The 121,681-nt window shown below is 42.8% G+C and overlaps 2 protein-coding genes and 2 pseudogenes across 2 annotated transcripts; all 4 read left to right on the forward strand.

Annotated features, from left to right (window-relative positions):
* Positions 1–24,085: 24,085 nt before the first annotated feature.
* LOC131520015 (uncharacterized) lies at positions 24,086–69,221 on the forward strand. Its single transcript, XM_058743739.1, has 6 exons — positions 24,086–24,648; positions 29,773–30,018; positions 33,918–34,150; positions 60,753–60,817; positions 61,785–61,892; positions 66,530–69,221. The coding sequence occupies exons 1-6, from the start codon at positions 24,457–24,459 to the stop codon at positions 67,264–67,266; spliced, it is 1,581 nt and encodes a 526-aa protein (XP_058599722.1). The 5' UTR covers positions 24,086–24,456; the 3' UTR covers positions 67,267–69,221.
* On the forward strand, positions 65,780–65,873 carry LOC131490115 (U2 spliceosomal RNA; annotated as a pseudogene).
* Positions 69,222–88,313: 19,092 nt separating the features above from the next.
* On the forward strand, positions 88,314–90,487 carry LOC131485919 (transmembrane protein 230-like; annotated as a pseudogene).
* A 5,880-nt stretch (positions 90,488–96,367) lies between these two features.
* FEM1C (fem-1 homolog C) lies at positions 96,368–120,636 on the forward strand. The gene is made up of 3 exons (XM_058738694.1): positions 96,368–96,696; positions 97,554–98,287; positions 115,891–120,636. The coding sequence occupies exons 2-3, from the start codon at positions 97,744–97,746 to the stop codon at positions 117,198–117,200; spliced, it is 1,854 nt and encodes a 617-aa protein (XP_058594677.1). The 5' UTR covers positions 96,368–96,696; positions 97,554–97,743; the 3' UTR covers positions 117,201–120,636.
* The last annotated feature ends 1,045 nt before the right edge of the window (positions 120,637–121,681 follow it).

Genomic DNA, 121,681 nt, shown 5'->3' on the forward strand with positions numbered 1-121,681 from the left:
TAGTTGAAAAGACAATTCTTTCCCCATTGAATTGTCTTGGCAGTCTTGTCGAAAATCCATTCTCTATAAATGTGAGACTTTCTTTCTCAATTCTTTTCTGCTGATGTATGTATCTGTCCTGATGCCAGTATTACATGCTGTCTTGATTAATGTAGCTCCGCAGTAAATGTTGAAATTGAGAAGTATGAGGTCCCCAGCTTTGTTTTCTTTCAAGATAGTTTTAGCTAGTTGAGGTTCTTTGAAATTCCACAGGATCTTCAGGATCAACTTATTGATTTCTGCAAAGAAAGGAACTGGAATTTTGATAGATTGTGCATTTCATCAGTAGCTCATTTTATTTAAACTTTTCCATATTTATACATATGATACCTAGGTGTTCAGGCCCCACAAATATGAAGCTGGGCATGACTTCATTTACAGTATTTTCATGACTCAAACTGACCCTGTGGGGAAAACATTATTAAGGAACTTTCTCAAGATCACACAGCTTAGTAAGTGGCTGAAATGGGACAACTCTTGTAGGTTTGGTTCCCCAAACTACAATCTTCTCATGGTATTATGCTATCTCTAATAATAATATCTTATATTTTGAGGGCTATATATTTTTATATTTTCTTATGTGTTGTCATTATGTACAAAAACTACACGTTAGAAAGGATAAAAATGATCACTTCCAATTAGAAAGCCAATTGGGTGTTAAAGCACCCTGTGTCTGCCTTTATTATCATAGCTCTCCTCCATAGCTGTTCTCCATGGCACTGGGAGTGCCTTCAGGATGGTGGCTATATCTGGATATTCTTCTATTTCCAGTACCTGGACAAATTCCTGGCACTGGGAAGGGCTCGGTGATGGCTGAGTGAATAAATGATCATGTTACACCTTTGACCCTTAGCATTCAGAGGCTGGTGTCATAAATCCCCTTTTTTTCTGGAGTGTGATTCATTTCCCCCCACTACTCTGGGGAAGCCCAAAGACAGAGCCAAAGTTTTGGTCATGATAGATGCTCAATGCTTAAAACTTATGGTCCAGGAAGGATTCTTCCTCGGTACAAGAAGAACTAATGTATCTTGAGAAAACAAGTGCGTGTGGTTCACTGAGAAGAGATAGGAGTAACCAGCAAGTACACAAAGATGTTCAACCTCACTATCGATCGAAGAGACACAAATGAAATAAGACTTTGCCTTTTACCTCTGAAACTAGCAAAGAGTAAAAAGTTGATAGTAAGAACATAGAGAGATGGGGCCTCTTGTGAAGTCTTGCTGGGAATGTAACTTAGTGCAAGTTTTCTGAAGAGAATTTTGGCAATGGGTATCAAGTTGTAAAATACAAAATACGCTTGGATGTCACAATTCCATTGTTTTTACAAGTGCACAGTGTTGGGAGAGACCATTCTTGTTGGGCCTTTGGTAGTCCTCTTGCTGGGCATGCCCTCAGACTGCAAGACTCCAACTGCTTTCACTGGGGCCATTTCTCCGGATTATCTTATTTTTAAAAATTTTTTAAATGTTTTTCATTTATTTTTGAGAAAGATGGAGCACGAACAGGGGAAGGGCAGTGAGAGAGGAGGACACAGAATCCAAAGCAGGCTCCAGCCTCTGAGCCGTCAGCACAGAGCCCAATGCAGGGCTTGAACTCACGAACCATGAGATCATGACCTGAGCCGAAGTTGGTCAACCTACTGAGCCACCCAGGTGCCCCTCTCAGGATTATCTTATACAGTTGGTAAACTTGAGAGATAAGTTAACTTCGTCCTTCTGATCAAGAGCAGACTTGTTTAGTGCTTGCTATAAAAGCAGTGGATCCTCCAAGCTCAGTGCTCCTCAACTACAACACAAAGCCACTGTGGGCCCAGCCCCGTCTGGCTCATATCGTGTCACGCCCAGGGTACTTGGTGGCAATGGAGAACAACACAAACATGTTGATGCTACTGATGCTTGCTGTGCAATGAGTAATAAGTCCTTTATCTCTGGAAAAAAAAAATTATCAGACCCATTTCGTACAGATAAGTGAAGCGATTGTCAAAGTTGAGTGACCATTCCAGATTACACAGTTGTTTACCTTGGGAGACAAGACCAGAGCCCCGGGTAGCTGAGCCTCTACCACAAAACAGAGTACCTGGATAAACATTATGAGACAGAAGTACAGCAATAGCTCTCATAGTAGAACTTCATCTAATCAGCTTCCTGGATTATCTGGCACTCTTGGAAAGGTCCAGACTGTTTGTGGCCCATGCCAGCTACCAAGGCACTCTCCAGAACAGTGGTTCCCAAAGTATGGTCTCCTGGATCAGAAGCATCAGCCTCCTCTGATAACTTGTTAGAAATTCAAAGTTCTCAGGCCTGAACCCAGACCAGCTGAAACTCAGCAACATGTGTTTTTAACAAGCCCTGCTGGTGATTCTGATGCACACGAAAGTTTACACCACACTGCCCCGTGCACAGTGCAACTTCACTCTCTCCAGCTGGGTTGCAGCCTCACCGAGGGTTTGCTTCCACACATGTATGTGCAGTGTACTGGTCATTCTATTTACATATTTTTTAAATGTTTATTTATTTTTGAGAGAGAGCTGGGGAGGGACAGAGAGAGGGGGAACAGGGGATCTGAAGTGGGCTCTGCACTGAGAGCACAGAGCCCAATGCGGGGCTCAAACCCACAAAACGTGAGACCAGGACCTGAGCCAGAGTCAGATGACTGACCAACTGAACCACCCAGGCACCCCTCTATTTACATATTTTAATTAACTGTTATATTTACCAACGAAATAGGAGGGAAAATAGAGAATTGTTATTTCTATTGAAAACTAAATGCAATCTTTTAGAAAGATTCAATGAAGACAAGTCACTAAAAAATTGGTTTTGAAAGAGCGAGCTGAGTAGTAAACATCCACTGATTTGCTCTCAGTCTGCTTCATCAAAGCCTTTGAGTGTTCATTCCACTTCAAATCTGGAGATTATCAAAAATGGATGGTTTTAGGTGAGAAATATGAAGCAGAACACCAAGCAATGATTCTACATATTTTTTAAAGAAGCCCTGGACCAGGGAGCCTGGGTGGCTCAGTAGGTTAAGCGTCCGACTTTGGCTCACGTCACGATCTCACGGGTTGTGAGTTCAAGCCCTGCGTCGGGCTCTGTGCTGACAGCTCAGAGCCTGGAGCCTGCTTCGGATTCTGTGTCTCCCTCTCTCTGCTCCTCCCCTGTTCATGCTCTGTCTCAATCTCTCTCTCTCAAAAATAAACATTAAAAAAATTTTAAAAAGGCCTTGGACCCACATCAAAAGATTTGCAGATAAAAATACAGGGATGAGATTTAAGTTAAAATAAAATGTACATGGTATGTATGTACTGTTTTTTGTAATTTCCCATGTAACTAATATTTTACCTCCATTAATTGGCAAATTTTTGGCCTGCATTCTGTGGGCAAGAGAGCTTCTCTTGGATACAATTTTTTTAATCAAGTTTATTTATTTATTTTAAGAAGGAGAGAGAGGGAATCCTAAGCCAGCTCTATGCTATCAGCATAGAGCCCATTGCAGGACTCCATCTCACAAAGCACAAGATCATGACCTGAGCCCAGCTCAAGAGTCAGACACTTAACCAACTGAGCCACCTGGTGCCTCGTCCCTTGGATACAATTTAAACCCTGATCGAAGATTACCATCTAGAGCGCGGGATCTGGCATAGTATCTCCTGATTGCTGTTTCTCTCATTCTCGACTCATTAAAGAAGGTTGGGTCTGTCCTCTTCTCCTCTACTCTTCTGTTTCTAAACCAAGATGACACCATGGTTAAACGTCTATGCCCTTTAGCAGTTGTTGTTAGGGGCATGATTAATGGTAATACCTGGGACATGTCCTGGAGTCCATTTATTAAGCCCAGTGGCAGATCAGTGTGTAGCTTGGACTTTAGCCAGAAAATTATTGTCCTCCCAAGGGGTACAGAAGCTCAAAGGACAGAGTAGGCAGAAGGAAGTGGTGGCAGGAAACCTTTCACCCCCACACCATCAGAGAAACCATTCGCCCCAGAGAGAGAAGCCATTGTTCTCCCCATCCCAAGGCTCCTCCTCAAAGAACCTTCCCTCACCTCCTTCTCAGAAATTTGGCCCCCATGTTGGCCCGCTCCAATGTAAATACATTAGACTGGGGGTGGAAACCTAATTTCCACTGATCAGTCTCTTCACTTTTCTGCAAATATGGAGGATTTGGCATGTAGAGCATTTAAATCGTCGCCAAGTGAATGAATTGGAAAGGATGTACAGCTTGGGCTGGTGAGGTGGCAGTATCCTCCCGTGTGCTGGAAGAAGCAGAAAGAGCAATCCCAGAAGAGAGAGAAGAAAGCACGTGCACAAAGAGAAGCAGCAATGAGCGATCATGTAAACATGGACAGAATACTCTTGGCTGGAAACTTTCCATCTCCTGCTTCCAGTCCAAGTCAAGAACCCCGGCTGTACTCCTGTACTTTGCGATCATCAACTACCCCTGCTTCTTTCTACTAAACTGCCCCTTTTCCTTCCTGAAGCTCATTTCAGTAGGCTTCTGGGCCTTGCCTGATTCTCCTCCTGGAGCAAAATGTACTTGATGTCTGGCATCTTCATGAGCACATTGAAAACAAACATTGGCAACTCCATGATAATGACTCTGTTGTTTAAAATCTGAACTTTAAGCAATTAGAGATAGAGATAGTTTACTGATTAGTAATAAGGGCCCTGACACAGAAACATGACATTCCGGTATGAAATGGGAACAGCCTGAGTATCATAAAAAAAAAAAAAAAAAAAAAAAAAAAAAAAAAAAAAAAAGATAAGCAGACTTTGGTCAACATATTACAGAAGAGACATTTGGACTAGAGCTGAAGAGAAGCTATTCTGTCTGCCATTCCCAGCCAAGGCATTTTTATTCATTCTATTTATTTTTAACTTTTTAAAAAATGTTTGTTTACTTTTGAGAGAGAGAAACAGAGCATAAGCAGGGGAGGAGAGAGAGGGAGGGAGACATGGAACCCAAAGCAGGCTCCAGGCTCTGAGCTGTCAGCACAGAGCCCGACGTGGGGCTCAAACTCACCAACCGTGAGATCATGACCTGAGCCGAAGTTGGACGCTCAACGCACTGAGCCACCCAGGCGCCCCTATTTAATTTATTTTTTAAAGTTTTATTTATTTATTTTGAGAGAGACAGAGACAGTGCAAGTGGGGAAGGAGCAGAGAGAGAGAGAGAATCCTAAGCAGGCTCTGTGCTGTCAGCACAGGGCTCTGACGCAGGGCTTGAACCCACAAAACCATGGGATCATGACCTGAGCTGAGGCCAAGAGTCAGACGCTTAACTGACTGAGCCACCCAGGTGCCCCACCAAAGGCACTTTTAAAACAATTCTTTATTGATAGAGGAATTAGAAATTAATATCAGAAGCATTGTATAGCGTTTGTGTATTGCACATAATTATGATTAAATTAGTTCTTATTCTGCAGTGTGGATTCAGTAGGTTCTCACAGACCCTGCTGGTATTTTAATGAAATCTTGAGTTAGAGAACCTTCCCACCCTTTTCACCCCCTCACCCCAGAGGACTATGGAATATGGACATAGTCACGGACCCTACCTGCCTAATATGGTCAAGACTCAGGTGCCCAGAATGGCAATATCAGGTGAACAGCCCCTCTCACTGAATACTCCTTTTTTTCCCCCAGTTTATTTATTTTGAGAGAGAGAGAGAGAGAGAGAGAGAGAGAGAATGCATGCACGAGCAGGCATGGGGCAGAAAGAGAGGTAGAGAGAGAATCCAAAGCAGGCTCCATGCTGTCAGCACAGAGCCCGACTCCGGGCTCAATCTCATGAACCATAAGATCATGACCTGAGCTGAAAACAAGTCAGAGGCTGAACCAACTGAGCCACCCAGGCGCCGCTTGCTGAAAACTCTTTCAACAAGACGTATTTCTATCTGGGAGTGTGGCGCACTCTTGAGACCCTTCTAAATGTAGCAAAGGTTTCCTCCTGCACCCCTTTCTTTGTGTTCCTTCCTAAACTCTTTAGGAAAGGAAAACAGATGGCAAAGGTATGCCTGGAAGGACCCAAAGGAAGAGAGAGGGTAGGCTACAATTCAGAAGAAAACAACACTAAGATTCCTCTGGGCGTCTCTGACTATGGGCTGGAGAAGGGCTTTGGGAAGGAGGCAAGAAGGCTGCTGGGGAGACAAGGATCCCCAGATACAGATAAATGGGTGCATGACCTGACTGGCAGGGGGCAGAGGAAGGCTTTTTTCTCTTACCCCCACCACCATCATGGGGGGCTTTTTCTTTGGGAAAGGAGAGGAGTAAGAGTGGGGTTCAGGTGAAAGGGGTGTGAGTAGCTGAGCTGAGGCAGAACCTGATGGAAGGGAAGTAAAGGAAAACACACAATAAAAGGGAAAAGATAAAGAATTCACTCATAGCTTGATGTGGTGGGTGTGTACACAAGTCAGTAAGAGCCAGGTGTGTGTGTGTGTGTGTGTGTGTACACACTTACACCAAGGAATAGACTTTTAGTGTAATGGTTTCAGTGGAAACAGAGCACCTCCATTTCGCCTTCTTGTTTGCTTTCTAAGAAGACATTTCACAAAAAATTTAAAAAAAAGAAAACATTTAAAAATTTTAAAAAGATGGAAAGGCTGTGTAAAATCTGGTGTTCGATGTGGTTACAAAAAGAGGCTTTGCCACTAATTAGCTGCATCACCTCAGTTAACTTGGTTAATTTACTTAACCTCTCTATTAATAGAGGTTTATTAATAGTAAATCACAGTAACACCCATGTAATAGAACTGCCCTGAGAAAGAAACAAGATAATGTATGCAAAGCAATTGATCGTGTATTGAGACCTGTTTTTTGCCAGCTCCTGTTCACATCTTTAATGTTTATTTATTTTTTGAGAGAGACAGAGAGTGAGTAGGGGAGGGGCAGAGAGAGGGGGAGACACAGAATCTTTTTTTTAAATTTTTTTAAATGTTTATTTATTTATTTTTGAGAGAGAGAGACAGAGTGTGAGAGAGGGAGGGGCAGAGAGAGAGAGGGAGACACAGAATCCGAAGCAGGCTCCAGGCTCCGAGCTGTCAGTACAGAGCCTGATGTGGGGCCTGAACTCACAAGCTGTGAGATCATGACCTGAGCTGAAGTCAGACGCTTAACCAACTGAGCCACCCAGGCTCCCCTCCTGTTCACATCTTTAATACCTTGGTGCATTTAAAGCTACCATTAATTATGGTGTTGACACCAAGATTTATACTTACCCCCTATATTCTGTTTCCTTAGGATATTTTTTATTTTTTTTTAAATTTTTTTTCAACGTTTTTTTATTTATTTTTGGGACAGAGAGAAACAGAGCATGAACGGGGGAGGGGCAGAGAGAGAGGGAGACACAGAATCGGAAACAGGCTCCAGGCTCCGAGCCATCAGCCCAGAGCCTGACGCAGGGCTCGAACTCACGGACCGCAAGATCGTGACCTGGCTGAAGTCGGACGCTTAACCGACTGCGCCACCCAGGCGCCCCTCCTTAGGATATTTTTTAATGTTTATTTATTTTTGAGACAGAGAGAGACAGAGCATGAATAGGGGAGGGACATAGAGAGAGGGAGACACAGAATCTGAAGCAGGCTCCAGGCTCTGAGCTATCAGCACAGAGCTAGACGCAGGGCTTGAACCCATGAACTGCGAGATGGTGACCTGAGCCAAAGTCAGACGCTCAACCAACTAAGCCCCTGTTTCCTTAGGAATTTTAATCATCTTCAGAGTTGACATGAATACCATGGATGTATTCTGTATGAATCGAGTGCATAAAGTCTGTAGTCCAAATTGAAATTAGTTACATTTCCTGTTTGAAGAACAACTTGGTTATGCTACATAAATGTTTGAGTAGATGTGCATGCCACACGGAAACATACATAAATGAGTCATATAATGTTAATTATTTTTTATGCTCACCACAAATGTAGCCACCACCCGTCAGCATACAACACTGTTAGAATACCATTGACTGTATTCCCTATGCTATACAATGTATTTTCAGAGAAATTTGTCAGGGGCGCCTGGGTTGCTCAGTTGGTTAAGCGTCCCATTCTCAGTTTTGGCTCATAGTTCTGTGAGTTCAAGCCTCGCTTTCGGCTTTGCACTGACAGTGTGGAGTCCCCTTGGGATTCTGTCTCCCTCTCTTTCTGCCTCTCTCCTGCTCTCTGTCTCTCAAAATAAATAAACATTAAAAAAGAAAAGAAAAGAAATGTTCCAAAGGGTGCAAGAAAATAAGTTTCATTATTTTATAATTTCTTTTCCTTTTCCCCTTCTTCCAAAAAAAAAAAAGGTAATACCTACCTGAATTATTCACACCCCATTCCAATGATATTTGGTTATTTCTTAAAATAATCTCCTTCCTTAAACCTAAAAGTTTTTCCTGCCAGCATAGTCATTAAGAACATGATATGGGCAACAACAAAGAAGCAAAGGCGGAGCCCAAGAGAATCTTTTGTACCCTAGAGCTCTGGCTCTTTCGGCCACAACTTTGAGGGTGGAGAGGACCACACTTACGTTTGGCACATGGGTTAAATCTGGCAAGGCCACTTCAAGGTTGCTCCTCATTCATATTCTTTGGTTCGCCTTCCATACCCAAACTGAATTCTCCAGTCCGCCTTCCACAAAGGTTTACAATTCTCTTTGCTCTTTGTAGTTCTGTGTCGTTTTGTGGCAGGACCACACATGGTGACGGAAATTCCTCAGAAAGAGTTTCCTGGTTTGGTTTCTATAACCCAGCTCATCTACCTACTGTAGTATTTATTCTTGCATTTAGACCCTGGAAACATGTTTTTTGGGTTTTTTTTGTTTTTTAGAAATAAGCATAAAGTATCATTATGGGTGGGCTTGGGGGAGACACGGTACTGTATAGTACCATAGAGAGACAGCAGTACATTGTCTAGCCCAGAGCTATATAAAAACAATATATTGTCTTATATTGTTGCATAATAAGAAAGCTCATGGGAGATTACTATCCGGACCCTAGGCTTTTCTCTTGTATCTTCGCCTTTGACACATTATCTTGCTTCTGCTGTTGTTTTCTCCCTTGTCCTATTTCTGAAGTGAATATTGGAACAAAATATATGCATATGTATGGTAGAGCCTAATTCAGAAACTGCATCCTATTCTAAGAGCCATTTGAGGAGTGTTGGCTGGCTCAGTTGGTGGAGGGTGCGACTCTTGATCTTGGGGCTGTGAGTTTGAGCCCCATGTTGGGTATAGAGATTATTTGTAAACTAAAATCTTTTTTTTTTTTTTTAATTTTTTTTTTCAACATTTTTTATTTTATTTTTATTTATTTTTGGGACAGAGAGAGACAGAGCATGAATGGGGGAGGGGCAGAGAGAGAGGGAGACACAGAATCGGAAACAGGCTCCAGGCTCCGAGCCATCAGCCCAGAGCCTGACGCGGGGCTCGAACTCACGGACCGCGAGATCGTGACCTGGCTGAAGTCGGACGCTTAACCGACTGCGCCACCCAGGCGCCCCTGTAAACTAAAATCTTTAGGGGAGCCTGGGTGGTTCAGTCAGTTAAGTGTCCAACTTTGGCTCATGTCATGATCTCACCACCCTGAGTTTGAGCCCCGCATCGGGCTCTGTGCTGACAGCTCAGAGCCTGGAACCTGCTTTGGATTTTGTGTCTCCCTCTCTCTTTGCCCCTCTCCTGCTTGCTCTTTGTCTCTCTCTCAAATAAATAAATAAATAAATAAACATTAAAAAAATAAAATCTCAAAAAAAAAAAAAAACACACTATGGCTTAGCATTAGGGAAGCTCAGTAAATTCACCCACTCTCAAGATTAACATCATCACATGTAACCAGTGAGTGAGGAATGAGGATTGAGTTAATTTTCATCACAGATAATATAACTTCAAAATAAAACTTTACCCTATTCTCCATCTGGATTAAGTAAGTATATAAAATATGAAACATGAACTCAATATTATGTGTAACATTTGTGAAACTACTGTTGGATATTTTTCTTCTTCTTGCTTAGTCAACTATCAGGTGAAGAATTTCTATATTGGACGCATAGCCATTGTTTGCCATCCGGGCATGACCAAAAAAGCGAATTGTTTTGTTTCGTTTCGTTTTGTTTTATCTCTGTAGAAAGGTCAGTGTGCAATTTGTTTAATCATATTTACTTTCTGAACGTGATTATGTGACATACGTTACATAACCCTTCTGTGCCTTTTCATGATGGGGATTAGACTCTACATCACACAAGTCACAGAAATTGAATAAGCTATCCAGTGTAAAGCTAAAAGTAACAAAAGTATGACTCATGAGTTATCAGAGTTCTTTTTAACTCATGAGAGTCATACTTTAAAGTGAAATGAATATCCACTTCCCAGTACATGTTATCACATGGCCTAATGAGCAATATTCTCAGAGGGGTGGCCTGTTATCGTTTCTCGTTAAGACCTTTGGAGACAAGTTCAAGAGCTCACATATAATCAGCATGAACATCAAAATGGCCAACAATATGTTATTTTATTCATCTGTGTGTGTATTTTTTTTAAGAATGCTTCACACCCAGCCCAACATGGGGCTTGAGCTCACAACCCTGGGCTCAAGAGCTGAGCTGAGATTAAGAGTCGGGTGTTTAACCAGCTGAGCCACCCCAGTGCTCTCTGTTCATTTGTTTTCAATCATAAGCTACAGCCAACCCAAATGATTACTAAAGTATATTTCATACATATTTCCTAAAAAGTCCCACTGAATAAATGACAAAAGTTCAGATTCCAGGGTATGAGGCCAATCGCCCATGGAATGCAGTGGTGAGATGACTAATCTTTGGGGCAGATCTTTGGGGTACCAGGAAGTAGAATTAATTGTTCCTGAAAGCACCAGATAACAAAGCTGAGAGTGGCCCACATCTCGAAATGTTTTCCTCAAAGCACCACATGAAACTCTAAACCCTTCCAGTGACTGATGAAACCTGAAATCTCTGAAAACCAAACCTAGAGATTAATTCTTGGGCTGCCTCATTACGATGTTAGTGGAAACTAGAAAACCAATTATCGGGATGCACTTAGGACCTGGACAATCCAGAACCCCCAAAATCTTCTGAAATATTCAGCCCTGCTTGCTTTTGCTGGGGAAGCTCATCTTGGTTGCTAGAGAAACCTTCCGACATCCTGCTGGAAGTCTCACTGTGGCCTGGCTGGCGGCCAGAATGCAAACTCAAATGTAGTGAAATATAGAACCAGAGTAGGGAAAACGAGAATGACGTTACAAAGAATGGCAGGAATTTGCTAACTCACGTCATCAAAAGTTTGGAGAATATTAGTGGAAATGGCTTTTGAAGGTGATCGGTTGAGGAGGTAATGTTTTCTGATACCATATATATATATATATATATATATATATATATATTTGTTTTAATTTTTTAATGTTTATTTCTTTTTGAGAGAGAGTGTGAGCGGGGGAGGGGGAGAGAGAGAGGGAGACACAGAATCCGAAGCAGGCTCCAGGCTCCGAGCTGTCAGCATAGAACCCCATGTGCGTCTTGAACTCACGAACCGTGAGATCATGACCTGAGCTGCAGTCGGATGCTTAACCGACTGAGCCACCCAGGTGCCCCTCCGCTCCTCCCCCATAGTTTATATTTTGATGTAGGTGTTACCCTTCTTTGAACTGGCTCAGGAAATCAAATGTGACTCTGAAAATGTGCTGGCTGGACCAGCAGCTTCCAGCCTGCAACAAATGAATGTGTTAAACTCCATCAAAGGCAACATATTCCTTTACACGCGGCTGTGGAATGAATTCAGAGATTTCAGAGGACCTCCATGTTGGATTCGATATGAAAGCATCCCTCCAAAGTATCCTGTTACCCCTGCAGACTTGAAGATTTTCGCCTCTGCCGTGATGGATCGGGGAGATCCATTGTGATGGTCGGGGAGAAAAGTGTCAGCCCCATTAAAGCATGTTTTAGTGGCTATCCTTAGTCAGCTGGGAAGGCTGGTAGGAAAAGCTGAGTGAAAATGAGCTCCCTAAGCTCAGTGAGGTCAGGAGGATCCCTAAAGACAGTGCCCTACAGAAAACGGTTCTGCTCATTGTAATAGCCACCACATGGCTCAGTCAGTTGAGCTTACGACTCACTGTCGGTTCAGGTCATGATCTCGTGGTTCGTGGGTTTGAGGCTTACATCGGGTTCTGTGCTGCGAGCGCAGGGCCTGCTTCAGATTCTCTCTTTCTCTCTCTCTCTCTCTGTGTGCCCCTGCTCTGCTTGTGTGTGTGCTCTCTCAAAATAATTAAATTGGAAACAAAATTTACAAAAAAAAAAAAAAGGTAAAAGAAAAAAAATAATAGCCACCAGTTTGTTGATCACACCTAAAGTAGTGTGTAATATGCACAGATTTCTGGTGTGGTTAATTCATGGGGTCCACAGGGGACCTGAGTCTGTTCCTACCCCTAGAATGTTTTGAGTAAGATGTCGGATAGCCTTAACAAGTTTCCTTTCCATGATCATATTCCTGGGACCTTGGCCATTAGCCTTGCAAAAACATACACTTGGAGAAATCATTTTAATTTTGAGGATTATTAAATGCTAGTGAGCTAACATTAATTCTGGGGACTCCAGACATCACTATGATTCATTGCTCAGAGCAGGGGGTTATGGGACCAGGTAATATAGGATTTTGATTCAAGGGTGCCTCTCTCTAAGCCCATTTGGGCCCAAGATACATTCCACAGTCATTTTCTCAGGTCCCGATTATAGGGTTGGTGAAGCAGTAACAGTTGATAACATTTCCAGGCTGGCTCATCCTCAGAGTAAGGAGTATTGGTGACATGGCAAGAAGCATCAGATGGAAGTTATCAGAGCTCCTTTTCAATGTCGAAACACTAAATCAAAGCAATACCGCGGAAAACAGGGAAACCACGGATCATTCCTAGAGTTGTACATAAACAGACATGACAATAATAGGATGAGACTGTTGCTCAGGGACAGACCAGCATTCTTTTTTCTGTTTAATGTATTTTATATGGCAGTATAATCCAGAATAATTTGTAGTTTATAGGCTCATAGAGGGTGACCTTATCAAAAGATATTCTGACAAGGCTCTTCTCATTTAATACTGTGTTGTCTGCCTCATTCAGCAAGGCCTCGGCCAATGCTGCTTTCCAAGTGCCAACGTTAAGCTAAATGACATTGTTTTATTTTTAGTTCTTTATATAGAACTAATTATATAATATGATATAAAGGACATTGCATGTTGTAAGCCTCGCCAGTTAAGCACAATGCAAATGAACAAAGATTCTCTCCAATTGCTTCCTGCCCTAACCACCCATCTGGAACAGTTCCTTTGCATTTGTCAATGTAACTTTGTTTCCAACCATGATATTCCCCTGAATGAAAAAGATGCTCATATCTGATGAATGATAACCCAGTGAATATAGTTGTTTGAAAATGTCATGCTCTAGAATCCTAGTATTTTCCAGTAGTTAAAACAAGATTGCCATAAGTAACAATACAAAAGGAAAGAACTGGGCTCTGAATGGTGGGTGCTGTACATCCAAACACTTACCATTCTTATTCTCCATCCATCCATCCATCCATCCTTTACCTAAGATTTATTTAACACCTGTTACATACCTAATAACCACAGCAAAGACAAGACAGTTCTCTGTATCGTGATGTGCTTTTTTAAAGAAGGAACTTATAATAACAATAAGGATGCTTGACTTCTTGGTATTTCAAACCAGTATTTCCCTACTCTGTGGGTCAGGAGCCAACCTGGAAATGTTATCAGTTGTTGCTCTAGCAACCCTATAATCAGGCACCTAGCACAGTGTCTAGAAAACAGAGGTTCTCATTCACAGGACGCCACCTTGCAGATTTCTCAGAAATGTTTGCTGTCTGCTCTCTACTGCCAGGCTGCTTTTAGCATCATCAGGGTGTCTCTGAATACCTGAGTAAGTTGGCTTCAGTGAGGGGAACATTTCCTCAACTTCAGGAAAAGTCAATCAAACAAATCTCTCTCTTTCTCAGTCAATCTCCCTCCCTCTCTCCTTCCCTCTCCCCTCCCCTTCCATTTTTGTCCCACAATATCTTCTTTATATTTTGTTTATTTATTCCAAAAGAGAGAGAGAGCAGGGGAGGGGCAGAGAGAGAGAGACTCCCAAGCAGGCTCTGCACTATCAGAGCAGAGCCCGACGCAGGGCTTAAACCCACGAACCGGGAGATGGTAACCTGAGCTAAAATCAAGAGTCAGACGCTCAACCGACTGAGCCGCCCAGACACCCTTGTCCCATAGTATCTTCTATATTCTACTCAGTCATTACTGACCAGTATCTTTTCACCTCCTACTGTATTGACTCATATCCTCTCCCATCCTAAACCCCTCCCAACGGGTGCTAGTGAGCCATCAGAGGACATACTATTTTATTTTTGGTCGTCACCATCTTTTTTTCTGGGATACTGTAACGGTCTTTCAGTTGGTGATATTTTCATCTCCCTAATCCAGTCTTCATATGGCAACCAGATGTTCTTTTACAATACAACCCTCATGGCATTCTCTCATGCTTAAAACTTTTTCAACCATTCTGTGCTGCCCTGGGAAAAGGTCCAAATCTATTTTTTAAAAAATTTTAATGTTTATTTTTGAGCGAGAGACAGAGACACAGCACGAGTGGAGGAGGGGCGGAGAGAGAGGGAGACCCAGAATCTGAAGCAGGGTCCAGGCTCTGAGCTGTCAGCACAGGGCCCGAGGCGGGCTCGAACCCACAACCGCCAGATCAGGACCTGAGCTGAAGCCAGCCGCTTAACCGACTGAGCCACCCAGATGCCGCTGTCCAAATCTATTAACATGACTTTCCAGAAGCTTTGTGATCCATTCACTAAGCACTTTTCATCCTAATCTCCATTTTGTTATCCTGGTCCTTTACCAAAGTTTAGCTTAAATATTTCAGCTGTGCTGCTGCTGCAAATCCCCCATGAAAAAGGAACAATTTTGGTGGTTTGTGCCCGGGCAGAAATATTAGAAAGCCAGCAGCACCCCCTAGTGGCCAGGATGGTGTTGGTGGGGCCGAATAAAAAAAGAGAAAGGGAAGACCCGAAACCGAAAGCCTAGTGTGTTCACAGCGCCACCTGCCCACTTAACAGGTAGGGCCTCTTCCTCCACTGCTTCCTGCATTTTGAAGGCAAAATTGACGTTCTCAGGGAAGGGGTGTGTTTGTTACCGTCTCCAACTTAATTTTTTAAAAACACGGTAACATTTTTCATGTGTACGTAAAATAATGGGGCGTCTGGGGCTCAGTCGCTTCACTGTCCAACTTCGGCTCAGGTCATGATCAGTACATGATCAGTCAGTACATGAATTCGAGCCCGGCCTCGAGCTCTTTGCTGACAGCTCCGAGCCCGGAGCCTGCTTCGGATTCTGTGTCTCCCTCTCTCTCTGCCTCTCTCCAACACTCTCTCTCTCTCTCTCTCTCAAAAATAAATAAAACACAGAGAGAGACAGAGACAGAGCATGCGCAGGGGAGGGACAGAGAGAGACGGAAACAGAGAATCTGAAGTGGGCTCCAGGCTCTGAGCTGTCAACACAGAGCCTGGCTGGGGGCTCAAACTCATGAACCGTGAGATCATGACCTGAGCCAAAGTCGGATGCTTAACCAACTGAGCCACCCAGGCTCCCCAAAACATACGTACGTACATACATACATACATACATACATACATAAATATTGCACCTTAATATTATGCTCAAAACCTCAAATAGTAAGTCCACCATGTGTAGAAATTTATTTGGAGAGGGGAAAACAGTGCCTTCTGAACAGTGACAGTGGGGTGGAGTGGATCCCTGGCTTCCACAGAGTTCGTGTTTCCATTTCCACTGGTGAGTGGCTTCTGAATATCTGTCCTTTCCTTGAGACACACATGTGATTGCATGAACTTGCATGATTGATTGGTCAACGTCAGGGTTGTTTCCCTTTGGTTTTGTCCTTTGCTCACTATCAAGTAGGCAGTCACACCCAGCAACTTTCTGAAGAGGTCACATCAATTTTTGAACTTCAAATTTAGCACCACTTTGGAAAAAGGATATGCCGCCATGAGTCCTGACAGACTCGGATACTCCCAAGGGTCTGAATATGTGTCCTTTGTGCATACCTGCGGCTATCTCTTCAAATAGATTAGGAACTGTGAAGAATAACGAGTCAGTGTGCCCATTTGACTTTTTCTTAAATAACAGAGATAGCAGATAAGCCTTTACCAGGGAGCCCTCTGTGGGGGCTGGGCAAAAAATGCGGGCATCCCTCACCTCCCGAATTTTCACTATCTGAAGACTGCGAACCGTTTTACTCCAAATTCACTCTAAATCAAAACTCACCTAACAGATCTGTAGGTATCTGTCACCCGAAATATGTATGTTAGCTTACACATCTGGAGGAGAGGATGCACGGTGGTCTGCAGACCTGGTTCAGAACCCTTCCGGATATACGGTGTTTATGTTACATTTATGTGGGCTATACATTATAGACATCATCTTCACATTATTCAGTGCTATAATCTGAATGTTTCTGTCTCCCCCTTTCAAAAAAAATTCTTACCTTGGGGCCCCTGGGTGGCTCAGTCGGTTAAGCGTCAGACTTTGGCTCAGGTCATGATCTTATGGTTTGTGAGTTTGAGCCCCACGTCGGGCTCTGTGCTGACAGCTCAGAGCCTGGAGCCTGCTTGAGATTCTCTCTCTCTCTCTCTCTCTCTCTCTCTCTCTCTCTGCCCCCCCCCCACTCGTGCTCTCTCTTTCTCTCAAAAATAAATAAATGTAAAAAAAAATTGTTTTTAAACTCTTATGTTGAAATCCTAACCTCCAAAAGAGATGGTATTAGGAAATTGAAAATCTAAACTCCAAACGTGATGGTATTAATGGAAACTGAAATCCTAACCTCTAAAAGTGGTGGTATTAGGAAGTCGGGGCTTTGGGAAATGATTAGGTCATGAGGGGTGGAGTCCGCATGAATGACATTAGTACTCTCATAAAACAGACCCCACAGAGCTCCCTCCCTCGCCCCTTCCACCTTGTTGAGGACAAAGTGAGAAAGCACAGGCTATAAACAGGAAAAGGGCCTCAACCAGAAGGCAACTGTGCTGTAAACTTGATCTTGGACTTCCCACCCTCCAGAACTGTGAGAAATAAATTTCTTGTATTTTGTGGTAGCAACGCAACGACTAAGACATTAAATAAGAAATGTCTTCTAGGAAACTGATCCTGCCATTTAGTTGGGGGAAGGGATCATCTCAAAGCAAAAAGTCACAGATGGGGGCACCTGGGCGGCTCAGTCGGTTAAACGTCTGACTTCGACTCAAGTCATGGTCTTACAGCTACTGGGTTCGAGCCCCATGTCGGGCTCTGTGCTGACAGCTCAGAGCCTGGAACCTGCTTCAGATTCTGTGTCTCCCTCTCTCTCTGTCTCTCTCCCACTCATGTTCTGTCTCTTTCTCTCTCAAAAATAAATAAACATTAAAAAAAATTTTTTTTAAAGTCACAGATGTTGCTAAAGTTATAGTCCTATGAATTCAAACATAAATGTAAATATAGGCATGGCTATAATTACATAGGGAAACTGTTGAAGAACCTAAAGAGAAACCTGTTCAGAGTGACGCTCACTGTTGCTCAGAAGAAGAGGAAGAAGAGTACATCTGAATACTCAATGCCAAGTGTTTAAAAGGTATTTTCGGTCATGCACAGGAAGTGATCGTAGGTATAAACAACAGCAATTATGACATGAGCAGAAGTATCACATTCAAAACTGCATTTCCAGGTGCCATTTTATTACTGGGCGCTATAGAGCAGCAAGGTAAGGGAATGCTCTTCGTTTTGAGGAGCTGTTACTTTATTTTATTTTTTAAAATTTTTATGTTTATTTATTATTGAGAGACAGAGACAGAGTGCAAGCGTGGGAGGGGCAGAGAGAGAGAGGGAGACACAGAATCTAAGGCAGGCTCCAGGCTCTGAGCCGTCAGCATGGAGCCCAACACTGGGCTGGAACTCATGAACCATGAGATTTTAACCTGAGCCGAAGTCGGACACTGAGCCCCCTGGGGAGCTGTTTCATTGGCTGTTTTGGGTTTTGTCCTCTTGTTTCAAGTGGGGCTTCTCAGTCACTGACTGAGCCTTGATTGCCAAGTTGAGAAGAATGCCTATCCATTCCTTGATTTTAGACCTGGACAAATCTCCAGCAGGTCCTGTGTCAACTCACATTTCACTAGTTCATTCTCCCTCAAACCTCACCAGTTGCCAAACATCTACCAAGCCCACGGTCCTCCTCCCCTCCCACCCCACTCATCTTGGGGGCAATTAGAAAGTAACCATTTTTTAACTGCCTCTCTTTACCACATTTTAGTTTCCTAAGTGTTATTATGTATCCTCAGCAGGGTATGGCCTTTATTTACCCTGCACAGCGTGTTCATTGCAGTGGAAAAAGAAACCATAATTCATATCTCATGGTGTATAGTCAGTCTCCTTGAGGCTGTGCAGGAACATACTGTTGGTGAGCTCAGGAAGTTGTCAAATAACTGAATGATAAGTATTTTAAATGCTTAAATCGTGCACTAAAAAATTGTTACAGGAGTCAAAGAGAAACGTTCACGACATTTGGGAAAATTGGCTGGATTTTTTGTAGGGATATAGAATGCATGATTATTTTTCCCATTTAAAATACTAGCATGTAGACTACCTCTAAAAATACTAACAAAGAGGCTAACTCTAGCACCTAAATTGTTACCCGTCGTGTTTTCGGGAATAGCTTAGGCTTAGATAAAGAGGCATTGCAGCGAAGATGTTGACATTTCTGGTCCCCACCGCCTTGTGTCAGGGGCTGCCCAAACCATCTTGAGCTCTGTATGGGCAAATGCTTGGTTTCAGAGCTTCCCTGATCCGCATGTGATGCTGATCTGCATGTGACCATGCGGTCACAGCAGTGTCTCCCCACCCCCATTCCTGAGCCCCTCAGTATGAAACTGCTTTGATTCTATATTTACACTAATTTTAATCTGATTACTTAATCTGAATCTCCTACTGTAACATAAGGAAGTGAAGAGGCGACCCCATATCAATAAGGACTCATAAGGGGGTCCTGGGTGGCTCAGTCAACTAAGTTTCTACCTCTTGATCTCAGCTCAGGTCTTGGTCTCAGGGTCTTGAGTTCAAGTTCTGCGTTGGGGTCTGTGCTGGGCATGAAGCCTGGTTTAAAAAAAAAAAAAAGGGGGCGCCTGGGTGGCTTGGTCGGTTAAGTGTCCGACTTCGGCTCAGGTCATGATCTCGCAGTCCATGAGTTCAAGCCCCGCGTCAGGCTCTGTGCTGACAGCTCAGAGCCTGGAGCCTGTTTCAGATTCTGTGCCTCCCTCTCTCTGTGACCCTCCCCCGTTCATGCTCTGTCTCTCTCTGTCTCAAAAATAAATAAAAACGTATAAAAAAAATTTAAAAAAAATTAAAAAAAAGACTCATAAGAAATATAACTATAAACAAAATAGTGGTCTTTGGGTTTTTTTTTAATTTTTTTATTTTTGGGACAGAGAGAGACAGAGCATGAACGGGGGAGGGGCAGAGAGAGAGGGAGACACAGAATCGGAAACAGGCTCCAGGCTCCGAGCCATCAGCCCAGAGCCCGACGCGGGGCTCGAACTCACAGACCGCGAGATCGTGACCTGGCTGAAGTGGGACGCTTAACCGACTGCGCCACCCAGGCGCCCCTGGGGTTTTTTTCAATATTTATTTCTTCATTTTGAGAGAGGGAAGAGAGAGAGAGAGAATGAGAGAGTGTGTGTGTGTGTGTGTGTGTGTGTGTGTGTGTGTGCTGAAGAGGGGCAGAGAGAGAAGGAGACAGAGAATCCCAAGTAAGCTCTGAGCTGTCAGCACAGAACCTGATGCGGGGCTTGATCCCACGAATTGTGAGATCATGACCTGAGCTGAAACCAAGTCTGAGGCTTAACCAACTGAGCCACCCAGACACCATACCCCCCCAAAATAATAGTCTTTTGAAGGAGAATTACAGAGTTTCTACTGCATTCTGAGCAGTTTCAAGTGTGCTATTTGGATCTTATGTATATTAGTCCTCTCAGCCACCTTCAAAACAGGTATTATTATTTCCCTCTTATAGCTGAAGAAACTGGGCTTCAGAAAGGTTAAGTAACTTGTCCCACATTACACCATACTTCCTCCATTAGGAAGGAATTTAAGACTACCGAGGCTCAAAGACAGTTCAGGTCAAAATTTCCATTGTTGTGTTCACTACAAGCTGAGCAGATCACAGTTTATTTTTTCCTTGTTATATTTTGTAGTCTCTAGGAAGAGTGTGTACCTGACATAGAGATCATATCAATTTGTGTATTTTATAAAGATATTTCACATATGCCTTCACTGATTCTTATAATAATTCTGAGAAATGAGGGGAAAACTCAAAATCTGGAACAAAATCAAACAGATATTTTCTAGATTATGAACACTCTAAGGGCAAGAATCTGTTTTTATTCATTTTCAGCTTTTACTTAGAGGGGTAGATTGATTGGCAAAAATAAACACAATTCTTCCCCATATACCCACTTCCCACTTTTGCTATTAATCTTTTCTTCTTTGATTGTGAAATATAATATACAGAAAAGTGTAAAAATATATAAGTTTAACAAGGAATTATAAAATGCAAATACTAAAATAAAGTGAAAATACAGGTCAGGGCTGCCTGGGTGACTCAGGTTAAGCGGCTGACTTTTTTTATTCTTTTTAACGTTTATTTATTTTTGAGACAGAGAGAGACAGAGCATGAACAGGGGAGGGTCAGAGAGAGGGAGACACAGAATCTGAAACAGGCTCCAGGCTCTGAGCTGTCAGCACAGAGCCCGACGCGGGGCTCGAACTCATGGACCGCGAAATCATGACCTGAGCCGAAGTTGGCCACTTAACCGACTGAGCCACCCAGGTGCCCCAGCATCTGACTTTTGATTTCAGCTCAGATCATGATCTCAAGGTTGGTGAGATCAAGCCCGGAGTCGTGCTCTGAGCTGACAGCACAGAGTCTGCTTGGGATTCTCTGTCTCCCTCTCTCTCTGCCTCTCCCTTGCTCACTCTCTTTCTCTCAAAATAAATAAATAAACATTAGAAAAAGCCACCCCCTACATCAAGGAAAAGAGTATTGCCAGCACAGAGGAAGCCCCCCACCTTCCCCATCTAATGTTGCTTCCCACTTACCACCCCCTGACTATCTATCCTGACATTTGAGATAATCATTCCCTTGATACCTTGGATAGCTTCACCATATATCAGGGAAAGCCATATCCTCCAGTCTTGACTATTGTCAGCCTTTGTATTGCGTATGATTTTCTTTTAGCCTAGCTTATTTTGCATTATGTTTATAAATCCCCCCCCCATATCCCCATATTGTCCTAGGTAACTATAATCTGTTCACTTTTATTGTTACATAATGTCTCATCTTATGAATATACCCCAGATTAAGGATATTTGGACTATTTCCAGTTTAGAACTATGACTAGGCTTTGATTTCATTCTTATATAAGTATCCTAGTATACTTGTGCGGGAATTTCTCTAAAGCAACTCTGGATCCCGAAATCTTACAATTTAAAAAGTAAATAAATTGCATTTAAATTTAATGAATTAATTTTTTAAATTTTAAATTTTAAATTATTGAGATCCAAGACACTTACAAATTCATATTGAATAATTCATTTAAAATAATTTAAATTTAAATTTAAATTTAAAATAATCTGTGCTGACAGCTCAGAGCCTGGGGCCTGCTTCTGATTCTGTGTCTCCCTCTCTCTCTGGCCCTCCCCCGCTCTCAAAAGTAAATAAACATTTTAAAAAGTAAGTAAAATAACAATAACAATAATAAACCCGTTACTTGTTCTATTTGTTTCCTGAGACCACCTTGACAAGTTGCCACAAATGTGGTCGACTAAAACAATAGAAATTTGTTCTCTCAGAGCTGTGGAGGCTCTGAGGGAGAATGTTCCAGGCTTTTCTCCTAGCTGCTGGTGGCTGTGGGCGATCCTTGGCATCCTTAGCTTGTAGACATATCACTCCAATCTCTGCTTTTGACTTCATGTGACATCTTCCCTATATGTCTGTGTTTGTGTGTTTCTATGTACCTCTCTTTTCTAAGGACACCAGTCACTGGATTTTGGGACCAGCCTAGATCCAGGGTGATCTCAAGTCAAGATCCTTAACTTAATTACTTCTGCAAAAAACCCTATTTCCAAGTAAGGTCTCATTCACTGGGATGTGGAGTGAGGACTTGTACAAGTTTTTTGGGGGGACACAATTCAACCCACTATACATGTCAACATAACATTCTAAATGAAAAAGAGCTTTGTATTTATTTATATTATATATTTTATTTATATATATTAAATATGTAGTTATTTACATATAACTATATTTACATATTAGAAAATTTATATTTTCCAAATAAAAAATTTAGTGATGAGTGACGTTGCTATACGTTTTTGTAAATCTCTTTAATATCTCGATTCATACAAGAAGCTGGGTGCTCATCTGCTTTTACATTTAATCCATTATTTGTTGTTTTGGTTGAAAAATATGATGAATAAAAGCCTCTTGCAGGTAATCTCAGACCCCCTGGGAGGGTTTGGGGGGTGGTTCTTTGGAGAACACTCTGAGAAGCACTGCTCTAAAGTATACATTGTAAAGTAGAAGCAAAGTGGAATTTCTAGGCATATGTATGTATCTTCTGCTTTATTAGATAATGCCACACTGTTTTTTAGTGGTTTGTGTCAAGTCACATAACCGCTAGCAGTGAGCGAGGGATCTTGTTACTCTACAAACTGCTCACCAATGTCTTGTATTGTTACACTTTTGCCCAACTGGTGGTGTGTACTTGTGCAAACTCACGAGTCAGAAAATAGAACCCACCTTTCCTACTTTGAAATTCATTCCTCCTTCCACTCCCAGACACAAATAAGCTTTCTGTTTCTGGCCCAGTTCTCAGGAAAGTGCAGTCTCCCCCAGATCTTATCTCCTTAGAGCTCCTTTCCGGCATGCGGAGGGTTTGGGCCCCCAAAGGCCACAGGAGTTACTGCATCCTCCCCTCACCCCTTAACAATATCCCTCACCCCTACCTGACCTCCGCACCCATCTCCCTCACTTCCCCGCCTGGCTCCTACCACCGAATCTGTATTTACTTCTCATCAAGCCCTCTACCACCCTCTGCTGATCATCTTAAAGTGCACGAGCCTCACCATGGTCATTTATTAAAAAATGGAATGATACCTAATTTGTGTTTTTATGCACAAGAAAATGTATAATTTAAGAAATCAACACCTGTTAGTTACCTACTATTTTTTTAAGCACTCCAACACAAACCAGTGTGTGATCATAGGTAAGTTACTCAACTTTTTACATCTTCGATTTCCTTATCGGTAAAACAGGAGTCATAATACCTTCCTTTATGGGAGAAGGATCAAAAGACCTGGGTAATAGGCTTAGCATAGTGCCTACTGATAATGAACCCTCAACTGATGTTTATTTTTATTTAACAAAAGCTTACTGAGTGCCTACTATATGATGATCATTCTCCTGGGTACTCTTTGCAAATATTAAGGTCTTGTAATAATCGTCTGGGTTAGGTAGTATTATCCTCATTTTACAGTTGCGAAGACTGAATTAGAGAGGTTAAGCAACTGGCCCAAGGTCACACAGCCAGTAAGTAGCAGAACAGGGATTAAAAGTCCTGTAGGGAGTGGTCCCAGTATTCAAGCTCCTGGCTAAACTGCTTCCCCCAAATATTTATTATTTATGAGAAAACTCTCAGCAAGTTGCAAAGTGCTCTACTACCAGTTATTAGCCCCGTAGGGTAAAATGAGCTCCTCATAACTCCTTCGGAGACACCCCCACCCCCAGCGATCAGTTCTCACAGGAACAAGAAAAACTGTAGTTTATGCTCACTGAGCTGTACCAGCCGGCCACAAGCCCTATCTAGACACCGGCTGGACACATCCTTTTTTCTGGGCCCGCCCTGCCACGCTCATTACGCTGGCCCCGCCCCTCGCCTCTGGCGCCGACGGAGACCACGCAGACGTCTCGCGAGCTTCCACGTACACACTCCAAGGCCTCTCCCCACTGCCCGGGCCGAGCACATCCGGGTTGCTGAAGCAGGTGCCTCAGGCCCCGCCCCCTTTTGCCAGGCGCTAGCCCCACTTCCGGCCATTTCAGGCCTTTTCCGCCAGTGCTGTGCCGGCTTTATCTCTGCTCTGTAGGTCGTTCCCGGCCCCAGGCCCCGGTCTCTCGCGCCCTTCCCTCGCTCCCAGCGGCTCGTCGCTCCTCGCGAATCTCTCCGTGGCCCGGAGCGACTCCCGTGCGTCTTCGCGGGCGGCCCGGACTGAGGCCTGCCGCTCGTGGTGAGTCCGCGCAGACGTGACCCCGAGTCTCCCCGCAGCTCGGTTGAGGCCGCCTCCGTCGCCTCGGGATGCCGGGGCCGGGGTCCACGCAGCGCTGGGCGGCCGCCGCGGGCCGTTGGAGCTGCAGGCTGCTCGCGCTGCTGCTGCTGGTGCCGGGGCCCGGCGGCGCCTCCGAGATCACCTTCGAGCTGCCGGACAATGCCAAGCAGTGTTTCTACGAGGACATCACGCAGGGCACCAAGTGCACCCTCGAGTTCCAGGTACGACGAGCTCTGAAAGTCCAGGGGCCCCAGCTCACGGTTCCAGGGTCGGGGCTGCATCCTGCTTGGTGACTCGTTCCTGTCTGGGTTTCTCCACTCTTGGGCTGAGTCAAGAATCACCTCTAGGTAGCTGATGCAGGGCATTTGCCTTTCCTGTTATACATCTTGGGCGAGAGCCATTTTAGACGAAATATGAAGATACAGGAGTTCCAGAAATGGTTCTTGTGACTTTTCCTTCTGTGCTCCAAAATGTTCTTCGTCTTAAGGCCTATTGAACTTTCCCCCTTAAAGCACTTCTTTTAAAAAGAACTTCTTCCTGTTGTATAGTGCTCAGTGACCGGTCCCCTGCTCTCTGATTGACACCTCCACTTGAATCAGTTTTGAAGTCCTGCCAATATCTAATTCCGTTGTTTTTCAGTTTTTCCTTTGATGTTAGGACTTTTGGTTAATGCTGCCCCTGTCACAGGAAGAGCTCCTTTCGAGGCTAGAAGACCATCTGCCAAAGGCATTGAACGAATAGCTGTGATAAATGAGAGGACCCTTTTCATCTTTGGGATTTTAATAGGAAAGAAACTTTATTTAACAGAATGTACTTTCTTAAGTTTGCTACAACAATCTTTATTTCTTTTTTTTTTTTTTTTTTTTACTTTATTTATTTATTTTGACAGAAAGAGGGGGAGAAAGCAGATGTGTGGGGGAGGGGCAGAGAGAGAGACTCCCAAGCAGGCTCCATGTGGTCAGCACAGAGCCCGACGTGGGGCTCAGTCCTACCAGCCATGAAATCATGACCTGAGCAGAAATCAAGGGTCGGACCTTAATCAACTGAGCTACCCAGGCACCCCAACAGTCTTTATTTCTGTTTTGTTGGTAGACTCATTTAACTTATTTGAGCAGCTGTTGAGTGCTAGGTGCTGGTGATAGGAAGTGGTACAAATAGATTGTTTCGCCACCATCATTCTCGATTCCTTCTGCATCCAACCCTTTTCTTAATTAGTACCTGCTCATTCATCAAAACTACCTTAAGAGCAGAAAATCTGGGTGTCTCAGTCGGTTGAGTGTCTGTCTGACTCTTGATCTCGGCTCCAGTCGTGATCTTACGGTTCGTGAGTTCAAGCCCCCTTACCAGGCTCCTCGCTGACAGTGCAGGGCCTGCTGTGGATTCTGTGTCTCACTCTTTCTGCTTCTCTCCTGCTTCCGCTCTCAAAATAAAGAAATAATTTTTTTTTTAAAAGGCAGAAAATAGAGGATAAACGGTCTAATCTTTGGGATCTATGAGAGCTTCCTTTAGGAAGTGATTTTAGGCTGAACTGTAAAGGATTAGTTGTACATACTTTGGTAAGGGGAGTGGTGAGGGAATAGAATAGCCTTTGCAAAAGTGTTAAGAGTGGCTGGGAATTTGAGGTCTATCATGAGATCCAATGTACTTGGGAATAAGGAGCCAGAGGAAGAGAGGTCAGGGGTGAGACCATGTGCCTTGCTGGCCTAGTTAAGGATTTTAGTTTTTCCTCAGATTATGGGAAAGCCATCAGAGCGTTGTGAGCAGTGCAGTGATATGATTCACACAGTTTTGGTAACTGTATGTTCACTTGTGCAGGTAGAGAAAGTATTAGGGTGTTGGAGAGATGGCTGTAGGAGACTATTACAGTGGTCCAGGCTTCAAGGGTGGTAGCCGTAGAGGAGGAGACAAGTGAAAGGATTGGAGAGAAGCCAGTAGGTGAAATCAACAGGACTCGATGATGTTTTGGCTACTGCGAGTAAGGGAAGGGAGGCTAAGGATCACCCTTTGGTTTGTTTAACCTTATGGGTTAGAACGAGGGGACTGAAAAGAAGATAGCAGGAATCGTAATATAAAAATGTCTGTGTATTTCAGGTATCAGCGTCAGACACCGTGCTTGGTGCCGAGAATACCACCACTACTGTTATGAGCTGTTACGTCTGTTAGGTAGCAGACAGCACGCCAAGCATTTCAGGCGTGTTACTTAATTCTCAGGACACCTCCATAGGAAATGGGTAGAGTTCTTACTTCTTCCTTACTTAGGAAGCTAAGGCTTTGAAAACTTTAAGCCCAAGGTCGCAAAACGTAGCACGTGGCAGAATGAGTATGCAGTTCCAGGTTAAGTCCTTAACTCCTATACACTACCTCCCAAAGGTCAGTGAGACTGACCTTGACCTCAGGGAGCTTACATGGATACATGCAGTCATGCAGTGTTAAATGCAACAGTGAAGGTACACACTAGGTACAGTGCTGGGCAGAAGGAGAGGGCTCATCCAGGGAAATGTCACCGAGGGGCTGATGTTTGAATTGTGTCTAGGAGAAAGAGGAGCTACTCTACAAGATGGCATAGGGGAGAGGACATCCTAGGCAGGTAGATTGTGTTTGTGAGACTCAGTTCCTGAAATTAGCTTGAGCCCACACTGAAGTACAGTGAGTAATAGTGTTGCTTTGTAACTGTGGGTCCAAGGGCTTCAGGGGTGATTTGTCCCAGTTTGTCAGCATTGTTTGTTGGTAATAGTGAGATTGATGATTTGTACCTGGTCTTGGTGAGATATCCCCCAGCCCCCCAAAAGGCTGTGCTGTTGAGACTGGTAATATAGCAGGGATGTGCCTGTGTGACCAGTGACAGGCCTCTTCTTGGGACTCACTGGTTGCAAGGTGTTCCTTGCACACTTGTGTGGTTCCTAGCCGAGAGTCTTTGTTTGGCTACAGTCCTCACAGAGGGAGGACAAAGGAGCCCATGCCTCACCTCCCCGACCCCCTTCTGGTGGACACTTTGACTGTGATGTTTTATATTATGTTGTTTCCCTGTAATAAGCCGTAGATCTGTAAGTATCGTCGTTTTGGGTCCTGTGATTGGTGAGCAAACAGGACCTGTTTAGCTCACCACTGTTTGAGCAGATGTAAAACAAAGATCTGTTCAGAGAACTTCTGGCAGTCTGCTATTTTTGGAACACAGAGAAAGGGTTGTTGAGGCCACCTTGAGGAGACACAGAGGAGTGGTATGGCACTGTTAACAGGTTGGGTTTTTTTGAATTTATCACAAGGTTTTAAGCGAACGGGTGATGGGGAGGCCAGGAGACGTGGGAGGGGCAACTCTACTGGCATCTGGTGAACGGAAACCAGAGATGGTTGTAAACATGCTGCGGTGCCCCGGGCAATGCAACCCCCTGCCACAAACAATTATCCGTCCCTAAACCAACTGGGACTGAGAACCCCTGGGTTTCGAGGGAAGAGAGATTGGGTTACGGGAAGACCTTTTAGGAAGTTGTGGCTTCAGTCCTGTCTAGACTCTGGATTAGGAGTGGAAGAGGCCGGATGAATTTGAGGGAGGCAGCAACGTCAAGAAATTTGTGTGACTAACCGGACAAGTAGGGAGACTTCGTTTGGGATGATTCCCAGTTTCTACATTACGTGACCGGACAGATTCTAAAGGGGTATTTTTTATCTGAAATAAGATGATTTGTTTGGAAGTTTGCTGGAGGAAGAGTGGCATGGTGATCTGTTCTGGTCCTGTTCAGTTTTGTTGTATTTGACCATTCACAGCACAACGGCCAAATACGAATAATCAGGTACATAAAAATGAAGTCATGACTTTCACCTGGAGGAAAAGTTGTTGTCATTGGAGAGGCAGTAAATGCCCAGTTGATAAGACACTTTTTAAGTCGAAACATCGTACCTGTATGTTAATATTTACATATTAACAGTTTCCTTAGCAGTTTCCTCAGTACATAGTTATATTTCATTTATTTGTCAAAGTGATCTTGTAACATAGTTCAGTTATTCATTGTATTTTCTAAGTGACAAAAGGTCACATTAGCAGCTGATCCTTCTTTGAAGTGCGAGGTTTGATCTCTGTTCTGCAGATCTCGAATGGGAACATCGTGCTCACCGGGAGCATTCACACTTGAAAGTACAGGCTTGTGCCACCTGCTCTCATGGGGGTTGGGAACGCTCAAACCTGCGTCTCTTCTTCCTCACTTCTTTCCCATTCTTTCAGCCTGCACCCTTTGTTTCTTACATCCCCCCTCCCTCTTTCTTCCTACTTAATTCTTTGTCCTCTAAGGAGGCCTTTCTCCTCTTTAATCCTTTTCTCCTTTTCCTCTCATTATGCTTGTCTACTTACCTCAGGAAGAACCTCCCTCCCCTTCATTTGTACGACCCAAATGGGCCTTTAAATTGTAACTGATGAAGCACAAGCCCTTGAAAATAACTCCAAAGTCCTCTTCAGAACTTTTCATTTACCCCCCTGGCTTTCCTTTCAAATATGCTTGCCCTTTAATACAGGCTTCCAGATAAGCAAAAGATTTGTTTGCTTTTGTTTTGTTTTTGCTTTAATCACAAGTGTATAAACAGGATAGTTTAATCATTGATATTTCTCTGGGAAACAAATATGTAAAATGAGGCTATACTGTTAGAATCAATAGCCCACGGGTCTGTTCAGTCCATAATGCTGTTCAAAACAAAAGGTGTATCAAATTCCATATAACCGACGTAGAGAAGCACTTAAGAAACAAACCTAAATTTGGCATTAAAGTGAATTTAAGTTCTATAATAGATATATGCTTGGGGTGTTACGTTAAGGACTGGTCTGCTTTCCTCCTGCACTACGCTATCCGTGTGTGTGCTTGGATGGTGCACATAGGAAATGAGGGGAGAAAATTTAGGGAAGGAAAATACTACATGGCAGTGAGCTTAAGGGTCAAGAGTGTGACTTTGGGGTTCAGATTCTGTCTCTGCCTTTTACTAGATGAGCAATCTTGGGTAGGTTGCTTATCTTAACTCAGTTTCTCAGTTTGTCAAATGGAGGGCAGAAACCCTCTCTTGTAGGTTTGTTGGGAGATTCAAGTGATTTAAGAGACCTGCATTAATTAGAATGGTTATTTGGCTGGTTAGGTAGTTTCTCTGTCCCATCATGGGGAAATTTGTCCAGTGTCTGTAAAGCTTTGGTTGAACTGAAATCTGCCTCCCAAATTCCATCCACTGCTGGAAATTAAAAAATGTGAAATTGCCCTTGATAGTAAAAGTCCACTGCCAGGAGTCTTATCCTTTTAACAGGAAGTCTGGTTGCTTTGTCAGACTTGTGAGTTGCAGTGATATCTTTCTTCCCTTTTTCTCTGTCTTCATAGGTGATTACTGGTGGACACTATGATGTAGACTGTCGATTAGAAGATCCTGATGGTAACGTGTTATACAAAGAGATGAAGAAACAGTATGATAGTTTTACCTTCACCGCCTCCAAAAACGGGACATACAAGTTTTGTTTCAGCAATGAATTTTCCACGTTCACACACAAAACCGTGTATTTTGATTTTCAAGTTGGAGAAGACCCGCCTTTGTTTCCTAGTGAGAACCGAGTCAGTGCCCTTACCCAGGTAAATGAAAAGCAACAGAATGGTGTGTTGAGATGGAGGGAAAGCATAATTTCACACGCATTCACCCACTGATGAACACAGAGTTTGAGACTTTCACACAGTCTTTCAGATCCATCTTAATTCTTATAGTAGATTAGACATTTCAGAGAACTTCAGACATTTTTGGTGGAGACCACTGTGAAAGGATTTTATGAACTTTGAAGTGTAAGGAGGAGGATCCCTTCAGTGGGAAAGGAAATTTAGGAAGACTGGACAGTGCTCCAGCATTCAGAAGCATTTTTTGTGGTTCATGAGGAATATGGCTTCCATAACCCGGCAGGTTGGTATAACTGGAAACAAAATGATGCCTTCGTTAATCTATAATCAATATGCCACCTGGTAGTGTTCTCCCAGTGTTTAGTGTTCATTCAGGCTGCTCTTAGAATGTTTGCTAGAACTTAGGGCAAAATATTAAAGATCAGTGGTAAGCCATCTAACAAAAATAGTTAAGGAAGGCAGGTTGGACTCTATGTTGAAGAAGAGCTTAACAAGAGAAAGAGAAGGAAAGAGATTTAAAGTCTGTGAACAGATGCGGCTCAGGTGGTGAGAAGGGCCATTTTCGTTCCAGCTTAAACAGAATGTGAGCTTAGATCTTATCTAAAAGGTACTCAATTAGGTATCCGAAGGAATTATTTGTTAATTCTACTTGTTAAGCCCTTAAAGTGGTATTTCATTGTTCCCAGGTTCTAGTTAGGTTGTTGGCCCAAGTCATGTGGTGACAGAAGCCATTTTTATTTGTTACTTATTATTTTTTAAATTTTTTAAAATGTTTATTTATTTTTAATGTATATTTATTTTATCTTCATTTTTTAGTATAATTTATTGTGAAATTGGCTAACATACAGTGTGTAAAGAGTGCTCTTGGTTTTTGGGGTAGATCCCCGTGATTCCTCACTTACATACAACACCCAGTGCTCATGCCAACAAGTGCCCTCCTCAATAATAACGTACAGGAGCCTTAACTCGTAGTCCTACTCTGAGCATTAACAGGATGCATTCATACACTCTTACTTTTAGAAATGTTCTCTTATTTTACCATGCCGTGTGAATGGCGCTTTGCTTTGTAAAAAGGTTTTTCTCTGGGGCCCTTGTTTGTAACATAAGCTTCATGAATTCTAATTTGTATAAGGTAGCTTGCTCTACAAGCCAGATAGATAAATATAACATGTGAGTGGTAATAAAGCAGTTAATAGCTGTTAATCTCCTTTATTTGTATCACATTTTTTATCTTAATCTTATTTTTCTACTTTTGAAAAGCTAATGAGTCCCTCATACCTCCTACGGTTGGTGACACTCACAACGCAGTTGTTCACATCTTAGAATAGAAAAATGTACCAGCTGGTAAATGCAGAATAAGTTACCGAGTTGTAGTAAATCACCATTTTTCACCTATTAGTAAAATGATGGATCTGGAGTAGACAGTGTTACCAGTCACTGCTAAAGCCACTAGGTGGAAAACTGGGGGGGAATTGTACCATGGCTAGATCACACTGATAGCACCAAATCTAATGGCCATTTCCAGATGAAGAGGTAACTGGGCATTGTGTGTCTTCTGATAATATGTGTTAATGAAGTGCACAACATTGGAAGTTAGAAGGAAGTTGGAAATGCTGCAGGACAGAGAACCCAGTTTCTTCAAGTGGGAAGGGAAGACAGGAAGAGAACCAACAGATTGAAGAACCCTTGAAGGACACATCAGCCACACGAAGCTGTTTGGATTCTGATTTGGAAACAACTTTCGAGATATTTAGGGAAATTTGAATACCGAGTTTATATTGAAAACTCTAAGGAACTATTTTTCAATTGTTTTACATGTGCTAATGTTACCAGGGTTGTAGCTTTTAGTGTAGTGTTGCCTTGCAGAAATGAATATAAAGTATAAAAGTATAGTTAAAATGATAACAGCTAAGGGATTTGCCTCAAATTAATTGGAGTGGGGAGAAAAATAGGTGAGGAATACGTAGATATTGGTGAACCAAGATTAGCCACATGTTAATGATTGACCTGGGGGCTCACTGTACCACGTTCTTTGGAATATGAACTTTTTGAACATGGACTTAAATCTGAACACTTCTCCTTATTAGAAGAGGTAGGGAAAAAAGGGAAACCTCTCAAAAATTATACGAATCCGTGCAGTTAGTCCCTTTATTTCTGTGATGTTCTTTCATCCAGCGCTTCTTAACCCTTACTCCGTGTCAGACTTCCAGGAATCCTTAAACATTCTGAATTTGTGTCAGATCCTCGCTTTTGTGCACGCTTCCCAGGATTAGCCTCCGTCCCGCTTTGAGAACGCCTGAGAAGGAGAGAGAGTCTAGAAGCGCCTCCGGAGCCTCCTACCACAGATCAGAACACGTGATTTTTCATTTTAGCACCGTTTTGCTAATCTTTGATTCTTAGGGCCCTCGACAAAACAGGAACAGGAAAAACGTTTGAGTGTCCATCTAACAGGTACATGCAGTTTGTGGACCATGTAATTTCTCGTACTTCGTGGACCACGTAATTTCTCGTACTTTGTAGAAGCACCTTTAATGGAATATTTTTATAAGTGATTTCTTTCATCTTACTTTGGCAAAAACTTTATTAAATGTTTGAATTCTTTTCTAGTTCTCTATTCCTTCACAAAAAGTAAGACCGGAAAAAAGAAATCCCAGAATCTTTTGAGAGATTCTGTGGATTTATTAGTGAAAGGAGGGAAGAAGTTATACAAGTCATAAACACTGTAGTAGAGAGGAGCCCAAATAACTTTGTGACATGGGGGTATTCTAGTGACTGAGTTAGCTTGACAGTTTTGGGGTCTAAAGGAGAGAGAGGAGCAGAAAGGAAAATGGGAAGGTTGCTAAGATAAACTTCATTTATTGGAGAATTTTCCAGAATATAGGAAAGTAGTAATGTTCGCCATCTTCCTCCCTCTGCTTCCCATACTCCGTGGCCCTCATCACTGTCCTATTATCATAAAGACATTTTTCCTTTGTGTGGCTGTGCACAGTATATATCAACAGTTCCTTCCTTAGCGATAAGGGTGAGAAAACCCTCAGATTGTTTGTAACATTCTTAATACATGGTTTGTGATGTAGAATAAGTATAATAATAACGCAGGTATTTCATCACTAGGATTAAGTTTTCAGCAGTAGAAAAATATTAAACTCTGCTGTACAAACAAAAAATTTAGACACTTACCCTTTCTCAAAGCAGATAGTGTGATGAATGTATAGAAAGGTAAGGTGTCATCAGATGAAGGCTGGCAAATGGATTACACAGTGAAACTGAAACCCTCCCACTGAGAACGTATGTGTTGGTTGACTGGCAGGAGGGAGGACACATGTTCAGCAAATTGATAAATTAAAGAAGACACTGACGCCCTGACCTATCACTTTCAGACTCACCTGCTTTTAAGATGGTTAACTTTGTCTGGTGCTTGGTTTATTTTTGTATCTATTTGGACTTTGTACTCATTATTGATAAATTTTCTGCCCTGCCATTCTCTGCCTCCTAATTCTTCCTCCTGGGGGAGCCTGAACTTAAAACTCTGTAACCACCCACTGTCACTGATAAGTATTTCTGCTGCTGTCAGCTTAGCATTCTGTCTAGCACATGGCAGGTACCACCGCTGTGACTTTCCAATTTGGGGCAAGCCGCTGCCTCACCAAATCTCCGGCCTCACCAGTTGTCCTAGTGGGGATGAAGGGAAGGGCCGGTTGCATTGCCGGAACCAGTGGCGTAAATGAGCGGGTGAGTGAGTGAGTGCCAGTTCAGTGGTGTGTTAGATCAGATGAGGAATTGAGATCTAACTGGAAGATGAATATATTAGATGGATAGGGCAAAAAGTGTCCCACCTACTAACTGCACCTATCTCTCTTTAGATGGAATCTGCCTGTGTTTCAATTCATGAAGCTCTAAAGTCTGTCATCGACTATCAGACTCATTTCCGCTTGAGAGAAGCCCAAGGCCGAAGCCGAGCAGAAGATCTAAATACGAGAGTGGCCTATTGGTCAGTAGGAGAAGCCCTCATTCTTCTGGTGGTTAGCATAGGGCAGGTATTTCTTCTGAAAAGCTTTTTCTCAGATAAAAGAACCACCACAACTCGTGTTGGATCGTAACTACGTTTTGAGAATTGCTGCACCATTGCCACCATTAATATTGCTGTCCTCTGGTTAATTTTAGGTACCGAAGAACTTACTATTGGCAACATTTTTAAACCTTACTCATACACTTGTTGGGGGGGATTTACAGCACATATCCCCAAACTGTGGAAAGGACACCTTTTTTAATTTGTAAAGGTAGACAAAACTTCGGAACTTATTTTGGGCTATTCATGTTCAATATTCAGCACCAATGATCTTTTCTTGGTTGTTTATATCTTCACATACTAAACTTTGGTATTTTGATTCCTTTTAGCCATTTAAAAGTACTTTTCTTATAGGTAGTGGATATTTTAAAAACCTTCCATTTAATGTCTATGTGTTGTGGAGGAAGAAAATTGCCTTTTAATTGTTTATAGTAAAGTTTTGTTTTCCAGAAAACCAAATGTGATTCACTGTACCAGGCCCTAGTCTGCACTGTTTAATTTGAGCGTGGGGGGAGCCACCCTGGAAATGTTAGTTAATATTGATATAATTTTAAATCGATGGATCATGGTATAATTTATTTCTTACTAGCTTGGAAACTGTCAGTCTTTTGTTTTTTGTCTCCATTCTGTGATTTTTAAGCCGATATGTTCTTTTTTCCATGAAGACGTTCTCACCACAGAGAAAAAAGTAGGTTTCAGCAACGTAACAGCATTTATATAGGCCTTAAAAATCAGTCTGTTAAAACAAGTAGAATAATTACAGAATAACTTAAGATCCTACATCGGGAGGCAAATGAAATGAGAAAAGTTTTAGTGAGTTGTCTGCGCATATTACATTTTCAGTGCTTTTACAGAGAAAAAAGTTCATCTGTTTTACTTTAACATTTTGATGGGCTGGTTCTTGCCCTAATGTGGCTTCACTGTCTGAGTCATTCCTGGCTTAAATTGACCGCTGTAATATTCGTATTGTAAAAGTGCCATATCCTGAGGGTGGTGCTGCACTGGGAAGTTGGTTTCTTTGGATTTTATCCTTTCTTTTTTGTGTGTGTTTTGGTTTTTGTTTGTTTTTTGTCTTGCACATGTAATTTGTACATTTCTGGTCAGTGACCCGAAGATGATCTAAAACTTCAGAATGCCGTGTGTTTCTTATTTGATAATCTTCATCAATTGTACTGCATTTAATGAATATTAAACAGTGCATATCCTGTACGCTATAGGGTTTAGACTGTGTTTGTATTTTATAACTTGTATAGACCGAGCTGATTGAAATAAGATTTTGTTCAGGTGTTCCAGAATAGAATACAAGACACATGCAAAACTCTGTAGGTATTTCAAGCTTTTCTGCTGTTAAAAAAAAAAAAAAAGAATTGCAGCTGCTTTTTGCCATGCCTCCCTCCCCCACCCCAGAGTGAGCAGTGCTGAACAAGACTGTCCCGTAGAATGCTAATGGGATGGCAGTTCTAGTCACTTAACCACTGTGGACTAGAAGTTAACTCAGTGCAAAGCTATCTTTAAATGTCTTCAAAAAGTAGAACCGGCTCTGCACGTAAGAGCAAAACAAATTCAAAGGTGTTGCGCTTGCTCATTTCAGATGCTACAGTGCAGTGAGGGATGAACACGTTTCTACCCCTTTCATTCTCAAATCCTCGAAGACCAAATAGCTACTCTTTAAGCTATTCAGCAGCAGACTAGGAACTGAAGTTGACCATTTTGCAGGTTTATCTCTGGGTTTTTGTATCGGGATTGTCCTGCAGCTTTTATAAGTGTCCCTGTATATTTAGATTTGAAACACTAGCGTTAACGTGATTGATCCGCACGGGTGTACGTTATATGTCCTTCTCCGCTTGCCTGTCTGCTCTGTTGTGTTCCGATACCTTCCACCATAATTAATCCCCGTCAGGCAGCATCAGTGCACCTGGTTTGGCTTAGGTAATGCGGTCATTCAGTCTGTGCCTCCCAGAACTACACGATACTAGACGATTACTACAAATAACTTCTGATGAAACTATCGAGCTGTCTTGAAATTTTTGAAGTCACCGTTGTTTCCTGTTGTAGAAAATAGTACAGGCTTAGTCGACACTCTCTGTAACTGGTTCAAGTTTGACAGCTGTCTATTCTCAACTGGGTATGTATATTGAAATCAGAAAATACCGATCTATCCAGACCTAAATGTTTAAGAACTTTTTTTTCTTCCTCCTGCTGTATAATTTGTAGCTCCTCTTGTTTCTTTAATCCTTTTGTAACTTGTTGGAAGAGTTTGAATTTCCCAAATATTTATGTTTAGACATATGGCTCAGAATATATATTTAACATCCTTAGCTGTATATATTTTTAAAGTAAAATAAATAATGGAAAGGGCCTTGATATACAGGTTTATTACTAAAATATCAACTGTGTGAAGATCCATTTTAAGATACTACTTTGCTAATTAATCTAAACATGGTTTTTTCTATTAAAGACACAAACGGTTTGTGGTTCACAGCTCTCATCCTGGTTTGATGATAATCATCTTTGAAAACACAGTGGACCAAGGAGCGGTTTTGTTCTTTGGAAGGTTTCATTTAAATCTCTGTACATCCATTTTTGCTTCAGTTTGTGTAACATTTATAGTTCTATAGGACAAAGCAGACCCTATGACTATTGTTTTCAGAAGTTAATATATAAATAATTCAAAGGGGGTTTTCATTTACTTTTGAAAAGAAAAATTTCTCTAAACACGTGGGTCCTGCAGGATTGCACCAATCAATTCTTGTAGAATAAAAAAAAATCTTTGAACAAACTGACTTCACTTGTTTCTGTCAGGATTTGTCTTTTTACAGCTTCTTAAAAACTTGCAGCTTGGAGTACAGTTTGTAGCGAGAGAGTGGTTTTTATTGGGTGTTTCATCTAGACATCTCAGGGACTGGCCAAGAAAGAATGATAAAGAAGAAGAATACCACCTCTAAACTACCTCATTTTAAACCTTTTTGCATTTTCTCACTGAAAGTTTTGGGTGAAAGGGAGTAAAGTCCTCAGTTCCCTAAAAAGCTCTTTGTTTTTAAGTAAATTAGCCTTAGGTTGTATAATGCCAAGTTTCCTCAATTGTTTTCTTACCCTTCATGATGTACTCACAGGGGACATTTGGGTTCCGGGGCAAAATTCTACAAAAGTAGCAGAGACCTAGCAGTAAATACAGGTTGATATGTGCAGTCAGGTGCTGCGCTAAGTACTTTACTTGCATGGACACATTTCATCTTGACGATAATCCTGTGCACTGAGGATATTCTTCCCATTTCACAGACAAGGAGATGAAGAAGGCATTGAGAGGTTAAGAAACCCCCCTGTATCTCAGTATCATTAGCACAGTCTGAGTGTGAAGTACGGCGCTCTGGCTCCCGAGGCCTCTCCCGCGACCACTGTGCAGTCAGTACTGCCTTACGGACACCAACCAAGGAGAGATCTCAGAAGGCTTAGCTCTCGGTTTCCCTATAGCTCAGCAGCAGTTCAGGGCTTTAGCTTTGGAGTCACCGCCAAGTGCAAATTACAGTTGTGTGCCCTCACACAAGTGATTGTGTTAACTTTATTTGTGTCTTCGCCTGTCGCTAAGGTAATAGCTGCTATAAAGAGAATAAAATGAGATGTTTACGCAACACTTAGGATCAGTAGCCACCCTATACAAGCCCTTAATAAATGCTGTATTTTCCTCATTGGTCCAGTTCTAGTCTCTTGATCTGTCTGAAGTTTCTGAAGTTTTTACCGCAGCCTGTATTCTTACGGCTCTTAAGTAAATACATAACATGAATATGAAAGTATTTATCATGTGCATGAATGATCTAGAATTCTGGTTTCAGAAATGAGTACGGTACTCTGACCACCAGGAACGTAACTTAGTTGGGGAGACAGGATAGGTCTCTGAGCAGCTAACGTTACGTAAATAGTGAAGTGGAATGGACTCAGAGAGGCTTAAGACCTTTCAGGGTGCTAGAAGTAAAAGAATATGTAGATCAAAAGATTTACTCCCCGAGGAGTTTTAACTTTGTCTCCCCACAGGGGAAGCTCATGGTTGTCTAGGTAGGCCAGTGGTTAAGTGGATTAATCTCTAATTCAGAGACAGGTGGACTATTGGCCAGTCCCCATTGCTGAATATTGAAAAAAACACATTCTTTTACTTTGTTAATAATAGAAGCGAATCCAGGAAGAAAATACAAGGATGTTATCCCTGACCACCAAATGTGCTGTCTTTCATTCTACATTTCTCCATTTTATCTGTAAGATATTATTAGAAATGATCCTATTACGGAAATCAAGATCTACTAGAAGTAACACTGGTCTGGCACAATCTTTTTAATTAAAGAGAAAAGGCAGCACAAGAGTTTGAAAAATAATAATTAGAAGAATAAAGTCCACTCATCCCACCGTCCACTTAGATGTATTTCCGTTGTGTGGGTGTGTGTTTAAATGTTTATTTTTGAGAGAGGCACAGAGGGGGACAGAGGATCCAAAGGCGGCTTTGCACTGACAGCAAACTGCAAGATTATGACCTGAGCCAAAGTTGGATGCTCAACCAACTGAACCACCCAGGTGTCCCTATATTTTAAGAACTGGTATTCTATCGTCTGTAACAAAATTTTAAACTTAAAATGGTAAATAAAAGTGGACATAATAGCAGAATTTATTAAGGGCGCCTGGGTAGCACAGTAGGTTAAGTGTCTGACCCTTGATTTTGGCTCAGGTCCTGGTCTTGTAAATCATGGGGTCGAGCCCTGCATCGGGCTCAGTGCTGACAGTTCAGAGCCTGCTTGGAATTCTCTCTCTACCTCTCTCTCCCCACTCTCTCAAAATAAACTTAAAAAAAAATAAGCCTGAAAAAAGTTATTAGATGTATATAAAGAGGAATAATGTAACACACATTCATATCACCAATGCTCAGGTTAAATGCCACCTTGCCAGCACCCTGGAAGGCTTTTGGGTATCCTTTCCTGATCACATCCCTGAATTTCCCCACTAGAGATCAGCAATGTTCTGGTAATGAAAATGAAGCACCTGGGTGGCTCAGTTGGTTGATGTCCCGACTCGATTGCAGCTCAGGTCATGATCCCAAGGTCATGGGATCAAGCCCCACATTGGGCTCCATGCTGAGCCTGGAGCCTGCTTAAGCTTGTATCTCTTCCTCTGCCCTTCTCCCCGACTCATATTCTCTCTCTTAAAAAGAAAAAAAATTCTTGATGTTAGGTAAAGCATCTTTATAACCTTTTCCTCCAAGATTTGGGCTGTCATCTTTGTCATCTATGCTTTGCATTTAAAAAAAATTTTTTTTAATGTTTATTTATTTTTGAGAGAGAGAAAGAGCACGAGCGGGGGAGGGGCAGAGAAGAGAGGGAGACAGAATCTGAAGCAGGGCCCAGGCTCCGAACTGTCAGCACAGAGCCCGACGTGGGTCTCAAACCCACAGACCATGAGATCATGACCTGAGCCGAAGTCGGACCCTCAACCACCTGAGCCACACAGGCGCCCCTATCCTTTGCATTTTTGTACAAAGTTTGGAATTTGCCCAAGTTTCAACAAAACAAGTCTTAGGATTTTTGTTGGAATCATACTTAATTAATCCTCTCTATAATAGTGCATTTTCCAGTGAATGAACATCTCTCCATTGATAAGGACTTCCTTAGATCTTTTGATAACAGTTTTGTGATTTTCTTCATAAAGCATTCCATAAATTTTGTTACATTAATAATTGTTTTCTTTATATTTTAGATGCTATTGTAAATGATGTCTTTAAATTTTGTTTGTTGCTGGTGCACAGAAATTGAAAAAATCTCAATATATATTTATTTTGAAAGAGAGAGTGAGCAGGGAAGGAGAAGGAGAGAATCCCCAAGCAGGCTCCGCACCGTCAGTGCGGAGCCTGATGTGGGGCTCGAACCAACGAACCTTGAGATCATGACCTGAGCCGAAACCAAGAGTTGGACACTTAACTGACTGAGCCACTCAGGTGCCCCAGAAATAAAATTTTTAAACAGATTTTTCTGTTTGGTAACCTTGCTGCAATTCGCTTATCAATTCTAGTAATTTCTCTATAGATTCATTTGAACTTTCTAAATATGCAAATACATCACCTACAAGTCAGAACAGATTTGCTTTTCTTTCCATTCCTCATAACTTTTGTGGTTTTCTTTCTTTTTCTTGTCTAATTACATTGGCAGACCCCCAGTACGCTGTTGAAGAGACGTGGTCATAATAGGCATGCTTGTTTTGGGAATGCACTCCAGGTGTTCTGTAAGCAGTTTATGGTATTTTTATTAAATTGAGAAATACCTATTCTTAGTTTGTGAAGAGCTTTTCATAATCACAGATGTTGCTGAATTTTATCAAAAGCTCTTTCTGGAGGCACCTGGGTGACTCAGGTCATGATCTCACAGTTTGTGAGTTCTAGCCCCACATCGGGCTCACCACTGTCAGTGCAGAGTCTGCTTTGGGTCCTGGGTCCCCGTCTCTGCGCCTCCCCTGCTTGTGCTCTCTCTGTTTCAAAAATAAATAAGAAAAAAAAAATTTTTTAAAGCTCTTTCTGTATTGCAAAAAATTGTTGTTTTCCCACCTTTAATCTCAACATGATTTGTTACATGGATTGGTTTCATATTAACCAACCTTCCTTTCCTGAAGTAAAACCAACCTGGCCATGATATGATTGGTTTGTTTTTGATTTGGCTTATTTTAAGATTTTTGCTTAATATCACAATGATATAGCCTTGTAAAATGAGTTGGAGAGTGGCTTTCTTTCCCTGTTTCCTGGAGGGGTGTCTCTAAGATGTGCATTACTCCTGTCATAAATGTTTATTAGAAATCTTAGGTGAAGTATGTGTGGGGCCTGGCATCTTTGTGGGATACCAATTCAAATTTCTTTCTGTTTTTTTTTTAAATAGCTTTTTTTTTTTTTTTAAGTTTATTTATTTGTCTTGAGAGAGAGTGAGAGCACATGAACAGGGGAGGAGCAAAGGGAGAGAGGGAAAGAGAGAAACTCAAGCAGGTTCCATGCCGTCAGCCCAGAGCCCGATGCAGGGCTGCATCCCACAAACCACGAGATCATGACCTGAGCCAGGTCATGGAGATGAGGAGTCAGACGCTTAACCGAGTGAGTCACCCAGGCACTGAAATTTTCTTTCTATTAATAAGAGTATTTCTTCATGTAGAATATTGGCAAATTGAATGTTCCCGAGAATTTGTCCACTTCATCTACATTTTCAAATTTATTAGCACAGTGTTATTCCTGCCCTCTTTTTAACATAGGCCATATCGGTAATGATGTCCCCCCCCCTTGTCATTCCTGATACTATTATTTGTGGCATACAAATTTATACTACTATTTCTTTCATCATCTTTCAGTTTTACTTGCCCAGCCTTTTTTCAGAGGGGTGTCATCTGTATTATTTTTTTTTCAAAGAACCAATATTTTGGTTTCTTGTTGTTGTCGTTGTTTCATTGATTCCAGCTTTTTATGATTTCCTTTTTTCTAGGTTGAGTTTGTCACTTTTCTGTAGTACTGTAATGGATATTTAGCTCAAATGTTCACCTTTCTAGTCAACTATATATTTAAAACTGGAGATCTCCTTCTAAATGCTACTTCAGCTGTATGTTCATTTTCTATGCTCTATGTCAAGTGACCACAAATTTTCCCATCTAAAACAGCATACCTTTGGGGCACCTGCATGGCTCAGTCGATTCAGCCTCTGACTCTTGATTTTGGCTCAGGTCTTGAACTCAAAGTCGTGGGATCAAGCCCCACATCAGGCTCCATGCTGGGCGCGGAGCCTGCTTGGGATTCTCTCTCTCCCTCTCCCTCTGCCCCTCCCTTGCTCATGCACAAGCACAGATACGAACGCACTCTCAAAAAAATAAAAATAAAACAGCATATTTTTATTATCTCACAGTATCTATGGGCCAGAGTCTACGCACAGCTTAGATGGGTCCTCTGTTCAGGGGTTCACAAGGCTGCATCAGTTACTTACCCTGGACTGTGTTCTCAGCTGGAGTTTGCGGTCCTCTTCCAAACTCATCAGATTGTTGACCACATTCAGTTCCTTGCAGCCCTCTGCCACTAGAGGCTGCCTCTCCAGACCATGTCTCCACTGTATGCTTCGTCACGGCCAGTAAGAGAGACTCTGCTACTTTGAGTCTCTTTCAGAAAAGGCCAGATGGGATTCACCAGATTAGGTCAAAACTACCCAGAATAAGATCCCTTTTGACTAACTCTGAGCCAACAGTATAAGAACATTAACTGCACCTCCAAAATCCTTTTACCTGTGCCCTATTCTGTTGGTAAGAAGCAAGTTATATGTTCTGCCCTCACAAGGGTATGGATCTGGGGATGGGGAAGGAATGTGGAGGCTGTTCTGGAGCTCTGCAAACCACAACCTCCATTCTCCAAGCATAGATATCTAGTTTAGTTACTCGATAATTTCAAAGAATACTCTGCTCTCATTATTACTTATAATTTGACCCACAGATATTATTTGGAGCTATAGTTCTTCATGTTCAAACATAGCTATTTAAGTTATAATTGAACTGTTATTACAGAATATGTTCTCTGTGTGATTTAAATTATTTGACATTGGATAACAATTGCCTCATGACTCCATTTACCTCCCTCTCAACTTATATGTTGTCATGTATTTTGTATCTCTTTAAAGACAAGTCGTTATTGTCTTGTATAGTCACCATTCATTTAGATTTACCTATATTTGCCATCATTTTTGCTCTCTGTTCCTTGCTGTGTCTTCGAACTACCATCTGGGATAATTTAGTGCAGTTCAGCTGGAGGCAGATTCACTTTTTTTTTTTTTTTTTTTTTTTTCCGAAATGTCTTTATGGGGCGCCTGGGTGGCTCAATTGCTTAAGCGTTTGACTTTGGCTCAGGTCATGATCTTGTGTTCGTGAGTTTGAGCTTTGTGTCGGGCTCTGTGCTGATAGCTCAGAGCCTGGAGCCTGCTTCGGATTCTGTGTCTCCCTCTGTCTCAAAAATAGATTACCCTTGAAAAAAATTGTTTTAGATATGTATTTATTTTGCCTTCATTTTTAAAGGCAATCAATTTTTTTCTGGACATAGAATTCTCTTTGGGTGATGATCTTGAAGATAACCTTCCCATTGTCTTCTGGCTTCCCTATCATTGCCATGAAGAAATCAACTGTTAGTTTCTTACTCCATTGAAACTAGTGGAGTCTTTTTCCTCCAGCTGTTTTCAGGGTTTTTTTTCTTTGTATTTGCTTTTCCACAGTTTTATTATGCTGTGTCTAAGTGAGGATTTCATTTTATTTTTCCACTTGGGTTTTGTTTGGCATCTTAGATATGTGGATTGATACATCAGTTCTGGAAAACTCTCAATTATATTCTTTAGGTATTTCCTCTGCCCAGTATTCTCTGTCCTTGACTTCTGGGATTCTAAGTAAACACATGTTAGACCTTCTTGGTATGTTTCCTCTGTCTTCATTTTTCTGTGTGTATTGTGTTTATTTTTTCTGTGTCATCCTAGATAGTTTCTTCTTAATATAGCCTGTAAATCATGAAGTCACTTCTCAGCTGTTTTTAGTTTGCCAGGAGACTCATTCACTGAGTTCATAATTTCTGTTTATATATATATTTTTTATTTTTTTAATGTTTATTTTTTAGAGAGAGAGAGAGTGCAAGCAGGGGAGGAGCAGAGAGAGAGGGAAACACAGAATCCAAAGCAGGCTGCAGGCTCTGAGCTATCAGCAGAGAGCCCGATGCGGGGCTCAAACTCACGAACAGTGAGATCATGACCTGAGCCGATGTCAGACGCTCAACTGACTGAGCCGCCCAGACGCCCCTATATATATAGTTTTAAATGTTTTATTTATTTTTGAGAGAGCACAAGCAGTGGAGGGGCAGAGAGAGGGGGAGACAGAAAATCCAAAGCAGGCTCTGTGCTGACAGCAGAGAGCCCAACGTGGGGCTCGAACTCACAAACTGCAAAATCATGATCTGAGCTGAAGTCAGACGCTCAACTGACTGAGCCACCCAGCTGCCCCTCTGTTTTTACATTTTTTAATTCTGTTTTTTTTTTGGCAAGGTTCTTTTCCTTAATCTGCACTGGTATGCTATCTGGTTCCTTGCTGCATTTTTTAAATGAGGATTTTATTTCCATGGATTATCCTTTGTGTCTGTTAATTCCACTATCTACAGTCTGCTCCAGTTCTGTTCCTGCCATCTGTAGTTCATGTTGCTCATAGTTCATGTTGTCTGGCATTATCTTTGATGCTTTGCTTGAAAAACCTGGAAAAGAATACAGAAATAATTTAAGATCTGAGATGATTTCATCTTCCTTAAGAGGTTTTTGTTTCTTCCTGCCAAGTGCCTGAGGTCATTAGCAGTCTGGAACTTAGGGTTTAGATGTTCTGTTCTCCTCCACATGATCCACTGCACCATGTATCCCCACTCCAGGTTACAGCCCTTGGGCTCCAGTCTTTGGGTGGATACCAAACGCAACCTTTGTCTCTCCAACTCTAATTGTTGATGAAAATACAACTCTGCCTCTGCACTGGACTCCTCTAGATTGGCAATTCAGCACAAGGGCAAAAGCAGCACTGGCACTATTTCCTGAACTCTAATCCTCCTTCCTTAGTTTGACCTGGTAGATTCCATCTTTTACATCTTCGAGAGGACGCTTATTGTGTTTCCTCAGTTTTATCTTCGGTGAGAACATTGATCCAAGTGACCTCTTTTCTGGGGCACCTGGGTGGCTCAGTCAGTTAAGTGTCTGACTTCGGCTCAGGTCATGATCTCATGGCTCGTGAGTTCAAGCCCCGCATCGGGTTCTCTGCTGTCAGTGCAGAGTCCTCTTCAGATCCTCTGTCTCCCTTTCTCTCTGCCCCTCCCCCATCTCCCTCTCTCAAAAGCATACAAAAAGCCCTTTTTTTAAAAAAATGACCTCTTTTCTCATCACCACCTCCAGAAATCCAAGGTTACATCTTGGTCATGAATAAAATGTGCAACACCTGTACTTTGGTTCTCCACCTCACCCCTGGGTCACTCAAGGAGTTTCAGATGACCCCCAGATGATATCTTTTTATCCATGAATGACTCATTTATTCATTCAACCAGTATTTATCCAGTGCCAACTATGTTCTATGCTTTTTTTCTTAGAACTAGAGACTCAGTGGTAAATAAGAACTTACTGTTCTGTTCTAGGAGATAGACAAGTCAGTTTTCACATGAGAGGATTTTAACTTCGGGTAAACCCCTTAAAATTATTTGGAAGATTTTACATGTACCTTCAGTCTTCGGGAGGGTTTGTAGTTTTCTTCACATCCTCGAAAGAGTCTGTGACTCAAAGGGTTTTAAAGAATCGGTGCTCTATATGATATTACAGTAAGTTTAGCTTTCTCATATTAATAAAAAGATTTAAATTCTATGTCCAATTTGTTATTTGTTCTACCTTGTAGGACTTGGAGGGTTGGAGGTTGATTAGCTTTAAATAAAATTCTACCACTCAATAGATGTTTGACTACATGTCTACTGTGTGCTAGGCAATGGAGGTACTGATATAAATATGATAGTTTCAATCCTCAAGGCATCTTGACACAGACACTATACGGAAAATTATAACCTCTTACCCGAAAGTAGTAGTTCTCAAACATTGGTGATATATAAGAATCAACTAATCTATTGTAAAGTATTCCTCTTTCTCAGGTTCCTTCCCCTGACCCTGAGATTTTTATTCCATAGATCTGGAGTGAATCCTGGAAATCTCCCTAAGGATTCTGGCCTAGTGTTATACCCCATTTCAAGAAATAATAATGTAAGCTCTTTTGTAATACTATACGCTTGCTCTTCTATGTTCTATATTTATGCTACCTAATCTACTTACTCCTCTTAATATTTTTTTGTCCCATCATATAGATGAAGAAACCAAAGCACAGAACAGTTAAGTTGACTTGCCCACAGTCACATGGTGCTAGAACCAGGGTTCAAATGCAAAATATCTACAGGGGCAGGCTGTGTCTCCCCTGTGTATACATATATGTAGCCTCCTAGTCATGCAGAGATATGTGAAGAGCTTATCTTGAGCCACTGAAGGTCTCCCCGTTAACTTTCTGGCTAGTCCACTGGTCTGCTGCTTACCTCATATGAGAGCACAAACTTCAGGCTCAGAGCTATGGGCTTTCCCCATTTATTTCCTCCCAGGTTTGCAATTTTTACTGCCAGCACTGTTAGGTATGGCCTTTATGTCATCCACTCCAACTCAAGTTAGCTCCCTCTAGCAGTGGAGCTCCTGGCTTTGAATGTTGACCTCACCCTGGTGGCAATGTTGCACCAACCCATTTGGGGAGTCTGCTTCTGGCAAGAATGCCACAGACTCCCACTACTCTGGCCCGAAATTCGCAGGGTTTGAAAAAATGAATAAATGATTCGCAATTTGTTTGCCTTTGGTCAATTTCCAGAGCCCTCAAATGATTATTTTGACAATTTTTTCCAGATTACTTTTTTGTGGCAGGGATAGAGTGTGGATTTGATATCTTTACCATCACTAGAATCCTACCTAAGTGCCATCTACACATTTTGTCAGGTCTTGGATTTGATTTTACCCCACTTACAATCTAATCAATTAACCTGTTACTGTTTCATGGATGTTGGCAGAAAACACAAAACTCCTGGAACAGAGACAAAGGACTTTGTTACCCAATGGCACAGCAACGAGTGCTACTGTCAGCATATTTGCAGGGGTTCTTCTTGCTCACAAGTCCCACGGGGGGTGACATGAAGAGGCTTAGGTAGATGCTACACATGCAGTGGGTTTATGTCATGTCTGAGGAACACTGAACTTGAGGAATCCACCACTTTTATAGCAAGCAGTAAGCAAGCCTGTTCTTTTTCCTGGAGGGAGGCATCACCTCATATCTCAAGGTTACTCACTTGAGATAAACAGGTTAAACGCCAGCCTGGGAAATGGCTCAGGGAAAGAGTAGGCACTGTCTTGCATTTTTGGCATACCCATCAAGTATTGGAGGAACACAAGAGACACATGACCAATGTCTCTTTCCAGCTCATTTTACCTAGTTTGTTGGAATGAAGTTACCAATAATACCTTTCATCTTTTAGATTTCTTATGCCCTGTAGCAATGTTTGCTTTTTACTTCTAGTATTATTTGTGGCTTCTATCCTATTTTTTCCAGAGTAGTTTTACCAGTTTATTAATTTTATTAGTCTTTTTGAAGAACCATTGTTTGCTTTTGTTCATCCTCACTTTTTTCTATTTTTCTGGCTTTGTTTTGTGATGTGTACTTTTTTTTTTTTTTTTGAAAGAGAGACAGACAGAGCCTGAGTGGGGGAGGGGCAGGGAGAGAGGGAAACACAGAATCCAAAGCAGGTTTCAGGCTCTGAGCTGTCAGGACAGAGCCCAACGCAGGGCTTGAACTTGTGAACCATGAGATCATGACCTGAGCCAAAGGTGGATGCTTAACCGACTGAGCCACCCAGGTACCCCTCTAATATGTACTTTTAAGACTAGAAATTCCCCTCTAGTTATGTTTTTAGTTATGTCCCACAAGTTTTGATATATAGTATTTTTAGTAACAGATCAAAATATTTTATGATTTCTGTTTGTTTTTTGACCCATGGGTTATTTTGAAATGTTTTTTAATTTCCAAATATAGGGGTTTTTCTAGTTATCTTTTTATTTTGTTTTTCACACTAATACCTAGGTTAGAGAACATAGTCTGTATTTCACTCTTGATTTTTTTTATTTTTCTTTGTTGAAATGTGCTCTATGGCCAAAAATATGGTCTAATTTTGTTCATGTCTAATTTTGTTAATGTTCCATGTGTACTTGATGTCTATGTATGTCGATCAGGTCAGGTTCATTAATCATGTTCATCATTTATATCCTTACTGAGTTATGTGAGTGTGTCTGGGCATATGTTAGTTATCCAGGAAAGTTGTAGAGCAAACTAAAAAGGTCAGAGGCCCAAGACCTTGAACATACCAGTATTTAATGCCAAGCGTTTCAGGGGTGCTAAGCCACAGGAAAATATTTTACATGTTGGAAAAGCCATCTCTTCTCTGACTTAGTTAGCACTCCTCCCCACTTTGCTTATTTCATTCATTCATCACCAATGAATATTCTTTAAAAATTTTTTTTTAATGTTTATCTTTGATAGAGACAGCAAGCAAGTGGGGGAGGGACAGAGAGAAAGGAAGACACAGAATCTGAAGCAGGCTCCAGGCTCTGAGCTGTCAGCACAGAGCCCAGCGCAGGGCTGGAACCCAGGAACAGTGAGCTCATGACCTGAGCAGAAGTCAGAGGCTTAACTCACTGAGCCACCCAGGAGCCCCAACAATGAATATTCCTAGTTGTCTTGTTTACATATCTATTGTCTGTCTCTTGGACTAGACTACAAAATCTCCATGAGGACAGGGACCATGTGTCTTCTCGACAGTATATCTCTCGTGCCTGTACATACATGATACTAAATATTTGTAGCATAAATGGTGCACTTTCTTGAAATGTAACTTTAGATAATTTGGAGAGAAATTTCAAATTATTAAACTCGTGACCAATTAAAAATGTTTTCTTGGGGCGCCTGGGTGGCTCAGTCGGTTAAGCTTCCGACTTCAGCTCAGGTCATGATCTCACGGTTCTTGAGTTCAAGCCCCGCGTCGGGCTCTGTGCTAACAGCTCAGAGTCTGGAGCTTGTTTCAGATTCTGTGTCTCCCTCTCTCTCTCTGACCCTCCCCCGTTCATCCTCTGTCTCTGTCTCAAAAGTAAATAAACATTAAAAAAAAAAAATTTAAAAAAATGTTTTCTTACTACACCACGTGAATATTCGTGAAGAAGAATGCAAAATTTGGAGCAATTTAAAATATAAAATGGGAACAATTCAAGTAAGTTTGCCTTTGACATTGGTGACTCTGGGCTGATTTATGCATGCCACGTGGATGGTGAATGGGGGAAATCAATGTTTATCTCACTTGTCATTGGTGTTTTTTCGATGAAAACGTTAAAAAGCAGGGATTGGAAGGGTTGTCAGACGAAGTACAGACAGGAAACTTTGGGCAGGGAATAGGAATTGACTGAGAATTAAAAGAAATGGAGGTGGAGAGAATTTCTGAACCGGGTTGATAGGGTTATGACTAGGATTGGGAGTTTGAGGAGGACAGAGTGGGATTAGGCATTTGGCTGTATAAGGCTTTTTATGCTTCTTCTTGTTTGCTTTTTTTCTTTTCTCTTCATATTCAGCGTTGTTTCAGTCTGTTTCCGTTATGGCCAAGGGACCATAGAGAGGAAACTTTGTCAGGGTGGCTTCTTCGGGGAGGGGGTGATGCACCGCGCACGTATATAGCTGACAACAGCACTAGTCAGTGAAAGGGCCCCAAAGGGAAAGGAGAAGCCAGGGGGACCTCGAGAACGGCTGGATATCCGCAAGGTCTAGGGTTGGGGTAAGCCCAGGGTTTCCTTCCTTCTGAGTTTAGGGGCTCCTCCTGTCTGGGAGGCGTGGAGGCAGCGGCTGCGCCCCTCATCCCAGCACCCAGGTCTGAACGGAGCAAACACAACGGCGTCACCCGCACCTCAACCTCCAAGCCCCGGCGTCCGGGGACATTACAAAGCAGCGCAGAGAACGTGCCCGTTCGCCTCGGTGACATTCCCCCCGCGCCACTGCCGGTCCTCTGCCTGGCTCTTCCTTCTGCGCAGAGACCCAGGAAGGTTCCCGGGACTTGTTCCCGCGGGGCTGACCTCTAGGGACTAGCATCCCAGCGCCTCTGGGGAGAGAAGCTGGCACGCCGGACACGGACACCTCCTCTTCCCAGAGGCAAGCGGGAACGGTGGGCGTGGGCTCGCGAGGGGCGGAGCCTGCGCGCCTGGCCGGGCACCCTCCCTCCGCGGCGAGTGGGGCCGGTGGGCGTGGACACGCGAGGGGCGGGGCCTGCGCTCCTGGCCTCACACCCTCTTCCCTGCGGCGCGTGGGGAAGTTGCCGCCGGCGGGGTCGCCTAGAGGGAGAGGAAGACTAGGGAGTCGCGGGGCCCCGCGCGGGTTGCCCCCCCATCCAGGCGAGTAGCGGGCGTCCGGGCGGGAGCGGCATCGGGGCGCAGGGCGAGCTTGGGGCTGGCCGGCGCGGCGCCGTCCCTTCGGTGGGTGCTTGCCTCCCCTTGCAGGGAGAATCCGCGCAGCCTTCTGCCTTGCTTATAGGTTTCCCTTTGACCAGAAAACCTGTTTCTGGGAAAAACCTCAGAGTATAACCAAGTGGCCGAGAGGTTCTCCTTGAGCCTCAACTGGACACACACGGAACCAATGCTGAAGCTTTCGGTTTTGTTTTTCGTATTTGGCTAAAAGCTAATTTGGATAAAAGCAATTTGGGCTGGCAACTGTGATCTAGTTTTTAGGCAGTAAACTAAAAAATATATATATATTTTTAAAGAGATATATTTATTTATATATATAAATATATATTTACAGATCTGATACATTTTAACACTTGAAGTAGTGTGTTGATTCTAAAGCTCTCCAACTCCATATATCTCATTTAAATCGGAAAGTAGATGAGCAGGTATAGAAAACCACCTTATCTCCTTTTGAAACATGGTAAATGTCACTCATGTGTCCAGCTATATGGAACTTGAAGTATAAACTGCGTTTAGACTGTTGAATCATTGGCACCTCCTGTCTTGTCATTCCTCGTGGTGTTATTTATTTATTTAACAAACATCTGCAGATAAATCTCGTCCTTAACACCCCCTAGACCGAACATCCCCATTCTAGGTCCTACCCATTTCTCTGCTCCCTTTTTTTAAAGAACAAAACAAAAAACCAGCTTTTTGAATGAAAGACTTGCTTCCCAAGTTTCTAGGTCCACTCCTGTTTTCCTCCAACCCCCTCTCATCTCAGTCAGGCTGTCTCCCCACCCGTTCTCGGGAAATCTAGGGTCTGTGCCAGTTTTCATCTTATACGGCACAATTGATTGCTCCCTTCTCCACGTTTTTCCTTCCATTGACTTCCAGGTCACCACATTTTCCTGCATTTCCTCCCATCTCACTGGCCACTCCTTCTGTGTCTCTAGGTTTCTTTTTCCCAACCACTGAGTGTTCAGAGTGCCACAGCACTCAGTACTGGCCATATTCTCTTTCTAGGCATACTTTCTCCCAAGGCAGTTTCTTTCTTTTTATTAAAAAAAAATTTTTTTTTAATCTTTATTTATTTTTTGAGAGAGAGAGACAGAGCACAAACCAGGGAGGGGCAGAGAGAGACGGAGACACAGAATCTGAAGCAGGCTCCAGGCTCTGAGCTGTTATGACAGTACAGAGCCCGATGCAGGGTTCAAACCCACTGACTGTGAATCATGACCTGAGCTGCAGCCCCAGGCTTAACCCACTGAACCACCCAGGCACCCCTCCCAAGGGGCAGTCCATGGCTATAAATAACATCTCTAAGCTGACAACTTCCAAATGTTTATCTTTAACTTTTCTGTCCTGAGTTCCAGATGCTTATCTCCAACTGTTTACTCAGCATCTCCACTTGGAAGTCTGATGGACATTTAAATGTTGTGTGTCCAGGGGTGTCTGAGTGGCTGAGTCGGTTAAGGGTCTGACTTCAGCTCAGGTCATGATCTTCCGGTTCATGAGTTCGAGCCCTGTGTCTGGATCTGTGCTGATAATTCAGAGCCGGGAGCCTGGTTCGGATTCTGTGTTTCCCTATCTCTCTGCCCGTCTCCTGCTTGTTCTCTCTCTCTCTTTAAATAAAACGTTAAAAAAAAAATAAGTGTAGTGTGTCCAAACAGCATTAGTAATACCGCACCCACCCAACCCTCCCTTTAGTTTTTCCCTCATTTACCTTCCTCATCACGGTAAATGTTACTGTCTTTCATCTAGGCTAAAACTCTAGGAATCGTCCTGGACTCATCCTTTTAGTTCTGACCCAACATCCAAGCCTCCAGCACATTCTGTCAACTCTACCTTGAAAAGATATCTCAAGTCTGACCACGTATCCCGCCCTCTCTAACAAAAACTACAGTGCCTTCTTGCTTAGATGACTGTAAGTCTCTGATTTGGTCTTCCTGGTTCTGCCCTGGCTCCCCTACAGCCTTTCTCCCAACAGCAGTGATTACAGAAAACCAAAAAACATGTAATCACAACTTTCACTTCCCTTCGAAACCTGGTAGCTTCTCATCAAAAGCAGAAAAACCGAACTCTTATGATGGCTTCAGCGCCCTATGTGATCTAACACCTGTCTCTCACCTTTTCCCTCTCACCTTTTCCCTTGCTGATCTCTCTCACCTTTTCCCTTGCTTACTCCGCTAGTGACACTGATCACGCTGCTGTTTTTGCCTGTGGTCGGCCTTGGCTTGACCCTCACAAGCTGTTGTACCTTCACCTTCTCTCGCCTCCCTGTTGAAATACTGTCCCAGAGGTTACTGCCTTTTTTTTTGCTTTTTGAACAGCCCTTTGCTCCTGACCTTTTGTGTGGGTTGCTGTTGGATACTGAATATTATTCTCCAGAATTCCACAAAGCCTGTGGTGGCTCTTAAATCATTGCTGGTTTCGAGGCTCTCTAATATTAAAAACGCACCCCCGTGCTTGCCTTGAGCCTCATTTTGATAAGATGTGCAGTTTGCTGTTTTTACATTCAGCAGTTTTAGAAAACGTTCTTCCTGGTTTGGAGAAGATTTGCCCGCTAAGGCCGGTTCTCATTTTTAAATATAGAAAATGAAAGAAAAATAGTCCACGTATCAAAAAGAATGTGCAGTAATTTTTTTTTTTTTTTTGGAACGTCCCCGGTTATCATTAGGAAACAACAGTCCCTCACTTGGAGAGTTTTTGAATGGTACCAGGAATAGGTAGTTTTAATGGGAAGAAGAAACGTGTGGGAGCGGGTTCAGAGAATATTACACAAGTTTGTAAGTTGTGTGGTGAGTAAACCACTATCAGAATGTCAAGATTTTATAGCAACATTCTGTTCTCTTTTTACAATAGGTGGGGATGGGAGTGAAAAATAATATTTTTATCTTTATGAAAAGCTGTTGGGGGATAAAAGACTGTTTATAATGTTTATTTCTCATTTTTATCCCAAGGAACTAGTTCTGTGATGTTATCAGTAACATGTGTACTTATTACCTTCCCCTCTTTCAAAAGAGAAGGAAAAAAATGTTCCATTTCAGCATTGGGATTTCAGATGCATGAATAAATACGTACAATAGACGATGAAATAACATTTTAAAATGAGGGCGTTTGGAATAAGGAACAAGGAGAAGATGAGAGTAGGTGAGTTAAGGAGAAGCCAAGAGTGAAGAGGTTAAAACCAGAACACCTGGGGCACCTGGGTGGCTCAGTCGGTTAAGCATCCAGGTCATGGTCTCAGGGTTCACGAGTTCGAGCCCTGCATCGGGCTCTGTGCTGACAGCTTGGAGCCTGGAGCCTGCTTTGGATTCTATGTGTCTCTCTCTCTGCCCCTCCCCCCCTCCCCTTCTGTCTGTCTCTCTCTCTGTCAGTCTGTGTCTCCCATAAATAGACATTAAAAAAAAAAAAGACTCCCAATGTAAAGAAGTCAAAGAAAAGTACACATGTTCCTCACCTGGCTGGCATAGGTCTGTTCTTTTGTATGACGGAGCCTGATGGAGCTTGGCACCCCCGTGTTGTAGTTCAGGGAATTGCTGTAGTTCAGCCAGTTTTTTCCAGAAAGGGCCAGACAGTAAATATCATAGGCTCTACGGGCCATACAGTTTCTGTTGGGACTACTCAACTCTGCCTCTCTAGCATGCAGTTAGCCAGAGACATCACATCAGTGAATGTGCATGGCTTTCTTTCAATGAAACTTTATTTACAAAAACAGGCGGCTGGTTGTGTTTTGCTGCTTACCTCTGCAGTAGCGCTTGGTCGTGAATGTGGATGCCGTGTCCCTCAGAGTTTAGTTGCACAGAACACAACTTACTGCGGCTGGTTGAAGCAGAAAGGCGTGCATTGGAGGCCGTTACAGGATTTACAGTATTGTTGGGAAAGTTGAAGAACTAGACTGTAGGTTGAGTTTCTAAGAACCCCTCATAGCACCGCTGAGCAGAGCTGGTCTGGTGGAACTGGGCTCTTGCCCTGACAGCTCCTGCCAAATCAGCTGGCTGCCAGCTCCTGAATCACAGCAGCTCTGCCGGAGCCTTAAGCAGCAAAACAGCCGCCTTGTGCTCTGCCTCTGCCTAGTTTCCTCCGACGCGTAAGTGCATCTGATCGGCAGAACTTAAGTTATGCCTGGAATCTTACCTTGAAGGGAGTCTAGAAAATACAGCTTTTAGTCCTTGTGGTACAGGAAGTACGGAAGGTCCACTAAAAGGAGGTGGGAGGAAATGTTGGATGCGCGTATCTGCAGTCTGCTGCGGAACACCCCTCTGGCTGCTTATCATCCACACTCTCTGCTCTGTTTCCACACTTGAGCTTCCAGACAGCACTAGCGAAAGCGGCCCGCTGCCTCCAGTGCAATGCAGCTACCCCCTCATGGAAACAAAAGGGCACTTGCTTTGTCCCCACAGGTTCTGTAAGTCACGACATCTTCTGCAGTGTTCATCACGGACGTTGTGCTGGGACCTAGCACACTCAGGCGTTGGGTGGCCTCTCTCCTTTCCTAGAGCAGGAGGGGGTAGGTAGGCGAGGTCAAGCTGCCCAGTGACCAAGAGGCTAACAGGAAGCTCACACCCCTGTTTTTCATCGTTTGTCTCTCTACTAGCACATTCCCTCTATTTGTAAGCGTTCCAAGTTTTCTTTATTAAGAGATCTCATTAGAAATCCCCTTTGGACCCTGCATTCCCTTGTAACTCCTGGCCCCTCCTCTCCTTCTTGGCCAGGCTTGCCCTCACGTCCCGTATACTCTCGTCTCCTTTGGTGATGCCACCGTGCGTCTGTAATTGCCCCAGTGGACCTCGAGGTGCTGGATGCTGTGGACGCTGATCGGATGGTCCCACTCCTGGCACCATCATGTGTCTGATTTTCCCGTTCCTCCGTTGCCATTTTCCCCCCTCCTTTTTTTTTTTTTAAGTTTGTTTAATTTTGAAGGAGAGTGAGCGTGCGAATGGGGGAGGGGCAGAGCAAGAATCCCAAGCAGGCTCCGTGCTGTCAGCACAGAGCCCGGTGTGAGGCTCAGTCCCATGAAGCGTGAGATCATGACCTGAGCCAGAATCAGGAGGCTTAACCATCCGAGCCAGCCAGGCGGCCCTCCTCCCGCTCTGTTACGGCCCCTCCTCCTCCAGATGCCCCTCCCGGCAGTGGTTGTGTCTTCAGCTCTCTGCTCTCCTCTTTCTAGCTGTTCTCAGATGCTCAAGATTTGATCTCCTGAGCCTCCTACACGTGTGAGTGCCTGATGGCCAGCTGCTCTTCCAGGTCTCGGGACAAGCTCCCTGTGTCCCAGACTAGATGAATAGGTCATACCCCACCCTCTCCCCCCGCCCTGTTCACGACAGCAAATGGCAGCATGACCCACCCAGTTCCACAGGGCACCCTCTTAGGGGGCATACCTGGTTCTTTCTCTGTGAGCCCCTGTGACTCCCTGCATATCTTCGTGTCCCCTGTCACTTCCTTAGTACAGGGCTCTGCTCCCTCACCTAGGTTACGGCAGCAGCCTCTCAGCTCAACGTTCTCCCAGTCTAGAGCCTTACACATCCCAGCCTGGTCTCCATACCTGCAGCTGTCTTAACCTGTCCTGCACAAGTCAGATCATGTCTCTCCTACTTACCACCTTCCAAGGGCTCTCTGTCTGCCAACACAATCGCATTCAAAGTCCGGAACAGAATATATTAGGTAGCTCCCTCATTAATCCTGTGTATCTCCATCCCTACCTCTTGCTGGTACTGCTCCCCCCGCCTCCTCCTACTCATACTCGAGGCATATAAACACCTAGTGTGAAATGATCCTAATGTACTTTGCTCTGTGTTTTTGCACATGCTGTTCCCCCTGCCTGGTAAGTGTCCATGTCCCTCAGCCTTACTCATGCAAGTGTTGTCCGATGCAGGTGTCCCTCCTGAGTGCTTTCGTAGCACCTGGTGTCCTGGACAAAGCAGCAGTGCAGTGATTGTCTACTTATCGTCTACTCATCCCGGCTTCACATCCCGAAAACCCAGTAGGTCTTGGTACAGAGTAAGTTTTCCACAATACTTACTTGTTAATACCGATGAAACGTAGTAATTGAACGAGGGAAGACACTGTTGATTTTATGCGTATTTGCCACAAGATGGTGCTGTTCAGATAGGGAAAACCTTCAGGGCTGAAGGAGTCAAGCACTAGGGGCCTTAATCTTAAATGTATTACATTTCAGGGGCAGTAATCTCAGTAACAAGCTTTTTCTGGGGTAAATACATGGACACCCTGAAAACTGTATATGTTCTCGCATTTTATCAAATTATTGCTGACATTATTTCACTTATTGCTGTTTTGGGACCCTCTTCCCAGGTGGTCAAACATGGGGGGAAAAATAGTTACAAACAGAGAGGGAGGGAGGCAAACCATAAGAGATTCTTAAGTACAGAGAACAAACTGAGGGGGGGTGGGTGGGGGAGAGGGGAACATGGGTGATGGGCATTGAGGAGGGCACTTGTTGGGATAAGCACTGGGTGTTGTATGTAAATGATGAATCATGGGGATCTACCCCTAAAACCAAGAGCACACTTTACACCCTATATGTTAGCCAGTTTGACAATAAATTATATTAAAAAAAAATAAAAATAAAAAAGGAAAAAAATGCAAAGGTGAACTCCTAACTCAAGGGCAACACACCTTTAAAGAAGGTTATGGTAGGGTTCTCTAGAGAAGAAGGACCAGTAGGTTGTATAGAGGGTGGAGGGTGGGGGGCAGGGTGCATTTATTTTAAGGAATTGGCTTGCATGGTTTAGGGCTCCAGGGCCTGAAGTCTGCAGCGCTGGAAACCCAGGCAAGAGCTGGTGTTGCATCTTGAGTCCAAGGCTGGAAACTCAGGCACAATTTCTGCGTCGCCACCTGGAGGCAGAACTCCTTCTTGGTGGAACCTGAGTCCACATCTTCCTGGACTGAACAATCTCGCGTTGCATCCTGATGAACTGATCGTCAGTTGAACATCTCCTAAGTCAAAAGTGCATTTAATACACCCCACGTACCGAACATCGCAGCTTAGCACAGCCACCCTCTGCATGCTGAGAACATGTACATCAGCCTACAGTTGTGAAAAATCAACTCACACGAAGCCTGTTTCTTTCTTTTCTTTTCTAATTTTTTTAATGTTTATCTTTATTTTTGACACAGAGAGAGATAGAGCATGAGCGGGGGAGAGGCAGAGAGAGAGGGAGACACAGAATCCGAAGCAGGCTCCAGGCTCTGAGCTGTCAGCACAGAGTCTGACGCGGGGCTCGAACTCACAAACTGTGAGATCGTGACATGAGCTTAAGTCAGATGCTCACCCGACTGAGCCACTCAGGCACCCCTCTTTTTTTTTTTTTTTTTAATTTCTTTTTTAAGTTTATACATTTATTTTGAGAGAGAGAGTACCTGCAAGCGGGGAAGGGGCAGGGAGAGAGAGAATCCCAAGCAGGCTCTGCCCTGTCAGCGCAGAGCCCGATGCGGAGCTCGAACTTATGAACCGCGAGATCGTGACCTGAGCCAAGATCAAGATTCTTAACTGACATTGGATCCCACCCCCGCCTTGCCTACATGGGTCTTCCCTCATTTTTTTCCCTCCTTCCCTCCGGCATCACCAAACTGTACCTCCGCTAGCTCGCTCTCTGGAGCAGTCATCTTTGTAGCAAATCCTCTTAGGGCTCCAGGCCCCCTCCCCCCAGCTCTTACTCCCTTTTCTCCTTTATGGCAGAACTCTTCCACGTCACGCTCTATACTCAGCTTCGAACGTCTTTTCTTTTGTTTTCAACCCTGTCCAGTGAGGCTTCCCCTCCCTCATGTTTGACACAAGCCCACCGAAGCCGCCCTTACCGAATCAGTAGGTCCTGCATCCGTGGCTCCTCCCGCAGCCTGTCCCATCTTGCCTTTGGAGGCGCTGGAAGACAGCTGCATCATGCTGTCTTTCCTTGAACCGCTTCCTTCCCTTAGCTTCTGAGTTAGCGCCACACTCTCCTAGGACTCCTCTGGCCTTCCTAACTGCTCACTTTCTGTCTTTGCTGGTCCTTTCTGTTCTTGACCTTACACTGTTGGAGTGCCCTAGGGCTCGGCCCTTGGACCGTTTCCTTTTTCTATCTCTACTCCTTCCCTTAACCATCTCCTACAGTCTTTAGGTTTTTTTTTTTTTAATTTTTTTTAATGTTTATTATTGAGAGACAGAGCATGAGCGGGGGAGGGGCAGAGAGAGAGAGGGAGACACAGAATCTGAAGCAGGCTCCAGGCTCCCAGCTGTCAGCACAGCATCACCCAAGGCTCAAACACATGAACCAAGAGATCATGACCTGAGCCGAAGTCAGATGCTTAACTGACTCAGCCACCCAGGCGCCTCTCTTCCATTCTTTTCAATGTTTAATTATTTTTTAGAGAAAGAGACAGAGCACAAGTGGGGGAGGCAGAGAGAGAGGGAGACACAGAATCCGAAGCAGGCTCCAGGCTCCACGCTGTCAGCACAGAGCCCCACACGGGGCTCGAACTCATAAACCGAGAGATCCTGACCTGAGCCGAAGTCGGATACTTAACCGACAGAGCCACCCAGGTGCCCCTACAGTCTTTAGGTTTTAAAAACAGTCTGTATACATTGGGGCGCCTGGCTGGCTCCGTCGGTTAAGCGTCCGACTTGATTTCATCCCAGGTCATGATCTCATGGTTTGTGAGTTCAAGCCCCACATCAGGCTCTGCACTGACAGCGTGGAGCCTGCTTGGGATTCTCTCTCCCCTTCTCCCTGCCCCTCCCCAGCTTGTGCTCTCTGTGTCTCTCTCAAATAAATAAATGTACAAACTTCAGATACAGTCAGTACACTGATAAAAGCCAAATACACAACTCCTGGCTGGGCCTGTCCCCCAAACTCCTAACTCTGTATTCTCTGCCCACTCAGCATCGTGAGCAAACCCTACCAGTTCTGCAAAATATACCCCAGATCCAGCGCCTGCCCACCACTTCCACTGTGCACTGGTCCCAGCCACCACTGTTTTCCTCCTGGGTCCTGCAACAGCTTCCGAACAAGTGGTCTTGCTTCTCTCCGTTCTGTTCTCAGTGCAGCAGAGCCACCCTACAAACACCAAAGTCTGGCCGTGGCATCCCTCTGCTGAAAACCCTCCTCTGGCATCCGCTCCCCATTATCTCCTCCTTCTCTACGCTGCGCTGTCAAGCCCCACCGTACCCCACCTCCCATTGCTCATCAGTCATTAGGCACCCTCTGGCCTCAGGGCCAGGATGCTCTTCCTCCACGTACCTGCATGGCTTACTTCCCTCACCGGTGTCTTTATTTATTTATTATTATTTTAAAAATATTTATTTATTTATTTTGAGAAAGAGAGCGCACACGCATGAGGTGGAGGGACAGAGAGAGAGGGAGACACAGAATCGGAAACAGGCTCCAGGCTCCGAGCTGTCAGCACAGAGCTCGACGCGGGGCTGTTGGGCTCGAACTCACACACCATGAGACCATGACCTGAGCCGAAGCCGGACGCTTTACCGACTGAGCCACCCAGGCGCCCCTGTTTGTATTGTTTAGATTCTGCCTCAGCGTATCCTCAAATTATAAATCCTTACTCCACGGTCGTGAGAGGATGGATCCAAGTCTAGTGAGAGGACAGCCTGACTTGTAATTCATAACTATTTAGAACAGAGCTGTATAAGTACTGTGGATTTTTGAAAACAGAGGGCAAAGCATTTCTCAAGAATGCCATGTGGGACAAGGACTAAATACTATAAGGAAGAGAAGTGTCAAAGCTCCCTCTCTCCTAAGCAGGTCCGAAAGGAATGTTCTCTGTCTCTATAGATCAATTTGAATTCTCTCGATTTTGATATAAATGGAATAAAAATCTGTACTTGTGTTTGGTCTGGCTTCCTTCATACAACATAATTAGTCTGGGATTCATCCACTTCCGTGCGTTTATCAGTAGTTCTTTCCTACGTGTTGCTGACTGGTATTCTGTGATAATGGGCATGAAACAATTTTTTCTCCATTCCCCTCTTGGTGGACATTTTTCACATCCTCCTTATTTCTGTAACCTGGTAATTATATCCAAAGACTTGGCTAGAGTCGGACTAAATGTTTTTGGCAAGACTGCTTCATGCATTATGCTGTGTACATCATATCGAATTACATTGGAAGGCACATAATGTCTGATTGGGCTCAGTAAGGCTGAGCGTTTGATTGAGGCTGGTGAATCTGTTACATCTTCGAATTTTGTGTTGACATTCATCGAATTTTCTATTTCAGATGCATTGGTTTTCATTCCATTTGCTTTTTTTTTTTTTTCTTTTTCAAATCTCCATAGCCATATCTTTTTTCTTATTGCTTTACTGTCAATGGTCTTTTTTCCATTCTGCATTCTCGGATTTTTTTTTCTTCACACCTTTCCACCACGTTTAACTGATTTGGTTTTGATCCTGTTTATTCCATTTGCTGCCTTTTTTCTGTTTTTTCGTGATGGTGTCAGACCCTTGATTTGTCTGCAGTCTCTCTTTTCAGGGAATTCTGTTCTCTCAGCTTCGATACTTTTGTTTCATTGGTTACCCTTCTCTTTAGCGTCTCCTGGGGCAGCACTATTCAGAACGCTGGTCTCGTAATAGAAGAAGCAGCAGGCACTGAAGGTAAACCGTGTGGCTCTCTGCATTGAAAATGTCTTGCTATGAAAAAATGTTAGCTGAACTGAAAAGCATACCTACCTGATGTGGTTGATTTACATCCTGGCACGGTGTCCCCATCTTGTCGTGGACTGGCACCAGACATTTCAGAGACGGCCAGCTTGTCCATGGACTGCTCTTGGAGTAGCCCTGCCTCAGAGCGTAAGCCCTGGTTGTGTAAATGAAATGTTCCTTCAGCTTCTTTGTTATGTATGTCATAACCATAATGGCCACTAACACGCAAGGAGTGCTGTGCTCAGCCATTGTGATCTTCATAGAAACCCTAAAGGTGGGTACTGTGATTATCACTGCTCTGCACATGATGAAATTAAAGCACAGAGTTATCAAGTTACCTGTACTAAAGTCACATGGTTTTTTTTATAGCAGGGTGTTGGGATTTACATTTAGGCAGATTCAAGAGCACATAGTCTTTTTTTTTTTTTTTTAGTTTATTTATTTTGAGAGAGAGAGAGAGGAAATGGGGAGGGTCAGAGAGAGAGGGAGGGAGAGAGAGAGAACCCCAAGCAGGCTCTACACTGTCAGTGCAGAGCCCGATGGAGGGCTTGAACCCATGAACCATGAGATCATGACTTGAGCCAAAGTTGGACGCTTAACCGACTGAGCCACCTAGGCGCCTGTCCAGAGCACCTCGTCCTCATGAAAATGGAATTTTTTGTCTTTTAATGTTTATTTATTTTTGAGAGAGAGACAGAGCGTGAGAGGCGGAAGGGCAGAGAGAGAAGGAGTCACAGAATCCGAAGCAGGCTCCAGGCTCTGAGCTGTCAGCACAGAGCCCGATGTGGGGCTCGAACTCACGGACTGTGAGGTCATGGCCTGAGCTGAAGTCAGAGGCTTAACCGACTGAGCCACCCAGGCGCCCTGGAATTTTTTGTCTTTTGCCTGCTGTCTTTATATTCTTTTTCACTTTCTGTAGATCCATATGCCTACTTACCAAAAACGCATATTCGTCATTTTGCCCTTTTCACTGTACTCCTGTTTAATGTGGAGGATCCTTTTGGGACCCTCTTTTGCTGGGGACGAGGTGGGTATACTCTGGACCCTCCTTCCTTCTTATCTAGGACCCCCTGATCTCCCCTTCAGAACCTCAGCTTCCCTTCCATTCTGAAGGGTTGAGTTTTTCCACGTAATTGTTGCCCTGAGGGGATGTAATGAGCCAGTTGGGCTGTTGTCAATGGTAACTGTAGCTTTGATCTTGGATCTTTCATGGGACTAGGGGTGGGGGTAGGGATGTCATTCTATCAGGTTAAAAGCAGACACACAGAAGTTTCCATCTTAGAGTAATTTGGCCAAACCTATCCTTATTACAAATGCATTTGTCCTTTGACAGAGAAATCCCATTTGGGGAAATGATTCTGCAGATGAACTTGCACACATTATGAAATGACTTTTACTCAGAGCTGTTCTCTGCAGCATTGTCCATAATAGGAGCCAACTGGAAACAACTTGCATATCCAAGAACAGAGAACGATTATGGTATATACACATGGTCGAAAATTTTGTTGTAAACAAGAGTGAGAAATTATGTGCTACGTGTCTCTGCTGCTGTTTTTCAGTGTGTGTGTGTGTGTGTGTGTGTGTGTGTGTTATATACATACATATGCATAAGTGATGACACTTTTTTGTGAAAAGGAAAGAAAAAAAGGATATATATTCATAGAGAAATAATGTGGGAATGCAAACTGGTGCCGCCACTCTGGAAAACAGGATGGAGGTTCCTCAAAAAACTAAAAATAGAACTACTCTACGACCCAGAAATTGCACTAGTAGGTATTTACCCAAGGGATACAGGTATGCTGTTTCGAAGGGACAAGTGCACCCCCATGTTTAGAGCAGCACTATCCACAATAGCCAAAGTATGGAAAGAGCCCAAATGTCCATCGATGGATGAATGGATAAAGAAGATGTGGTATATACATGCAATGGAGTATTACTTGGCAATCAAAAAGAAGGAGATCTTGCCATTTGCAACTACGTGACTGGAACTGGAGGGTATGATGCTAAGTGAAATTAGTCAGTCAGAGAAAGACAAAAATCATATGACTTCACTCAGATGAGGACTTTAAGAGACAAAACAGATGAACATAAGGGAAGGGAAACAAAAATAATATAAAAACAGGGAGGGGGACAAAACAGAAGAGACTCATAAATATGAAGAACAAACTGAGGGTTACTGGAAGGGTTGTGGGGGGGGGTGGGCTAACTGAGTAAGGGGCACAAAGGAATCTACTCCTGAAATCATTGTTGCAGTATATGCTAACTAACTTGGATGTAAATTTCAAAAAGTAAGATTAAAAACAACAACAGCAACAATAACAACAAAGAAACAATGGATGGGTACAGGAGAAACTAATAAAAGGGGTCACCAGTAGGAGGCCATGGGGGTAACAGGATGGATGGGGAAGACAAGGATGAAAGGGAGACTTTTCGCTATAAAAATGTCCTCAGAGTCGTCATGTATTTCAGCTACTACCTTTTCTTTAAAAAAGCACAAATGAAAAAGTGTACACACGGGCATTTTTATTCCTGTGACCGGTGATTTCGTGTGCTTCTCCCCCACGGCTGCCTTCATTTGCCTTCCATTTCACTGAGGGGAAGAATATGTTTTCACCCTGTATCTGTCTGTAGCCGATGGGAAGGGGACCTACAAAGGCTTCCCCGGGTTCTTTATCCCACACCTGCCTTGTGTTGTGGGAAAGCCCTCTGATAGGTGGAGTTCGTTGGCTTGGCAAGAGCACAGTTGTGTTCCTTCCTTCTTCCTTGAGAACCACAGTCCTGGATGGAGACCATTTGCCTGTCTAGGAATCACTGGGTGGTAGGAAAGGCAGATCTCCCATCTCGCCTCCTGGGCTTTCTCCTTACACCCACCCTCCAGATTAGAAGGTCACAGTGAAGTTTTCCAGACAGTGTCCCTCGCTTTTTTCTCTCTGGGCTGCTTAGGGTGGGGCTGGGTAGGAGGGCTTGGATGTTGAAACAGCGCCATCATAGATTTCTGGAGGCTTTCCTCTTTTCTGCTGACCAGTGTTTAAGAAAACTAAGATATAAAGTCACAATTCTTTTGTTACTTACTTTTGTTTATGCCAAGAGATTTTTTTTGACTCTGGCTTGACATACCATTTTACCCTAGTTATTTTAGAAGCATTTTATGAATATCTCTTCTGTTCCTCCAAGTGCACTTCTCTGCAGCCACTAGTGATTAAGATAACGGTGTTAAGTTGGTTTCACAAACTTATCTCAGTGAACATAAGTGAAGCTCATTTAAATTGACACCATAAGTAGATTCTTCTAAATGGTTAACAGTTTTTTGAAATTGTAGTGTAATGGGGCACCTGGGTGGCAGTTAAGCATCTGACTCTTGGTTTCGGTCAGGTCGTGATCTCACAGTTCTTGAGTTCAAGCCGCGTGTCTGGCTCTGTGCTGACAGTGCAGACCCTCCTTGGGATTCTCTCTCTCCCTCTCCCTCTGCCCCTCCCGAGAGCTTGATCTCTCTCTGAATGAAATTGCAGTGTGGTTAACATACAGTCTTGTGTCAGTTTCAGTCAGTTTCAGACTGTATTGATGATATATATAGTCAATATAGCAATTCAACAATTATGTACATCACTCAACAATTATTTTTTTTATACAGGAGAAGCTTTTTGCTGCAGCTTTGCAGAGAAACACCTTTTGTTTTTCATTACACAACAACAAAGTCAGCAGTTAATTCTAACCAGCGAAGAGATTCCAAATTCATGTGGTTTTGCTATTTGGGATGGATGCGTGTAGTGTTTTGGAGTTATGCCGTAGAGTACCTCTTGGTAGCCGCCATAACATACTGCCGAGTAGAAGCTAAAGTGTAGACATAATGAAGGAGAAGCTGTAGCTAGCAATGCCTTCAATTCCCTCACTATTCAGAGACAGTAGCAAACCCTTTCTCTCTTTAAGTACATGAAAAATTTTTCTGTTTTCCCTTATCTTTTCTTCCCATAACAGTTTTCCACCATTTTTGCTGAATGTTTTTTTTTCTAAACCTAAATTATCTTGGTATATGTTATTTATGTCATTATAATTATAAACCTAATTGCTTTCTTGATTTGAACTCTGGTCTTTGTTCATGAACAATACATTTAAAAGCTTTGGAATAGAGAGGCACTTGGGTGGCTCACTCGGTTAAGCGGTTAAGCGGCTGACTCTTGATTTCGTCTCAGGTCACGATCTCATGGTTGCTGAGATCAAGCCCCACGTCAGGCTCTGTGCTGACAGTACAGAGCCTGCTTGGGTTGGTCTCTCTCTCTCTCAAAATAAATACACTTAAAAATGTATATTATTTTTTTTTAACGTTTATTTATTTTTGAGACAGAGAGAGACAGAGCATGAACAGGGGAGGGGCAGAGAGAGAGGGAGACACAGAATCTGAAACAGGCTCCAGGCTCTGAGCGCTCAGCACAGAGCCCGACGCGGGGCTCGAACTCATGGACTGTGAGATCATGACCTGAGCTGAAGTCGGACGCTTAACCGACTGAGCCACCCAGGCGCCCCTAAAAATATATATTAAAAAAATCCCCCGTAATAGAGCCTCTGGGCCCCCATTTGAAAATATGGAACCTCTATTTATCTGTTGTAAATTTTCTATCTTTTGATAAAAGAATCCTTGAAACTGCCTGTTTGGGAGTCCTGTTCACCACATTGCCAATGTTATCGGAAGATTTGTTTAAACTAGACTCACGTGAAGTACTTTTCTTTTCACAGCTGATCTAATTCTTCCACTCTGAATTTAGAATTTTTAAAACAACAGAATGAGGATGAGACTGTAATGATTCTTTGTTGATTTCACTGGAGAAAATCACTGGGCTTTGTTTCCATATCCCACGCCAAACTGAGATGTTAGTTTTTCCCTAGATGAACACTGAGTTTTCAAAGTATTCCCAGGACATCGCTTCTCGGCCTTTTGGCTAAGATCAAGTGTAGTATCAAAGTATTCCCAGGATTAGCTAGAAAAAGGTATTCCTTACTTTTCACAACCTTACTGCAATTTCCCTGCCAGCCCCAACACCAATGCCTGACCCCAGACAGAAAAGTTCCCAGCCGGTGAACCTTAGACATCACTTCATTTGACGTTTCAGATCTTCTCTTTGTGCCGAGTTAGAGCTGCTGGCTAGTGATCTTTGGGAAATTTGTGTTCTGTTTTGTATTTGTATTTGATGCAAAAATAAGCTTTATATTTAATATTTGAGTATTCTGTTGCTTTCCACTTCTCTGTTTCTAGTTTACACAGTAAGTGGATAATGAAGAAGTTGGATTTAAACTCCATATGGGTAGAGTGGTATGGTACCATCTCAGTAAAACACCAAAGCCATTGACTTTATTCTGGAGGTTTACAGTGCGAACATAAAACCATTGAAGATTTCCAAATGTCTCCTGTTACATAAACTGACTATTGAACTTGCCCTTGGCTTAACCTGTGGCGGCCCTCGTGACGCTCATCAAAGGCAGGGGATCTCCTTGCCCCAAGAGCTGATTGGCATTTCTTTCTCAGGGTCCATGTGTTGTGATCTTTTTCAGGTTTTCTGGTAGAATGAAGAACATAGTTTCCATTTTTTGTGTTTTGATCACCTTTACAACCTTTCGTCTGCTTTGTTGTTTCTTCTCTCTTTAGATGAAAAGAGATGTTGAGGAAGAAGTGAAGCCCTCCTCTCCTGACCTGGATGTTGATAATGGGTGTTGGGAAGTCTAAAATAGACCCCTGCCCTCTCTCTCTGCCCTGGGGTAAAAGTCCCAGTGTGGATATGAGTCAGAGACCTCATGATGCAGATTCCAAGAAATCCAACGACATCTCCCTGCGTGACATTGCCGAGCGTAGCCACGGTGCCCTGACGCCCTCTGGAGAGCGGGAGGGCACTGAGGCCGCAGAAGAGGTGCCCGAAGAGGATGAAGAGGAGGTGTTCCTCAAGTTTGTGATACTGCACGCAGAAGATGACACAGACGAGGCCCTCAGAGTCCAGAATCTGCTACAAAATGACTTCGGCATCAAACCCGGAATAATCTTCGCCGAGATGCCGTGCGGCAGACAGCACCTGCAGAACCTAGACGACGCTGTAAACGGGTCTGCCTGGACCATCTTACTGTTGACCGAAAACTTTTTAAGAGACACCTGGTGTAAATTCCAGTTCTACACGTCCCTCATGAACTCCGTGAACAGGCAGCACAAGTACAACTCCGTCATACCCCTGCGGCCCCTGAATAATCCCCTGCCCCGAGAAAGGACTCCCTTTGCTCTGCGAACCATCAATGCCCTAGAGGAAGAAAGCCGTGGCTTTCCTACACAAGTGGAAAGAATTTTCCAGGAGTCTGTGTATAAGATACAACAATCTATATGGAAAGAGACCAGAACTACCCTGCAGAGGCATTCGATCGCCTGAGATGGAGCTCCCCACCCATGGCTGGCTCTTGTTTTCTAGAGCAAATGATTAGCCTTCCCTTGAGAAAGCACATCCCTGGCAAGAATTTAAATAAAAGAGAACCTGGCTCTTCCAGAAACCTAGGAGCACCAAGAAAGCCAAGTTTATGCAGGACCCTGTGCAGACTTGAGGTCCTTTGCGATGTTGTTTCGATAAACCAGAGATCGTCAGAGTTTTAAGAACATTCCTGTCGCGGTTCTCCTAGTTCATGAACATCACAGAGGATTATCCTTAATTCACATTCCTTGCAGCAACCCTTGAACCCAAACTTACAGGGTAGACACTGTAAAAATACGGTAACGCCTGCATTTTGTTCTCCAAGGACACGCAGAAGAAGACGCCTCCGGGAGATGTGAGCACCCTCACTCTTGAGGCACCTCTCAGAAATGTTGCAGCCCAGCCTTACTGGTATCACCACCCAGAAGGATAGAGAGCCCCTTGAGAACATTTAGAATGTTGAGTCGTGATAAATAGGAAATTAAAAGCAGATATGAGAACGGTGGGGCTTTTTAAAAGAATCCAATCGAATGTATTTTTTCTTTCTGCTGGAATTTGTGTATTTGGACACAGTGCCTACCACTGACTAGTAACGCCATTCGATGGCATCCTGGTTGGGGACTCCAGGGAGCCGTGTCTCCATGTCCCCTGGAGTGTCTTCTGCCAGATTTTCTCCTTAATCTCTCTTAAGGCAGCCTTTAAAAATTCCTGTTGGGGAGCCTGGGTGGCTCAGTCGGTTGAACGTCCGACTTCGGCTCAGGTCATGATCTCATGGTTTGTGGGTTGAGCCCCGTGTGCTGACAGCACAGAGCCTACTTCGGATACGCTGTCTGTCTGTCTCTCTCCCTCTGCCCTTCCCCTGCTCGTGCTGTCTCTCTCTCAAAAATAAATAAACATTAAAAATAATTAAAAAAGAAATTCCTATCACAGTGCTCTACCCAGGAAGTATTTCTCAGCTGGGTGTTCAGAGTAGCCATCTGAACAAGAGCCATCGGGTACAGACTGGGGACAGGGTGGAGTGCGAATCACGTCATGTCGTAACGGGGAAGGCACCCCACCTGATTCTAGTCCAGTCTCTGCCACTGAGGCCGAATGTGACCTTACCCTCCTTTATCTGTGAAATGAAAGCGTTGAATTGATGGTTCTCTAAAGGCCTTTGTCCTCTCCTAGAATGTGAACAACTAGGAACCAGAAAAGCGAACAAGCAAAAAAAACCCAAAAAAACAAAAAAACCAACAACACAATTTTGTAATGCGATGTGTAATAATTTGCAGGAGACTTTAGATACACTTACAGTGAAAGGCTATTCTGATGTGTTGACGGCATAATTGATTTCTCATGCTATCTGTTAACACTTTTATGGTCGCCAAAGAATGACAATCCACGCTTGCTCAGATTCTTTTAAAATACATTTTTTATGGGGACCGTTGAGCAAAGACATTCTGCTTGATTTTTCTTTCTCCTGATCCTCACTTCCCTGTATCTCTTATGAGTACAAGGGGTCTGCCCACATCTTTCTGTTTCCGCCTCTTCGTAGCCATGACTGAATGTTCCATGAGGAGCTTTTCCCATAATCCTGCAAGGAAGTCAAACCTGCTTTGCTAGTACTTATTGAAGAAGAGATTGTCTTCATTGCACGGTGATGTTTTCTTTACTTGAGGCCCCTTTCTTTCATAGTAGCTTGCTTACTCACTTTTTCAGTTTAATTATATATATATATATATATATATATATATATATATATATATATACATGTATATATAAAATGCATATATATATGGATTTTTAACCATGCAGCCTCGTGTATCACCGATTTCATCCACTAAAAAAACATTAACCACCTACCCTTCATGCTTATTACCAAAGTTGGAGCTCCTGATGCTGGATGGCGTTTTTTAAATAAATGCTTTTATTTTTTACCCATGACTACACTTGATTATTTCCAACTCCAGGGAGGATTGTGGAAAAGTGTTTTGAAAAGAGCCATCAATCTGTGCTCCTCCTCAGAGCACCAGCTACCATGTCTCATTCAGTTTGGAGTTACATATATTTTTTATGATGAAGGAGAATGTTAAGTACTGAATAACTGTTGAGGGGTGCCTGGGTGGCGCAGTCGGTTAAGCGTCCGACTTCAGCCAGGTCACGATCTCGCGGTCCGTGAGTTCGAGCCCCGCGTCAGGCTCTGGGCTGATGGCTCGGAGCCTGGAGCCTGTTTCCGATTCTGTGTCTCCCTCTCTCTCTGCCCCTCCCCCGTTCATGCTCTGTCTCTCTCTGTCCCAAAAATAAATAAAAAACGTTGAAAAAAAAATTAAAAAAAAAAAAAAAAGTACTGAATAACTGTTGAAATTAACAGCTGTAAAAAGAATTACTGGGCACCTGGCTGGCTCAGTCAGTTAGGCACCCAACTCTTGATTTTGACTCAGGTCATGATCTCGCAGTTGTGAGATCAAGCCCCATGCACACAGCTTGCTTGGGAGTCTCTCCCTCTATCTCTGCCCCTCCCCCACTGGCATGGGAGTGCACACTCTCAAAATAAACTTAAAAAAAAAAGTCATCGAAATAGCTAAAGGGAGAATGAAAAGAATGAAAGGTGTGCCCTTAGTTGTACATTCGTGCGTGTGTGTATGTAAATATAGGTTAGATTTACGCACATGCACGCGCATGCAAAAATTCCATAACATTTTGCCACATGCTGGACAGCTTCCGTTTGAGGACTCTCTGGGTCTCATTGCCCACCCTGGAGCTTCACAGAAGAACCTGAGTTGTACCTTATAGGCCAATTAGAATTGTTTCGGCTGTAAGACACAGAAAACCCGATGCCCGTGACCTACACTGTAAGGTAAACTTCTTGAACTTAAGAAAGTCCCTTAAGGTACGGTGTCTCCAAGGTGTCTTTAAAAACCCAAGTTCTTGAGTACAATGGAATATTACTCCACCTTAAAAAATTCTGAGGTGCCTGGGTGGCTCAGTTGGTTAAGTGCCCGGCTCTTGATTTAGGCTCGGGTCATGATCCCAGGGTCATGGGATCTAGCCCTGCATCAGGCTCTGTGCTGAGTGTGAAGCCTGCTTAGGATTCTCTCCTTCCACACACCCTCCCCCCCCGCCCCTCCCCTGCTTGTGCTCTCTCTCAAAATAAGTAAATAAACATTTTTTTAACTTAAAAAAAAAAGCCATCCGACTTCTAGTTGGTTTTATTATATTTTAAAGTTTCTCCTTACCTGCACCCGGGTGGACGCCATCCCTGTGTCCCCTCCTTCAAGCTGTGGAGTCAGACCACTTGGATGTGAACCCCACCCCTGCCCTGTATATATTATGATTTTAAGCAAGACCCCTAACCTTCCTGGATCTCCGTGTTCTCATCCAAAAATTAAGATAGTAATATCTCCCTGGTAGGATCATTGTGAGGATTAAATGAAATAAAGCCTTTGAAGCCCACAGGAAGTACCTCCCACATAACTGCACTACGACAGCTTTGTTGTTGCTACACGTGTTTAGTCTGTAACGTGAAAGGGGAGAGAGGGCAAATGCCATTAGCCACAACCCGACTTTTGGGACCCTTGCAACTTGTAGGGAACAGGTTTTAAAGAGAAAGACAGAAAGTGAGTCTTGTCTCCCTGTACAGTACGGTTCCCATCCAGGCACTGGAAACTGAGGACAGCCGCTGATGGGAAAGGTGTGTGAGCTGTTCATGGCTGCGGTGGCTGTGGACCAGCTGGTACGGGTTCTGGCAACTTGGGGGGAATAGAGCCATCAATGAGGAGAGCAGGAAAGCTGAGTCTGGGAGTGCCAGTCCTGAAGCCAGTTCAGGGGAATGGATGGCCCAGGGGATGCCAGCCTCTAGCAGAAGAGGTGGATCAATTCCTACACTCCTCTGCCTTGCTACTTCCTGTCCTGACACTATTTCTACCCTAATTTAAGGCTGCTGGCTGGGCTTACTCCTTCCAGTGCCAATCAGAGCCGTTTCCCACTTCAGTCCTTCATTTTCACAGATCCTAAAGCACTGGGTGAGCCTTGGAAGGCACCCCAGCCTCTCATCAAGCACCCCCCTCCCCCACTTCATGTATAGGGAAGGGATCCGTACAACTAGCTAACAGTTTCGGAAAACTTCCTTGCGTCTTCTCATGAGCTGAAGCCCGCTCCTAACCCCGGAGGCTGGTTGCTGAGGGTGGGCATGGTTCCAGAGCCTGAACAAGCCCAGTCACTTCATCTTCAAGTAGTAAATGCTAAATTCACATGCAGAGGACATTTTGCCAAGCTATCTTCCCCAGTGGAGGACCCCACAAGAAAGGAGTCAAAGTGCTTTTCACAGACTCGTGGAGAAATGGGAGTTGGGATCCGAGGTGTCGAGGATGTAGGGTGGGTCCGTATAAACATCCAGTTCAGTGGCATCGTCGTGGTGCAGGTGAAGAAACCACCGGTCACAGTTCACTGTTGAGTCCGGCTGTTTCTGACTTTAGGCAAAGTCTGTTGACCCACAACTGGGGTGGGGCTGGCCCACGTCGTGTGAGCAGGGTGTGCACTGAGGCAAGGTGGGGTTTAGTGTTGTTGTCCCTGGGCGGCCAGTGCTGCGTCTGTGTCCTTCCTCCTCAGCACAGTCTTGCATAGCCTGGTCTTACATCACCTGCTGCCGGGCTGTCCCAGGATGTGACCGTCCCTCTGAATTTGCAGGAAGGTCGGAAGGTCATGGAGGAAATTTCAGAAAGCTGCAGAGCACTTGACGAAATGAAACCATAGCATCTGAAAATCGACATCCTTAAGCCAACGACTAACAGGAATGAACTAACACAAGAGAATCATAGACATTGCCCTTGAACCTGACGTCCCTGAATCTTGAACCTTGAATCTTCTTGCGAGATTCCAAGCAGAAAAGAGCTTTTGATTTTGAGCTTTCGGCGCCTGGATGAGAACAATTTTCTTGTATAAATTTGTACTCCAAGTCATTGTTAATACATGAAGTTTGAGTTGGAGTAAATAGTTCTTGAAAGTGCCATTAATTAAAAACTCAGAGCACAGAAAAGTATTTGATCAAAAGGTCGAGTGAAGCTGTAAGGGGGAAATAAAAGATGGTTGCTCTCTTCTCTGCCAGTGCACCGGCTGTCACAACTACTTACTCCAAATTCCATACTCGATTCACACCTCCTTCCCTTTCTGGCAGGAGCAAGAATTGTTCTGGCAGGAAGGTGGGAAATAACTCCTTCATTTGATACAGCACTCCTCCCCTTGTCTTCAAATAGAGTTAGTTCTGAGTCACTTTACTCGAGGTGAATAAATAGGAATGCTTTTTTTAGCAAATAACAGGAACCTGCATTTAAAGAGTTTTTTTTCCCTCCCCATAATCTAATTAGGAATGTTTCTTCCAGCTACCTCCTCAAACAGGTTTAAAACAAGGAAATCCGTACCGACTAGTCCCTCCCAAGGGATTCTTGTGGCTACATTGGCCAGGACATATAACCAGCTTTACAGATTTCTTAACTATATTTATAAATAAAAACACTGTCCCATGAGTCTAAAATTATATTATGGTGACGGTTGCACAGTTGTGCAAATATACTAAAGCTGTTGGGTTGTACGCTTTAAATGGGTAGGTTCTACGGTGTGTAAGGTCTAGCTCAATGAAGAAACGAAAAGCAAACCAAGAAACCCCACAAGCTGCAGCAATCAAATGCTATAACAATCTGGAACACAACTTGGTAATAGCTAGTGAAAATGGAGCTATCTCATGAACCTGGCAATTTTTCCCCTGGGGCTGTGAGTTGTACCCCAGGGAAACTGTCCCACAGGTATGCAAAGAAGCACCTGTAAGGAGGATGTCTATCTCAGTATTCTCTGCAATGGTGAAAGGCTGGAAACAATGTAAATATCCAACAGTGGGAGAATCCAGAAATCCATTATGGTAGGTTCCTACAATTGAATATTACAGAGCATTTGAAACAACTAACAAAGCCACGTATATCAGCATGTGTAAATCCCCAAAACAGTGCTGGGGAGGGTGCAGCAATCTATAGGATAATACGGGCAAGGGGCGTCTGTGTGGGTCAGGCCGTTAAGCATCTGACTCTTGACTTGGCTCAGGTCATGATCTCATGGTTGTGAGACAGAACCCCACATCGGGCTCTGCGCTGAGCATGGAGACGCCTTAAGATTCTCTCTCTCTCCCTCTGCTCCTCTCCCCTACTCGCGCGCGCTCTCTCTAAAGTAAATAAATAAACATTAAAAAAGAGAATAATATAGACAAACTGATACCATTTATGTAAAATTTTAAAACACACAAGATGGCACTCTTTGTTAATAGATACATCGGTGATGGTATGTTATTTCCATGCTTTTCTGTATTTTTAAAACATTTTTATTTATTTATTTTGAGAGAGTGTGTGTGTGAGTGCAGGAGAGGGGCAGAGAGAGAGGGAGACAGAGAATCCCAAGCAGGCTCCACACTGCCAGTGCAGAGCCCGATGTGGGGCTCAAAATCAGGAACCATGAGATCATGACCTAAGCAGAAACCAAGAGTCTGATGCTTAACCCACTGAGCCACCCAAGCACCCCAAGGCATTTCTGTACGTTTGAGATAATAATCATTTCTTTGAGATAGCACACACCGTAATTGTGTTAAGCGCTGTGGAATTTCCCTAACACATACAATGATTTGAGGAATGAAAAAAGAAGAGGAAGACTCAACAGATAAACTAGAAAAAAAATACGCTGGTAATAATAGGTTTCATTTTTTATCACTTGTGTCAGGCACTTAACGTACATTATGTGCACTATGCCCTAGATTCTATTTGGTTAGCCCGATCATGTCCTATATGAGTCCCAGGAAACTGAAGCTGGAGACGTAAGTCGTAAGCCCCAGAAGCATAGGCTGGAAGATGGTGGCATTAGGATGTCACATGGCCTGGCTCCAAAGCCTTGTGGTTCTTAGGCTCCATAATGCTGTTCTCACAATGGATCTGCCTGCTTTCTCATAGCAGAGAATCTTAGAAGAGGTCAGTAGTGCAAAGAAAAAACCATAGTAATTTCTAGGTTGAAACCCTGTGTCTATGCCCCGTGAGGTTGCCCTATTTTTAGCCTTCTTTGCCTACTGTGAATAACTCATGACTGGGAGTCGGGAAATACGTGTCCTGACTCCACGAATCTGTTGTCTCCTGAACATTTTCAGTCTTCTGTCTTCATCAGACTGAAGTTTTGCCCTACGTTTTGCTCAGGGCCCCTGTTTTATTTTGCTTTGTTGTATTTGCTTCCTCGGCACATGCTAGATGTTATCGATGGTAAATGAAACAGATTTAGAGAGAGGAAGATAAATGAAAAGAACAGGATAAGTGGAAATCGTGTTCATTTCAGGAAAATTAGTGTTGCAATGCTCCTGGAGCCGTACAACTGCGTGGGTGGTTTCTGTGTATCTTTAGAAGAAAAAGGTGGTTTCACAGTGTTACCAAACATTGACTAAGGGAACGAATACAGACAGTTCACGTGCACTGTCATCTGTGAGTTTCAGGAGGGGCTAGTTCTAACATAAACGCTTGTCTCATGCGTAGATCTTACTATAGATCCAATTATTCTGAGGTAGAATGCCATACGTTTTGGTGACAGTACAGATGCTGCCGCGTTACCTAGGTTCACGTGTAGCTCCACCATTTACTCCTTTGGTGACTGTGGGCAAATGAGTTAAACCTTCCGCGCTTCAGACGCCTCATCTGTACGATGGGTATCATTGTCACGAATACCTCTTAGAGTTGCTGTGAAAAGGAAATGAGTTAACACAGGCAACGTGCTTAAGACAGGGTGGGTAAGGCGGTTTAGGAAGTCCCTTTCATCTTGACCTAGCCCATTATTCATGGCTGACTGCTAAGTGATTAGCTAAGCAGTTAGATCCAGATCTTGGTAGTTGCCCTATTTTTTTTCCCTTCCAGACCATATGGGTTCACTTTGCTCTGCAAAGTTTGCCAAAAGCCAAGGAACAATCCATCTGCCGCTTAAACAAGAACAGATTTATTGCTTTTAACTTAAAAAAAAAAAAAAAAAAGATGTCTGTCAAGATGTGCTCCCCCTTATGGTGGGGGCCTCATCTATGCTACCATGTCTGGGTGGCTGGTACAGTTGGACATCCAGTCATTGGAGCAGAGCCAAGGGACTCCAATACTTTCTTTGTTTCCCTGGATTTTGTATTTGCTAAAGTCCTGGAAGGCTCCCGGCCATTCATGCATGGGTCAGGCTAAGTGTGTGCTATAGTGGCTTCTCCAGTGCCAGCAAGCAAAGGAGAGGAATGCCAGGGCGGCCCCATGCCTCATTTCAGCTGCCAGGGACCTCCAGGCATTGGTCAGTGCTGGGCTGTGTGCTTGGCACAGGGAGGAGAGAACTCACACTACCTGACAGTTGGGAACTGAGGGGAACTTTTGGGGCACCTGGCTGGCTTAGTTGGTTGAGAATCCCCTTCTGCCTCTGTTATGGTCTCACAGTTCTCGAGTTCAAGCCCCACATCAGGCCTGGAGCCCATTTCGGATCCTCTATCTCCCTCTCTCTGTGTACCTCCCTCACTTGTGCTCTCTCTCTCTCAAAAATAAACATTTTTTTTTTTAAAGGCACATGTACATATCTACATATATTGTGCAGGTATCTATCCATACCTATCAATCAATCTATCTCAGAGGTCATCTCCTATCAATACATGAAGAGCTTCCTCATTCTTTTCTTTTTTTATTGACTGTCTAATATTTCATTGTTTCAATGTATCAGCATTTATTTTAGACAGCCCTTATTTTGGGGATTTAAAAAGCATTTTTTTTTAATGTTTATTTATTTTTGAGAGAGAGAGAGAGACAGAGCATGAACAGGGGAGGAGCAGAGAGATAAGGAGACAAAGAATCAGAAGCAAGCTCCAGGCTCTGAGCTGTCAGCCCAGAGCCTGAAATGGGGCTCGAATTCACAAACTGTGAGATCATGACCTGAGTTGAAGTCGGACACTTAACCGACTGAGCCACCCAGGCACCCCAGCTTCTATTTTTGTAAGTTTATTTATTTTGAGAGAGGGAGAGAGAGCGTGAGTGGGGGAAGGGCAGAGAGAGAGAGAGAGAGAGAGAGAGAGGATCCCAGGCACTGTCAGCGCAGAGCCCAACTCTGGGGTCGAACCCACGAACTGTGGGCTTTTATATTATTTCCAGTCTTTTGCTATTATGATACCCCTGTAACAACCTTATACGTATAAATTTTGCACATGTATGAATGACTATATCAGTAAGATAAAGGCCTAATAGTAGACTTGCTGAGTTAATGGGCTTGTGCGTGTGATATTTGTATAGATGATGCCAAAGTGCTCTTCACAAAGACTGCATCAATTTATACTCTAACCAACATTACGTGAGAAGGTCTGTTTTTCCAGCTTCTTCTGAGAATGTCCACAACTTGGATCTTTGCAATCCAATAGGTAAAAAACAAAACAAAACAAAACAAAAACAAAAACAAAAGACTCTTATCAAAGGGTTAATTGGGTTTTTTTATTTAAAAGTTTTCACTTACTTATTTTGAGAGAGAGAGAGAACAGGCTTGGGAGGAGCAGAGAGAGAGAATCCCAAGCAGGCTCTGCACAGCCAATGCAGAACCCCACGTGGAGCTCAAACTCATGAACCGTGAGATCATGACATGTGCCGAAATCAAGAGTCAGACATTTAACTGAGTCACTCAGGTGCCCTGTTTTGGTATTTAAAAAAAAAAATTTGGGTGGGGACACCTGGGTGGCTCAGTCGGTTAAACATCCGGCTTTTGACTTCGGCTCAGGTCATGATCTCACAGTTCGTGGGACTGAGCCTCTCATTGGGGTTCTTTCTCCCTCTCTCTCTGCCCCTCCACCCCCACACTCTCAAAATTAAAAAAATACAAAAAAATAACTTTAAGAAAGTGTGGCTGACCATCTTTTCATGTTTAAGAGTCTTTGGTATTCCCTTTTCTGTGGACTACCTGTGTAGACCCTCTGCCCAAGTTTCTCCTGGATTCTTGGTCTTTCATACAGATTTGTAGAAGCCCTTCACGTGTTGGCTAAATTAGCACTTGCCTGTGATTTAAGTTGAAAATATTTTTCCCCATGTTGGGGCGCCTGGGTGGCTCAGTCGGTTAAGCATTTGACTTTGACTCAGGTCATGATCTCTCAGTCCATGGGTTTGAGCCCAATGTCAGGCTCTGTGCTGACAGCTCAGAGCCTGGACCCTGCTTTGGATTCTGTGTCTCCCTCTCTCTCTGCCCCTCCCCTGCTCACACTGTGTCTGTCTCTCTCAAAAATAAAAAAACATTAAAAAGAATTTAAAAAAAAGAAAATATTTTCCCCATGTAAACATTTTTTATTTGTTACTAATAGAATTTATCAATTTTTTTCTTTTATCTGAGTTTTTTTTCTTCCTAAGTTTTTAATTTTATTTTTTCATTCTTAGGAAGAACTTACCCATGTGAAGATTATTAAAATTATCTTTTTAACCCACTGCCCTTTGTGGGTATCTGCCTGGCTGGCTCCCTCAGTAGAATGTGTGACTCTTAATCTTGGGGTTGTAAGATTGAGCCCCCACAATGGGTGGAGAAATTACTTAAAAATAAAATCTTTAAAAAATAAATAAAATAGAATAATCCTTCCTCTGGTTTCTTCTAGCCCCTTTATGGTTTTATCATTCACATTGAAGTCTTTGACCCTTGTGAAATTTATTTTGGTGTAAAGTGTGAAATGTTGGTATAATAACATTTATGCTGGTTGCTCTAATATTCTTTTGTGGTAATATGTCTTTTCCCAATGGTTTTATTTATTTTTTTTAAGGTTTTATTTTTTAGTAATCTCTACACCCAACATGGGGCTCGAACCTACAACCCTAAGATCAAGAGTTCCATTCTCCACTGACTGAGTCAGCTGGATGCCCCAGTTTCTCCAATAGTTTTAAATGCCACCTGTTTGCCTACTAAGTGCTCACAGGTATGTTGTGGGCCTATTCCTAGTCTCCATAGTATTTCCTGTTAATCTGTCAATTTATTCATTCGTACTTATCACACTCTTTTTATTACCATCACCTTATAATATGCTTTAACATCTGAGAAAGCTAACCCACCCTTATTGGTTTTCATGTTCAGAATTTTCTCCTACACTTCCTTGTTTACTATTTCATATGAGCATGAAACATCAATTTTAACAGATTACTGTTAACATATGTCTATATTGCTGCAAAATTCCCTTTGTTACTTTTACTGGGACCACCTTACATTTATGGCTTCCTTAAGGAGATTTGATATCTTAATGATGTGTATCTTCCCATCTAAGAACATCTTATGCCAAGGAGCAACACGGGTGTGCCTTCATGAGAGCTTTTAACAAAAACGCCAAGGATTTGTATGTACTTTGTGTGCCAAGGGTTTATTTAAAAAAATTTTTTTTAATGTTTTTTAATTTATTTTTGAGACAGAGAGAGACAGAGCATGAACGGGGGAGGGTCAGAGAGAGAGGGAGACACAGAATCCGAAGCAGGCTCCAGGCTCTGAGCTGTCAGCACAGAGCCCGACGCGGGGCTCAAACTCACGAACTGCAAGATCATGACCTGAGCCAAAGACGGACGCTTAACCCACTGAGCCACCCAGGTGCTCCAATAGTAATTATTTTAACTTAAAAATGTGTATTCAGGACCTCAAAATCTCACATTCTAATAATTATGTCCCAAAGCAAGAAAATAGAGATATATAGAAAACATTGTGTATAAGAACACTTATTACAGTATTTTTATAATAACAAAAATTGGAAATTATGTAAATGCACATTGGTAGAGGTTTGATTAAATTATGGTAATTCTTATCTTGAAAATCCATTCAGTGATTCAAAAATTTTTCTTCTCATAAATATTTATTAACATAAAAATCCCAGTTATAATTTTAAGTGAAAAAGCAAGAAACCAGAGTATATTTAGTATGGTTCCAATTTGTTTTAAAAAGTTGACTGTGGGGGAAAAATATGTTGACTGTGTATATATTATGTGTACTTTGAAAAAAGACAAGAATTTAGTAAACCAAATGTTAACATGAGCCATCTACAAGGTTGGATTGTGGGTAATTTTAATTTTTTTCTTTGTGTTTTGTTGTATTTTCTACAAGAGGCAGTATAATTTTATACATGATATAATTCTTTTTTTTTAATGTTTTTAAATGTTTGCTTATTTGAGAGAGAGACAGAGCGCAAACAGGGGAGGGGCAGACAGAGAGCGAGAAACAGAATCCGAAGCAGGCTCCGGGCTCCAGCCTGACACGGGGCTTGAACTCATGAGCTGCAAGATCATGACCTGAGCTGAAGTCGGACACTTAACCAACTGAGCCACCCAGGCACCCCGTGATGGTACTCTAATACAAAGGGGAAAAAAATGCTGGTTTTTTTTTTCTATTAATCGTTCATGTTGGGGAAATTCTAGAATTTTTGTTGGCTGATTTAAGGAGGTTAGATTGGGAATACCCCAAAAAGAGCAGAACCCCCAAAAGAGCAAAAAAGTATTTCCTCTGATGGGTACAGTCTCAGACAGGCCATATCCTTCATCTTGGTACAAAAAATAAAAAAGGAATTTCTATTTTGTGCTTTATTCATCCACACTTATTTTTTGGCAGTTGAATCTCAGTTGTCATTCTTAGTAAAAAAAAAATCCAGTATTAATTTTCTGAAAAAATTTTGACCCTCCTTGGTTTCTCTTCGTATATTTATTCTTATTTATATATCTAACAGAAGATGACAAAAGATCACAGGAATAGCTTGTTAATTAATGTACAGGGAATGGTATTATAAGTTACAGACGAGCTTCAGTTAATGTGAATTCAGTTCTCAGTTCTAGAAATATTCACATGGCCAGTTGCAAATGGATAATAAACCATAAAGACATAGGGGTAATAATAATAATAAAAGTTGCAATTTGATTCTGGATTGCAAGTTAGGAAATACATTCCGTAGGAAATATTCACCCTTAATAAAAGCATTTTAGTAAATGTCACTTCTGAAAAAAATTTTTAAGATCGTGCTTAGATAAGTAAGGGAAATTGCTGAATAAATATTTACAAAGTAGGCACCAAACAGTCTGTCTCACACACATACAACACTCCTAATATATGTGATTTTAACTTAAACAGGATTTCATTTATGTTGCAAAAACCATTCAGAAGAACCAAGCACTCGTATTATAGATGTTTTTTGTTTTTCGTGCGAGAGATCTCCAGGGTAAGGATTACCTTCAAGCCTTCTCATGGCTTTGCTTTTTTGTTGTGTACCTGGCTATAGTACATTACTAATTGCTCATTTTCTCCCCCTCTCTTCTGGATCGTATTCTACTTAGACTTGTTCCTGCAGTAATAATTTGTAATCCCTTAGAAACCTGTCTTGAATTAATATGCATACATGCAGCTTGGCACCGATCTGCTTTAGGCCATGCCCAAGATGACAAGCAAAATGAATAGCATTTGACTGCTGCCTTCCCCTTCCACAGGTCCTGGCAGAAGGGCTTTGGTGGGTAAACAGAGGAAGCCAGCGAATGAGGAAAGAGGAAGCTAGGCTAATGGCTTGGCTCTGTGGACCTCAAGTTAATTGTCGCCGGAAGACACTGTCATCTTGTGGCTCTCAAACTTTACTGAGCATCTAAATGCCCCAGGGGGTATGTTAAAATGCCCGATGGGGAGCCCTACACCCAAGAGCTTCTGATTACTTAGGTCTCAGGTAGCCCTGGAGAATGTGCATTTCCAACCCGTTCCCCAGTGATGCTGAGACCTGCTGAGACAGGAACCACCCTTTAAAAACCTTCACTCTCATGGGGCGTCTAGTTGCTTCAGTAAGTTGAGCGTCCGGCTCTTGATTTCGGCTCAGGTCATGATCTCACGGTTCATGAATTCGAGCCCCTCATCGGGCTCTGTGCTGGCAGTGCGGCATCAGCTTGGAGTTCTCTCTCTCTCTCCCTCTCTCTCTGCCTCTTCCCTTCTCGCTCTCTTGTGCTCTCTGTCAAAATAAATAAATAAGCATTTAAAAAAAAACCTTCCCTCTCTTGGTAAATCTTTATCTCTTGAAACCCCCAGCTGGGTGGGCTAGATGTTCCTCCTTTCAGATCTAACCTTCCACCATGATAAGATCACTTCAGGATGGCTCCATCTCAAGTCTCCTCTTATGGCAAGTCTGCTTCCTGGACCTCCTGTCTAGAGCCTGAGTCTTGGATCCCATTCTTCATAGGCTCATTCCTGACCAGTTTTGCAGGCTCTTTGTTCACGTCCCTGACCATTTGTTTCTCTAGTCTCTTGGATGGGGCTCTGGATCCCCAAAGCATCTTCTCTTGGCCTTACCTCTACCCTGCCTCCCGCACCCACGTGACTTGCACTGCCTGCCACCCCTCTTCTGTTGGTATCAACCATTCGTGGCCTGCTGTGTTCTGTTATCACCCAAGTCCTTCTCGAAACTTCTCACCTCTTGGAGTGCCCAGATGGCTCAGTCGGTTAAGAGTCCGACTTCGGCTCAGGTGGCTCGTGAGTTTGAGCCCGGCGTCGAGCTCTGTGCTGACAGCCCAGAGCCTGGAGCCTGCTTCGGATTCTGTGTCTCCCTCTCCCTCTGTCCCTCCCCTGCTCATGCTCATGCTCATGCTCATGCTCTGTCTCAAAAATAAATAAACATTTAAAAAATATAGGAAAAGAAACTTGTCATCTCTAGAACTCTGACCCAGTTCAGATCCACTGCTGGGATTAATATCATGAGTTAGAATTTCCTTTGGGGATAAAAGGCAAATAGTTGTGTGATTTGATTGAGTTTGGAAATGGGGACATGTGATTGTTAGCTGTCGAATCACCATAACCGCAGGACAATGAGCAATGGGTGATCTGAGCAAGCACTGACTTCAGTTCCACAAAGGCAAATTTACTTACACTGAATAGAGTCAAGGCTCATTGAAGAATTGTATTAGTTTTCTCTTGCTGCCTAATAAATGGCCACAAACTTAGTGTCTTAAAGTTACACCCACCTGGGGTGCCTGGGAGGCTCAGTCGATTAGTATCTGACTTCAGCTCAGGTCACGATCTCGAGGTTTGTGAGTTCAGGTCCCGCGTCAGGCTCTGTGCTGACGGCTCAGAGCCTGGGACCTGCTTCAGATTCTGCATCTCCCTCTCTCTCTGCCCCCTCCCCACTCATGCTCTGACTCTCTCTCAAAAATAAATAAATATTAAAAAAAATTTTTAAAAGAACACAGATACAGTGATAAACATAATACAACCCAAATGTTTATAGAGCGAATAGAATGATGGTATCCCAGTTTTTTAAGCACAGGGCTATTAACCACCACGTGTCAGATTCTGAGTCATTCCCCCAGCAGTGAGCTCACACTCCTAAGATGATGACTTTTTGAAGTATCCATTGGATACTTTGGATGTCCAAAGGAGCATCCATTGGGGATGGTCATCAGATAGATGATTATCTCAATAATGAAAGATGAGGAAATCAAAGAACTTAGAAAAAAAGATTACAATAAATGCTTTAAACAAAGTTCACTTGCATTTCCTTAACCCAAGATTTCTCAAGAACAGTCAAATCCCATCAGTAAAAAAAAGCCAACTGTGGGTGCCTGGGTGGCTCAGTCGGTCAAGTGTCTGACTTTGGCTCCGGTCATGATCTCATGGTTCATGAGTTCGAGCCCTGCATTGGGCTGTCTGCTGTCAGCACAGTGCCCACTTCAGATCTTCTGTTCCCCTCTCTCTGCCCCAATTTACGCATTCTCTCTCTCAAAAAATAAACATTAAAAAAAGAAAAGGCCAAATGAATCTCATTTGCATTTGGGTAGTTAACATTTTTTTTTTATGCTTGTTTTTGAGAGAAAGACAGAGTGTGAGCAGGAGAGGGGCAGAGAGAGAGGGAGACACAGAATCCGAAGCAGGTTCTAGGCTCCCGGCTCCAAGCTGTCATCACAGAACCTGATGCAGGGCTCGAACTCATGAACTGCAAGATTGTAACCTGAGCCGAGGTCTGACACTTGACCCACTAAGCCACCCAGATGCCCTTAGGTAGTTAACTTCTTAATATAAAAGAAGAAGTCACCAAGACCTGAACTAGGCACAGTGTCTAGTACATGGAAGGCATTAATTTAAAACCTGTGAGGTTGGAGACCACTTCCATGCAAAGTTGCCTTGAGCGGGACCCTTGGACAAAGTCCCGAGAACTTTGGGCAAAAAAGAGAGAAGATCATTAGTCTCATGATTTGGAGCAGAGTAAAGGTAAGGAGCACCTAGTAAGTGAATTCTAGAACATAATTATGAGTCTGATTCTGATTCAGCGGGAATCTTTGAGATTCCTAAACAGAGGAAGTAGATGGGTTAATGGTGTTGGAACAGCAGCCCAGAGATAGCAATAAAGCAGAACATGAACTAGTGGACAGAGTGAAGCCAGGATGGGGGAGAAGTTACAGCGATAATGTGGACATTTCGTTCTTCGCTTATTGAAACAATGGTCTGGGTCCAAGGCCAGCACAGAATGTTCTCTGAAGCATCTCTCGAGTAGCAGTCATGGACTGGTGTTAATATAACCATCATTTCTGGTCCAGTCTGTCCTGTGAACAGAGGCAAGTATTAGAGTGGGTGATTGTTGCAGTTAGGACAGTGCGTAAGGCTCTGTGAAGTTTCAGTGTGTGGCTGGAGACGCACACATATTTAGCCAGCACAGACAGAACAGGAACTCTGGGTCTGGCCTCAGTAGATAATCGAATGGATGCTATTTATTGTGTCTCTCCTGTGTGCAAAACGCTGTGTTTTGCATCTCATTCAGTTTTCAAAGCAATCCTTTGGCAGTGGGACCTTCAGACCCATTGTACAGTTGAGGAAACTGAGGCTCCGAGAGAGGTTGCTGTTTGATTTGGGATGGTTGTCTCTGTATACTTTTCCCATAGCTTGTCCGTTAAATTCAAATCATCTGTGTATGTGTCTGTCACCCACCCCAGACTGTCAGGTCATGAGAAGAGGGCCTCTGTCTTATTTTGCACCCAGTACAGGCAATACACGCTGTTGAACTGGATTGCCTGCCTGCAAAGCATGTGCTCTTGACGTCCAGCAGGTGTGCTAACTTCCCAAACTTAGTAGGCATAAGAACACAGGGCCTGGAGGCAAGGACAGTGCTGAATTTTAGAAGGCCTTCTAGAGATGACCTATGTTGACTTCAGAAGAAGTCTTTCTTAAAATTCTCCATTCATGCAAATTCTTTTTTTATGTTTATTTATTTTTGAGAGTGAGAAAGAGTGTGAGTGAAGGGCACAGAAAGAGGGGTACAGATGATCCGAAGCGGACTCTGCTGAAAGCAGCGAGCCTGATGCAAGGTCTCGAACCCACAAGCTGAGATCATGACTTGAACCAAAGTTGGATGCTTAACTGACTAAGCCACCCAGGCACCCCTCTTTTTTTTTTAACTTTATTTATTTATTTTGAGGTGGGGGTGCGTGTGGTCAGGGGAGGGGCAGAGAGAGAGAGAGAGCAGGAGAGAGAGAATCCCAAGCAGGCTCCAAGCTCCCATAGCAGAGCCCGACACAGGACTCGAACTCACCAACCGTGAGGTCACGACCTGAGCCGAAATCCAGAGTCAGACTCTCAACCAGCTGAGCCACCCAGGCACCGATTCATGCAACTTCTTGTTGATGGTGAGAAGCTGGACTCCATGAACAACACTATTGTTACAAAGACACTGGTCTAGAAATTCTTTCTCTAACTTCCTCTCCCCTCCACCTCCCAGAGCCCGCAGAATAACAAGGGAAATTGGGCAATTAGTTATCACACGTATCCGGTGTTCCTGGTGTTACTGCTTGGCACCAGGTAACAGAAAGCGATGGGGCACAGGCCCATGGAACTCACAGATTAGCCGACAGTAATGGAGGCGTGACAACAGTGAGGAACGGGGGCTATGGGCATACATGCTCCAAATTAGTCTTTCAAGTTGGAGAAAGTACAAAGGACATTTAAGAGGCCTAAAGGCAGCGTGGTGAGGCAGGCTTCCACTGGGAAAGGATTGTGTGTGAGGCCTGAAGCCAAGTGCTGAGCAGGAGCGTGGCAGAGAGGCAGGGTCGCACAACCAAGATGGCAGGGAGGAAGACGCAGAGGAGGAGAACGGTAAGAACCAAGGATGTGGGGCGGGTGGAGGCCTTGTAAACCATATTAACATCCGTAGCCTTCTCCCGAAGGGCAGCGAGAAGCCCTGAGCGTAGAGGAGCAGCAGGATAGCCATGCCTGCCTCTCTGGGCAGCGGAGTGGACCGTGAACTGAAGGAGGCAAGAGCAGTTGTAGGGAGACCAGTTAGGAGATGAACGCCCCGGTCTGGGAGGGTTAATGAGACCATCCCGGGAAGCACCACTGTCACATTCGTCACCAGGTTGATTCTCTGCCGAGTGGAAGCTACTTGGCATCTGCCCCAAGTCTGGACACCCCCTGAGAGCAGAGAGAGGTGGATGGTGGTCTGGCCTTGGCTCCCCTTGAAGCTTATCTGGTCAGACTGTCTCCTCCACTGCATTGCACTCATGTTGGCTTTCTTTCACCTTCATGAGTGCCTTGAGTTCTTTTCCTTTTTTTTCCCCCTTGCAACAGGACCTTAATAAATGACGTGTACTTCTACCCAGACCACCCTTTCTTCCTGCTCTGCTCGCTCCCACTCGTTAGCTGTCCTGCCTCCAGCTTTCTCGTCAAATGTCATTTCCTCAGAGCAGCCTGCCCTATCCCCCGAGAATAGGTCAGGCCCCTGTCATGCTTGTTCAAAGACATCCTGTGTTTCTCCTTCCTAGTGTGTATCTCTGTTTTCACATACAGTAAAACTCAGACTGGGAGTAACTTGTTCTGCGAGTGTTCTGCAAGATGAGCAAACATTTCTAATAAATTTTAACCTGATAAATGAGCGATATCTTGCAATACGAGTAGTAGATGATGCCGAATATCACGTGATCACAAGTGAGCCAATGGTTCTCTCTCTCTCTCACTGTGGCATTGTGGGTGATCGTCTCTCATGCTCGGATGCTCCGTCTCAGGCCGCAGTGTTTGGCAGAAATCAGTGATTTTTCAGAAGGCTGGAAGGTGCCCACAACTGGCACTAGTGTATTTTTTGTCACTTCACAGCACCTATGGACAGACAGTCCTTTGCTTTTCCACACAAGAGTAAGCTTAGGAATGCTTTGCTTCGTTCTAAGTCATTGGACAGGTTCCTTGTTAAAGTTTCATGAAGAGAAAAAGATTCCATTGAGCCAATAGGTAGTAATGATTCCGTTAGGGATAGTGAAAGTCTTCCTACATAATAACCCTCCTCTCTCTTGTTTCCCTCATAACAGCCACGAAAGTTTTCAAAGGTAATTACAGGTTAATTTGTTTATTTTTCTTTGTATTTTCTTTATTCTTTTGTATTATATCACAGTATTGTAATCGCTTTCATATGAATTTTTTTGGGTTGTGGAATGAATCATCTGCGTTCCCATTATTTCTTATGGGGAAATTCACTTTGATATACAAGTGCTTTGGATTATAAGCATATTTCTGGAACGAATGATGCTTGCAAACCAGGGTTTTACTGTATTATGTTTATTTGTTGCTATATTTCAAAAAAATCTTTCAGTAGCAAATGAATGAGATGCTACTCAAGTTAGCTTGAGCACAAAACAAAAGAGGTAGCAGGAGGGATGCAATGGTTCACATAACAGAGAGGTTGGCACAGGGTCAGCATGAGCAGGACCAAGATGGCAGACACATTCTCACTGGTGTGAGAGTGGCAGAGGGGCAGGTCCCAGAGAGAGGAAAGGGGGAAGCCCAGGACCTGAGGACCTAGGGGGACAGTGGTAACTTGGGGAGAAAACCCCTGTGACTGAGGACATATATTGAGGGGGCAATGTAACACCATGGTTAAGATCTTGAGTTCTGGAGGCAGATTGTCTAGATATCAATTCCACTTGCCTCTGATTGCCCATGTGATTTTGTTCAAGTTACCCCACCTCCCCATGCCTCAGTTTCCCCATTTGTGCCACAGTCCTTGCAATGTTAGGAAAATCAAATAAAGCAACAAGCCTGAAGCTTTTCTACACAGCCTCTTACACAGAGAAACAATAAATGAATGCTCACGGCAGCCGCAGCATATCATAGCACTAATCAGCAACAGAGGAAACAGAGGCACAAATGCCTGGTTCCAAACGCCTGGAACCTCTTCTCCCTCCTCTACATGCAGCTAGAACTTCCACGCCTCCTTCAGGTCTCAGCTCACACATCCCTTCCTTGAGGTGGGGACTCCCCCTCTTCTGATAAGTAGGCAAAAGACGACATTTGGTCTGGGAACTAAGGGCAGAGGCTGAGTCTTCCTGCCGGCAGTTCAGCTTGGAGCCTCACATAGAAATAGACTCAGACTCAGAGGGAAGTTACATTACCGTCACTAAGGGACCCAGGCCGGTGGTGTCACCAAAAGAACACATCCTGAATACGGTTGTCTGTTCTAACGTCCCACGAGGTGGAATTTTAACAGGCTAGGGCTCTTCTGAGCAGGAATGGTGTGGGATCCCAGCACCAGAACCTACTGAATAGATACGCTGGGATTGAGTTTGGGTAAGTGCTTGCCTTTGCTTGTTGTCATTTGAGAGGAAAGTGGAATGTGGACAAATGTTGGTTTTTTGTTGTTGTTGTTTTTTCCCACTCACTAATCCAGAAGACATATCTTTTTTTTAAGTGTATTTATTTATTTTGAGAGAGAGAGAGGGAGAGAAAGCACGAGTGGGGGAGGGGCAGAGAGAGAGGGAGAGCGAGAATCCCAATGGTTCTGAGCTGTTGTTTTCAGCATCATGTCCTGCTTGCTCTCAGTAAAAACAGAAGTTGAATTTTACTTGGCACTCTTGAGGCTAGCTTTGTTCCCAGGGCTGGGAGAGGGGGTAGGAGTGCCCTAGACCCAGGGTGGGGTGGCCATAGGGGACCGATGTGGACTACTGGATTAGCAGCGCTCTGACCCCTCCCTCTAATCAAGTGTGGCTCCTGAGACTTTGGGTGGAGTCTCATGTGTTTGCAACTGACAAGAACCTGGCCTATCTGACATCAGTCTGGGCAGTGACAGAATTCAACACCAGGGTTTCTCACTGAAGGTGTGGCTTATCAGGCTGTCAACCAGGCTGGTAAATCCCCCAATATGCAATTCTTACCGCATCGGTGGGGTCATCTGTCAGTCATATAGCCACATCGTTGGGCCCGGGCTGAATTCACTCTCGGCTAATAGCTGTCTTGGATTTTTCTGTCCAGTGAGTCCTACTGAGCAGACGCTAAGGTAATTGGAGGGAAACAGGGCTGGGAGGCACACCGGGGATGTCACATTCTCTTTCCAAAGTTGGAGGACAAGAGCCCATAAGACCAAGTTCTCAAACTTCGTGGATGTAAGCATCATCTCTAGGATTTGTTAAAAATGGAGATGCTTGGGTTTCACGTTGAAACTAGTGAATCTGAATTTCTGAGGATGAGGTCCAGGAATCTTCCTTTTAAATAACTTTCCTAGGTGGTCCGTATTCTTAAGATCTGGGCACCCTATTCTAAGAAACAATAATGTAGAGGCCCTTCTGCTGCAGCAAGTAGAAATGGATTTCTCATCTTACAGCGATTGGATGAAATCTTCTGTTGGGCTCACTCGTGATGGCCTGGAGGTGGCCATAAAGAGTTTGGGAGAGATGTGGTCAGCAGATTGTGCAATAATTGATAAAAATGAGCGGGGTGGGGTGGCGTAGCAGTCAGGTAAAGCACGCCAGAGGCCCCAGGCACCTCTGTTGCCATTGGTGAGCGAGCTGTCAGCACACAGGCCCTGGTGCAGTGCCCCAGCCGTACCTGTGTCAGCGTGTTAGGATGCTGTCTCGTACCAACCTGGATGCTGGAATCCCCAATAGTAAAGTGAAATACTCAAGGCTCTCCAGCAAAGACGATGGCGACATTGACCTTCATTTTAAGTAAAGCCCTCCTGGGGCACCTGGATGGCTCAGTTGGTTGAGCGTCTGACTCTTCATTTTGACTCAGGTCATGATCTCACAATTTGTGGATTCAAGTCCCGCATCAGGCTCTGTGCTGACTGTATGGAGCCTGCTTAGGATTCATCCTCTCTCCCTCTCTCTCTCTCTCTCTCCCCTGTCCTCTCTGCTCCTCTACGACTCATGCTGAGTCTCTCTCTCAAAATAAATAGACTTAAAAAATAAAAATAAATTTTAAAAAAAGGAACAAAAGGACTAACCATAAAAGAACATTATAAAAAAAAAAAAGTAAAAAAGAAAAATCCTCCTAAGATCCCATATAAATCCATTGCTCTTGCTACAGTGCTATGTTTGATTGACGCCTTTATCATAATCATTGGCTCCCTCCTGCTGGCCCGCTAGATCAACAAAGAGGGGCAGACTCAGCATTGTTGTTCACGTCAGTGGTATCTTGGTGTTCCTGCTAGGATTTTACCACCTGTGCATTGCCTACTATGCATCCAGAAGCTACCAGGGTTATCCCTAGGATGACATTCCAGATTTTGAGGACTAGCACCCATCTTCAATCCTGCAGAGAAGAGTCACAGATGGGACTGAGCCCAGCCTTAGGATATTGAGCAGAAACTGTGGCAAAGGGCTAAGGAATTCTACCATTTGAAGATGTTAAACAAAAGAATGGCCAGATTTTATAGGTCCATCCTCCAGATGTGAACTGGGCTTATAATTACAAATTAACTCATTATTAGGACATGCTGTAGTTTTCATCTCCTGGCCCTGGCAAAAGCTGAGAAATTTTTCCACATGAATATGTATCTTGGAAGAGTAGCAGAGTTAATGGCATGGGAAAGCAGGAGGTAAATCTGTAGTGGAAAGTGGAAAGTAGTGGAAACTGCTACCATACTTTTTAGAGTTGAGCCTTTCTTTTACACAGTCCTTATAGTCAGTTTGTCCTAGTAGCAAATGGAAGAATTCAGTGTGTCAAACTTCATATTCCTAGTAATGTATTTTGAAAATGTCAGAGTATCTTAACCTCTGCATTCACCTCTAACTTTGTGTTCTGATGGAGGACCTGGGCAAAATCGAGTGTCAGCATGGGGGCATCTGTAAGATGTTTTTTACCTGCTCTCTTATTAACAGCAATCAGCAACTTTTTAAAATTTTTATTTCATTTATTTTTCTAAGAATTAAAAAATTATTTTTTTTAATGTTTATTTACCTTTGAGAGAGAGACAGAGAGAGAGAGAGAGAGAGAGAGAGACAGAGCGTGAGTGGGGAGGGAGCAGAGAGAGAGGGAGACACAGAATCCGAAGCAGGCTCCAGGCTCTGAGCTGTCAGCACAGAGCCTGATGCAGGGCTCAAACCCACGAACCACGAGATCATGACCTGAGCCGAAGTCGGACACTTACCCAACTGAGTCACCCAGCACCCCAGAATTAAAAAAAAATTTAATGCTTAAAATTTTTTTTTGGAGAGGGACACACAGAGAGAGAGTTGGGGAGGGACAGAGAGAGGAAGAGAGATGGAATCTGAAGCAGGCTCCAGGCTCTGGGCTGTTAGCACAGAGACGGAAGTGGGGCTTGAACTCATGAACCACAAGATCATGACCTGAGCTGAAGTCGGATGCTTAACTGACAGCAACCCAGGCGCCCCAATTTTTTTTTAAGAATTAAAAAAAATGTTTATTTATTTATTTTGTGACAGAGAGAGAGTAGGGTAGGGGCTAAGAGAGATGGAGAGAGAGAATCCCAATCAGGTTCCACACTGTCAGCACAGAGCCCAAAATGGGGCTCACTCCCACAAACTGTGAGATCATGACCTGAGCAGAAATCAATAGTCAGATGCTTAACCTACTGAGCCACTCAGGTGCCCCCAGGACTTTTTTAAACCTCAGAGTAAAGTTTCCAATAGGTAAACACTGTCTCTGTTCACCATTCCTTGGACAGCTTTGCTGTGGCCCACCAGTAAGTTGGCCAGCATATAATTTGGGTCATTTTGTTCTTTGTAGATCAAGGTGTTCTGTATATCATGACTTTAAGGACTGAACTTATGGCCATTTCCTAAGGGAAAAAAAAACATGGGGGCGCCTGGGTGGCTCAGTCGGTTAAGCGTCCGACTTCGGCTCAGGTCATGATCTCACAGTTTGTGAGTTCAAGCCTCGCGTTGGGCTGTGTGCTGACAGCTCAGAGCCTGGAGCCTGCTTCAGATTCTGTGTCCTCTCTCCCTCTGCCCCTCCCCTGCTCCCCTCCTCTGACTCTCTCTTTCAATAATAAATAAACATTAAAAAAATTTTTTTAAATATGGATAAGTGGTTATTATTTAGAGATGATAAAAGCCTGTTGTTAGCACCTTGTATTATGATGTCACTGCTGAAGTTCGCAAGACTCAGCCCGGATCCCCTGGAGGACCAGTCTGCCTTAGTTTAATTCTGTTTCCTGGCTTGTAGAAAGTGGCATATTCAAATATTCAAAAGAAATTAAAATGTCAGACTCTAAAAAGAGAGGGATAAGATGGATAAATGCTCAGGGTGAATAATTGCTGGACTCGTCAGACAGGCTGGGGCTGAGGTCAATGAATTACTGATGAGTTGCTGCTATTATCCTGGTTGATCAATGGCCACCCACTCAGGCATGGGCAGCCAGTCAGGGACAGGGACAGAGGTCAGGACAGGACGAAGGGCTGACACTGAAGGTCATGAACACATAGGGATGATGTCCAGCAGCCCTTGATATGCCGACAGGACTGTACTTCTGAGAGGTGGCCTCATATCTGGGGTGACTCTGGCCACTTTATCTGTCCACACCTGGGAGACTCCTGTAAGCTATTAAAGATCCTCAGAAGAGGGGCACCTGGGTAGCTCAGTCGGTTAAGCATCCGACTTCGACTCAGGTCACGATCTCATGGTCTTTGTGAGTTTGAGCCCCTCATTGGGCCCTGTGCTAACAGCTCTGAGCCTGAAGCCTGCTTTGGATTTTATGTCTCCCTCTCTCTCTGCCCCTTCCTCCCTCACACTCTGTCTCTTTCTCTCTCAAAATAAATAAACATTTAAAAAAAGTTAAAAAAGAAAAGATCCTCAGAACAGATTTCCTGCTCGGAGTTACCAATTACATCCTCAGCATTTTGAGAAATATCGGTTTCTGTGCCAGAATTGCTGTACGTTATCTGGGTGGGCTGGTTTGGGATGTACAGGGGGAGACTGTCAGTGGGTGGAAGCCAGTTCTTAAGAATCTTCAGAATCTTTCTCATCTCTTGCTCCTAGAGAGCTAAGGGTCAGGGCCCTGACAACTTCAGGAAATGGGATAACAAAGGAAAGAAACAGATACTTTTACAATAACCCAAGATTTCTGACTTGCGATAAGGTGATGAGTAAAATGATGGCACCATACCAGCGAGGGAGACTGTGCCAAGAGAAAATGATCAGAATTTGGTGACCGAGTTGCTGCCTTCTCCTTTGCATTGTTCAGGGAAGTAAAGAGAGGCTAGACCAAAAAAATACACAGTGGGAGGATCTGGAAATCTCCCGGCTAAAAGAATTCTCTTCTGCATACTTGTATGATTTTGAGATGCATTTGAGCTCACAAGTTTCCTTTGTATAATGGGAGTACCCCAAGAATGTGTTCTTGCTCTAAGTAGATTACTTCCACCAGTCCCACCCCTCCTAAAATCTCCAAGAGAGCGGCTGACTGACAGAATGTGAATGCCGGGTGAGTTGCACAAACAGGCAATGGTGGCTTATGATGCATTTTGAGGGAGGGGTATGGAAAATTTGCAAATTCAGAAGGTTGCCTAGGGTGCCAGCCTGTGTCTGGGGGGCAAGTGGGGAAGAAGGAAGGGGCCATCTGCCTGTGTTCTGGCAGCTCCCTGCTTTCTCCATAGGGCTCCCTCCCTTCTCCCACTGCCTTTTGGCTGAGCCTACTCCCACTCATTCTTTAGGATCCAGTTTAACCACACCTCCTTCCCAGACTCGCCCAAGGAGACTTGGCAGCTCCATCCTTTGGGCCCTTGTGGTTGTTTATATACATATTTCACTCTGATCTGTTTATAGCTACATTTCTCCCACAGACCATGAATTCTTTGAAAGCAGGGATCATATATTCATTTAGCATCTCACATAGTACACAATAGGATTCAATAACTATTGACATGAGGGGTGCCTGGGTACTTTGATCGGTTAAGTGTCCGACTCTTGATTTCCGAGCAGGTCATGATCTCACAGTTCTCTCTTCTCTCTGCCCCTCCCTCGCTTGTGCTCTCTCTCTCAAAAATAAGTAAACATTAAAAATAAATAAATGACACACTCTTTTATTCCAAAAAAAATCTAAACACATGGTGATTATAGTGATTATGCCTATTATCCACCATTTTAAAAAGATACAGAAAAACTCTTCTTTATCTATAGTACATTTTACTTAATTTAGTTTTCTCTTCACACTGATAAGTCCATTCCACATTCTCACCCCTCAGGATTATATCCTAATTTCATGTATTTCTTCTCTCCTCCTCCTCTTCTTCTCCTTCTTCTTCTATTTTTTTTTTTTTTAATTTTAGAGACAGAGAGAGCACAAGTGGGGGAGAGGGGCAGAGAGGGGGGCGTGGAGGGAGAGAATCTTAAGCAGGCTCCACACTCAGCATGGAGCCTGAAGCAGGGCTCGATCCCTGCACCCTGGGATCGTGACCTGAGCCGAAATCAAGAGTCACACACTCAAGCGACTGAACCACCTAGGAGCCCCCTAAGAATGTTTTTGCCAGTAATAAGTAGATGGGTCAGAAGGTGTTTTGAACTTTTCAGTTCTTTGAACTCCTTCTAATTTATAACCTCATTTAGTGGTCTTAAGTTCATACTTTATTGAAAGCAATTATTTGGAAATCATCTGACTTGCGAAAGAATTCATTACACAGCCAATTAGAAGTATACACTTTCACAATACAGCCCGGTATTTGAAAATGATAAAACACTGACAGAGATTCCCTGAAGTTTCTACACCCTGGAATAGTGCACCTTTTAAGGGATCTCAGTAAATGAGAGTTATGCCCTTTCTTTTGCAATGTGGAAAATATGTGGCTATTCTGACGCAGTTCAGAAATGAAAGAGACCCCTTGACCGCATTCCCTCACCAGTAAGTCAGCTTTAGGACATAATACAGATGCAAGTTGAAGATTCTTGAAATATGTGGGCTTAAAACGATCTAAGTGTGTACCTAGCCCTCGAAAATTCCCTGGGGGATACACATCTTAGTTTGCAGGCCACTGATAAACATTTCTACATAGTCTTATTGAAATTGGTATGAGAGACAAGTCCACTCAGACTAGGCCTTTGTTGGGACTCTGTACCATCTACACCCCCTGGGGGGGTCTAGAACTGTAACCTGTACGGTAAGAACAAAACAGCTAGTCCTCTTGGTTGGTTGATTATTGTAGATGGCTGCTCTGATCCTTTATATTCTCTTCTTCCATATTTTCTTCGCAGTGGTGGCAACCTTAATGTCAGTTTTGGGGTACAGATGTGGAGACTGTATACTGACTAAGGGAAATATGCCCCACTTAAAAATAATGAGTAAGACTGGAAAAACATGAGAAATCTTTAGAGTATGGTAAAGGAAAAAAGCAAAATATGTAGTTGTATGAAAATTATGATTTCAATTATACAAACCCACATAAACTTCTGGACAACGCTGTAAGTAAACAAGCAAAAATGAAGTTGTGATGTGTGTGGGGGTGGGGTGTGTGTGTGTGTGTGTGTGAAATGACTGTCTTTTAAAATAACGATTACAGGGGCACCCAGGTGGCTCAGTCAGTTAAGCATCCGACTTCAGCTCAGGTCATGATCTCATGGTCCATGGGTTCAAACCCCACGTGGGTTTGGCTCTGTGCTGGCAGCTCCGAGCCTGGAGCCTGCTTCTGATTCTGTGTCTCCCTCTCTCTGCTCATCCCCTGGTTGCACTCTTGTCTGTCTCTCAAAAATAAATAAACATTAAAAAAATAAAAATAGGGGCGCCTGGGTGGCGCAGTCGGTTAAGCGTCCGACTTCAGCCAGGTCACGATCTCACGGTCTGTGAGTTTGAGCCCCGCGTCAGGCTCTGGGCTGATGGCTCAGAGCCTGGAGCCTGCTTCCGATTCTGTGTCTCCCTCTCTCTCTGTCCCTCCCCCGTTCATGCTCTGTCTCTCTCTGTCCCAAAAATAAATAAACGTTGAAAAAAAAAAAAAAAAAAAAAAAAATTAAAAAAAAAAAAAAAAAAAAAAAAAAAAAAAAAAAAAAATAAAAATAAATAAAATACTGATTACATTTGTGAGGCTGGGGTCAGAGAATCTGTCTAATCTGTCTAATTCACTTTCCCCCAGTGGTACCTGAGGAATTGGGTGCGAGTTTAAGTTCCCCAAAACAAAGTGTTCAAGAGACGGATGGTCAGTTTTTCAAACACGAGTTCCACATCGCGATTCACTATGGGTGCTAGTCCCCGAACACACTTCCACTCTTCCTCAACCTAGTCTAATACATCCCAGGTCTTAACGTCACAAATTTGACAAGTTTACTTCCTGTTGTATGATATGTGGACTCTTCATACCAACTTTTTAGCTTCCCTTCATTTCCTGGTTTTAGTGTTCCAAGAGTTGAAGAGCTCGACCTCGTTGACTTAACACTGCTCTGAAATCTTACCCCCTTCGTAACTTTTTATTTTTTAGAGCCCATATTTTAAAAAAAGAATAACTTATGATTGGCAGGCCCCCAAACCAATCTTTTTCTCAAATTTGCGTTTCCTGCGTTATTTTGTTTTCTTTTTCCGAGATCTAACTACGAGCTCGGTGTATTTCCACCAAGAGTATTTATGGGTGTGAGAGGGTAGTAATAGTCACCACCCTTCTGGAAATTCTGTCCGTGGGACCCAAAGATCCCTCGCGCATCCACCCGCGGCAACCTGGCGAGCGGAGGACCCCGCGAACTCGCCGCACCCCCACCACCGACCGGGACACCTTGGCCTCGCCCCCGCGTGGCGCCCCGCCCACTTCGGCGTGCCTCACGCTTGTGCGTCCTCCGCCGGGTCGCGGCCCCGCCCCCTCCGCGCCGCCCCGCCCCGCCCCGCCCCTACGCGGCTGCTCGCGGCGGCCGCCGCCCTCCCCCGGCCCAATGGCGCGGCTGCCGCGTCAGTGATGTGAAACCTGGCTCAGGCTCGTCCGGCCCCCGGCCCGCAGCCCATTACACCATCCGCCGCGGCATCCGCTGCAGCTGCTGTAGCCCGCGCAGCCAGGGAGGGCGGGAGGCGGCTCGGCGTGGCGGGGCGGGGCGAACGGCGCGGCCGGATTCATTCCTGTGGGGCGCGGGGCATGGAGTAGCTGTGCGGCTGCAGGCGGAGCAGGCCGGCCCGGGCGGCGGCGTGGACAACGGTTTCAATTTAAGGGGGGCGGCCCGAGCCCGAGCGGCCAGCGGCGGTGGGGAGGACCAGCCCCCGGGCAGGTAGTGGTGGCGGCGGGGGCCTGCCAGAGCCCGGGCTGCGGCCTGAGGCGCCCGCGGGGAGGCCTGGGCGGGAAGGGGAAGGAGGGCGCCCCCGGCAGCGGGCGGCGGGCCGGAGGCCCCCAGCTTCGGCGGCCCGGCGGGCGAGGGTCGTGGTCGCTCGGGGAAGGGGCGGCCGGGGTCCGGGGAAGGTGGCGGTGAAGGTTACGGAGGGGCACGGGGTCTGGGGGAACCTGCGATCCCTTGCGGGGTGGGGGGGGGGGGATCAAAATGGGGCGGGCGAAGTTAGAAGGCGGCCGGATTTCCTGAGAGCTTCGAGTAGTTTTAAAGGAAAGCGAACCTTGTCGGGCGAGGGCTTTGGCGTTGGCTGGCCGCGGTTTGTCGTGGCCGACCTTTTTGTTCCTTCTCGAAACCCATTCTGGCCATAGCGAGGCCTTCAGTCTCGCGCCCTTGGCTCGCTCCCCTCTGCAGATGTGAGGAAGAGAAACATTTCTGAACCCGCGTCCCTCGCCGCTTTCGGGTGCACTCTCCCTGGGCGTGTGCAAAGCAAAAACTAGAACAATGCTGGGCTGCTCTGGAGGCGAGAAAACCCGGTCGCCTGTAGTGTTTCAGTTTACCGTATATAGAAAAGAAACTGCCTCCCACCAAACCAAAACATTTGGGTCTGTGTGTAACCTTTTTGTAGTCTTTCCCACCGTGTTTTGGTGGCTTGAGTTGTCCCTTAAGTATGGGACTATCCGGCCCCCTCCCTCCCCCTAAGAGTAGAAATTAAGAAAACCTAAACAGTGTTTTTGCCTTTACCTATGGAAAACTCACAAATCCTCCCCCCCCCCCCTCTTTTTTTTCCTTCCTTTTCCTAGTTTGGTGCTCTGGTTTTCAGATGTTGGAAGGCAGTAAGACAGAACACACTCTCCGTGGTTTTATATCCGTTTGGAGTGCCGTGATTAACATTGAACTTTGGTTCCTGTAACTCTTGCCTGTGTCCGTAGAGTTAGGCTGGGGCTTTGCTTTGAAGGATAAAAAAAGCGCAGCCAACTCAACCGGACATAAATGGATCTAAAGACCGCAGTGTTTAACGCAGCTCGGGATGGCAAACTCCGGCTTCTCACCAAGTTGTTGGCAAGCAAATCCAAAGAGGAGGTTTCCTCCTTGATCTCTGAAAAAACGAATGGGGCCACGCCACTCTTGATGGCCGCCAGGTACGGGCACCTTGATATGGTGGAATTCCTCCTAGAGCAGTGCAGTGCCTGCATAGAGGTCGGGGGCTCCGTCAATTTTGATGGCGAAACCATCGAGGGGGCCCCGCCGTTGTGGGCCGCCTCTGCCGCGGGACATCTGAAGGTGGTTCAGTCTTTGTTAAATCATGGAGCGTCCGTCAACAACACCACTTTGACCAATTCAACCCCTCTCCGAGCCGCCTGTTTCGATGGCCATTTGGAAATAGTAAAGTACCTTGTGGAACACAAAGCCGATTTGGAAGTATCAAACCGCCACGGGCATACGTGCCTGATGATTTCCTGTTACAAAGGACACAAAGAGATTGCGCAGTATTTACTCGAAAAGGGGGCAGACGTTAATAGAAAAAGTGTCAAAGGTGAGTGCAGCCTCTTCGTTTCTGTGTTTTAAGTGTTTACCATCGTTTTCAGGAAGCTGGATGCATCACTGTAAACAGTGGGCGTTGAGTCAGCCCACATTGACAGACCTGTTCCGGCTAGGTGTCCCTTCCAGCATAACCTTGTTGGTTGTTTCTCTGATGTTTGAGAATACGCTGAATGAGTGTGATAACAAGCCCTCAGTCGCTGTGTTAAGTAGCATTTTCCGTCTCTTATTTGGAGTACTCTCCAATTCCTGGGTTCCCCAGACTTACAGGGGATGTTAGTGACAGTTGACCTGAGCCTTTAGGCTTGTTTTCAGCCTACTTGAGAATATACTTCAAGGTAACGTATTTTTTTTTAGCCTAGATTGTTTTGTTTTTTGTTTTCTGTTTTTGTTTTTTAAAGAACGCCGGTGTAGTAGAAACTACTATATTTAGTGACTCATTGTCTTGTGTCTTGGGTAGGCATTTCATTTGTTATTTTGTCAGGGAAGGCCAGGCCACACTGACCTGGAAGGATTAATGTCAGTGGAAAAAGAAAATCTGTCCCCTTCTCTTAATTTAATGTGTGGCCAATAGAAAACCCTTTCACGTGGAGCATGTATTAAATATAGCGAGAGAGAAAACAGATTTTAAATTATGCTACAAAACTGAGCACAAAACAAGGCGTGGATTTGTTGGCTAGCAACAGTGTCAACACCTTTGTGGAAAAGAAGGGCTCAGGTTCACAACTGTGTGTAATTTTCAGGGATGTAATAAACCTAAAGCAGCAAATGATAGTTGCGAAGTTTTGTTTTTTTTTTTTTTTCCCTAAACTCTCAAAGACAACTGTTTTGATAGCGTATTTTGATGCTTGGAACCTTTTTTTTCCCCTTCAGCATGTTTGTTTATACAATAGCAAAGTGATTCACAGCCCAATTTTAAAAAAACTATTAAAACTTAAAAGGAGCCTACATACATGGAACGAAAAATTCAAACAATTCAAATTGATTTCCAGTGTTTACAATGAGAAAGAAGTCTGATTTCTAGACCTCCAGCCCCCTGCAGCCTCTGTTTATAAGCACTCTCCCTGTTTTTTTGTATTCTAGAGATAGTCTGTGTGATGCCAGTATACTTGTCTATGTCTCTTCCTCCCTCTTTCCCTTCTGTTAGTTGATGCATATTATTTTGTTGTTGTTGTTGTTTTTAAACTTTAAATTATCTTGGACGTCATTCAGCTCCAGCACACAGAGCTGCCTCATTCTGTTTCATGGCTACACAGTATTTCATTGTATCAATATACATAATTTATCTAGGCCCTGTTGATGGACAGTTAGGTCACATCCAATATAAGCAGAGCTTCTGTGAATATCCTTAAACAAAAGTGTGGCTTTGCACACTGTGTGAGAATAGCTGTATTATAAATACTTATAAATGGAATTGCCGAATCAAAGGGTGCATTTATCATTGTAGGAGCCTCTGATTGCCTTTTGGAGAGCCTACACCACACAATTAAGGGACACTACATAGTTATTGGACATAATTCACTGAAATTAGTATGATCTTTTTAAAAAAGGCAGGCTCACTGATTTTCTGTAAATTTTTTTTTGTCAGAGAAAATATAAAAATCTCACAAAATTCCACTTATAGACAATCCTTTCGAAAAATATTTCTGAATTTATCATAGAGATACATGTATGTAATTTTATTATATATGCTCTTCTTCTGTAACCCTTTTTTTAGCTTAATAAATAATATCTGTAATGCCACTAATTACAGCCTTTTAATTTCAGTAGCTGCATACTCTCCTAATGGAGGGTTATCTTGCTTCTGTCTTTTCAGTAGGATAAAAAATGTTCCTGTAGACATTCTTTCTTACACATTTTTTCATTTGTTCTTGCTTGTCTTTGAGGTGGGTTGTTGGCTCAAATGACAGCATGACATTTTTGTTTGTTTTCAACACTCATTCTTTTAAAGAAAGCCTGTTTTAAGAGGACAGTTACTGCTTACGTGACCAGGTTACCATGGGAAATGCTTTGAAATCGTAAGTAGCTGAGAGAGGGTTAAAAAGTATGGCTGCTTGGGGCGCCTGGGTGGCTCAGTTGGTTGGGCCACCCGACTTCTGTTCAGGTCATGGTCTCAACTGTGAGTTTGAGCCCCACAGCTCAGAGCCTGGAGCCTGCTTCTGATTTTGTGCCCCCCCCCCCCTAAATAAAATAAATAAACATCAAAAACAAAAGGTATGGCTGCTTGTTTAGGCTTGTTGGATTTGTTGTTTCTTTCGTTTGGGTTTTTTATTCATTAGCCTAATAATACACAGATTGTTAAACTTACATATTTAAGTAAAATTGTTTTAAACCCTTAGGTCATTGGAGAGATGAGTCCTGGTACTGTTTCCCTTATGGTTTTCAGAGGTTCTTTGTCTACTTCTGGAGACAGAATGTGTGAGACACCTGTGCCCTAAGCAGATCACATTTGTGTGAGCATTTTCCCCTAGTAAACTGTGAGTGGTATCTCCCTCGATTACCTTTGCTCTTTCGGAAGAAGGTTCCTTTTATCACCATCATCACATAGCTTTGCATGTGAGGACATGTATGCTGCCTCTTTTGGTCAAATGATCTAATTCTAGAGTTGTTTTTTCCTGCTGTATCAGTATCTACCACTTCTGGCTTTTACAAAAAATTACACTTACCATGAGAAAATAATTTTGTACCAAAAATTATTTTCAGATAGCCTCCTTTATACATATATATATGTATGTGTATATATATATATACATATATGTGTACATATACATATATACATATATACATATATACATATATGTATATGTACACATATATGTATATATATATATACACACACATATACATACAAATATAGTATTTTAAAAATATATATAACATGTATCACTTTGTGTGCATTGCTTTTACCTGTCATGGTGTCTTTTAATTTCAACAGTGATTTTTTTTTTTAAGTTTACTTATTTATTTTGAGAGAGAGAGAGAGAGGGTGAAATGGCATAAGTGGGGGAGGGTCAGAGAGAGAGAGAGGGAGAGAGAGAATCTCAAGCAGACTCTGCACTGTCAGCATGGAGCCCAATGCGGGGCTTGAACTCATGAAACTGAGATCGTGACCTGAGCCGAAACCAAGTCAGATGCTTAATCTGCCGAGCCACCCACGCACCCCTTGACAGCGATTCTTAATGAAAATTGGGGGCTGATTAAAGTATATATGTACCCTCCCCCACTCTGATCCTGAAGCTTCCATTCCTTGATAATCACTCTCTTATTGACTCTAGATTGTTTTATGGATTAATGCATAATAAAAAAGCAGGAACCAGTTGAATCTAAGGGGGAACATTGGAGAAGGATCTATGCGATAGAACATCAAGAAAGGATGTTCTCCTATGTCAACAGCATAGGAGAGTTCCAGTTGTCCACATCCTCTCCAACGTTTGTTACTACTATTTTTTCTTTTGGAGGGGGGAATAGCCATCTCAGTGGGTGTGAAGTGGTATCTCATTGTGGTTTTGATTTTGATTTCACATGATGATGTTCACCATTGTGTGCTTTTCATGTGCTTATTGGCCATTTGTTTATCTTCTTTGGATAGGTGTCTCTTTGTTTGCACTTTTTAAAATTGGGTTATCTTTTTATTACTGAGTTGTAAGAGTAATTTATGTATTATGAACGCAAGTCTTTTATCAGATATTTGATTTGCAAATATTTTCTCCTATTCGGTAGGTTGTTTTTTCACTTTGTTCTTTTTCTTTTTTTTTAAACTTTTTTAACGTTTATTTATTTTTTTGAGACAGAGACAGAGCATGAACGGGGGAGGGTCAAAGAGAGAGGGAGACACAGAATCTGAAACAGGCTCCAGGCTCTGAGCTGTCGGCACAGAGCCTGACGTGGGGCTCGAACTCACAGACCGTGAGATCATGACCTGAGCCGAAGTCGATGCTTAACTGACTAAGCCACAGGCGCCCCATCACTTTGTTATTTTTCTAAGTAAATTTAATTTTTTAAAGAAAATGAGAGAAGTTAAGAGTAACAGAAAGGGAGTCAGGTATAACATTAAAATAAGAGGAACAAGTGAAATGAGTACGTATAACAGACTTAATTTTTTTTTTTTTTTGTAAAAACTGAAGTGATTATAAAATGTCTCTCCTTCCCATTCCTTTTTCCTTCCTTCCTTTCTTTTTATTGAAGTATAGTTGACAGAACATTGTATTTGTTTCAGGTGTACAACATAGTGATTTGAGTAATAACGTACGCAGTGTTCATCATAGTGAGTGTGGTTACCATCTGTCACCACGCCATGTTACTACAGTATTATCGGCTGTATTCCCTGTGCTGTACTCTGTATCCCCATGACTTACTTATTTGATAACTGGAAGTTTGTACCTATTAATCCCCCTTAGCTATCTTGCCCATCCCCCCTTGCACCCTCCCTCTGGAAACCACCTATATTTATGAGTTGCTGTTTTGGTTTGTTCATTTTGTTTTTTAGATTCCACGTACAAGTGAAATCATATGATCTGTGGCTTTTGCTGTCTCACTTATTTCCTTACCATCCCTTTTGTCCCATCCATGTTGTCACAGATGGCAAGATTTCATTCTTTTTTGTAGTTGAATATTACTCCATTGTGTGTGTGTGTGTGTGTGTGTGTGTGTGTACACACAGATGCACACGCACACACACCATGTCGTCTTTATCTGTTTATCTGTCGATGGACGCTCAGGTTGTTTCCATATCTTGGCTGTTGTAAACAGTGCTGCCATAAACATAGGGGTTTATGTATCTTTTCGAATTAGTGTTTTTGTTTCCACAGTGGCTGTACCAGTTTACGTTGGTGTTTTCACTCTTCTGATAGGTATTATTCACAGCAATTTGGATTTTATTTTACAAACTGATTTCTTAAATATTCACCTTGTAGATCACTTAGATTTGACTTAAACTAGAAAATCGTTAAGAATACACTGCAGGGTTTACTGATATCCTTTATTACAAAGGAAAGTTTCTGAGGGTCAAACGGTGTCTAGTCATAGAACACACCCTTTTCCTGCTGTGGCATAGAATTTTCTCATTCACGCATAAGGTGGAGTGGAGATATTCGTTTTTCTGTGTGGTGTGAAATAGGGCTGTGACCTAACCCTCCTTTTCAACTTCTCTTCATGTGTCTTTTTTTTTTTTTAATGTTTATTTATTTTTGAGAGACAGAGACCAAGTGTGAGTGGGGGAGGGGCAGAGAGAGGGAGACAGAACGTGAAGCAGGCTTCAGGCTCCCAACTGTCAGCACAGAGCCCGATGCGGAGGTCGAACTTGTGAACTGTGAAATCATCACTTGAGCTGAAGTCGGATGCTGAACCGACTAAGCCACCCAGGAACCCCCCCCTTTTTATTTTTTAATGTTTATTTATTTTGAGAGAGAGCACAGTGTGGGAGGTGTAGAGAGAGAAGGAAAGAGAGAATCTCAAGCAGGCTCTGTGCTGCCAGTGCAGAACCCATCACAGGGCTTGAACCTATCAACCGTGAGATCATGACCTGATCTGAAATCAAGAGTTGGATGCTTAACCGTCTGAGCCACCAAGGTGCCCCTTCTCTTTGTATTTCTCGATATCATTATTAGATTTGTTAGTTTAATGGCAGACACCTATATGACAAACAGGAAAATAAGATTTCTCTTCTGTTTTGAAAATAAGATTCCTCCTCTGTTTCCCTGGCGCTCATAGTAGCAAAAACCAGCAGCGTAGGCATCACTTAGATCCACCCTGGATCACCTGAATCAGAATCTGCATTTTACTGCGATCCTGTGGTGATTGTGCACATTAAAGCTTGAGAAGCACAACTTTATTTGACTAAAACACACACACACAAAACTTGAACTGTGTGAGAACTTTACAAAACAGCAAAATCTCTTGAATTGATACTGTTAGAAAAAGCAGTTTATAGTAGACATTTTGTATTTGTAAAACATTGTATAGCCCTTACGAGAACATTTTTGTTTCAATAAAAATAGAAGTTGGGCGTGGTTTAGGAACTGACTTAATTCTGATCCTGGAGACCCTAAGTAATCTTATTCAAATGGAGATAGTTACAAATTCTGTGTTGAAGTTCTTGTATGATTTAAGTCGTTAGTTGATTGGTAACAATCTCATGCAGACAATCACTTATTTATTGTTTAGTCAAGCCCAAAACATCTGGTGTGGAGCCAGGGAACTGTTAGGGCTCCAACTAGTTATTACTCAAAATACTAGTTTGTTTTTGGATTACTTATTTTAGGAAAATCTTGACCCCTTCGGTAGGCACAGTGGAGTGTAGTCTCATGTGCCTGCTATCACAAGATTACAGGTCTCTAGAATTAACAGCAGCCAAGATTGGCGCTTGTAGAAAGGTCTTCTTGAGAAATACTGCCATGATTTTTGCTAGTTTTTTGTTTTATTAAGTTTTTATTTTAATTCCAGTATAGCTAACATACAGTGTTATGTTAGTGTCGGGTGTACAACATAGTGATTCAGCGCTTCCACACATTACCCCGTCCCGGTGCGCCTCACGGCAAGTGTGCCTCTCAGTCTCCATCACCTATTTCACCCATCCCCCGAGCCCACCTCCCTTTGGTGACCAAGCGTGTGCACCTCCGTCTCCTTCCCTTAGTGTCCATCCCAGAAGCCTCTCAACGAGTAGGGCTACCTTTTATTCTTCCAGATTCTTCGCACTGTTTCTATGTTCGGTTATAGGGTTGAAAAGTAATATATTTAAGATCATACCGTGTTAACTTTCTGCATAAATACTTTAACTGAATTAACACTTGGACCATTAGCTTGATTTTTAAGAAATGGCCTTTTAACAGACATGCCTTTTGAGAAATCATAAGCATTTTCCATAATGAATTCAGTGTCAGAGTTTTATTTTTTCTTCAAATGAACATGTTCTGAGTCAGGCATTGAGAATTATATAATACAATGTTTATATTCTTTCTTTCTTTTTCTTTAGTTAAAGGTAAATTAAATTTCAATGCTAAATATCCCTAATTTCATCTAAGGTGCCTGGTAATATTAATATTTATTTTTGAACCTTGTGTTCTATTTTTAATTGGCTTTCTTACTCTGAGGACACAAAATTAAGACCTTATGAGGTAGAGATCGCGAATCTTGTGTATTATGGAAGCATTTTTTTTTTAAGTTTATTTTTGAGAGAGAGCATGTGTGCATGAATGGGGCGGGGGGGAGAGAGAATTCCCAAGCAGGCTGCATACTGCACACTGTCAGCATGGAGCTCGATTCAGGGCTTGAACTCACAAACCGTGAGATCATGACCGAAGCTGAAATCAAGATCAGATGTGTAATCGACTGAGCCATCCAGATGTCCCTGGAAACATTTTTAAGAGGCACATAACCCAGGGAAAATGCTTCAGTTGAATATTTAGTAGTGCCTGGCACATGATGTTATACCACCCAGAGTTTAAGTCATTAATAAACCTAGCAAAAATTAAATACAATTTTATTGGTCTTTGACGTATAATTTAGCAGAGGTTAGTCATCAGGACATAGTTAACTTGATTTTTAAATTCAACTTGTTAGATATTTTTCACAAGAACTTGCGTTTAATACTGAAAGCATCTCTCTCGAACGAAACAGTAGAGCAAGGTATATACCATAAATATAGCAGATAACTGATCAACATTTTATAAAATGCATAGAGAAAGTCAGACTAATAGTCCCAGAAACTGGAACGTAAATAGACTTGTCATAAAAGACAATAAAGTTTGTGAACAGACATGGGAAAATGCTCTGTGTATCTAGGTATAGAAGTAATATAAATTAAAATTCGAAAATTCATTCTAGTACCAGAAAGAATACTATAAAAGTGGAACTTTTATTTTATTTTATTAAAAAAAAAGTTTGTTTTTTTTTTAATGTTTATTTTTGAGAGAGAGAGAGAGAGACAGAGACAGAATCTGAAGCAGGCTCCAGGCTGTGAGCTGTCAGCACAGAGCCTGACCTGAGGCTCGAACCCACAAACCGTGAGATCATATCCTGAGCCGAAGTTAGACGCTTAACCAACTGAGCCACCCAGGCGCCTCCTATAAAAGTAGAACTTTTAAAAGATTGTCTAATTACTTTGGAATGAATTAAAGATGTATTTTAAGCTTTCACACATTTGTGATTCTATTTTAAATTAGACATTACTTTTTTTGTCATTTAGTTATCGAGGTATAATTATATACAATAAAACTCATCTTTTTTAGCAAATAGTTCCGTAAGTTTTGATACACATACACTGTAGCTTGCCCACCAGCATAGTAAAGGTAGAACAAGGGTTCCTTCATGCCCCTTTGCAGTTAGCCCCTCTCAATCTGGCCCCTGGCAGTCACTGGTCTGTTATCTGTCCTTACAGGCTTTTAGGCACTAATTGTAATAGTGAAAATCCTGAAGCTCTGCAGACATCCATTGACGGGAGGTGTTTGTGTTAACTTGGTTCATGCCTCCTTGCTTGAACTCACTGTAGAGCCATTAATAATGATTGCGTAGGGGCGCCTGGATGGCGCAGTCGGTTAAGCGTCCGACTTCAGCCAGGTCACGATCTCGCGGTCCGTGAGTTCGAGCCCCGCGTCAGGCTCTGGGCTGATGGCTTGGAGCCTGGAGCCTGTTTCCGATTCTGTGTCTCCCTCTCTCTCTGCCCCTCCCCCGTTCATGCTCTGTCTCTCTCTGTCCCAAAAATAAATAAAAAACGTTGAAAAAAAAAAATAATGATTGCGTAGTATCCATGGAGTTCATGTGGACCATGTACCTACCGGTAGCCCATCGTGACAAAATGACAGATGTAGGAGAAAAGCAGGAAACAGTTGTAAATAGACTGATTAGAACTTTATCAAAACATCTATGTAGAAAGACTTGGAGACTTCAGACAAAAATTATAGTTGCTTTAAAATTACGCCTTTTTTTTTTTTTTTTTTTTTTTTGCCTCCCTTTTCTAAACTTTTGAGTCAAGGTCTAGACTATAATTCAGAAACATTTTTTCAGGGCTTTTAGGACATGAAGCTGTGGTGGTCATATACATAATTTGTTAGAGTAATTAAGATTTCTCTCCTGAGGTTTTACTTTTTAAGCTTACTTTATCCTAAGTTTGAATCACTTTTTGTGATACCAGCTATTAAAAATTTGGGGCGCCTGGGTGGCTCAGTCAGTTAAACGTTCAACTCTTAATTCTGGCTCAGGTCATGGCCCCAGGGTCATGGGATGGAGCCCCGTGTTGGGCTCCACGCTGAGTGTGGAGTTGCTTAAGATCCTCTCCCCCTCTCCCCCTTCCTCCCATCCCCCCTTCCCTCCTTCCCCCCTTCCCTCCTTCCCCCCTTCCCTCCTTCCCTCCTTCCCTCCTTCCCTCCTTCCCTCCTTCCTCCCTTCCTCCCTTCCCTTTCCCCCACTTGTGCACTCTCTATCCCAAAATAAATAATAAATATTTTTTAAATGTTCGTTTATTTTTAAGAGAGAGGGATAGAGTGTGAGCGGGGGAGGGGTAGAGAGAGAAGGAGACCTACAATCTGAATCAGGCTCCAGGCTCTGAGCTGTCATCACAGAGCTTGACGCAGGGCTTGAACCCACCAACTGCGAGATGGTGACCTGAGCCAAAGTTGGATGCTTAACAACTGAGCCACCCAGGAACCCCAATAAATAAACATTTTTCAAAAATTTAAGAATCTTACCTTAGCCTTAGCAGTGTGCTAACTGCTAGCTGGGATACAAAGGAAATATTACATGGGGTCTGTATACTTTAGGAATAGACTGTTAAGGTAAGAAAACCGGTTTGTGTGGCAGTAATATTATACTATTAGAAGATATGACATAATATTATAATAGCCCATGTAGTAGGGTTACCTACCAGGATAAGTGATACATTTATTCACTAGGCATTCTCAAAATGACAAATCGATGTGGTATAAACAAGATGGCCTCTTTGGGCAGCTGAAGTTTCTGTTGAAGCTTGAAGGACAAGAAGTTAAAATGGTAAAGAAGGAAGAGTGTATTACAGGGAAATGAAAAGCCGAGGCGTGGACACGAGTGGGATTGTCCCCCGTGCTGGGAGGGACACTTAGGACAGAGTGACAGGAAGCAGAAGTGGGGTCTCTGCCATGTGAATGATTGATAATGTCTTTTGAATGAGAGTGTTGACCAACTATGGCCAGGGGTCAAATCCTGCCCACCTCCTGTTTTTGCACTGCCTGAAAGCTAAGATGTTTTACCTTTTAATGGTTGGAAACAAATTTAATGAAGAAGAATATTTTATGACTCATGACAATGCCATGAAAGTCATATTTCAGTGCCCATAAGTACAGTTTTGTTGGAAACCAGCCGTCCCCATTCATGTAACGTATGGTCCCTGGATACTTCTTGACATGGCAGAGTCGAGTGGCTACAACAGAGACCTTACAGCTTGCAAAACCTAAAAATAACTGTCGAGCCCTTTATAGAAGAAGTTTGCCAGCTCCTGGCAAGATTCACAGTGCAGCATTCTTATTGGACGTGCTGATAAATGAGGCTGGAGAAGTAGGGTAGGGTAAAATCCATTCCTCATAGTGTGTCTTACGTGTGTTACCACTAACCAAGATTCAGCTTTACTTCACATGTTTTTTCTAAAACTATGGATTTCTTCCTTGTCCTCCCACCCTGCACAGATAGTGCCTTGAGAATCAGTGCTGTGGGATTCTTCAAGCCATCTTTAAGATTTTCAGCTGTTTCTTTAGAGGAAGCATGAAGGGTGTTGAGTTGGAAAGTAACATGATCAGTGGAGTTTCATTAGGAGGTTTGGCTTGTATTAGATAAAACTTACTCATCAGAATTGAGGATGACTAGCATTTAAAATATGACCCCAGGAATGAGCAGAGCACTACGGTGGTGATTGGGAGGCATGGGTGTGTGTTCTATTACTAATGTCTCTGTTTTCTATTTGTAAAATAAGTGTTTTCTCTGCCTGCATAGTTATAGATGTAAGATGACAAGGGGGCAACAGTTGATACATAACATTTAGGAAAATAAAAAATGCTGTGCTGCCGTATGGATACTGTTTTCTTCTCTGATGTCTGCTTTTTATTATTTGCTTCTGCTTTCTCTGGGTTTAATTTACTGTTTTTCTCCTTTACTTTCTTGAGATGGAAGTGTGGCCATCTTTTTAAAGCCTTTCTTCTTTTCTAACATGTACCTTTGAGCACAATTTCAGCCATACCCCACCAGATCAATTACTTAAGGTTTTTGTTCTCATCCAGTTACAAATATTTTCAGTTTTTCCATTGGGATTTCTTCCTTGACCTGTAGGTTATTTAGAAGTATATATTTAGGGGCGCCTGGGTGGCGCAGTCGGTTAAGCGTCCGACTTCAGCCAGGTCACGATCTCGCGGTCCGTGAGTTCGAGCCCCGCGTCAGGCTCTGGGCTGATGGCTCGGAGCCTGGAGCCTGTTTCCGATTCTGTGTCTCCCTCTCTCTCTGCCCCTCCCCCGTTCATGCTCTGTCTCTCTCTGTCCCAAAAATAAATAAAAAGCGTTGAAAAAAAAATTTAAAAAAAAAAAAAAAAAAAAAAAGAAGTATATATTTAAAATTTCAAATATATGGAGATTTTTCTAGGGTTTTGTTGGTGTTGGGGTGTGTGTGTGTGTGTGTGTGTGTTTGATATCTAACTTGCATTGTGAACTTAGAACATAATCAGGGATATCAGTCCCTTGACATTTCTGTGTGACTCTCTTTATGGCCAGAATGTGGTTGATGTTTCTATTCTTCCCTATATCCTTGGAAGAAAATGGTATTCTACAGGTGTTGAGTCCAGTGTTCATTTATATATGTCCGTTAAATCATGTTTGTTAATTGTGTTCAAAATCTTCTATATCCTTACTGGTTTTGGTCTTCTGTACTGAGAAGTGTGTTCAGGTGTACTTGCCCGATTGTGCATTTGCCCGATTCTCCTTGGAGTTCTGTTGATTCTTTGCTCTATATAATTCAACCTATGTTCTTAAGTCAAAAGAAATTTAGAGTTACAGTATCTTTATGTTGTTTTGAATTTTATATCCTTATAAAATATTTCCCTTTATCTCTAATTAGCCATGCTTTTTGCCTTAACGTCTGCTTAGTTAGCATCTGCTTAGTCCTTTTATTTAATTTATTTTTTTTAACATTTATTTATTTTTTGAGAGAGTGTGAGTGGTAGAAGGGCAGAGAGAGAGGGAGTCACAGATTCAGAAGCAAGCTCCAGGCTCTGAGCTTTCAGCACAGAACCTGATGCAGGGCTCGAACTCAGTGAACCGCGAGATCACAACCTGAGCCAAAGTCGGCTGCTTAACTGACTGAGCAGGCACCCCAGTCCTGTATTTTAATATCACACAGCTTCCTTATAGTTACTTTTTGCATAGGGTATAAATTTTTTTCCCTTTTTTTCCTCTTTAGCCTTTTCCTGCCCTTGTATTGAAGGTTGTGTCTCCTGTAAGCAGCATGTAGTTGAGTTTTATGTATTTGTATTTTCAGTCTGACATTTTATGTCTTTTAATGGGAACATTTCGTTTGCTTGCTTTTAATGTAATTACTAACATATTTGGATTTTAATCTCTATTTTCTGATTTTTATTTGTCCTATCTGGTTTGTGTTCTTTGTTTCTCATTTTTTTGTCTGAATTCTTTTTTTCTTATTTCATTTTCTTTCTCTATATTAGAGACTACATAATAATGACATGCTGCATATCCACTGTTATTTTATGGATTACTGTACTACCTTGACTTACCAAAGGAATAACATAAATTTCTTTTTTATTTTATTTATTTCTTTTTTCATTTTTCAAATTTACATCCAGGTTGGTTAGCACATTGTGCAATAATGATTTCAGGAGTAGAATCCAGTGATTCATCCATTAACGTGTAACACCCAGTGTTCATCCCAACAAGTATCCTCCTTAATGCCCCTTGCCCATTTAGCTCATGGGCCCCCCCACAAACCCCTCCAGCAAACCTTAGTTTGTTCTCTATATTTAAGAGTCTCTTCTGTTTTGTCCTCCTCCCTGTATTTATATTATTTTTGCTTCTCTTTCCCTTATGTTCATCTGTTTTGTATCTTAAATTCCACATATGAGTGAAGTCCTATGCTATTTGTCTTTCTCTGGCTAATTTCGCTTAGCATAATACCCTCTAGTTCCATCCACGTAGCTGCAAATGGCAAGATTTCATTCTTCATGATTGCTAAGTAATAACTCCATTGAATATATATATATATATATATTGCATTTTTATCCATTCATCAGTCGATGGACTTGGGCTCTTCCCATGCTTTGGCTATTGTCAGTAGTGCTGCTATAAACATGGGGGTGCATGTGCCCCTTTGAAACATTACACCTGTATCCCTTGGATAAATACCTAGTAGTGCAATTGCTGGGTCGTAGGGTAGTTCTGTTTTTAATTTTTTGAGGAACTTCCATCCTGTTTTCCACAGTGGCTGCACCAATTTACATTCCCACCAAACAGTCCACAAGAGTTCCTTTTCTTCACCAAAGCTTGTTATTTCTTGTCTTTTTGATACTAGCCATTCTCACAGATGTGACGTGGTATCTCAGTGTGGTTTTGATTTGTATTTCTCTGATGATGAGTGATGTTGAGCTTTTTTTCATGTGTCTGTTAAGCCATCTTGATGCCTTCTTTAGAAATGTGTCTATTCAAGGAATAACATAAATTTCTGATTTTACCTCTGTCCGAGCCTTGCAAACATGTTTAGAATAGTTGAATTCCACTTTACCCTCCTTTTATGCTGTTGCTGTGAAGCGTTTCATTGCTCTGTATGCATTTCAAGCCCTACAAAGCACTGTTCTTTCCAAAGTCTCCATTTCTTACGTATTTATCCCTTTTATTGATGCTTCTGTCCATATCTCGATGCTTCCATGCGGCTCATCTTTGTTTTGCCTAGAGAGAACACCCCGTAGTATTTAGGTCTGCTGGTCATAAGTACCTTGGTTTTTCTCTTTTCGTTCTTGCCTGAACCAGTGCTTCATTTCACATTTATTCTTGGTGTGGGTGTAAAATTCGAGTTGGCGCTTCCCTTCCTTCAGTGCTTTTAAGATACCATTCTGTTGACTCCCAAGTTCCTATTCCCCAGGAGGGCTTGGCTCTCAGACTAGCGGCTCTTTTGCAGATGGTTTCCACCTGTGCTCTGGTTGTAACGTTTCTCTCTTTGCCTTCGCACTGGGCAGTTTTGCTGTAGTGAGCCTGGAGGTGATATTCTTTGTATTTCTCTGTCTTGGTATTTGTAAAACTTCCTAAATTTGTGGTTAGTACTTCATCAGCTTCAGGAAATTCTCAGACTTTAGCTGTTTAAGTATTGCTTTGGGCCCATTTTCTTCCTCTAGAATTCTGGCTTTCAGGTTGTTAACCCTCTGACATCGTCTCTCACTGTCCCTGCTTTGCCAGCCTGTCCCCTCCATGCTGCTTTCTGTCTATTTTCACCTCACTTATTGTCCAGTCCCTCAGTCTCTCTTCAGCTGTATGTAATCTGCTTTTAAAGCCACCCACTGAGGTTTTCAGTTCTAGAACATCCGTTTTGTTCCTTTTTTGTAGTTTCCACTTTTCTAATTCTCAGAAATGTTTTTTAATCTCTCATACTTTGCTAAGCATAATTATTATTCTGAGGTCTGTGTCTGATAACTATATTATCTGGATCTTCTGTTGGGCCTATCAGCTCTTAGTTGTCTTGGTTTTGTGTTGCAGTTCCTTTGATTGGATACTTAACATTATATATAAAGAGTATAAAAAAATAATTTGAGCTATAGCAAATAGACAATATCTTCTCTAATTACTATTTGTATTTGCTTCTGGCTTTTGACTAGTTTAACTAGCAATCCCGAATTTCCTTAATTCAGTATCAACATGATCTTAAACTGGATTTAGGTTCCTCCAGTACCTGGTTTGTTTGCAGTTTGCCTTAACTGCTAGGGTGCAGCCCTTCAGAGCTATGACTCAGAGTGTATGGTGAGGGGGGAGGGAGGGGGTGCAGGGAGCAGTTCAAAGTTCCCTTCTTAGTGGGTTCTGGACTCTGGTTTTCTCCCCTGGCTCTGCCAAGTTGTCAGAAGCTCCACTCAGTTTTTTACTAGCTGCTGCTTCCAGAATTGGTAGAGGCCACTGGGGGAAGCGTCCCCAAATCCTGGACATCTCTAATTTTCTTTCTGCTCCCAGATGTTGTCCACTTTTTAGCTCTTTGCTAAATCAAACAGATTTTTAAAAATAAAATTTTCAGCTTTTCTAGTTCTTACCGGGAAGATTGATCATACTCTGCCATTACTAGATGTGAAACTCTTCTGTATGTTTTTTATTTTTAAAAGTCATCTTTTTCAGTCTATGGTGTATTTCAGTACAGCAATTCAGTTAATTAAGAAAATGACTTCTCACAATCTAAAATTCTGATCAAGAATATGTCAATATGTTTTAAAAGAACTCAGTAAAATTCTAAGTCAATTCAGACAAAAAAAAAAAAAGAAAATGACTTCTCTTGCGTTGTTTATTTTTTTTAAGTTTATTTATTTTGAGAGAGACACATATGGCACGAGTAGGGGAGGGGCAGAGAGAGAGGGAGACAGAGAATCCCAAGCAGGCTGCGGGCTGTCCACAGGGAGCCCAACACAGCACCCGAACTCATGAAACCGAGAGACCATGACCTGAGCCTAAACCAAGAGTCGGATGCTTAACTGACTGAGCCACCTGGTGCCCCTCTTGCATTCTTATTCTTGATTTTATATGACTCTGAATGGAGAAGAATGCCATTGAAACCTTATATTTCCCTTATATTGTCTCTTTTTTAGAGGGAAAAAGTACTATTAGGGATTTTTAATTTTAAAAGTTTTAAAAATACATTTAGTAGTAGCTGTGTTTTTTAATGGAAATTATTTTGAACAAATGAACATTAGTAGTCAGAAGCTCTGGGCTCTCTGAGTGCTTGGTTATATACACATTGCTAAAACATGCCATCAGACACCATTCCATTGTGGACCTTTGAAATCTTGAGTCAGAATAAATATATGCAGATAATCATGTAATTCCTGTAGGTATCATGGAAGAATAAACAGGATAAGTCTGTGGAAAGATTAAAGTCCTAATGTGTCATAACTTGCTTTTTGGAATTTTAGTTAATAGATTTGTTATGTGAAGTATTCAAGTTTAAACCAGTGTTTAGTATACCTGCTGTGTCAGCATCCCCCCACCCTGAGCCGGCCTCCCCCCCATGTCTGGAGGTGAGTCAGCATACCATTGTAATCATGGCTAAGATGTATTGCGGTGACGTAATGAAGGGTGTGCAGCTGGATCCTAAGGGGGGAGGCACAGGTGGGGTCGAGAGGAATCTTTGCAGGCTTTTTTTGCTGTTTCCTTGTCGTAAAAGGTCACACACAGCAGTTTTCTGCCCAGGGAACCGCATTAGAGACTCAGAGCCCAGGGGTTTTCTTGGAGGCTAGTCACATAGGCACCCTTTGCGGAAATACCCCAAATTCCAGGCTCTCAGAAGGAAAGCAGGTATTCAGCGTAAACTATATTATCAATACAAACAGGAAGCCACCCTTATCATTTAAGGAGAGTTTTCTGAACTCTTCACCAGACGAGTTCTCAGGTGTCAGCTGAGGGCTGTCCCTTAGCAAGCAGCTAGTTCTTTCTGAGGATAACCAGTCTCTGCCAGCTATGTTAACTCTTTTCTGCACATGTGCCTCAAATGACTCACTGTTGAGATTTTTTGCAAACACCGTGTAGAAATACCAAAGGTCTGTGTGATAATTTTTGTTATGATAACTGGTAAAATGTTTGGCATTGAACTCGGGCAACTGAAATACTTCGGTGGTTGTATTGTCTTAATATGTTGCGTACAGGCTTTTACGACATGTGCCTGTTGTCCGTTTTAATCCACGTGTGGGAAGAACAAGACCGCATCAGAACATTTAGTACATCTGAAAAAAATGTTTAAAAAATTAAATTACCATGGGAAGTAATCCATTACGAAAGGACACTTCAGATGTCTCTTTTAAACTTCATATCGAACCACCCACATATTTTTTTCAGATTTTAGTGGACTTGTTTTTCTTATGGGAGCTGAGGAAAGTACTTTGTCACCGAGGATTTTGACTAAGACAGCTTACCTCCCCATTTGACAATCAAATATTGAAAGACATAATTTCTGACTACTATTAGAATCAAACTAGAGGATCTTAGATATCATGGATTCAATTTCTTGTTTTTAAATGTGGAAGCTGACCCAGAAAGTTAAGTGACTGCAGAGTTGAATAGCTGGTTAATTTCATTTCATCACTTTTGAGTCAAAGAATATGCACTTGAAAACATTATTTAAAAACCCAAGAGGCCATGGATTAATTTTGAATTTCATTTAGTGATTTGGATGATCCTTTCATGCCTAATTTGGTCATATAGTAACCAAACTTAACAAGTGTTTATTTAACTTCCGCTGTGTGTCAGACACTAGTTTTAGGTGCCGGGATAATTTTTTCTCATGTGTAGTCAAATTAATGTCCCACAAAGGGCGGCCTGGGACTGCCTGCTTCTCTTTAGGTTCCTCATGTGTTCCATTGTACCCTGGTCCCTCAAAATCTCTTTCTTTCCTCTCCTTAAGGTAATACTGCATTGCACGATTGCGCGGAATCTGGAAGTTTGGACATCATGAAGATGCTTCTCATGTATTGTGCCAAGATGGAAAAGGATGGTTATGGAATGACTCCCCTTCTCTCAGCAAGTGTTACTGGTCACACAAATATTGTGGATTTTCTGACTCACCATGCACAGACGAGCAAGACAGAACGGATCAATGCTCTGGAGCTTCTGGGAGCTACATTTGTAGACAAAAAAAGAGATCTGCTTGGGGCCTTGAAATACTGGAAAAAGGCCATGAACATGAGGTACAGTGATAGGACTAATATAATTAGCAAGCCAGTACCACAGACACTGATAATGGCTTACGATTACGCCAAGGAGGTAAACAGTACAGAGGAACTAGAAGGTCTTATTGCTGACCCCGATGAGATGAGAATGCAGGCACTATTGATTAGAGAGCGCATTCTTGGCCCTTCGCATCCCGATACCTCTTACTATATTAGATACAGAGGCGCAGTCTATGCGGACTCTGGAAACTTCAAACGATGCATCAACCTGTGGAAGTATGCTTTGGATATGCAGCAGAACAATTTGGACCCTTTAAGCCCAATGACCGCCAGCAGCTTGTTATCTTTTGCAGAACTGTTCTCTTTTATGCTGCAGGATCGGGCTAAAGGTCTGCTGGGCACCACTGTTACATTTGACGATCTTATGGGCATACTGTGCAAAAGTGTCCTTGAAATAGAGCGAGCCATCAAACAAACTCAGTGTCCGGCCGACCCATTACAGTTAAATAAGGCTCTTTCCATTATTTTGCACTTGATTTGCTTATTAGAAAAAGTTCCTTGTACTCTAGAACAGGACCATTTCAAAAAGCAGACGATATACAGGTTTCTGAAGCTGCATCCGAGGGGAAAGAATAACTTTAGCCCTCTTCATCTGGCCGTGGACAAGAATACCACGTGTGTGGGGCGGTACCCTGTTTGTAAATTCCCATCTCTGCAAGTGACTGCCATACTGATCGAATGCGGTGCTGATGTGAACGTCAGAGACTCCGACGACAACAGTCCCCTGCACATCGCTGCTCTCAACAACCATCCAGACATCATGAATCTCCTTATTAAATCAGGTGCACATTTTGATGCCACAAACCTGCACAAACAAACTGCTAGCGACTTGCTGGACGAGAAGGAAATAGCTAAAAATTTGATCCAGCCCATAAACCATACCACCCTGCAGTGTCTCGCTGCTCGTGTCATAGTGAATCATAGAATATATTACAAAGGGCACATTCCAGAGAAGCTGGAGACCTTTGTTTCACTTCATAGATGATGACCGGACTATATGTTCTGCACTGTCAAAGCACGAATCGGTAACCGTTGTTTCATAAACGAGCACTGTTGTGATGACACCAGCATTCACTTAGCTTGATCTCCTCGTGCTCTCATTGGCTAAAGCATTAGAAGCATCCGATTGACAGGATTGGTTTCCCAGTATTTAATATAAATATACCATATAATATATTGTTGGTGAATTATTGAGAAATGTAATGTCCTCTTCAAATTTCTAAAATTGTCTGCCAAAGGCTTACCTGTTCTGGTTTTGTTTGCTGTTGGGTGTTTGGGACAGAGTTCACCGTTTTTCAGTGGTGTCTTTATACTTTACTGGTTTGTGAATTTTATACAATCGAAAAATCTTTCTTTTTCCTGCTTCCTCCTTCTCTTCTCCAAGCTTCTTCCCCGTTTCTGCTTCCTTTGTTTTCCTAACCATTTCTACTTCAGAGTTTTTTCCCCCCTTACGGACCCATGCTAGGTCGTACACCCTCTCCGGACCTGTTAACCATTTGCAGTTACCATAAGTGCTTTATCTTCTCTATGCACCGGCTTAAACTTGACTGTTGTATGTTAGCACATTTTCTATGCAGCAGTTGGTCAACTTCGACTCAAAACACTGTTAAGTTTCGTTACAAAATTCATTTTATGAAAGTGGTACTCTCTGTAGCATGAGTTTTTAGAGCTACAGGTTAGCTACCCGAGCTCAAGCTCTTTTGTTTCTTTGTTTTTTTTTTTTTTCTCTTTTTCTTCACTTCTGAGGTTTCTCTCTCTACTCCACTGAAATTATCGTGTGCTAAATTTGGGAAACAAATCTATTCTAATTCATTAACCCAGTTGAAATTTAGGTCTGTCATCTTAATATATCATGCAGTACAAGGAAGAATCTTTATAAAGCGACCCACCTTTCATGCTGCGCCAGCATTGGCCCGCTTGTGCTGATGATGTGATTAGGTGTAGAGCATTTGCTTAAATTTAACCTCAAAGTTTATCATACAGCTTTAATGAGTCACATTGACATAATTCAGCACTTGAACTGCAGATCACTTTTAGTTACCAAAAGAGCTAAAGCATGTCAGTGGCATGATGCTTGCCAAGCCAGATCTAGGCATCTAGGATAATTAAGGTATTTTAGTATGCAATTTACTGCCCTAGTATCAGAGGTCAGTAGAGTGTCCATTCTTTCTTTCTTCCAGCCTAAGTATACCTTTAAAGATACCTTGCATGAATTACTTTGGTCTCAGTTATTTGTCACTGTAGTTAAACACAAAGGTTGCAGTGCTTTCTATATTCCCTTACTGAAAGTTAGCTTTGCTCTGCTTTTCTCTTTTTATGTGTCGTTTTTTTTGTTCGTTCGTTTTCTGCGAACAGCTTTGCTAACACCACCACACACAGAAAGGGCTCTTTTAAGAAACGATAAGTGAAAAGTATTAAAAAAAAAAAAAAAAAAAGATTCAGGTAATTCTCATTCAGCACTTTATTGTTATTCAGAATGAAATTTATGATGGCACATTTGCCCTGCAAATGTCTTAATGAAATTGTTCTGAATAAAAAAGCTCCTCATTTGTTGGAGAAAAACTCAAGTTTACCTGTGAGTCGAATGAGCTGGATCACTTGGGTTTTTGCTTCCATTTTATTCTGAGGGTTTGATGTAATGGTATTTAAGGAGTCATCACTGCAAAGAATCACATTAGGTTTATTTCATCTTTATTCAGTACAAAACTCATAATGAACAGTAGTAACTAAAAAAGCATTAGACTTACTTTCTGATTAAATAATTGAGGTTTAATTTTTTTTTTTTTTTTTAAGATATCTTTACTAGGTTGTGAATTGAATTTCACCATTGAAAAGGGTGAATGGGATATAAATGGTCACTCTCTAGCCTTTCGATGAAGAGATTTTAAAACCATATTTACCACGGACAAATTTGATGGGATATTTGAGCTGCCACATGTATTAGTAATTTATGATTTAGACAAATATGCTAGAACTCTCAGACATCAGTATTTTGAAATCATTTGCCTCTGACCTTGTGGTATAAGAATTATATATGCATGAGCTACTTTTTTTAAAAAGGGAAACTTTGTAAGTACAGTAAATCTACACCAGTAGATCTCAGTAATTTGGGGGTAAATGATGAGCAATTGGATTTTTAAGTGATTTAACATTTTCCCCTCTTTTTTGGGAGGGGATAAGAGGGCTTACGTGCTCGTATAGTAACACACACCTCACTGTACTTTATAGGTGAACTTGAATCATACAACTTTAGTGGAACTAGGGATTTCTTGACATAGCCTTTTCCACCACTAAATATTGATCACTTAGAACAGTTCTTCGGCCTTGAGAACTGAAATGCCTTATTTCAGTTTAGGGTACAGTTCTCTGTTCGCTATCTAATGCCGTTTGGAGCTCTTGAAAAATCCGTTAGTTTGATAGCTGAGAATGGTCCATGATTTCATTCTGGAGGAGGTTGGTTAAGAAACGTGACCTTGGACACCGTTAAGGCCTTTGTCTGAAAGTATTCTCGCAATCGTTCTTGACTGAATTAAAAAAATACTTAAATTTATGTTCCTTTTTTTTAACCACAAATGAGTACTTTAATACTTGATGAGCTAATTGTACTTGTGGGATTCGAACTAAACTATACTGTAACATAGTGATGTTCGCTGGGGTTTATAAGTTTTGGTGACATTTCTGTACAAATGCCCTGTAAGGCCTGCTGAATTTCCGATGTTCTGCTCTTGATCATTCCTGGAAGGGAAATGGTCATTTTACTCAGATTATTAGATACCAGTCTACTTTATAAAGACAAGTGGATTATAGGTTTAAAAAAGAGTCATTTTCTTACCCATAAATCTGACATGGGCATAAAACCCAAATCAGCAAAAACTAACATGGTACCCATGACGACTTTGAAGTTAAGCAATTGCTCACTGACAAAGTGACTACCTTAATGTGTAATATCTTAGAGACCCCGCAGCTACTGTGACTTGGGAACATTCTTTAAATTTGTATGTGAAAAAGTAGCTCTTCAAAATCATTTTGCCCAGCTGAAACCTTAGGTTGAATTTTACAGGTAAAATAATCCTTGTAATTATCAGAATTGTGGGAACCAGATGAGATAATAACCATTTTCTCGCGTAATGCGACGGCAGCATTCTTGCATGGAACTTTAACCATTTTAGAGTTAGATCCTAGAGAAACTAATTGGTCGTCATACTTTCTCTTCTCTCTTTTTTCTTTTCTTTTTTTTCTTTTTGCCCTCATATGTCACTAAACAACTAGTTTCTCCCTTTTGTCACTTCCCATTGCGTATTTTTCAGAAGAAGTACTGTATTCAGATGCCAGCCGATAAGTTGTCACATAATGGAAAATGATATGCCACAACATTCATTGTAAGGTTTAATAAAATTAAATTTGCACCAAATACAAGCGTATTCTTATTAACTCTTAAGACTGGATGCTTTGATAGTGTACTTCTGTTTCCAAACATACCACCTCAGTAATTTATGGTCAGAACTGTTAGAGATAGCATTATTGTTCATACTTCTGTGTAAAAAACAAGGATGGATTTGTACAGTTTGTTCTAATTTCTTTTCCAGTGAAAACCACAGAAACGAAGATAGGAAAAGACGTTCAGTGCATGGGAGAGGGGCTGCTTTTAACTCTTAGCCTTGTATTTTAATGAGTTTGGTATTAGGTATCAGAAGTATGTCATAAATATATTACTGTGAAGGTAAATCCCATCAATTTATTTCCATCACTTTTTTTTTAATCTTTTTTTTTTTTGAGAGAGAGAGAGAGAGGGCGCTAGTGAGGGAGACAGAATCTGAAGCAGGCTCCAGGCTCCAAGCTGTCAGCACTGAGCCCAATGCGGGGCTCAAACTCAAACTGTGAGATCACGACCTGAGCTGAAGTCAAACGCTTAACTGACTGAGCCACCCAGGCACCTCTGTTTCCATCACTTTTAAGTCATAAAATCTAAGCAGTCCTTGTCTTTTTCCTATTTTTAAGTTTCCTAATAACAAAAATAGGTCCAGAAAATGCTCTGGGCTGTAATTTCTAAACTCTAACCATAAATTGAAATATCTGATTGTATAGGGGTTTTTCCCTTCTTGAACCATTAATCTTCCTTACCAGTAGTAACAAGGACCCTTTTAAACCTTAGTCGTCCTTAACCTTGGCTCTATGGTTTTCTCTTGACGAGTGCCACCAAAATGTAAGAGGAAATCTTACCAAATTTATAAGGATATGAAAATTATATTGTTAAGGATTGGAACAAAAAAAGCCTTATGTCCCTGGGATACTCTGTTTCTTCAAGATACTTTTTATCCTTTTTTTCCATATCTTTACTATCAGAACATTCTTTCTTCTTAATCTCCTTCATCTATTCTGCCCTTCCCCCTACTCGGGTCCCCTCTGGCAAACACCAGTTTGTCCTCTGCATTTAAGAACCTGTGCTTAGATTTCACATGGAAGTGA

The sequence above is a fragment of the Neofelis nebulosa genome, chromosome 1 (assembly GCF_028018385.1).
Source record: "Neofelis nebulosa isolate mNeoNeb1 chromosome 1, mNeoNeb1.pri, whole genome shotgun sequence".
NCBI lineage: Eukaryota > Metazoa > Chordata > Mammalia > Carnivora > Felidae > Neofelis > Neofelis nebulosa.

Excerpts from the sequence above, each read along its gene's own strand:
- LOC131520015 (XM_058743739.1), top strand. The coding sequence starts at position 24,457 with ATGCCGGGGCCGGGGTCCACGCAGCGCTGGGCGGCCGCCGCGGGCCGT. Across the intron at positions 34,151-60,752 it reads ACCACAACTCGTGTTGGATC|CGTCTCCTGGGGCAGCACTA; the intron begins GTAACTACGTTT and ends CCTTCTCTTTAG. Across the intron at positions 61,893-66,529 it reads CCTCTTTTGCTGGGGACGAG|GAAGCCCTCCTCTCCTGACC; the intron begins GTGGGTATACTC and ends TGAGGAAGAAGT.
- FEM1C (XM_058738694.1), top strand. The coding sequence starts at position 97,744 with ATGGATCTAAAGACCGCAGTGTTTAACGCAGCTCGGGATGGCAAACTC. Across the intron at positions 98,288-115,890 it reads TAATAGAAAAAGTGTCAAAG|GTAATACTGCATTGCACGAT; the intron begins GTGAGTGCAGCC and ends CCTCTCCTTAAG.